The 144,179-nt window shown below is 39.6% G+C and overlaps 1 protein-coding gene across 1 annotated transcript; it reads left to right on the forward strand.

Annotated features, from left to right (window-relative positions):
* Positions 1-81,496: 81,496 nt before the first annotated feature.
* On the forward strand, positions 81,497-82,816 carry LOC128652481 (zinc finger BED domain-containing protein 5-like). Its single transcript, XM_053705418.1, has one exon. It carries the CDS (start codon positions 81,497-81,499, stop codon positions 82,814-82,816), a length of 1,320 nt encoding a protein of 439 aa, XP_053561393.1.
* The last annotated feature ends 61,363 nt before the right edge of the window (positions 82,817-144,179 follow it).

The following is a 144,179-nucleotide window of genomic DNA, read 5'->3' on the forward strand; positions in this document are numbered from 1 at the left end:
ATCCCTGCATTCAAATCCTGCCAATTTCCCTGGTTTTTGTTTTGTGTCATTTGTACTACAAGTCTATCATTAGTATGTGAATTGATCCCTGCATTCAAATCCTGCCAATTTGCCTGTTTTTTGTGTCATTTATACTACAAGTCTCTCTTTGGTATGTGAATTGATCCCTGCATTCAAATCCTCCCAATTTCCCTGTTTTTTGTGCCATTTATACTGCAAATCTTTCTTTGGTATGTGAATTGATCCCTGCATTCAAATCCTGCCAATTTCCCTGTTTTTGTGTGTCATTTGTACTACAAGTCTCTCTTTGGTATGTGAATTAATCCCTGCATTAAAATCCTGCCAATTTCCCTTTTCTGTGTCATTTGTACTACAAGTCTCTCTTTGGTATGTGAATTCATCACTGCATTCAAATGCTGCCAATTTCCCTGATTTTTGTGTCATTTGTACTACAAGTCTCTCTTTGGTATGTGAATTGATCCCTGCATGTAAATCTTGCCAATTTCCCTGTTTGTTGTGTCATTTGTACTACAAGTCTCTCTTTGGTATGTGAATTGATCCCTGCATTCAAATCCTACCAATTTCCCTGTTTTTTGTGCCATTTATACTGCAAATCTCTCTTTGGTATGTGAATAGATCCCTGCATTCAAATCCTGCCAATTTCCCTGTTTTTGTGTGTCATTTGTACTACAAGTCTCTCTTTGGTATGTGAATTAATCCCTGCATTAAAATCCTGCCAATTTCCCTTTTTGTGTCATTTGTACTACAAGTCTCTCTTTGTTATGTGAATTCATCACTGCATTCAAATACTGCCAATTTCCCTGGTTTTTGTGTCATTTGTACTACAAGTCTCTCTTTGGTATGTGAATTGATCCCTGCATGTAAATCTTGCCAATTTCCCTGTTTGTTGTGTCATTTGTACTACAAGTCTCTCTTTGGTATGTGAATTGATCCCTGCATTCAAATCCTGCCAATTTCCCTGGTTTTTGTTTTGTGTCAATTGTACTACAAGTCTATCTTTGGTATGTGAATTGATCCCTGCATTCAAATCCTGCCAATTTCCCTGGTTTTTGTTTTGTGTCAATTGTACTACAAGTCTATCTTTGGTATGTGAATTGATCCCTGCATTCAAATCCTGCCAATTTCCCCATTTTTGTGTCATTTGTACTACAAGTCTCTCTTTGGTATGTGAATTGATCCCTGCATTCAAATCCTGCCAATTTCCCTGTTTTTTGTGTCATTTTTACTACAAGTCTCTCTTTGGTATGTGAATTGATCCCTGCATTCAAATCCTCCCAATTTCCCTGTTGTTTGTGCCATTTGTACTACAAGTCTCTCTTTGTTATGTGAATTGATCACTGCATTCAAATCCTGCCAATTTCCCTTTTTTTGTGTCATTTACACTGCCAGTCTCTCTTTGGTATATGAATTGATCCCTGCATTCAAATCCTGCCAATTTGCCTGTTTTTTTGTGTGTCATTTGTACTACAAGTCTGGGAGTTTACTTTATATGTATGCAGGGATTTAATGCAACAGGAGATATTATTAATCATTGGCAATTCTAAATGAGTCACTACACATTCCACAATTCTAAATTAAACTATAATTTGGTAATAGGGTCAGGACTAATGGACTGGGATACCTTTCTTCACATAGTACTTATTATCACATTAATCTGGAACAAACGTTAATATTTAGGGTAATTTAATAAACAAACTATGGAACAGTTACTAGGGAATACAATATAGAAATATTTGACTTTCATATATATATAAGCAAAGGTGGATCTCATGAGGATATAAAGTGGTTAACATTTCCACACATTAGATTTGTGATATTATTGCTCTTTTTATTGTAGTCTAGCTGTATTACATTATAAAGTCTTTGTCTTTATAAACCCTAGTAGCATGACAAGGTTTAAATAAACCCAGACTTTTTCAGGTCAGAAATTAGTATTCTAGGTACTTTCTATTCTGAAGGAGAGGTAATTTTAGACAAAGTTACAAGCATATTCTTGTCTACCTATTACAGTAATGTTTGTACTTGTTCTTTACATGTATAGAGTCTGTTTTTTATCTGTGTCCATTTTTAGCTCACACACCCAGACACAGCTGTTATCGCTTGTAATAGTTTTTTTTTGTTATATAAGGGTTAACACCGGATGTAGCACTATGGTCTATGATTAAGGCGATTCTCAAGCCGAAACACGTAAGACCGGCTATGGCTTAATCTCGAGGCATGAGCTATCTTTTAACAGTTTTATGCTGAATGCTGAATTTTGTACCTCGAAATAAAGTGTTGAAGTTTTAAGACGGCTCGCTGGATTTGCATTTTCTATTTTATATATATATATATATATATATATATATATATATATATATATATATATATATATATATATATATAAGTGCATTGGAACCCTTTGCAGTCAAGTGGCTAAAAACATGTAGAATCATATATATATATATATACTCTGCAATAATGGTAGCACTCACTGGGTCTTAAATGCATAAATATTTATTCGCTTAAGCTGTCTGAGGATGGGGCAACTCCGAAACCTTACAGAGAATAAAGATTTATGCATTTAAGACCCAGTGAGTGCTACCATTATTGTGGAGTATATTGAATTTCATTGTATGCACCCTGGGCAAGATATTTCAATGGCTGCCTTGTTTGCAGCATGGAGGCTAGGGGTGCTTCAGCCATACTCCATTTGGATATATATATATATATATAAAAATGCATATGTACACATATATAGACATATATATATATATATATATATATATATAAGTGCATTGGAACCCTTTGCAGTCAAGTGGCTAAAAACATGTAGAATCATGTTATGCAATATTCATATTTAATAATGTGTTTAACTGCGTATGTAGTGTAAATATTTCACATTCTAATATTCTTCACATAGAATAGAACAGAATCATTTATTAATATTTAAGAGTAATTTATTGCATCAAAAGTAAAATAAGAATGTATTAGGCTAGCAATGTAGGTTAGCTAGCAATAGTGTAACATCATTTGTTCACATCTCTTAAGTGAACATTTATAAATGAGGCACAACTAATTATACAAGAATTATACTCAATACTCACCACACTGCTGTTTACTAACTAACAAACTGCCTATTGACATCTGCTAAGGACTGCTGAGTTAAGCGACTCTCTCTTCTGCTTTCAGGTATGTGAATTGATCCCTGCATTCAAATCCTGCCAATTTCCCTGTTTTTATGTTATTTGTACTACAAGTCTCTCTTTGGTAAGTTAATAGATCCCTGCATTCAAATCCTACCAATTTCCCTGTTTTTTGTGTCATTTGTACTACAAGTCTCTCTTTGATATTTGAATTGATCCCTGCATTCAATCCTGCCAATTTCCCTTTTTTGTGTCATTTGTTCTATAAGTCTCTCTTTGGTATGTGAATTGATCAATACATTCAAATCCTGCCAATTCCCATGTTTATTGTGCCATTTGTACTACAAGTCTCTCTTTGGTATGTGAATTGATCCCTGCATTCAAATCCTGCCAATGTCCCTGTTTTTTGTGTCATTTGTACTACAAGTCTCTCTTTGGTATGTGAATTGATCCCTGCATTCAAATCCTGCCAATTTCCCTGTTTTTGTGTCATCTGTATTGCAAGCCATTCTTTTTGCATTTGTCTGTATAATTAATTATGTATTTACCCTGCTGACATCTTGCCTTTATCTATGTGATGTTCAAACCTTGCAACTATTTGTTTTAATTCCTAAATTTATAATTTCACTAATGGTTTAACCACAGCCTCCCCCAAATTCTATTTTTTGTTATTTTTAACTTATTTCACCCTGAATCAAATATTCACAATTGGCCTTTTCACTCTCTTTGATCAGGTCATTACCTAATTTATTGCATTCAGCTGAATGATCTGGCCTATAAATTTAACACTGCTATGGGGAAAGCAATGCAGTGGCTAGCAATGTAGGTTAGATAGCAATAGTGTAACATCATCTGTTCACATCTCTTAAGTGAACATTTATAAATGAGGCACAACTAATTATACAAGAATTATACTCAATACTCACCACACTGCTGTTTACTAACTAACAAACTGCCTATTGACATCTGCTAAGGACTGCTGAGTTAACCGACTCTCTCTTCTGCTTTCAGGTATGTGAATTGATCCCTGCATTCAAATCCTGCCAATTTCCCTGTTTTTATGTTATTTGTACTACAAGTCTCTCTTTGGTAAGTTAATAGATCCCTGCATTCAAATCCTACCAATTTCCCTGTTTTTTTGTGTCATTTGTACTACAAGTCTCTCTTTGGTATGTGAATTGATCCCTGCATTCAAATCCTGCCAATTTCCCTGGTTTTTTTTTCCATTTGTACTACAAGTCTCTCTTTGATATTTGAATTGATCCCTGCATTCAATCCTGCCAATTTCCCTTTTTTTGTGTCATTTGTACTACAAGTCTCTCTTTGGTATGTGAATTGATCAATACATTCAAATCCTGCCAATTCCCATGTTTATTGTGCCATTTGTACTACAAGTCTCTCTTTGGTATATGAATTGATCCCTGCATTCAAATCCTGCCAATTTCCCTGTTTTTTTGTGTCATTTGTACTACAAGTCTCTCTTTGGTATGTGAATTGATCCCTGCATTAAAATCCTGCCAATTTCCCTGTTTTTGTGTCATCTGTATTGCAAGCCACTCTTTTTGCATTTGTCTGTATAATTAATTATGTATTTACCCTGCTTACATCTTGCCTTTATCTATGTGATGTTCAAACCTTGCAACTATTTGTTTTAATTCCTAAATTTATAATTTCACTAATGGTTTAACCACAGCCTCCCCCAAATTCTATTTTTTGTTATTTTTAACTTATTTCACCCTGAATCAAATATTCACAATTGGCCTTTTCACTCTCTTTGATCAGGTCATTACCTAATTTATTGCATTCAGCTGAATGATCTGGCCTATAAATTTAACACTGCTATGGGGAAAGCAATGCAGTGGCTAGCAATGTAGGTTAGATAGCAATAGTGTAATATCATCTGTTCACATCTCTTAAGTGAACATTTATAAATGAGGCACAACTAATTATACAAGAATTATACTCAATACTCACCACACTGCTGTTTACTAACTAACAAACTGCCTATTGACATCTGCTAAGGACTGCTGAGTTAACCAACTCTCTCTTCTGCTTTCAGGTATGTGAATTGATCCCTGCATTCAAATCCTGCCAATTTCCCTGTTTTTATGTTATTTGTACTACAAGTCTCTCTTTGGTAAGTTAATAGATCCCTGCATTCAAATACTACCAATTTCCCTGTTTTTTGTGTCATTTGTACTACAAGTCTCTCTTTGGTATGTGAATTGATTCCTGTATTAAAATCCCGCACATTTTCCTGTTTTTTGTGTCATTTGTACTACAAGTCTCTCTTTGGTATGTGAATTGATCCCTGCATTCAAATCCTGCCAATTTCCCTGGTTTTTTTTTTTTCATTTGTACTACAAGTCTCTCTTTGATATTTGAAATGATCCCTGCATTTAATCCTGCCAATTTCCCTTTTTTGTGTCATTTGTACTACAAGTCTCACAATTGGCCTTTTCACTCTCTTTGATCAGGTCATTACCTAATTTATTGCATTCAGCTGAATGATCTGGCCTATAAATTTAACACTGCTATGGGGAAAGCAATGCAGTGGCTAGCAATGTAGGTTAGATAGCAATAGTGTAACATCATCTGTTCACATCTCTTAAGTGAACATTTATAAATGAGGCACAACTAATTATACAAGAATTATACTCAATACTCACCACACTGCTGTTTACTAACTAACAAACTGCCTATTGACATCTGCTAAGGACTGCTGAGTTAACCGACTCTCTCTTCTGCTTTCAGGTATGTGAATTGATCCCTGCATTCAAATCCTGCCAATTTCCCTGTTTTTATGTTATTTGTACTACAAGTCTCTCTTTGGTAAGTTAATAGATCCCTGCATTCAAATCCTACCAATTTCCCTGTTTTTTTGTGTCATTTGTACTACAAGTCTCTCTTTGGTATGTGAATTGATCCCTGCATTCAAATCCTGCCAATTTCCCTGGTTTTTTTTCCATTTGTACTACAAGTCTCTCTTTGATATTTGAATTGATCCCTGCATTCAATCCTGCCAATTTCCCTTTTTTTGTGTCATTTGTACTACAAGTCTCTCTTTGGTATGTGAATTGATCAATACATTCAAATCCTGCCAATTCCCATGTTTATTGTGCCATTTGTACTACAAGTCTCTCTTTGGTATATGAATTGATATCTGCATTCAAATCCTGCCAATTTCCCTGTTTTTTTTGTGTCATTTGTACTACAAGTCTCTCTTTGGTATGTGAATTGATCCCTGCATTAAAATCCTGCCAATTTCCCTGTTTTTGTGTCATCTGTATTGCAAGCCACTCTTTTTGCATTTGTCTGTATAATTAATTATGTATTTACCCTGCTTACATCTTGCCTTTATCTATGTGATGTTCAAACCTTGCAACTATTTGTTTTAATTCCTAAATTTATAATTTCACTAATGGTTTAACCACAGCCTCCCCCAAATTCTATTTTTTGTTATTTTTAACTTATTTCACCCTGAATCAAATATTCACAATTGGCCTTTTCACTCTCTTTGATCAGGTCATTACCTAATTTATTGCATTCAGCTCAATGATCTGGCCTATAAATTTAACACTGCTATGGGGAAAGCAATGCAGTGGCTAGCAATGTAGGTTAGATAGCAATAGTGTAATATCATCTGTTCACATCTCTTAAGTGAACATTTATAAATGAGGCACAACTAATTATACAAGAATTATACTCAATACTCACCACACTGCTGTTTACTAACTAACAAACTGCCTATTGACATCTGCTAAGGACTGCTGAGTTAACCGACTCTCTCTTCTGCTTTCAGGTATGTGAATTGATCCCTGCATTCAAATCCTGCCAATTTCCCTGTTTTTATGTTATTTGTACTACAAGTCTCTCTTTGGTAAGTTAATAGATCCCTGCATTCAAATACTACCAATTTCCCTGTTTTTTGTGTCATTTGTACTACAAGTCTCTCTTTGGTATGTGAATTGATTCCTGTATTAAAATCCCGCACATTTTCCTGTTTTTTGTGTCATTTGTACTACAAGTCTCTCTTTGGTATGTGAATTGATCCCTGCATTCAAATCCTGCCAATTTCCCTGGTTTTTTTTTTTTCATTTGTACTACAAGTCTCTCTTTGATATTTGAAATGATCCCTGCATTTAATCCTGCCAATTTCCCTTTTTTGTGTCATTTGTACTACAAGTCTCACAATTGGCCTTTTCACTCTCTTTGATCAGGTCATTACCTAATTTATTGCATTCAGCTGAATGATCTGGCCTATAAATTTAACACTGCTATGGGGAAAGCAATGCAGTGGCTAGCAATGTAGGTTAGATAGCAATAGTGTAACATCATCTGTTCACATCTCTTAAGTGAACATTTATAAGTGAGGCACAACAAATTATACAAGAATTGAACAAGGATTGAACAAGGATTGGACAAGGGATAAGGCAAGTTCTGTTTTTATACTGAGTTGTATACACTGTCTATTTTGTAAAAAATGCACAATATCTTAATATCTCTTTTTGCCACCTTTTGTCTTTTCAACAAATTACTTTACTCAATTACTCCTTACCCCTAACCACCTGCATTGCTCATTAGCCCATCTCTCTTAACCTCATCTTACTTTTGTATTCATGAACTTCACACATTCCTATAGACTCTCTCCCCCCTTGCAACTCATCACAAAACAGTCTCACTACTGCAAATCCACATCTCATCTCATGTCACTCTCCCTCTTGCTCATACTAGCTGCTGGCAACATCTCACCTAATCCTGGTCCCCCCACAACTTCCCTGCCCTTCAATAGACTTCAAAAACTAAACTCTAGTAACCTTAATCTTATTCCTCTTGCATCTAAACCACCACCCTCTTCACTTGTGCACTATGGAACTCTCGCTCTGTTTGCAACAAACTCACTTCTATCCATGACCTCTTTATCTCCAACTCTCTCAATCTTCTGGCTATCACAGAAACATGGCTCTCTCCTTCAGACACTGCTTTTTTTGCTGCACTGTCACACCGGGGTCTCCGCTTCAGCCACACTACTAGGTTTGACAATAGACAAGGAGGTGGTGTTGGTATTTTACTTTCCTCTTGTTGCACCTTTAAACAAATACATCCTGCTCTTCCCTCACATTTTCTTCATTCGAAACACACATGATTCGCTTATACTCTCCCCTCTCTATATGCGTTGCAGTCAAATACAGCCCCCCTTACTCAGTAACTCTATTTCTAGATCACTTGGCTACCTTACTTTATTTCCTCAGATACCCCTGCCCTCATTCTCAGTTACTTCAACCTCCCTGTTGATAATCCCTCTGCCTCCTCTGCAAAACAACTTCTGCAACTCACTTCCTCTTTCAGCCTGTCACAATGGACTGACTCTCCCACTTACAAAGATGGTCGCTCCCTTGATCTGATTTTCAGCTATCGATGCACTTCTCAAACTTCACAAATTCACCTTTTGCTCTTTCTGACCATTACCTCCTCACTTGTACCATCACCTCCCTCCCTACAACTCTACCTCCTTCTATCTCTCACACTAAACTTCAAGAATCAAGTCTTTAGATCAGCAACAGCTCACTAGCTCTCTCAAACCGCTTCTCTCTTCCATCCCCTCCTTTTCCTGTCTTGATGAATCCATCTGCCACTATAACTCCACCTTTACATTGGTCCTTGATAACCTGGCCCCACCTAACATAGCTCGGAAAACATACATTCATCCTGAGCCCTGGCATATTCCTCTGACATGGTACCTATGCAGATTTTCCCATACTGCTGAGCGACACTGGAGGAAATCTCTGAATTCTGCTGACTTTCTTTACTATAAGTTCATCTTGAACTTTTACTATTTTGCCCTTAATCTATATAAGCAACATTACTTCTCTACTCTTTTCTCTACTCTTTCTTCAAACCCAAAATGTCTGTTCCCCACATTCAACACTCTTCTCCGCCCACCCCCGCCTCCGACCACAACTTTTCTCTCAGCCCAAGATTTTGCCAGCTACTTCAACAACAAAATAGACTCCATCAGAAATGAAATCAGCTCTCAACATACTACCGGTCTCCCACCCCCTCAAAAGCTCACAATCATCCAAAACCCACATTGCCATAAACTTAGCTCTTTTGCCCCTGTTACAGAGGATGAAGTACCTACACAGATGTTCCCGTACTGCTGAGCGACACTGGAGGAAATCTCTGAGTTCTGCTGACTTTCTTCACTAAAAGTTCATCTTGAACTCTTATTATTATGCGCTTAATCTATATAAACAACATTACTTCTCTACTCTTATCTCTACTCTTTCTTCAAACCTAAACTGTCTGTTCTCCACATTCAATACTCTTCTCCGCACACCCCCACCTCCCACCACAACTTTTCTCTCAGACCAAGATTTTGCCAGCTATTTCAACAACAAAATTGACTCCATCAAAAATGAAATCAGCTCTCAGCATACTACCAGTCTCCCACCCCCTCAAAAGCTCACAATCATCCAAAACCCACATAGTCATAAACTTGGCTCTTTTTCCCCTTTTACAGAGGATGAAGTTTCTGCCCTTATACTATCCTTTCACCTCACTACCTATCCCCTCAACCTCATCCCCTCACAACTACTCCCCTCCTTCTCTTTTACCCTTACCCATATACTCACACACATCTTCAACCTCTCCCTCAGCACTGGTATAGTTCCCACTTCTCTTAAATATGCATTAGTCACACCTATCGTCAAAAAACCTTCTATTGATCCAACCTACCCATCCAACTACTGCCCTATTTCCCTACTAAGTCTTGCCTCAAAGCTTCTTGAAAAGCTAGTATATGCACACCTATCCCATTTCCTTACATTAAGCTCCCTCCTTGACCCACTGCAATCTGGATTTCACCCCCTTCACTCAACAGAGACTGCAATTGTTAAGGTTACCAACCACCTACTTACAGCAAAATCAAAAGGCCACTCTCTCTACTTATCCTCCTTGATCTGTCTGCACCCTTTGATACTGCTAACTACAGTCTTTTGCTCCATACCCTACAATCCTTTGGCATCTGTGACACAGCTCTCTCTTGGTTTTCTTCCTATCTGTCTAACTGTACCTTTAGTGTAGCCTTCTCTGGGGTATCCTCTGCCCCGTTACCTCCTTCTGTTGGGGTACCACAAGGCTCTGCACTCGGTCCCCTTCTCTTCTCAATCTACATGTCCTCACTAGGTTCCTTAATAAAGTCACACGGGTTTCATTATCATTTGTATGCCTACGATAGCCAAATCTACCTCTCTGCACCAGAACTATCTCCTTACTTGCTAACCTGTGTCACTAACTGTCTCTCTCATATCTCATCTTGGATGTCCTCTCACTAGCTCAAGCTAAATCTCTCCAAAACTGAGCTCCTTATTTTCCCCCCTTCTTCCAAAATCTCCACCCCCATGTTTCTATACCTGTTGACAACTCCATCATTACCCCAACCTCACATGCCCAATGTCTTGGGGGTGACACTTGACACTTTCTTTCACTCCTCACATTCAGTCCTTGGCTAAAGCCTGCCGCTTCCCCCTTAAAAAACATCGCTAAAATTAGACATTTCCTTACACAAGACACAACAAAGATTTTAATTCACTCTCTCATCCTTTCCCACCTCGACTAATGCAATTCTGTCATCTCTGGTCTCCCTAGCTGCTTCCTAGCTCCTTTGCAATCCATAATGAATGTCTCTTCCAGGCTCATCTTCCTTGCACGTCGCTCTTCATCTGCCGCACCTCTCTGCCAATCCCTTCACTGGCTTCCTCTTGCCTCCAGGATTAAACACAAAATTCTCACTCTGACACACAAAACCCTCAATTGCTCCCCCGTACATCTCAGACCTTGTCTCCATATACTCTCCCTCCCATCCCCTTCGCTCCGCTCATGATCTCCTACTCTCATCTTCTCTTGTTACCTCCTCACATTCCCATCTACAAGATTTCTCAAGACTGGCTCCCATCTTATGGAACTCTCTGCCTCTCTCCACAAGAATCTCCCCTAGTTTTAAAAGCTTCAAGTGCTCCCTGAAGACTCTACTATTCAGGGACGCTTACAACCTACACTAACCTTCCTATCTTCACGGCTATCCCCTAAAAAGCCTATGAGCCCAGCTGTTTGTAGTTCACCTTCATAAGAGCCCAATACAACAGTGCTACTCTCGGCAGGACCCTCTCTCCCCATTTGATCCCTGAAATTGTTTTTTATATACCACCCATGTTTATAGCGCTGCGGAACCTGTTGGCGCTCTACAAATACCTAATAATAATAATAATAATAATATTACTGTTTGCTATTTTAATAGCCTGAGAAAAAAAGTATTCAGAAAACGGTTTGTCCGAGTTCTCAACCTTGGCCTACGATAGAAAAGATAGACAATTAAAAAAACAATGGACAGGGTGAGATGAATGAGATCAATTTTTTCTGACTATTTATCCCAGAAAAATAAATGTCCTTAGGAGAAATAAGTTGACACCCAATGATCGTAGCACTCACAATTCAGTGTAGTTTCTCCTTTAATGATAATGTAGCAAAGCTTGAACAGGTTAAACAGAGGATGATAAAGCTGGTTCGATGATTGCTGAATAAAAACAGTTAACAGTTTTTGAGACAGGCCAAAATTTCTAAGGTGCCTTAAGAAGTATAAATGCTATTGAGCCTTTTTAATTATAGTAAAAATATAAACATCCCATTTCAAATCATATTGAATTGTTGTGCCAGGGAATATGTACAATGTAACTCTATTATTATGCAATCTTTAATTTTCAGAGAAGAAGGTGTTGGAGACTTAGGGGAATATGTTCTTTGTATTTTACAGAAAAGAGAAGGCTTGCACTGGATGGATTTTGAAAAAAGTGCTTTATTCAGCACAAAAGCACTTTTTTTTCAATATCCAGTGAGTGCAAGCCTTCTCTTTTCTGTATTATTCTTTTGCCTGCACCCTGGTTGATGCTATCTAAGTGGGAGAGCGCTCTCTTTATCTTCTCTGTATTTTAAATAGATATTCCTACATATATCTCTATATATCTATACCTTTTTATAATCCTCTTTCTATCTAGGTATAGATCTATATTGTATCAAAATATTTTTTTGTACGTATTTAAGAATAAATAGAACATATTCTTCTATGTGAAGAACACTGGAATGTGAAATATTCATATTTTCATGGCAGGTTAGCGCACTTGAAAACAATGCGATCAGGTTTGCACGCGACTAAGAGTGTTTTTTTTTTTTTTTTCCCTTTATAACGTTCCATTGACTTCTGTGGGGGAATACATAAACACGGTTGCAATATTCTAACTTCTGCTTTTTGCAAGTGTCGTGTAAGCACGTGAGCGAAAACATTTTACTTTCAACTTGTAATACACATAGTACTCGACAGGCGTAAAAAGCTGTAGTCGAGCGCAGTTAACGCATGAGCGGGAACGATAAATAGCGCTTCACTCATAATCTAGACTTGGTAATAATGAGCTAAATAACCTTTATATTATGAGTCAAATATGAATTTTAATGTCAGCTCTCGCATAGTTTCTGCGATCTGTTCCCTTTTACTATACATGTATTTATTATTGGTTTTATGCATGCTGGTAAACACTGGATTGTCAACATGAGCAGCAGAGTTTGCTGTAAGTAAATAGCTGCTCAGTAGGAAAAGAAATAGTGATTAGTGGAGAGATCTTCAAAATGATACACTGCAGGGATGCCACTAATGGGTGAGTGCAGAGAATGAGCAAAGGCTGTTTAAAACATGACAGAAACCGTAAATCAAAGCCAGGAATAAAAAAAGGATACAACATTAAATCAGTTTAATCTTATACAGAACACTTGGATTAATTATGTATTGAACTTAAAGGGATTTGAGAAGCCTGTGTTTTTCGATTACGTATGTAAAAAGAGAGTCAGTTAAGTAAACTAAATAAATATGTTGCTTTACAGAATAATTTTGCAAACAAAATCCATGAATGACTTTTACAGCACTGCATGGTTACTAAGCACCACTCTCGGAATTATATCACAGCACATTTTAGTAAGGCTGAAGTCTTCCCAAGCCTAAAAATAAAATATATTTATGTAGCACTGTGATTTCAAATTATAAAATTGTAGGGGTTTAGTATTTGAAGCTATTACATTTCTTTAGAAGAATTTAAGAAAATTCCCTTGACATAAACTTTTCAAATGCAAGCATGGTACAGTAACACCCAATCCACTGTGCATGGGTACAATATGACAGCAGCATTCCTATCAGTCAGAACATATATTTGTCTAGCTGCTTTTAACAGGATTTTTAGACATTCTGGATTTTCCAATTATATATCTTTGATCTCTTAAAAATACATTTTAGAATATTTTTAACAGTGAGCAGATCACTATTTGTTCATATTTAGTTCACACTTCCATATCGGACATCATGTAATCAGATTAAATACTCATCAGAATGTTAATTTAAGTGTTTGATGGGCATTTATAAAATGTTAATCATAAAATGATTTAGAATTATAAGAAATTATTTATTACATACATATTCATTGATATTTGACTAGACTACAAGTGGGGCAGTTACACTTTATACAAACGTAAATAACTGATACAAAATCTATCCCTTACAGTAAAGGTGTTTATACCTTTGTACAGTGTGAAAAGGCAATATCAATTTGCATGTGTAAAATTAACTTTTTTTGCTTCCAAAAGAATAGCAAAACTTGTTAATGAATTATCCATCCATCTGAGATGGGGCATTGTGAATGTACAGTACATATGAGTAGAATGTTTCATTTATATGTATTATTACTGTAAAATGTATTATACTTTCTAGCTTATTAGAAAAAAGAAGTTTTGTTTTGTTTTTTAATTGGGCAAGGTTTTGGTCTAGAAATAATATTAACAGAATGGAATATTAATGGGCATTGCTTTCTCTGCTTACAGTAACAGGCTTTTAGACATTTCTCAAATGTGTTTTGTACAAAATGTGCCATTTATACTACTGAAACTAATGAGCCACTTCATTCTCACAAAAATAATCTATCACTGTATAGAATAGGATCCTGCAATTACCTGAACCCCTTTATGTAACCCCATCTAATTCTACATTTTATTCAAGCACCCCATTCTTCCCTTAACAGCCCAAGAACACTATACTCTCTTATTTTTTATTATAAGTTTTGTATGTTACATTTTTACTGTTTCCATAGTGTTTTTATACATTTTTTTACCCTTGTAAGATTGTGACTATTATATATCTTTTTAAACTGAAATCTTATTGTATTTGTAAGTTAATACATACACTATTTATTCACTATAAATAACTAATGTATTACAGTTTCAGGTTTGTGGTAATGATGTAAATAAATTAATTTATTTATGCATTGTATTAGCAATTTATTACTCTATCACTGTGCTTTAATTATGTTTCCACAGACTCATCTCCTGAACACAGGGTCAGTGAAAGTGAAAAGGAGGACAACTTAAATTTTTACAAATTAACGGATAGATTTAGAGTTCTGCGGCCAAAGGGGTGCGTTAGCTACGCGTGCTTTTTTTCCCCCGCACCTTTTAAATACCGCTGGTATTTAGAGTTCACAGAATGGCTGCGTTTTCAGTGCGTTAGGCTCCAAAAAGGGAGCGTAGAGCATAATTTAATGCCACTGCAACTCTAAATTCCAGCGGTGCTTACGGATGCGGCCAGCTTCAAAAACGTGCTTGTGCATGATTCCCCCATAGAAAACAATGGGGCCATTTGAGCTGAAAAAAAACCTAACACCTGCAAAAAAGCAGCGTTCAGCTCCTAACGCAGCCCCATTGTTTTCTATGGGGAAACACTTCCTAAGTCTGAACCTAACACCTTAACATGTACCCCGAGTCTAAACACCCCTAACCTTACACTTATTAACCCCTATTCTGCCACCCCCGCTATCGCTGACACCTGCATATTTTTTTAACCCCTAATCTGCCGCTCCGTAAACCGCCGCTACCAACATTATCCCTATGTACCCCTAATCTGCTGCACCTAACACCGCCGACCCCTATATTATATTTATTAACACCTAATCTGCCCCCCACAATGTCGCCTCCACCTGCCTACACTTATTAACCCCTAATCTGCTGAGCGGACCGCACCGCTACTATAATAAAGTTATTAACCCCTAATCCGCCTCACTCCTGCCTCAATAACCCTATAATAAATAGTATTAACCCCTAATCTGCCCTCCCTAACATCGCCAACACCTAACTTCAATTATTAACCCCTAATCTGCCGACCGAATCTCGCCACTACTGTAATAAATAGATTAAACCCTACAGCTAAGTCTAACCCTAACACTAACACCCCCCTAAGTGAAATATAATTTTTATCTAACTAAATAAATTAACTCTTATTAAATAAATTATTCCTATTTAAAGCTAAATACTTACCTGTAAAATAAACCCTAATATAGCTACAATATAAATTATAATTATATTATAGCTATTTTAGGATTAATATTTATTTTACAGGCAACTTTGTATTTATTTTAACCAGGTACAATAGCTATTAAATAGTATATAACTATTTAATAGCTAAAATAGTTAAAATAATTACAAAATTACCTGTAAAATAAATCCTAACCTAAGTTACAATTAAACCTAACACTACACTATGAATAAATTAATTAAATACAATACCTACAATTATCTACAAATAAACCTAACACTACACTATGAATAAATTAATTAAATAAAATACCTACAATTATCTACAATTAAACCTAACACTACACTATCAATAAATTATTTAAATAAAATACCTACAAATAAATACAATTAAATTAACTAACTAAAGTACAAAAAATAAAAAAGAACTAAGTTACAAAAAATAAAAAAATATTTACAAACATTAGAAAAATATTACAACAATTTTAAACTAATTACACCTACTCTAAGCCCCCTAATAAAATAACAAAGCCCCCCAAAATAAAAAAATGCCCTACCCTATTCTAAATTAAAAAAGTTCAAAGCTCTTTTACCTTACCAGCCCTGAAAAGGGCCCTTTGCGGGGCATGCCCCAAAGAATTCAGCTCTTTTGCCTGGAAAAAAACCACATACAATACCCCCTCCAACATTACAACCCACCACCCACATACCCCTAATCTAACCCAAACCCCCCTTAAATAAACCTAACACTAAGCCCCTGAAGATCTCCCTACCTTGTCTTCACCTCACCGGGTCCCGATCTGTCCAGAAGAGGGTCCGAAGTCTTGATCCAAGCCCAAGCGGGGGGTTGAAGAGTGAAGAGTTCTTCCAGAGCGGAGCCATCTTCTTCCCATCCGACGCGGATCCATCCTCTTCTAACGATGCGTACTCGCCGAATGACGGTTCCTTTAAATGACGTCATTCAAGATGGCGTCCCTTGAATTCCGATTGGCTGACAGGATTCTATCAGCCAATCGGAATTAAGGTAGGAATATTCTAATTGGCTGATGGAATCAGCCAATCAGATTCAAGTTCAATCCGATTGGCTGATCCAATCAGCCAATCAGATTGAGCTTGCATTCTATTGGCTTTTCCGATCAGCCAATAGAATGCGAGCTCAATCTGATTGGCTGATAGGATCAGCCAATCGGATTGAACTTGAATCTGATTGGCTGATTCTATCAGCCATTCAGAATATTCCTACCTTAATTCCGATTGGCTGATAGAATCCTATCAGCCAATCGGAATTCGAGGGACGCCATCTTGGATGACGTCATTTAAAGGAACCGTCATTCGGCGAGTAGGTGTCGTTAGAAGAGGATGGATCCGCGTCGGCTGGGAAGAAGATGGCTCCGCTCCGGAAGAAGAAGATTGAAGATGCTGCTTGATAGAAGACTTCATCCCGATGATGGACGGCTGACTTCAGGCGGATGATGGATTTCTTCAGCCGCCGCTTGGATCCAGACTTCAGCCCGAGGATGGACGTCACTCTTCAGCCCCCCGCTTGGGCTTGGATCAAGACATCGGAGGCTCTTCTGGACAGATCGGGACCCGGTGAGGTGAAGACAAGGTAGGGAGATCTTCAGGGGCTTAGTGTTAGGTTTATTTAAGGGGGGTTTGGGTTAGATTAGGGGTATGTGGGTGGTGGGTTGTAATGTGTTGTGTATGTGTTTTTTTTCCAGGCAAAAGAGCTGAATTCTTTGGGGCATGCCCCGCAAAGGGCCCTTTTCAGGGCTGGTAAGGTAAAAGAGCTTTGAACTTTTTTAATTTAGAATAGGGTAGGGCATTTTTTTATTTTGGGGGTGGGTTATTTTATTAGGGGGCTTAGAGTAGGTGTAATTAGTTTAAAATTGTTGTAATATTTTTCTAATGTTTGTAAATATTTTTTTATTTTTTGTAACTTAGTTCTTTTTTATTTTTTGTACTTTAGTTAGTTTATTTAATTGTATTTATTTGTAGGTATTTTATTTAATTAATTTATTGATAGTGTAGTGTTAGGTTTAATTGTAGATAACTGTAGGTATTTTATTTAATTAATTTATTGATAGTGTAGTGTTAGGTTTAATTGTAGATAATTGTAGGTATTTTATTTAATTAATTTATTGATAGTGTTGTGTTAGGTTTAATTGTAACTTAGGTTAGGATTTATTTTACAGGTAATTTTGTAATTATTTTAACTAGGTAACTATTAAATAGTTATTAACTATTTAATAGCTATTGTACCTGGTTAATATAATTACAAAGTTGCCTGTAAAATAAATATTAATCCTAAAATAGCTACAATATTACAATATAATTATAATTTATATTGTAGCTATATTAGGGTTTATTTTACAGGTAAGTATTTAGCTTTAAATAGGAATAAGTTATTTAATAATAGTTCATTTATTTAGTTAGATAAAAATTATATTTAACTTAGGGGGGTGTTAGGGTTAGAGTTAGAATTAGCTTTAGGGGTTAATACATTTATTAGAATAGCGGTGAGCTCCAGTCGGCAGATTAGGGGTTAATGTTTGAAGTTAGGTGTCGGCGATGTTAGGGAGGGCAGATTAGGGGTTAATACTATTTATTATAGGGTTATTGAGGCGGGAGTGAGGCGGATTAGGGGTTAATAACTTTATTATAATAGCGGCGCGGTCCGGTCGGCAGATTAGGGTTAATAAGTGTAGGCAGGTGGAGGCGACATTGAGGGGGCAGATTAGGGGTTAATAAATATAATATAGGGGTCGGCGGTGTTAGGGGCAGCAGATTAGGGGTTCATAGGGATAACGTAGGTGGCAGTGGCGTGCGGTCGGCAGATTAGGGGTTAAAAAATGTTAATAGAGTGGCGGCGATGTGGGGGGACCTCGGTTTAGGGGTACATAGGTAGTTTATGGGTGTTAGTGTACTTTAGAGCACAGTAGTTAAGTGCTTTAAAAACCGGCATTAGCCCAGAAAGCTCTTAACTACTGAATTTTTTCTGCGGCTTGAGTTTTGTCGTTAGATTTCTAACGCTCACTTCAGCCACGACTCTAAATACCGGAGTTAGAAAGATCCCATTGAAAAGATAGGATACGCAAATGGCGTAGGGGGATCTGTGGTATGGAAAAGTTGCGGCTGCAAAGTGAGCGTTAGACCCTTTCCTGACTGACTCCAAATACCAGAGGGCGGTAAAAACCAGCGTTAGGAGCCTCTAACGCTGGTTTTCACGGCTACCGCCCAACTCTAAATCTAGCCGATACAGTGCTGTGTAGACTGTTATCCTTCCCATTTATTATCCACTCATTAAGGAGACATTAAACACACACATTACTAACTTTATGTCAGATTATATAGCAATATTCATTAGAATAACCAACAAATTAAAAAAATAGAAATTTAAAAGGACAGTAAAAACCAGAATGTGTGTTGTTTACAAAGGCCTAGATTTAGAGTTTGGCGGTAGCCGTGAAAACCAGCGTTAGAGGCTCCTAACGCTGGTTTTAGGCTACCTCCGGTATTTGGAGTCACTCAAAAAAGGGTCTAACGCTCACTTTTCAGCCGCGACTTTTCCATGCCGCAGATCCCCTTACGTCAATAGCGTATCCTATCTTTTCAATGGGATTTTTCGAACTCCGGTATTTAGAGTCGTGTCTGAAGTGAGCGTTAGAATTCTAATGACAAAACTCCAGCCGCAGAAAAAAGTCAGTAGTTAAGAGCTTTCTGGGCTAACGCCGGTTCATAAAGCTCTTAACTACTGTACTCTAAAGTACACTAACACCCATAAACTACCTATGTACCCCTAAACCGAGGCCCCCCCACATCGCTGCCACTCGATTAAAAATTTTTAACCCCTAATCTGCCAACCGCCACCTACGTTATCCTTATGTACCCCTAATCTGCTGCCCCTAACACCGCCGACCCCTATATTATATTTATTAACCCCTAATCTGCCCCCCACAACGTCGCCTCCACCTGCCTACACTTATTAACCCCTAATCTGCCGAGCGGACCGCACCGCTATCATAATAAAGTTATTAACCCCTAATCCGCATCGCTAACCCTATAATAAATAGTATTAACCCCTAATCTGCCCTCCCTAACATCACAGACACCTAACTTCACTTATTAACCCCTAATCTGACGACCGGAGCTCACCGCTATTCTAATAAATGTATTAACCCCTAAAGCTAAGTCTAACCCTAACACTAACACCCCCCTAACTTAAATATAATTTAAATCTAACAAAATTAATTAACTCTTATTAAATAAATTATTCCTATTTAAAGCTAAATACTTACCTGTAAAATAAATCCTAATATAGCTACAATATAAATTATAATTATATTATAGCTATTTTAGGATTAATATTTATTTTACAGGTAACTTTGTATTTATTTTAACCAGGCACAATAGCTATTAAATAGTTAAGAACTATTTAATAGCTAAAATAGTTAAAATAATTACAAAATTACCTGTAAAATAAATCCTAACCTAAGTTACAATTAAACCTAACACTATACTATCATTAAATTAATTAAATAAAATACCTACAATTACCTACAATTAAACCTAACACTACACTATCAATACATTAATTAAATACAATACCTACAAATAACTACAATGAAATAAACTAACTAAAGTACAAAAAATAAAAAAGAACTAAGTTACAAAAAATAAAAAAATAATTACAAACAAAAGAAAAATATTACAACAATTTTAATCTAATTACACCTACTCTAAGCCCCCTAATAAAATAACAATGACCCCCAAAATAAAAAATGCCCTACCCTATTCTAAATTACTAAAGTTCAAAGCTCTTTTACCTTACCAGCCCTGAACAGGGCCCTTTGCGGGGCATGCCCCAAGAAGTTCAGCTCTTTTGCCTGTAAAAAAAAACACATACAATACCCCCCCCAACATTACAACCCACCACCCACATACCCCTAATCTAACCCAAACCCCCCTTAAATAAACCTAGCACTAAGCCCCTGAAGATCATCCTACCTTGCCTTCACCTCACCGGGTATCACCGATCGGTCCTGGCTCCAAAATCTTCATTCAACCCAAGCGGGGGCTGGCGATCCATCATCCGGTGGCTGAAGAGGTCCAGAAGAGGCTCCAAAGTCTTCATCCTATCCGGGAAGAAGAGTAGATCTGGACCGGCAACCATCATCTTCCAAGCGGCATCTTCTATCTTCATCCGATGAGGACCGGCTCCATCCTGAAGACCTCCACCGCGGACCCATCTTCATCCGGCGACGTCCAACTGAAGAATGACGGTTCCTTTAAGGGACGTCATCCAAGATGGCGTCCCTCGAATTCCGATTGGCTGATAGGATTCTATCAGCCAATCGGAATTAAGGTAGGAATATTCTGATTGGCTGATGGAATCAGCCAATCAGAATCAAGTTCAATCCGATTGGCTGATCCAATCAGCCAATCAGATTGAGCTCGCATTCTATTGGCTGTTCCGATCAGCCAATAGAATGCAAGCTCAATCTGATTGGCTGATCCTGAAGACCTCCAACGCGGACCCATCTTCATCCGGCGACGTCCAACTGAAGAATGAAGGTTCCTTTAAGGGACGTCATCCAAGATGGCGTCCCTCGAATTCCGATTGGCTGATAGGATTCTATCAGCCAATCGGAATTAAGGTAGGAATATTCTGATTGGCTGATGGAATCAGCCAATCAGAATCAAGTTCAATCCAATTGGCTGATCCAATCAGCCAATCAGATTGAGCTCGTATTCTATTGGCTGTTCCGATCAGCCAATAGAATGCGAGCTCAATCTGATTGGCTGATTGGATCAGCCAATCGGATTGATCTTGATTCTGATTGGCTGATTCCATCAGCCAATCAGAATATTCCTACCTTAATTCCGATTGGCTGATAGAATCCTATCAGCCAATCGGAATTCGAGGGACGCCATCTTGGATGACGTCCCTTAAAGGAACCGTCATTCTTCAGTTGGACGTCGCCGGATGAAGATGGGTCCGCGGTGGAGGTCTTCAGGATGGAGCCGGTCCTCATCGGATGAAGATAGAAGATGCCGCTTGGAAGATTATGGTTGCCGGTCCGGATCTACTCTTCTTCCCGGATAGGATGAAGACTTTGGAGCCTCTTCTGGACCTCTCCAGCCACCGGATGATGGATCGCCAGCCCCCGCTTGGGTTGGATGAAGATTTTGGAGCCAGGACCGATCGGTGATACCCGGTGAGGTTATTTGTAGGTATTGTATTTAATTAATGTATTGATAGTGTAGTGTTAGGTTTAATTGTAGGTAATTGTAGGTATTTTATTTAATTAATTTAATGATAGTATAGTGTTAGGTTTAATTGTAACTTAGGTTAGGATTTATTTTACAGGTAATTTTGTAATTATTTTAACTATTTTAGCTATTAAATAGTTCTAGGGTTAGACTTAGCTTTAGGGGTTAATACATTTATTAGAATAGCGGTGAGCTCCGGTCGGCAGATTAGGGGTTAATAATTGAAGTTAGGTGTCGGCGATGTTAGGGAGGGCAGATTAGGGGTTAATACTATTTATTATAGGGTTAGTGAGGCGGATTAGGGGTTAATAACTTTATTATGATAGCGGTGCGGTCCGCTCGGCAGATTAGGGGTTAATAAGTGTAGGCAGGTGGAGGCGACGTTGTGGGGGCAGATTAGGGGTTAATAAATATAATATAGGAGTCGGCGGTGTTAGGGGCTGCAGATTAGGGGTACATAAGGATAATGTAAGTAGCGGCGGTTTACGGAGCGGCAGATTAGGGGTTAAAAATAAAATGCAGGGGTCAGCGATAGCGGTGGAGGCAGATTAGGGGTTAATAAGTGTAAGGCTAGGGGTGTTTAGACTCGGGGTACATGTTAGGGTGTTAGGTGCAGACGTAGGAAGTGTTTCTCCATAGCAAACAATGGGGCTGCGTTAGGAGCTGAACACGGCTTTTTTGCAGGTGTTAGGTTTTATTTCAGCTCAAACAGCCCCATTGTTTCCTATGGGGGAATCGTGCACGAGCACGTTTTTGAGGCTGGCCACGTCCGTAAGCAACTCTGGTATCGAGAGTTGAAGCTGCGTTAAATATGCTCTATGCTCCTTTTTTGGAGCCTAACGCAGCCTTTATGTGGACTCTCAATACCAGAGTTATTTTTATGGTGCGGCCAGAAAAAAGCCGGCGTTAGCTACGCAGGTCCTTACCGACAAAACTCTAAATCTAGCCGAAAGATAGCTAATCCCTTTATTACCCATTCCCCAGTTTTTCATAACCAACACAGTTATAATGATACACTTTTTACCTCCGTAATTACCTTGTCTCTGCAAATTGCCCCCTTGTTTCAGTTCTTTTAACAGACTTGCATTGTAGCCAATCAGTGCTGATTCCTAGGTAACTTCACATGTGTGAGCTCAATGTTATCTATATGACACACATGAACTAATGCCCTCTAGGAGTCAGTATGCATTCAGATTAGAGGCGGCCTTCAAGGTCTAAGAAATTAGCATATGAGCCTACCTAGGTTTATCTTTCAACTAAGAATACCAAGACAACAAAGCAAAATTGGTGATAAAAGTAAATTGGAAAGTTGCCTAAAATTACATGCCCTCTTTGAATCATGAAAGTTTATTTTGGACTTGACTGTCCCTTTAATACAAAATTATTAATGCTTTAATTAAAAATAATAGTTTAAGATAGACAACAAATATTTTTTTACAGACCATGAGCATTAAAAACACTTTTGTGAACACACTTAAACATAACTGTAACAAACATTGTGGTTGGGTAATGGATTCAGTTTAATCACTGGCACATTAAATAAGCCACTTAAGGGAAAGCACAATACCATAAATTTTATATTAATTTTTATATTAATCTTAAAAAATAATTAAATTACTTATATGTATTTTACAAAGTGTTGGCTAGATTATGAGTTTTGCGGTATGAGTGAAAAAGCAGCGTTAAGCCTCATAATGATGCTTTTTCCCTACTGTTGGTATTATGAGTCTTGCAAGTTTAGGGGCACCGCACACTTTTGTGGCCTTAACACAAATTAACTTATGCAATTTGCGTGAAGTCTTTTTTCAATGGGACTTCCATAGCACCGGTATTAAGAGTCTGCCTGGGAGGCCAAAAAGTGAGCGGTACACCCTATACCACCAAGATTTGTAACGCATTCTAAAGTCAGTAGTTATGAGTTTTATGCTAAAAAGTACACTAACACCCATAAACTACCTATTAACCCCTAAACCGAGGCCCTCCCTTATCACAAACACTAAAATAAAATTATTAACCCCTAGTCTGCCACTCCAGACATCACCGCCACTAGAATAAACATATTAACCCCTAAACCGCTGCACTCCCACCTCGTAAACACTAGTTAAATATCATTAACACCTAATCTGCCACCCCTAACATCGCCGCCACTTACTTACATTTATTAACCCCTAATCTGCCGCCCCCAACATCGCGGCCACTATACTAAATATATTAACCCCTAAACCTAAGTTTAACCCTAACACTCCCTAACTTAAATATAATTAAAATAAATCTAAAGAAAACCTACTATTAATAACTAAATAATTCCTATTTAAAACTAATATACTTAACTGTAAAATAAACCCTAAGCTAGCTACAATATAACTAATAGTTACATTGTATATATTGTAGGTTTTATTTTTAATTTACAGGCAAGTTTGTATTTATTTTAACTTGGTAGAATAGTTACTAAATAGTTATTAACTATTTAATAACTACATAGCTAAAATAAATACAAATTTACCTGTAAAATAAAACCTAACCTGTCTTACACTAACACCTAACCCTATACTACAATTAAATAAATTACCTAAATTAAATACAATTAACTAAATTAAATACAATTACCTAAATTACAAAAAAAACTAAATTACACAAAATAAAAAACAAATTACAAGATATTTAAACTAATTACACCTAATCTAATAGCCCAATAAAAATAATTAAAAAAAAAGCAAAATAAAAAAAACCCTAGCCTAAACTACCAATAGCCCTTAAAAGGGCCTTTTGCGGGTCATTGCCCCAAAGAAATCAGCTCTTTTACCTGTAAAATAAATACCAAACATCCCCCCAACAGTAAAACCCACCACCCACACAACCAACCCCCCAAATAAAATCCTAACTAAAAAAAAACCTAAGCTCCCCATTGCCCTGAAAAGGGCATTTAGATGGGCATCGCCCTTAAAAGGGCATTTAGCTCTTTTGCAGCCCAAAGCCCTAACCTAAAAATAAAACCAACCCAATAAACACTTAAAAAATCCTAACACTAACCCCCGAAGATCCACTTACAGTTTTGAAGACTGGATATCCATCGTCAGTGAAGCCAGGAGATTTCCTCAACGAAGCGGCAAGAAGTCCTCAACGAAGCCGGGAGAAGTCTTCATCCAAGCCGGCAGAAGTGGTCCTCCAGATGGGCAGAAGTCTACATCCAGACAGCATCTTCTGTCTTCATCCATCTTCAAGACATCCGGCGTGGAGCATCCTCTTCTTACGATGACTCCCGACGAATGAAGGTTCCTTTAAGTGACGTCATCCAAGATGGTGTCCCTTAGATTCCGATTGGCTGATAGAATTCTATCAGCCAATTGTAATTAAGGTTGAAAAAATCCTATTGGCTGATGCAATCAGCCAATAGAATTGAACTTCAATCCTATTGGCTGATCCAATAAGCCAATAGGATTGAGCTCGCATGCTATTGGATGATTGGAACAGCCAATAGAATGTGAGCTCAATCCTATTGGCTTATTGGATCAGCCAATAGGATTGAAGTTCAATCCTATTGGCTGATTGCATCAGCCAATAGGATTTTTTCAACCTTAATTCCAATTGGCTGATAGAAATCTAAGGGATGCCATCTTGGATGACGTCACATAAAGGAACCTTCATTTGTTGGGAGTCATCATAAGAAGAGGATGCTCCATGCTGGATGTCTTGAAGATGGACCCGCTCCGCGCCGTATGGATAAAGATAGAAGATGCCATCTGGATGAAGACTTCTGCCCATCTGGAGGACCACTTCTCCCAGCTTGGATGAAGACTTCTCCCGGCTAAGTTGAGGACTTCTTGCCGCTATGTTGAGTACTACTCCCGGCTTCATTGACGATGGATGTCTGGTCTTCAAAACTGTAAGTGGATCTTCGGGAGTTAGTTTTAGGGTTTTTTAAGGGTTTATTGGGTGGGTTTTATTTTTAGGTTAGGGCTTTGTACTGCAAAAGTGCTAAATGCCCTTTTAAGGGCAATGCCCATCCAAATGCCCTTTTCAGGGCAATGGGGAGCTTAGGTTTTTTTAGTTAGGGGGGTTGGTTGTTTGGGTGGTGGGTTTTAATGTTGGGGGTTGTTTGTATTTCTTTTTACAGGTAAAAGAGTTGATTTATTTGGGGCAATGCCCCGCAAAAGGCCCTTTTTAAGGGCTATTGGTAGTTTAGTTTAGGCTATTTTTTTTATTTTGATAGGGCTATTAGATTAGGTGTAATTAGTTTAAATATCTTGTAATTTGTTTTTTATTTTGTGTAATTTAGTGGGGGTTTTTTGTAATTTAGGTAATTGTATTTAGTTAATTGTATTTAATTTAGGTAATTTATTTAATTGTAGTGTAAGGTTAGGTGTTAATGTAAGACAGGTTAGGTTTTATTTTACAGGTACATTTGTATTTATTTTAGCTAAGTAGTTATTAAATAGTTAATAACTATTTAGTAATTATTCTACCTAGTTAAAATAAATACAAATTACCTGTGAAATAAAAATAAAACCTAAGCTAGATACAATGCAACTATTTTTTAGGTTTAATTTACAGGTAAGTATTTAGTTTTAAATAAGAATTATTTAGTTATTAATAGTAGGTTTTCTTTAGATTTATTTGAATTATATTTAAGTTAGTGGGGGTTAGGGTTAGACTTAGGTTTAGGGGTTATTAACTTTAGTATAGTGGCGGCGACGTTGGGGGCTGCAGATTAGGGGTTAATAAATGTAAATAGGTGGTGGCGATGTTAGGGGCAGCAGATTGGGGTTAATAATGTTTAACTAATGTTTGTGATGCGGGAGTGCAGCGGTTTAGGGGTTAATATCTTTATTATAGTGGTGGCGATGTCTGGAGCGGCAGATTAGGGGTTAAAAGTATAATGTAGGTGTCAGCAATGTCGGGGCGGCAGATTAGGGGTTAATAAGTATAAGATTAGGGGTGTTTAGACTCAGGGTTCATGTTAGGGTGTTAGGTGTAAACATAAATGTTGTTTCCCCATAGGAATCAATTGGACTGCGTTACTGAGCTTTACGCTGCTTTATTGCAGGTGTTAGACTTTTTTTCAGCCGGCTCTTCCCATTGATGTCTATGGGGAAATCGTTCACGAGCAAGTACAACCAGCTCACCGCTGACTTAAGCAGCGCTGGTATTGGAGTGCGGTATGGAGCACAAGTTTGCTTTACACTCACTTCTTGTCTTTTAACTCCGGGTTTATAAAAACCTGTAATACCAGCGCTGTAGGTAAGTTAGCGGTGACAATAACTTGCAAGTTAGCCCCATTCCCCTCATAACGTAAAACTCGTAATCTAGCCATGTGTTTGTTAAAGGAACTTGTTACCCAAATATTGAAGCACTTGAAAGTGATGCAGCATAGCTGTAAAAAGCTGACAAGAAAATATCAACTGAACATCTCTATGTAAAAAAGAAAGATATTTTATCTCCAAATTTCCTAAGTGTCCACACCCCACTGTAAAGAGACTTTAAGCATCCAATCAGGATGCTTGTCCCAGAACTTGCAAGGGAGTGGGCATTTGGGATGTGCAGGCACAGTCTTGTTATGTTTACTATGAAATCTCACAAGATTTCTGTAAAATCTCATGAGATCACAGAAAAGCAGTGTATGACCTCAGAATTGCTGATGCTGATTGGATATTGTTTTTTTTGTTTTTTTCTTTCAACTGGCAGCTGAACAGCAGTTAATGTATATTATTGAATATAGATAGGGGGCGCCATGTAGAAGATTTCTTAAAAGAAAGGATGCGTTGCTGAGTACTGGGAAGATTTTTTGAAAAAAGTGTGTATCTATATGACGAAATGTTTGTTATGAATCAACAAAAATGTTTCGATGCTAAAGTGATATTTGTGCTATATCTGGAACTAGTAAGTGATTCCCAGATAGAATCTGGTGGGATTAATAATGATAATGGTAGTGCTTGTATAACCTAGTGATGTGATACAATTTAGAACATGAAAGTAAATAATCAAGTGAAAAAACAGTGATTAATAGTTAAAAACTAATGCAAACCCAAAAGTGTCCATCAGTGATACCAAAAATAAAAGTCTTGTAAAAGTTCAATCAACAAGCGAAATCCGTGCGGCGAGGCTGCTTCTCTTGGTGCTGTCGGTGAGTCAGAAATCTAAATGGTGAAGAGAAAAAGAGAGCGCCTCATAGTGCAGATATCTCTAAACAAGTAGAAAATTTAGTATTAACCAAAAGGCAGGTACTCACAAGTGGAGTGGCACTTTTCGTTAAAAAAGTGCATACGAGCAGGCTGACATTCTCAGCAGTCAGCACGCTGACCAAAGCAATAAGATGCCGGTCTCTCGGTGTCTTGCAATCCAAGGACAAACTTCCAAAATCTCCTCTGTTGGATGCCGTACTTAGCAAGGTGTTTGTTTATTCCAGTTGGGATCGGAACCTCTTAAACAGCAAACAGTGTAAACTGTTATAGGGCTGTAATTTACGTCTCTTTGCACAAGGAAACAAAACTCAGTCCAGGCTGAGTAACTTATATGCTCAGCTAGCTCCCAGTAGTGCACTGCTTCAATAAAGGATATCCAGCAGCAGCTGCTCCCATTTACTTACTGTGCAGCTGCTGCTGGATATCCTTTATTGAAGCAGTGCACTACTGGGAGCTAGCTGAGCATATAAGTTACCCAGCCTGGACTGAGTTTTGTTTCCTTGTGCAAAGAGACGTAAATTACAGCCCTATAACAGTTTACACTGTTTGCTGTTTAAGAGGTTCCGATCCCAACTGGAATAAACAAACACCTTGCTAAGTACGGCATCCAACAGAGGAGATTTTGGAAGTTTGTCCTTGGATTGCAAGACACAGAGAGACCGGCATCTTATTGCTTTGGTCAGCGTGCTGACTGCTGAGAATGTCAGCCTGCTCGTATGCACTTTTTTAACGAAAAGTGCCACTCCACTTGTGAGTACCTGCCTTTTGGTTAATACTAAATTTTCTACTTGTTTAGAGATATCTGAACTATGAGGCGCTCTCTTTTTCTCTTCACCATTCAGCAGTTAATGCATCACTGTTCGCTGAGCACTTACTTTTGTAAGCTGAAGAAATTTTAGGGTAAAATATGTTCAGGTGATATTTTCATGTAAGCTTTTTACAGTTATGCTGTATCACTTTCAAGTGATTTAGCATATGATTATTATATCCTTTTAATGATTTCTTTATTAAAAGTAACTCGCTAATGTGGCCACAATGTTTGATAAAGTTATCTTAAAGCTCTTTAGCACAAAAGTGGGGGTTCTGATATTTCAAGTATCTATGCAGTGTGGTTGCCATGTTTGTTAGTTATCTATTAGCACAATCACAAAAGTGGGAGATTTTGGATTTCAATGTTAAAGGGACATAAAACTCAAACTGATTCAGCAGGGACGGATTTATCATGTTCGGGCGGACATGATCCGCTGTAGCGGGTCATGTCAGCCCCACATCAATAAATGCCGACAGCATACGCTGTTGGCATTTATCATTGCACAATCATTCCTTGTGTAATGCTTGTGCAATACCGTAACCTGCACATTCGTGGCCAATTGGCCGCTAGCAGGGGGTGTCAATCAACCGGATCATATCTGATCAGGCTGATTGCGATCCGTCGCTTCAGAGGTGGCGGAAGAGTTAAGGAGCAGCGGTTTTAAGACCTTGCGCGAAAATAGCTGCATCCGCAGCTTAGTAATTCGGGCCCAGAGAATTTAATTTTAAAAAACTTTCCATTTTACTTCTGCTGTGTAATAAAGTTTGTTCTCTAGGTATCCTTTCTTGAAATTATGATGTGGCCACAATCTTTTTTTTTTTAGTACTTTATGCAAGCATTCAAGATTAAATAATATTAAAAACTCTTTTATTGCATTTTTAATTTATATTTCTTAAAAAATCTAATTTTTTTAAATGCACCCAGTGTTTTTTTTTAACATGTCATTAATAAAAACAATTCAATACAAATTAAATTTAAAAAAAGCATTATGAGGTGGTACATGGCCGCTATTAACTGTGCTCTATCTCATCCACTTTTCATGTATTTCTTCTTTTTACTGAGCTTCCAAACTCAGACCATCTCTGAATGGACAGCCCATACAACCTATTCAGAAGGAGTCCAAGCCACATGTTACAACCTAGCATGGTTTCTTCTGTTCTACTTAGAGTTTATTGAATAAATGTGATATAATTGCAAAGGATATCGTATCTCAGTGATGTAGTGAAATCCCAAACCACAGTATCTCAAAACAAAAAGAGAAACAAATAATGGTGCAGTATTGTGACAAAAATATAATTAAGTATAGTGAATGTAGTCCAGCGCTAAATTAGCACGGGTAGAGCATTTAGTTAAATTATATGATTTGAATATTTTTATTTTTTAAATAAAATGAATATTTTATATATATGTTGCAATCTTGTATTTATATATTTAATGCAGATTATCCTAAGTTATTTATCAACATTCAGTTTAGAAGAGTTAATGAAAATAATATATAATGTAAATAAACTTTTATGTATGAACTGATATATATATAAGCTTCTCTATATATGGGCTTCTTATCTATATGTAAAAGCTAATAAAACATTTGTATAGTTAAACAGAAATTTAATAACTTGCTAAAAACAACACAAGATAAAAAGGGACGTCTCCCTTTTAACATAGATTGCATCAGAAAAGACAATTGGATAACTTTAGTTAATGTTTCCGCTATTAATAATCAGGTACCTGTTATATGATGTAACAAATAATAGTGTCCAAAATATTGAATTAAAAAAACTTAAAGTTCCAAATGAGATAACCTACCCACTGTTATGGCGGGTGTTTGTTACCGGTCCGTTAGTGAGAGACTGGTATTTTAAAATATGTCATGTGACTTTTCCTACGTCACACTTGTGATCGTAGCTGTTTAAATTTAGTTGCAATATAACCAGTGATCCTTGATATTCTGTCAATCGCTTATTATGTTGCAATTTTTGTTTTTAACTTTAATCTGTATGTGTATCAGAAGGTGTATTCCCCTATTCCATGTATAATTAGGGAGTCTTGGAAAAAAGCCTTTTATTTTATTTCCTTCTAAATTTACATCTTGATTTTTTGTTTTTAGTGGTTTCAGTTCGCTTGGCGCTAATTTTTTTTTAAAATTTAAAAAAATTTTTTTTTTTTTTTAGAAGAGCAAAAAATGTAAAAAATAAATTAGCGCCAAACGAACTGAAACCACTAAAAACAAAAAATCAAGATGTAAATTTAGAAGGAAATAAAATAAAAGGCTTTTTTCCATGCTTTGGATGCCGATCCTGTAAATACAGTAGCAAACTAAAAGAAATAGAAGTGAATAACTTTAAATATAGAATTGAGGAAACAATCAGATGTCAAGACAAAGGAATTATATACATAATTGAATGTTCGTGTAAAAAGTACTATATAGGTGAAACAACTAGAACCCTCCGTGATAGAATTAGGGAACATCTATCATGCATTGATAGAGGTACTCTTGACACACACCTCTATTCTCATTTCAGGGACATTCACAATAACAACCTCAAACATTTTAAATTTTGGGGTCTAGCCAAGATAAAATTAAATTGGAGAGGGGGAAATTTAGAAAATCAACTATTGAAGTTAGAAGCAAAAATGATCTACAATATGGACACATTATTTCCAACTGGCTTAAATTCAGAGCTAGATATCTCCCCTTTCTTATAACAATTTTACATTATACTAATATAAATAAATACCACCACTCTATGCTAACACAGAAAGTGAGATACACATAGCCCAATGATAAGATCTCCCTCTCTAATCCTAAGGGCAATGAGTTTGATTCCTATAACACTCCATCGTTGGTTCAGGTAAATATTACTAAACACCCCTCATTACCACCAAACACAATTTATATAGATTTTAGTCTCTTATGAATATCATTACTTCTTTCCCATTGGTCTAAAATTACAATTTCACTTATCCAGACAAAATCATATCATAAATAAAAATGTATATATATATATATATATATATATATATACTTTCACTAATACAAATATTCTACTATATGCAAAGTTGAGGTAGATGTGGTTTAGTGGATAATACCCTCTGTTCATTTACCAAAAGGTTGTGGGTTCAATCACAAAAGTAAACACTGAAAGCACGCCAAAATATTACTCATTAAGTTATAAATTTTTCATTTAAAATTTTTTATTTATATTTTTTCATTTATAATTTTTATGTGTTTTATATATTTTAAAAATGGACATATGCTCAAAATCCATGTAACTATAAGCATATCGAAATCAATACAAATACATACATTATATATTATATATATATATATATATATATATATATATATATATATATATATATATAAATCCTATCATTTTAAATAATGTTTGTTTATTGCATTTTTATAAGAACCTTTATAGGATCTATTAATCCCCTTCATTTATAACAACACAAAGAACAAAAATAAATGAAGGTTAATATGCTTCTTGTGGACACACACAACTATAAAATTCCACCTTTATATTGAATTTATACCTTCCACCTTTAATTAAAATACATAGAACAGCCAAACCAAAACATTCAAGCCCTATATATGTCCTCAGGTGACACAGACAAACATGTCTTGATAAAGCCTAAGGGCGAAACGTGTTGACCTTGACACTGTTGTCACTCTGCACTTTATATTTTTATTTGTCTAAGCTATTGATTGCTATTATAATTGCCAAGAAAGGAAAGACAACTACCACAGGATCTCCTTTGCTGATTACTTTCTGCAACATTGCAGCTGGACGTTGCTACAACCTGCATTTGTTTCTAATCAGCTCTATCAAGTTGCACAGAACAACTGCCAAGTTTTACTTTTGATCTCCTACTATACAGATCATACTGTTAGTCACTACTAGTGACCGCAAAGATTTCCTTTAAGTCACCACTGTTCGTGACCGCAAAGACCACTCTAAAGTCACAATCTGTGACCGCAAAGATATAACCGCAAGTTAATATATGTAAGTCACAATTTGTGACCGCAAAGACCCTGCTGTATAACATCACTGATGTCCGGTAAAGATTCTACTCCTAGTCACCTCTTGTGACCGCAAAGACCCCACTGTTAGTCACCTCCGTGACTGCAAAGATCTTATCACAGTCACTATAAATGACCGCCAAGTCCACACTGCGAGGATTGCATTATACTCACTAAACGTGACCGCACAGTCTAACATCCAAGTCACTGAACGTGACCGCACAGTCTAACATCCAAGTCACTGAACGTGACCGCAAAGACCACACCAATAGAGACATCAGGTGTGCCAAAAGACCAGCGTTAGTTGCAATCTCCCCCAAGACTCCCTAATTATACATGGAATAGGGGAATACACCTTCTGATACACATACAGATTTAAGTTAAAAAAAATTGCAACATAATAAGCGCTTGACAGAATATCAAGGATCACTGGTTATATTGCAACTAAATTGAAACAGCTACGATCACAAGTGTGACGTAGGAAAAGTCACATGACATATTTTAAAATACCAGTCTCTCACTAACGGACCGGTAACAAACACCCGCCATAACAGCGGGTAGGTTATCTCATTTGGAACTTTAAGTTTTTTGAATTAATGTTTCCGCTATTAATAATCAGGTACCTGATTATTAATAGCGGAAACATTAACTAAAGTTATCCAATTGTCTTTTCTGATGCAATCTATGTTATAAGGGAGACGTCCCTTTTTATCTTGTGTTGTTTTTAGCAAGTTATTAAATTTCTGTTTAACTATACAAATGTTTTATTAGTTTTTACATATAGATAAGAAGCCCATATATAGAGAAGAAGCTTATATATATCAGTTCATACATAAAAGTTTATTTACATTATATATTTTTTTCATTAACTCTTCTAAACTGAATGTTGATAAATAACTTAGGATAATCTGCATTAAATATATAAATACAAGATTGCAACATATATATAAAATATTCATTTAATTTCAAAAATAAAAATATTCAAATCATATAATTTAACTAAATGCTCTACCCATGCTAATTTAGCGCTGGACTACATTCACTGCATTTCTACCACTGTTTTCTTAGAGGGGAATACACTAGTCTAGCAGGGTCAATTCTCTAGCGCCTCACTACCAGTTTAAAAAATATAATTAAAACAATGTGTCAAATTTCTACTCACATAGACTTGAGCTGTCTTAAGTTCAAGTATTGCGCAATCCTGATTCACAAGCTGTCAGGCTCACCTCACTCACTGTAGATACATTCAAAATCTGTTATTGTGTATCCACCAAATAGAAAGACAAATATATAGTGTGATACCATTTATAATAAATGTGACTTTGATTCCTTAGTTATATACACACACTTTTCAGGAGTTAAACATCAGTTCCTGATATATACGCAGTCCTGATACTGGGAGGCCACAAAATAAGCAAAAGATACGGAACCACTGTATAAACAATTGTTTTATTTTAAAATTATAAAAACATACGGCGAGATTACGAGTCTTGCGTTAGCCTTAAAAAGCAGCGTTGAGGGGTCCCAACGCTGCTTTTTAACGCCCGCTGGTATTATGAGTCTTTTTTTCCCGCGATTTTAGCTTACCGCAAATCCCCTTACGTCAATTACGTATCCTATTTTTTTAATGGGATTTGCCTAATGCCGGTATTACGATCGCCTGAAAAAGTGAGCGGTATAGACCCTCTCCTGTCCAGACTCCTACCGCATTTAAAAGTCAGTAGTTAAGAGTTTTATGGGCTAACGCCATAACATAAAACTCTTAACTAAAGTGTTAAAAGTACACTAACACCCATAAACTATCTAATAACCCCTAAACCGAGGCCCCCCCCCCCACATCGGAAACACTTAACTAAAATGTTTAACCCCTAATCTGCCGACTGGACATCGCCGCCACTTTAATAAATATATTAACCCCTAAACCGACGCATTCCAGCCTTGCAAACACTAGTTAAATTTTATTAACCTCTAATCTGCCGTCCCTAACATTGCCGACACCTACCTACATTTATTAACCCCTAATCTTCCGACACCGTCGCCACTACTATATTAAATTTATTATCCCCTAAACCTAAGTCTAACCCTAAGTCTACCCCCCCCTAACTTAAATATAATTTAAATTAAACAAAATAAATTTAACATAATTAAATAAATTAATCCTATTTAAAACTAAATACTTACCGATAAAATAAACTCTAAGCTAGCTACAATATAACTAATAGTTACATTGTAGCTAGCTTAGGATTTATATTTTTTTCAGGCAACTTTGTATTTATTTTAACTAGGTACAATATTTATTAAATAGTTATTAACTATTTAATAACTACCTAGCTAAAATAAGTACAAAATTACCTGTAAAATAAACCCTAACCTAAGTTACAATTACAGCTAACACTACACTATAATTAAACTAATTACCTAAACTACCTACAATTAATTACAAATAAATTAAATAAACTAAATTACGAAAAAAAAACACACTAAATTACAGAAAAAGAAAGAATTACAAGAATTTTAAACTAATTACTCATAATCTAATCCCCCTAATAAAATAAAAAAGCCCCCCAAAATAATAAAATTCCCTACCCTATACTAAATTAGAATATAGCCCTTAAAAGGGCCTTTTGCGGGGCATTGACCCAAAGTAATCAGCTCTTTCACCTGTAAAAAAACATACAATACCCCCCAACATTAAAACCCACCACCCACACACCCAACCCTACTCTAAAACTTACCCAATCCCCCCTTAAAAAAACATAACACTACCCCCTTGAAGATCACCCTACCTTGACCTCCAGAGGGTCCGAAGTCTTCATCCTATCCGGCCAGAAGAGGACATCCAGACCGGCAGAAGGCTTCATCCAGGCAGCATCTTCTAACTTCATCCTTCCGGAGTGAAGCGGGTCCATCTTCAAGACATCCGACATGGAGCATCCTCTTCATCCGATGGCTGATGACTGAATGACTGGTCCTTTAAATGACGTCATCCAAGATGGCGTCCCTTAAATTCCGATTGGCTGATAGAATCCTATCAGCCAATCGGAATTAAGGTAGGAAAATCCTATTGGCTGATGCAATCAGCCAATAGGATTGAAGTTCAATCCGATTGGCTGATCCAATCAGCCAATAGGATTGAGCTTGCATTCTATTGGCTGTTCCAATCAGCCAATAGAATGCGAGGCCAATCCTATTGGCTGATTGCATCAGCCATTAGGATTTTTCCTACATTAATTCTGATTGGCTGATAGGATTCTATCAGCCAAACAGAATTCAAGGGACGCCATCTTAGATGACGTCATTTAAAGGACCAGTCATTCAGTCGTCGGCCGTCGGATGAAGAGGATGCTCCGCATCGGATGTCTTGAAGATGGACCCGCTTTGCTCCGGAAGGATGAAGATAGAAGATGCTGCTTGGATGAAGCCTTCTGCCGGTCTGGATGTCCTCTTTTGGCTTTATAGGATGAAGACTTTGGACCCTCTGGAGGACCACTTGTGCCTAGCTGGGTGAAGACGGCTCAAGGTAGGGTGATGTTCAAGGGGGTAGTGTTAGGTTTTTTAAAGGGGGGATTGGGTGGGTTTTAGAGTAGGGTTGGGTGTGTGGGTGGTGGGTTTTAATGTTGGGGGGGTATTGTATTTTTTTTTACAGGTGAAAGAGCTGATTACTTTGGGGCAATGCCCCGCAAAAGGCCCTATTTGTAATTTAGTATAGGGTAGGGAATTTTATTATTTTGGGGGGCATTTTTATTTTACTAGGGGGATTAGATTAGGTGTAATTAGTTTAAAATTCTTGAAATTCTTTTTTTTTCTGTAATTTAGTGGGTTTTTTTTTCTTAATTTAGTTTTTTTAATTTAATTGTAATTAATTGTAGGTAGTTTAGGTAATTAGTTTAATTATAGTGTAGTGTTAGGTGTAATTGTAACTTAGGTTAGGGTTAATTTTACAGGTAATTGTGTACTTATTTTAGCTAGGTAGTTATTAAATAGTTAATAACTATTTAATAACTATTGTACCTAGTTCAATAAATACAAAGTTGCCTGTAAAATAAAAATAAATCCTAAAATAGCTACAATGTAACTATTAGTTATATTGTAGCTATCTTAGGGTTTATTTTATCGGTAAGTATTTAGTTTTAAATATGATTAATTTATTTAATTATGTTAAATTAATTTCATTTAATTTAAATTATATTTAAGTTAGGGGGGTTAGACTTAGGGTTAGACTTAGGTTTAGGGGTTAATAAATTTATTTTAGTGGCAGCGACATTGGTGGCTGCAGATTAGGGGTTAATAAATTTAATATAGTTGCGGCGACATTGGGGGGGCAGATTAGGGGTTAATAAATATAATGTAGGTGTCAGCAATGTTGGGGGCAGTAGATTAGGGGTTCATAAGTATAATGTAGGTGGTGGCGGTGTCTGGAGCGGCAGATTAGGGGTTAATAATATAATGTAGGTGGCGATGATGTTGGGGGCGTCAGATTAGGGGTTAATAAGTTTAAGATTAGGGGTGTTTAGACTCGGGGTTCATGTTAGGGTGTTAGGTGCAGACATAACTTTTATTTCTCCATAGGAAACAATGGGGCTGCGTTAGGAGCTGAACACTGCTTTTTTGCAGGTGTTAGGTTTTTTTCAGCCAGCTCAGCCCCATTGTTTCCTATGGGGAAATCGTGCATGAGCACGTTTTGCCAGCTTTCCGCTACCTTAAGCAACGCTGGTATTGAGGTGAGATGTGGAGCTAAATTTTGCTCAACGCTTACTTTTCTGAGGTTAACGTCGGCTTGTAGAAAACTTGTAATACCAATGTTGGCTTAAGTGAGCGGTCAGAAAAAAAGGCTTGTTAGCCCCGCACAGCCTTACTGACAAAAACTCATAATCTAGGCGATATTAAACATAAAAATGAATGACAGGACTTCAAGTCACAAAGGACTGATCGGGCACCGCAAACAATATACCGGCTGAAGGGACAGACCCACCAGACATCCCTCAGGCAAACAGCACAACAAGGGGGTAAAATGAGCACCGGGCCGCACCACGGCTAGACAAATTAAGAATCCCCGATCACCATTCACACTGGGCAATATAGTAAAACAACAATAGCCCATACCGCACACAACCTTGGAGCAGCCTGCTCACGGCAGCGACCCCCCACAAAGCAACTCATTAGGGCATGCAATATTAATTATTAGCTGAGCCATACAATAGGAAAAGCCCTGAGTGAAAAGGAGCAGCCATCACTATATCCCTAATGCAGACCACGTGGAGGCATAATCCAATTTCCAGAAGCCTCCTGTTAGCACACAGCATGCCACCAGATTGCAGTGTTTGAAAGGGCAGAGGCTACTTCTTACTAGGTAACAGGGGACTATTCTGACCTAATATCTGTCCATAAAATGGCCCCAGGCAAACATTAATAGACAGCACCTGACCTTAAAACACAGCACAGGGCTCTGAGACACGTGCCTTGGACATAAGGAGCCAACCACAGTATAGGCTATACCCGAGCAATTTCACAGTATATGTAGTAGAACCTCTACACTAATGTTGCCACTGGATAGAATACACCTGTTATTCATAGCTATGTATAAGTTATCACTGTTTAATATGACTAGGTTGTTGTAAGTTAAATACTTAGAAAATGTTTGGTTTAGACGAAAAGTCTTATGGTCTGTGGCTGTATGCTGTTAAATGTTTGCCGACCACCCCTGCCCTAGCACAAGCTTAATCCCCTACTGAACCTCACATTGGACTGTTTATACCACCCCCCCCTCCCACCAAAACCTCATTTAACTACACAAAATGCATAACTCTCTATCAATGCACACTTTTGCTGCCACTAGGGAAAGGGGACCCTTCCCCCTACTTAGTACATTTGAACTGTAGACGACTTGACCTACTGACTAAACCAGTGCAAAGTAGCTTATCCTATCCCGGAATACCCAACCTGACACAAATCATAATTTTCCCTCTCCCTCAGTCTCTTCCCTCTTACCCCCTTAGATCCAGAGACCAATCATGCAGACACGCCTGACCGATAGCTACTGGTAGAAACTCAAATGGTTGGTGGCAGAAGGGAAACACCGAAGGAAAAACCCCAGACCCCAACACACCTGCTGCAAAGCCTAACACCCAAAGATGACTTTGCCACATAAAGCAAACACAGCACACAGGGTGAACATCATATCAGTTAATGTCAAGGGATTCAATGTCCCACAAAAGAGATCTATCATAACTCATGACCTAAACAGACTAAAGGGGGACATTGTACTAATACAGGAGACACATTTTAAAAGAGGGTTTGAGCCAAAATGGTTCAACCGCTCATACCCCACCGCATACTTCTCATCAGGGCCAACAAAGAAGTGCGGAGTGGGAATACTCATCAGACAAAATACCCCATTAAAAATCACAAATGTGGAAAAAGATACAGATGGCAGGATGCTGATTTTGTTTGGCCTGCTATACGGCAGACCAATCACCATCATAAACGTATATTTCCCCAACAAAGCTCAAGCAACCTTCATGCGCGCACTCTCGGGGAAAGTTTTGGACAACATGAAAGGGGTGACATTCATGGGTGGGGACTTAAACGTCCCACTTCATCCTATGGTTGACACATCGGGAGGCAAGTCAAACGTACCCAAAAGAGACATTAATCACATAAATAATCAGATAAACACCCTGGCCTTATATGACGTATGGCGCACATTTCATCCCTCTGTCAAAGACTATACTTTTTACTCTAACCCACACGGAGTTTACTCACGGCTAGACTATATCCTCACTGACTCTCTAGGCCTCACACTTGTCAGACACACCTCTATACAGCCCACCACATGGTCAGATCACGCACCCGTGACATGCCAAATAGAATGGCCGGACTCCCCAATCACCCCATACATATGGAGATTAGATGACAGTATGCTGGACCTCCCACTGATACAATCAGATGTAGAGAAAAAGATGGTGGAATACTTTCAGATAAACGACACACCAGATGTGACTTGGATCAATATTTGGGAGGCACACAAATGTGTAATAAGAGGAGTACTAATGAAACATAAGGCCACATCACTCAAACAGCATAGAGATAGACACGACACTCTCTTACGAAACCTCAGACACCTAGAACAAGAACATAAAAAGAATCGCCAAAATATAGACCTCAGAGCCCGCTTGAATCAGACCAGAACTGAGTTTAACACATTCCTTCAACACTAACAGCAAAAGAGGGCACTGAGGCTACGGCAAAAATATTACAAGCAACGAGATAAGGCAGGGAAAATGTTAGCCAGAGCACTTAAACGTAGACAATTAAAAACACACGTACATCACATTAGAAATAAAGCTAACCAGATCAAACATGATAGCACTTCAATAGCAGAAGTATTTCGCTCCTACTTTGCGACTTTATATAATCTGGACGCTGCCAACACAGGCAGCAACTCACATACCTCAAAGGTACACGCAATAACCAAATACCTAGAGGGAATAGACTTACCTAAACTAGACGATAGCCAGGCAGAAAAACTAGACTCCCCAATTAGCGTCAAAGAAATTCTAAAGGCCATCAAATCCATCCCATCTGGGAAAAGCCTAGGTCCAGATGGCTTTGAGGCGAAGTACTACAAAAAATTTGCTTGTGTACTCGCCCCGAAGCTATCGCTCCTTTTCAACTCAATTAACCACATGGGCGGCTTTCCAGCATCAATGCTGGAAGCCCACATAGTCATGATTCCAAAGCCAGGTAAATCCCCCGACGCCCCAGAGAACTTCCGGCCCATATCCCTCCTGAACACAGACATTAAGATATTCGCTAAGGTGTTAGCGAACAGACTAAACCCCCTTCTTGGGCATTTAATTTCATCAGACCAAGTAGGCTTTATACCTTAACGGGAAGCGAGGGACAACACTATTAAAGTGTTGCAGCTGGCGGACCTAGCACGTAATACTGGCCAAGACCTAGTCCTCATATCTACAGATGCCGAGAAGGCCTTCGACAGGGTGGACTGGGATTTCCTCAGGGCCACCCTGCGAAGTATGAATTTCAGCAACGGCTTTATTGAAAGTGTGTTCTCCCTATACGCCGGACCAACTGCAAGGATTAGAACTAACTCAGTTCTATCAGAACCCTTTAACATTCAAAACGGGACTAGACAGGGGTGTCCCCTGTCACCACTACTGTTCGCTGTATCCATCGAGGTACTAGCATGCAGGATTAGATCACATACGGAAATAAAGGGCATCCTCTCTAAAGAAAAAGAATACAAATTAGCAATGTACGCGGACGATATCTTACTCACCCTAACTGAAATAGACAAATCCCTCCCACCTCTCCTACAAACATTCGAAGACTATGGATGGGGTCTCCAACTTTCATTTAAATTTAAATAAATCTGAATTACTCAATATAAATACCCCTACCCTAAATATAGCAAACCTTAAACTCACCAGCCCAATAAAGGTTCAAAACACCCAGATAAAATACCTTGGCATACAAATCACACAGCACTTTAATGATCTATTTAAAAGCAACTACATCCCCTTATTAAAAGAAGTCACAAATTACCTCTCTAGATGGAATGGCAAAACGCTGTCCTGGATAGGTAGGATACACACAGTAAAGATGAATATTCTTCCATGCATTCTCTATATACTACAAGCGTTACCCATCCCTTTACCAAAAGACTACTTAAGCCAACTGCAGGGTAATATCGAAAAATTAATTTGGGGGGGAATTAGACCTAGAGTCCCTAGGAGAACCCTATACTTAGCCAGGGAGAAAAGTGGTCTGGGCCTACCAAATTTAGACCGGTACAGACTAGCAATCCGATTGCAGAGGGTGGTGGAGTGGAGCCACAATTCCAGTACTAAACAGTGGATTGAGTTGGATAGAGACATATTACATACAGGAAATGTGGGAGGACTGGCTTGGTTACAGACAAAACACAGACCTGAGACCATCGGCAAATACCCTCTATTAGAAGAAGTGTTTCAAAGGTGGGACACATTGTTACACACTAGCAAATCTATAACAACCAGACCAGCACCACTGACCCCACTCATTGGAAACCCTGACTTGCCTTTTATGAAAAAGCCTGGAGACATCACTGTGACCCCGACCCATCTAAAAGACCGATCTGTCAGTACAATTGTGAAAGAGGGACGGATGCTACCCTTGACGGAACTGGGAGGGATAATAGGTGACACTCCACAGGGGTGGTACACACACACGCACAACTTTCACACTATGTCAACTCCCATAACTCACAAAAAACCTTAAAAGACAGTATACCCGATTCGAAAAACTATGCGCCTCTGTGCTACCCCCCCGCCACCTCATATCAACGCTATATGGGATACTGATGGACACTGAGGGCGAGCAATTGCCCACATATTGTCACAAATGGGCCAGAGATTTAAACCTAGTTATCACACACACAGACTGGATGCAAATTTTTCGCAATCATAAAAAAGCCTCTGTATCAGTCAAAATCCAAGAGACTAATTATAAATACATGTCTAGGTGGTATCTCACCCCTGGGAGACTGCAAAAGATATACCGTCTGACCAGCAACAGGTGCTGGAGGGGCTGTGGCGTGCTTGCAGATATGCACCATGTGTGGTGGGGCTGTGAGAAACTGGAAGCATTCTGGGAGAGTGTGGTGGGTCACATCAACAAAACGTTAGACACAAATATCAACAAAGAACCTAGCCTGTTGTGGTTCCATGGCCTACCAAACCTTAAAGATGACGCTAAGCAGAACCTATTATACATAATGCTTAACAGCGCCAAATCACTGATACCACAAAGATGGAAATCCACAGAAATCCCAGATCTTACATCATGGAAACAGCAAGTGGACAACTTTCTCCTCATGGAGCGATACCACTTTCTCGGATTAGGCAAACTAGAGATGCACAAATACATGCTAATGCGTTGGAACGCACACAGAGACACCTGAAGGGTTTGCTGACTAAACCAGACAAGGGAATACTGGCAAGGTAACCCACTGATTACGGAGAGACATAAGACAGTCCAATTACTTGACTAATTACCTCAGCCCCCCAGACATACCCTCATAACACCACCCCGCACAGACGACCCCTTCCCTCCCTCACCCCCTCTCACCACCCCTAATGCTCACACCACAACATACCTTACCGCAAGTGTTTAAAGTATTTGATCTGCAGCATTTGACCAGAAATATTATTGTTTGTTAGAATAACTTAGGATTTGTCGGACATTTCATGCAAATGAAGATCTTGGACTCTGCCTCACTAACATCTCGCTAAACAATACAGATATGAACTTTCTAATAGCCCAAGAGCGGCTTGCGATCTCCCAAACAATGTTAGCAGAGATCACCCCTTGAAACCATCTCAGAGCCACTATAAGCCTTAACTTGTTAGATTTAAGCTTCACAGGAGCCTTAAAGAATTTTTGTTCAATCTCTAAAAACTATCTGTATTAAGAATCTATTAGGCTCATATTGTAACCAGAGCCAAGTTTGTACTATGATTTTTATGACAATAAAGCTCTTTTGAAAAAAAAAAAAAAAACACACGCAGACCGTAACATCTCTTCTCTCTCTAATGCATTCCGTAAACTTATGTTCCAGTATGACCTGTACGACGCGTGGAGATGCCTAACACCCACTGAAAGAGATTATACACATTTCTCTAAGGCCCACACATCCTACTCGAGAATAGACTACATACTTTGTGACCCCTGGACTCTGGACCAATTCACCAACCCCTCTATCAAACCATGTACATGGTCAGACCATGACATGGTCTGATTAGACCTTACTGCCATACAACCACCAACGAGTAGACCTTTGTGGAGACTCCCTGAACAATGGCTTTCAGACAAAGAACTTCCCTCACTTACTGCGACAATCACAGACTACCTGACTCATAATGGCATACCTACCACAGATATAGACATGATATGGGCAGCCCTCAAAGCCTATCTTCGTGGATACTTCATCAAAAAGACAGCCCAATGCCGTAAATCTGTATCTCACTCCCTAGCTACATTGTACGGAGACCACTAATAAAGAGAACCCTAGGCCACAGATAGGCTTTATCAGGGAAGAGATATCCAGATGTGAAACATTACGAGTGCAGGACAATCTACACAGACTCAAACAGTTGTACTACTACAAAGGGAATAGAGCAGATAGATTGCTAGCCACCAAACTCTGCAAAAGAACACAACAGAGTAGGATCGCTAAAATTAAAACTCATAATGGAATAGCACACTCACCTAAAGATATAGGAGCAGCTTTTGCCCACTACTATTCGTCCTTATACAATATAGCCACCTCGGAGCCAGCAGAAAGGGCAAATTCTGATGATATTGATAAATTCCTGAGGGGGCTAGATCTGCCTACACTGTCAGAAGACGCTAGGGATGCATTAGATACCCGTTTCACGTTAGCAGAAGTTAAGGTGGCTATAGCCAGTCTCACCCCCCATAAGGCCCCGGGCCCAGATGGATTTTCAGTTACGTTCTACCAGACTCTTAGCCCCATATTGGCCCCCATCCTACTTCGATTATTCACACGAGTTGCAGAGAGGGGCAGTTTTGTCCCTGAGTACTTAGAGGCTAACATTATCACTATACATAAGGAAGGAAAGGTTCCTGCCCAGTGCTCGGGTTACAGGCCAATCTCACTTATTAATGTAGATGCAAAAATCTACGCTAAGATGCTAGCCAATAGATTAACAGGCCATCTCGAGACTATTGTGCATCTAGATCAATTGGGATTCGTGCTGAATAGGCAGGGTTCAGATAACACCCGACGTCTGTTAAATATATATGCTGAGGCCGCAGACCTGGGCCTTCCCATGCTCACCGTGTCATTGGACGCCGAGAAGGCATTTGACAGGGTGAGATGGGAATATCTATTTCGAACCCTGGCAGCATTCGGTATTCCAGAAAGTTATGTGAAAGCAGTTAAGGCACTATACTCATCCCCCACAGCGGTTGTGAGAGGCCTAGTGTTCTGTTCCCCCAAGATCCAAATATGCAATGGCACAAGACAGGGTTGTCCCCTATCTCCGCTGCTATTCGTCCTAGCAATAGAGCCCCTAGGGGCAGCTATCAGAAAATGTCCGGATATACAAGGACTACAACTACATGACACTGTACAGAAACTAGCCTTGTTCGCGGACGGCCTGATTTGCCCCTAGTGTGCACTCCAACAACTCAAGTCTGCATCTGAGACTACCCAGGATTGAACACGAAAAAATCCGTTACCGGTGATTGCTATACACCGAGCACCACAAGACTTGGAGTGGACACTCACCAGACCTGAAGCTCCAGCAAACCTTGAAAAAGGTATACAGCTCCAGCAACTCTTAAGAAAAGATTTTTATAACCAACAGGGGGTCTCAAACTCCTGCAAACCTTTCCTAGGTAAACAGTTTCACTACAGATCAACCATCAATCACTGAAACTCCAGCAAACCCTGGGAGGGTATATAGTTTCAGCTACAAACAGACACCTACAAAGAGAAGCGTTCAAACACCTCACGCAACCAGAAAAATAAAAACTCTATTTCGAACCCTGGCAGCATTCGGTATTCCAGAAAGTTACGTGAAAGCAGTTAAGGCACTATACTCATCCCCCACAGCGGTTGTGAGAGGCCTAGGGTTCTGTTCCCCCAAGATCCAAATATGCAATTGCACCAGACAGGGTTGTCCCCTATCTCCGCTGCTATTCGTCCTAGCAATAGAGCCCCTAGGGGCAGCTATCAGAAAATGTCCGGATATACAAGGACTACAACTACATGACACTGTACAGAAACTAGCCTTGTTCGCGGACGACATCACGGTCTTCCTCATGGAACCATTGGATTCCCTTCCCTGCCTATTGCAGCTATTGAGGAGGTTTGGGGAGCTTTCCTACTATAAGGTCAATGTTGACAAAACCGAAGCATATTTCCTCAACATCCCTTCGCATGAGAGAAGTAAGATTCAGTCTCGCTACTCTTTCCGGTGCTCTACGAGGGGCATACGACACTTAGGAGTATTCCTCTCACACACAAAATCAATTATACAGGGTGTGCAGAATTATTAGGTAAATTAGTATTTTGACCACATCATCCTCTTTATGCATGTTGTCTTACTCCAAGCTGTATAGGCTCGAAAGCCTACTACCAATTAAGCATATTAGGTGATGTGCATCTCTGTAATGAGAAGGGGTGTGGTTTAATGACATCAACACCCTATATCAGGTGTGCATAACAACTTCCTTTCCTTTGGCAAAATGGGTCAAAAGAAGGACTTGACAGGCTCAGAAAAGTCAAAAATAGTGAGATATCTTGCAGAGGGATGCAGCACTCTTAAAATTGCAAAGCTTCTGAAGCGTGATCATCGAACAATCAAGCGTTTCATTCAAAATAGTCAACAGGGTCGCAATAAGCGTGTGGAAAAACCAAGGCGCAAAATAACTGCCCATGAACTGAGAAAAGTCAAGCATGCAGCTGCCAAGATGCCACTTGCCACCAGTTTGGCCATATTTCAGAGCTGCAACATCACTGGAGTGCCCAAAAGCACAAGGTGTGCAATACTCAGAGACATGGCCAAGGTAAGAAAGGCTGAAAGACGACCACCACTGAACAAGACACACAAGCTGAAACGTCAAGACTGGGCCAAGAAATATCTCAAGACTGATTTTTCTAAGGTTTTATGGACTGATGAAATGAGAGTGAGTCTTGATGGGCCAGATGGATGGGCCCGTGGCTGGATTTGTAAAGTGCAGAGAGCTCCAGTCCGACTCAGACGCCAGCAAGGTGGAGGTGGAGTACTGGTTTGGGCTGGTATCATCAAAGATGAGCTTGTGGGGCCTTTTTGGGTTGAGGATGGAGTCAAGCTCAACTCCCAGTCCTACTGCCAGTTTCTGGAAGACACCTTCTTCAAGCAGTGGTACAGGAAGAAGTCTGCATCCTTCAAGAAAAACATGATTTTCATGCAGGACAATGCTCCATCACACGCATCCAAGTACTCCACAGCGTGGCTGGCAAGAAAGGGTATAAAAGAAGAAAATCTAATGACATGGCCTCCTTGTTCACCTGATCTGAACCCCATTGAGAACCTGTGGTCCATCATCAAATGTGAGATTTACAAGGAGGGAAATCAGTACACCTCTCTGAACAGTGTCTGGGAGGCTGTGGTTGCTGCTGCACGCAATGTTGATGGTGAACAGATCAAAACACTGACAGAATCCATGGATGGCAGGCTTTTGAGTGTCCTTGCAAAGAAAGGTGGCTATATTGGTCACTGATTTGTTTTTGTTTTGTTTTTGAATGTCAGAAATGTATATTTGTGAATGTTGAGATGTTATATTGGTTTCACTGGTAAAAATAAATAATTGAAATTGGTATATATTTGTTTTTTGTTAAGTTGCCTAATAATTATGCACAGTAATAGTCACCTGCACACACAGATATCCCCCTAAAATAGCTAAAACTAAAAACAAACTAAAAACTACTTCCAAAAATATTCAGCTTTGATATTAATGAGTTTTTTGGGTTCATTGAGAACATGGTTGTTGTTCAATAATAAAATTAATCCTCAAAAATACAACTTGCCTAATAATTCTGCACTCCCTGTACTCAAAGAGAATTACGACACCCTGTTAAAAAAGATCACCTCAGAGCTTGCCTCTCAGAGATATGGAGAGATATCGTGGATGGGCAGAGTAGCAGCCCTCAAGATGATGATGCTTCCCAAGCTCACATATCTATTCCGGTGCATCCCCATCTCGCTCCCCATGTCACTGTTACGGAAATTCCAGACACTGTTCAACTCCTATATCTGGCATGATAAAAGACCCCGTGTAGCGGCCCATATTCTCAAGGCTCCTATTGAAAAAGGAGGTCTAGGCTTACCAAACATACGTAAATACCATGAGGCAGCAATGATCACTCACATCTCAGCGTGGGGAGGGAAACTCCCTATGACTAGGTGGAGAGAGTTAGAACAGACTTCACTACCAGCTTATGTCAACCTTGAGGACCTCCTGTGGTTCCCTCTGCATTGGCAATCGAAAATTCATATAGCCAACAATATCATTAAAGATTGCCAACAGTGCTGGATGAAACTACGACATAGCAAATATATAGCTCCCCACCCCTCACCCATACACCCCGTGCGAGGCCTGCTCCCCGGACTACCAGATACCAATCTTAACTCTTGGTCTGACACAGGTATAGTCTCCTTGAAAGACTTTTATGACAATAAAAAGCTAAAAACACACACATCCATGTCCGCACTCCCCGCCTTGACCCCTAAATTTCAGTTTGACCTCCTGAGATTGCGGACCCTAATGAGATCCTGAGGATTTCTAGACAGTGATTTAAGAGATCCCACCGCTTGGGAACAAAGATGGGAAACTAATATCCAGCTGTATAAGCCCCTATCAGCGCACTATAAGTGCCTACTGGAAGAATCTCTTTTACCTAAAACGGTACATATGGAGACCTGGGAGAGGGACCTGCAATCCACTTACCCACCAGAGGAATGGCACAGAGGGATAGCCCTAACTAAGCAAGCTACCCACTGTGTCACCATATATGAGCTGTTCTTCAAGCTGCTCACAAGATGGCACTTAGTTCCCACAAAATTGTAGAAACTATCCAGACCACTCCCCCAAGTGCTGGAGAGACTGTGGGGAGATCAGCACCCCACTCCATGTTTGGTGGACCTGCCCAAGGTTAGACAATCTGTGGAGTGCAGTGGAAAAAACCTGTAAAGACCTGGAATTAATAGATAAACTAACCCCGGCCCTTGCAGTCCTACACCTTGAGATGGGGGAAATCCCCGGACCAAAAAAAAAATCTACTCTTGTGCATTCTCACTTCCACTAAATTGCTTATCGCACGAAACTGGAAGAAAAGCCAACCCCCAAAATGGCAAGGTGTCGTAGATAATGTAAACTACATAAAGAACATGGAAAATTATGTCTATAGAGAGCGCAGACAACTGACAGACTACTGTTTAATTTGGGAACCATGGGAGACCCTTTGGACACGCAGGCTTCCCCCTCCAGGCTAGTCACATGCCATTCACAACAATATGGAAATAATCATGGCAGCGACCCTCCATAACCATAGCCATACCCTTTCACTCCTATACTACCCATCCTTTAATGATCAGAGAATACCTCCTGCACCCCCCACTAACCTACACAGGGCTACCCACCCGCTACAGACATAGACAGACAATAGTGGCCACCCACCGGTCTGGAGTAACCGGTGGGATGTTGATACAAACCCATCACCCCCCCACCAGGAACTATTATGACAGGAAGGTCGGGGACCCTGGCCGATAATTTAGTTACTACGAAAGTGACTTTACACTTGATTTTTCTTTTCCTTATGTGAAATGAAAGGGGCTAAGATAGCCCACACATATCTATAATGGTGACCTCTGTAAAAACGAGGTGTTAGAAACTGTTGCACAGAACGAAATTAATGCAGATGTGCTTTACCTCAAGTTCTGTTTTGTTACTATTACATAATGATACGTACATGGTTGTTGAAGTATACATTGTAATTTATATCCAATACCTCAATAAAAAACTATATATGCCTTTGGTGTCGTTAACCATCTGTGTTAGTTTGAAGGGTAGGGTTTTCCTAATGAGGATACTGACACCACATTGTTTTAGTGGTTGCTGAGCTGTGGTAGTGCTAAGTGAATTTTTTGACAAAGTACTTAGGTTTTTTAGGCATTAAAAATTTGTCTCCTGAAGGAGAAGGATTTCAGCCCTTGTTTTAGTTAGATCAGATAACGCTTTAGATTTTTTACAAGGGGAGTTTAATCCCTTAACATTTTTGGTAAGGATATTAAGAGTATGATTGCTGAGTCCCATAAACTGTGACATTAACAAACAGAGAGGTGGCATTTGCTAATGTGGAGCTGTATACATAACCATTAGTACAAAATAAACAAGTGCATCTGAACAAAACATAACTGTGTAAATTCAAAATCAATTTAACAACTAAAGGGCTGATTTAACAAAGTGTGAGCGGACATGGTCCTCAGTAACGGATCATGTCCGTCACACATCGATCAATGCAGACTGCATACGCTGTCGGCATTTATCATTGCACAAGCAGTGCTGGTGAACTGCTTGTGCAATGCTGCCCCCTGCAGATTCATGAACAATTGGCCACTAGCAGGGGGTGCCAATCAACCCAAATGTATGCAATCGGGCAGATTGATGTCCACCGCCTCAGAGGAGGCATATGAGTTAAGGAGCAGTGGTCTTAAGATTGTTGCTTCTTAACTCCTGTTTCCGGCAAGCCTTAAGGCTTGCATGAAAACAGTTACATTTAGGACCATTCAGCTCTTGTTAAATCAGCCCCTAAGTCAGAACCTGGCTTAATTTGCCAGAAGAGATGTGACAGGTAAGTATCTACAGAAATCATTCCCTGCCACACAAAGTGCGTTTTTAAAATTGTACATTTCTCTTGTTAAGTGTGTTCAGTCCACGGGTCATCCATTACTTATGGGATATATTCTCCTTCCCAACAGGAAGTTGCAAGAGGATCACCCAAGCAGAGCTGCTATATAGCTCCTCCCCTCACATGTCATACCCAGTCATTCTCTTGCAACCCTCAACAAAGAAGGAGGTCGCGAGAGGAGCTGGTGTTTTTACTTAACTATTCTTCAATCAAAAGTTTGTTATTTTAAATGGCACCGGAGTGTGCTGTTTTTCTATCTCAGGCAGTATTTGGAAGAAGAAACTGCCTGCGTTTTCTATGATCTTAGCAGGCGTAACTAAGATCCACTGGCTGTTCTCGACATTCTGAGGAGTGGGGTAACTTCAGAAAATGGGAATAGCATGCGGGGTCTCCCGCAAATGAGGTATGTGCAGTACAATATTTTCTGGGAATGGAATTGACTAAGAAAACACTGCTGTTACCCGTATGATGTAAGTACAGCCTTAAATGCAGTAGTAGTGACTGGTATCAGGCTGATAAATGTATGCACAGTAGAGTTATTTTCTAGGGACTAGAATTTGACTGAAAAAATACTGTTAATACTGATATAATGTGTGAGCCTTAACTGCAGTAGAAGCGACTGGTAGCAGGCTTAGTAATAACTTTACACAGCATCTGAAATGTTGTTTTTTTAAAAAAACGTTTACTGGCATGTTAATCATTTTGTGAGGTACTTTGGTGATAAATCTTTTTGGGCATGATTTTTTTCCACACGGCTAAAGTATATTTCTGCATAGAAACCGTTATATCAGGTCTCCCACTGTTGTAATAGGAGTGGGAGGGACCTTTTTTAGCGCCTTGTTGTGCAGTTAAAATTCTAGCACAGTCTTCCTGCTTCTTCCTCCTTGATCCAGGACGTCTCTAGAGAGCTCAGGGGTCTTCAAAATTCGTTTTTGAGGGAGGTAATCAGTCACAGCAGACCTGTGACAGTGTGTTTGACTGTGATAAAAGCGTTAAATCTTAATTTGATATCCGTTTTGGGTACTGAAGGGTTAATCATCCTTTTGCTAATGGGTGCAATCCTCTGCTAATTAATACATTTAAAGAATTGTTGACTATAACTGAACTAGTTCTTTGTTATTCAATTGTGTTTTGTTAAAAAAGCGCTGCAGCGTTTTTTATATTGCTTGTAAACTTATTGAAGTAATTTCCAAGCTTGCTAGCTTCATTGCTAGTCTGTTTAAGCATGTCTGATACAGAGGAATTTGCTTGTTCATTATGTTTAAAAGCCGATGTGGAGCCCAATAGAAATATGTGTACCAATTGTATTGATATTACTTTGAATAAAAGTCAATCTGTACCGATAAAGAAATTATCACCAGACAACGAGGGGGAAGTTATGCTGTCTAACTCTCCTCACGTGTCAGTACCTTCGTCTCCCGCTCGGGAGGTGCGTAAGATTGAGGCGCCAAGTACATCAAGGCCCTTACAAATCACTTTACATGATATGGCTAATGTTATGAAAGAAGTATTATACAATATGCCCGAGTTAAGAGGCAAGCGCGACAGCTCTGGGTTAAGGACAGAGCGCGCCGATGACACGAGAGCCATGTCTGATACTGCGTCACAATTTGCAGAACATGAGGACGGAGAGCTTCATTCTGTGGGTGACGGTTCTGATTCGGGGAGACCGGATTCAGAAATTTCAAATTTTAAATTTAAGCTTGAGAACCTCCGCGTGTTGCTAGGGGAGGTGTTAGAGGCTCTGAATGATTGTGACATGGTAGCAATCCCAGAGAAAGTATGTAGGCTGGATAAATACTATGCGGTACCGGTGTGTACTGACGTTTTTCCTATACCAAAGAGGCTTACAGAGATTATTAGCAAGGAGTGGGATAGACCCGGTGTGCCTTTTTCCCCTCCTCCTATATTTAGAAAAATGTTCCCTATAGACGCCACCACACGAGACTTATGGCAGACGGTCCCTAAGGTGGAGGGAGCAGATTCTACTTTAGCCAAGCGTACCACTATCCCGGTGGAGGATAGCTGTGCTTTCTCAGATCCAATGGATAAAAAATTAGAAGGTTACCTTAAGAAAATGTTTGTTCAACAAGGTTTTATATTACAGCCTCTTGCATGCATTGCGCCTGTCACTGCTGCAGCGGCATTCTGGTTTGAGTCTCTGGAAGAGGCGATTCGCGCAGCACCATTGGATGAATCTTTGAGCAAGATTAGAACCCTTAAGCTGGCTAATGCGTTTGTTTCGGATGCCGTAGTGCATTTAACCAAACTTACGGCTAAGAATTCCGGATTCGCCATACAGGCGCGCAGAGCGCTATGGCTTAAATCCTGGTCAGCAGATGTAACTTCTAAGTCTAAACTACTAAACATTCCTTTCAAAGGGCAGACCTTATTCGGGCCCAGCTTGAAGGAAATTATTGCTGACATTACTGGAGGTAAGGGCCACACCCTTCCTCAGGACAGGGCCAAATCAAAGGCCAAACAGTCTAATTTTCGTGCCTTTCGTAATTTCAAGGCAGGAGCAGCATCAACTTCCTCTGCTCCAAAACAGGAAGGAACTACTGCTCGTTACAGACAGGGTTGGAAAGGCAACCAGTCATGGAACAAGGGCAAGCAGGCCAGAAAGCCTACTTCCGCCCCTAAGACAGCATGAAGACAGGGCCCCCTTTCCGGAGACAGATCTAGTGGGGGGCAGACTTTCTCTCTTCGCCCAGGCTTGGGCAAGAGATGTACAGGATCCCTGGATGTTGGAGATTATATCTCAGGGATACCTTCTGGATTTCAAAACTTCTCCTCCACATGGGAGGTTTCATCTGTCAAGGTTATCAACAAACCTAGTAAAGAAAGAGGCATTTATACAATGTGTACAAGACCTCATAGTGATGGGAGTGATCCACCCAGTTCCGCGAACGGAACAGCGGCAAGGGTTTTATTCAAATCTGTTTGTGGTTCCCAAGAAAGAGGGAACTTTCAGACCAATCTTAGACTTAAAGATCTTAAACAAATTCCTAAGGGTTCCGTCGTTCAAGATGGAAACCATTCGGACCATCCTACCCATGATCCAAGAGGGTCAATATATGACCACAGTGGACTTAAAGGATGCCTACCTTCACATACCGATTCACAAAGATCATTATCGGTACCTAAGGTTTGCCTTTCTAGACAGGCATTACCAGTTTGTAGCTCTTCCCTTCGGGTTAGCTACGGCCCCGAGAATTTTTACAAAGGTTCTGGGCTCACTTCTGGCGGTACTAAGACCACGAGGCATAGCGGTGGCTCCGTACCTAGACGACATTCTGATACAAGCGTCAAGTTTTCAAAATGCAAAGTCTTATACAGAGATAGTTCTAGCATTTCTGAGGTCGCATGGGTGGAAAGTGAACGTGGAGAAGAGTTCTCTGTTACCACTCACAAGGGTCCCTTTTCTAGGGACTCTTATAGATTCTGTAGAGATAAAGATTTACCTGACGGAGTCCAGGTTATCAAAGATTCTCAATGCTTGCCGTGTCCTTCACTCCATTCCCAGCCCATCAGTAGCTCAGTGCATGGAAGTAATCGGCTTAATGGTCGCGGCAATGGACATAGTGCCATTTGCGCGCCTACATCTCAGACCGCTGCAACTATGCATGCTAAGTCAATGGAACGGGGATTACTCAGATCTGTCCCCTTTGCTAAATCTGGACCAGGAGACCAGAGATTCTTTTCTCTGGTGGTTGTCACGGGTTCATCAATCCAAAGGAATGACTTTTCGCAGACCAGATTGGACGATTGTAACAACAGATGCCAGCCTACTAGGCTGGGGAGCAGTATGGAACTCCCTGAAGGCTCAGGGATCGTGGACTCAGGAGGAGAGACTCCTCCCGATAAACATTCTAGAATTATGAGCAATATTCAATGCTCTTCTAACTTGGCCTCAGTTAGCAACATTGAGGTTCATCAGATTTCAGTCGGACAACATCACGACTGTGGCTTACATCAATCATCAAGGGGGAACCAGGAGTTCCCTAGCGATGTTGGAAGTCTCGAAAATAATTCGCTGGGCAGAGTCTCACTCTTGCCACCTGTCAGCGATCTACATCCCAGGCGTGGAGAACTGGGAGGCAGATTTTCTAAGTCGACAGACCTTTCATCCGGGGGAGTGGGAACTTCACCCGGAGGTGTTTGCTCAACTGATTCGTCGTTGGGGCAAACCGGATCTGGATCTCATGGCATCTCGCCAGAATGACAAGCTTCCTTGTTACGGATCCAGGTCCAGGGACCCGGGTGCGGTGCTGGTAGATGCACTAGCAGCCCCTTGGGTTTTCAACATAGCTTATACCTTTTCCGTTGCTACCTCGACTGATTGCCAGGATCAAACAGGAGAGAGCATCGGTGATTCTGATAGCGCCTGCGTGGCCACGCAGGACCTGGTATGCAGACCTAGTGGACATGTCGTCCTGTCCACCATGGTCTCTACCCCTGAGGCAGGACCTTCTAATCCAGGGTCCTTTCAACCATCCAAACCTAATTTCTCTGAGGCTGACTGCTTGGAAATTGAACGCTTGATTCTATCAAAGCGTGGGTTTTCGGATTCGGTTATTGATACATTAATACAGGCTCAGAAACCTGTTACCAGAAAAATTTACCACAAGATATGGCGTAAATATTTATATTGGTGTGAATCCAAGAGTTACTCATGGAGTAAGGTTAGGATTCCTAGGATATTGTCTTTTCTACAAGAGGGTTTAGAAAAGGGCTTATCCGCTAGTTCGCTAAAGGGACAGATTTCTGCTCTGTCTATTCTTTTACACAAGCGTCTGGCAGAGAATCCAGACGTCCAGGCTTTTTGTCAGGCTTTGGCTAGGATTAAGCCTGTGTTTAAAACTGTTGCTCCTCCGTGGAGCTTAAACTTGGTTCTTAAAGTTCTTCAGGGTGTTCCGTTTGAACCCCTTCATTCCATTGATATTAAGCTTTTATCTTGGAAAGTTCTGTTTTTGATGGCTATTTCCTCGGCTCGAAGAGTCTCTGAGTTATCTGCCTTACATTGTGATTCTCCTTATCTGATCTTTCATTCAGACAAGGTAGTCCTGCGTAATAAACCTGGGTTTTTACCTAAGGTTGTTTCTAACAGGAATATCAATCAAGAGATTGTTGTTCCATCGTTATTTCCTAATCCTTCTTCAAAGAAGGAACGTCTTTTGCATAATCTAGACGTGGTCCGTGCCCTGAAGTTCTACTTACAGGCAACTAAAGATTTTCGACAAACTTCTTCTCTGTTTGTCGTTTACTCTGGACAGAGGAGAGGTCAAAAGGCTTCGGCTACCTCTCTCTCTTTTTGGCTTCGTAGCATAATACGCTTAGCCTATGAGACTGCTGGACAGCAGCCTCCTGACAGAATTACAGCTCATTCCACTAGAGCTGTGGCTTCCACCTGGGCCTTTAAGAATGAGGCCTCTGTTGAACAGATTTGCAAGGCTGCAACTTGGTCTTCACTTCATACTTTTTCCAAATTTTACAAATTTGACACTTTTGCTTCTTCGGAGGCTGTTTTTGGGAGAAAGGTTCTACAGGCAGTGGTTCCTTCTGTTTAATGTTCCTGCCTTGTCCCTCCCATCATCCGTGTACTTTAGCTTTGGTATTGGTATCCCATAAGTAATGGATGACCCGTGGACTGAACACACTTAACAAGAGAAAACATAATTTATGCTTACCTGATAAATGTATTTCTCTTGTAGTGTGTTCAGTCCACGGCCCGCCCTGTCTTTTTGAGGCAGGTTCTAAATTTTAAATTATAACTCCAGTCACCACTGCACCCTATAGTTTCTCCTTTCTCGTCTTGTTTCGGTCGAATGACTGGATATGACATGTGAGGGGAGGAGCTATATAGCAGCTCTGCTTGGGTGATCCTCTTGCAACTTCCTGTTGGGAAGGAGAATATATCCCATAAGTAATGGATGACCCGTGGACTGAACACACTACAAGAGAAATAAATGTATCAGGTAAGCATAAATTATGTTTTTATATAATATAGAATGCCTTAATATACATAGCAATAGTAATACTCCCTGAATCTCTCCCCTCCTGCCCTCTCCCTAAGTTTTGGTGATGTGGCAGGGGGGAGCTGCAGAGAGGTAGACAAAAGAGGTAGGTGTAAGGTGGAAAGCAGAAAGTAAAAGTATTTCCCTAAGAGGAGCCCAGTAGATTGCTAATTTATTACACATTATTAAAAATATTTTTCTGATGTTAATTATGTTATTGCACGAATATGACTCAGAAATTCATAAATTAAGGTACTTGATTTTCTTCATAGACTACATTAAATAAAGTGCTTATTTTTAATCACAAACTTAATGGAAATTAAATTATTATTATTATGTTCAAAACAATATGTGGGGAGAACAAAAAGATCCCTAAAAGATCGGGTATTACAGCATCTTAGATACATTGAAGATAAGTAATAAACCACACCTATAGCTAAACACTTTAGGGAATTCCACAACTCTAATCTCAATCTTTTGAATGTACAGAGGATTGATCATGTCCCTAGTTGGAGTAGGGGTGGTAATAGGGAGAACAAATTAAATCTTAGAGAGGTCTTTTGGATATTTACTCTTAATACCTCCATTCCAGTTGGTCTAAACTTTAGGAGAGATATAGATCTATATGTATAGGTGACACTATACGAGTGTAGACATCAGACTGGTTAGCGTAGAGATACTATATATCTTAAGGAACTACTAATGAGTTAAGGATAAAAGGTAGAATTAATTTTTACATGAATAATCATTAACCTCAAATCATTAACAAGTGCATTGAGCACAAAACATGTCTGATGAGGAGCACGGCTTCACTCTAAATACCTTGCATCTATGCGATGTGTAAGGTTCAACTCACTCTATGCTTTTAATCAATTTCGGAATAAAGTTTTTCTATTTTATTACGTCTTTGCCTGGACTAGTGTTTTGGACCTATTTGTGTATTTATATTACCTTCCTAAGCACTTGGGACAAAAGCACTTCAATCAAGCACAGCTGATTGGCAATTGGCATCTGATGTCACACCCATTCTCCAGTGTGCCGTGTGTATGTGGATCCGGGTAAGAGGGAGCGCACCGTTCACAACTCTGTTTGCAAGCCACTATCTTCGTCCCTTGAGCGGGTGCAGCAAATCATCTGATCCGGAGCATCAAAAGGAGTGAAGACTTACAAGTAAAGTCTTACACATCTAAAGATGAGATGGGTGAGTTCACAAGTGTGATACAGTTCAAATGAAAGATATCTATAGCTGGATGACTGAGACTGTATGAATATTGAACTACAGTGGGTGACATGCACACTATATAGACAGACAAAAATATTGTGGGTAAATGAGAAACCCCTTTTTTTGCAATATAGCTTAAATGATATATATCTATAGCTGGATGACCAAGTCTGTATAAACATTGAATTGCAATGGGTGACATGCGCACTATATGGACAGATGAAAATATTTCTTAATAATTTGCTTGCTCACCCTAGATTGAAATCTCTGCTTGTTTACTCCTAACCTCTAAAGCATTAACAGTATACTAAGAGCACCTACACTGTGAAGCTGTGCAATTTTCCTCTTTGTATCCTATCTCGGATGATTGATGGGTTTTGTATCACTTAAATGATAAAAATTGTCCTTTGACAGTTGGAACAAAGTTTAATCTTCCTATGTATTTACCAACTTTGAGGATGACATGCCAAGATATGAAACTGAGGAGAAAATTATATATACTATTGATAATTTATTCTATGAAATTGACACACTCAGTAAAACGGACTTGAAGCTAGAATTGGACATTAAATAATTTCTCATTTATAAACACAATAAACGTATCCCGAGGGGTTTGAGAATTCGGAAGTTCCCCTCATTTATGGTCACAGAGACAGACTTTATGAACAAATGGAATACCATCTTAGACAGCTGTTCATTTGTACTTATTGATTTATTAATAGAATTCAAACAAAAACATGATCTCTTACTAGAAATTAAGGAGATCCAAGAGAAATTAAGAACTGTACAGATGGATCCAGAATTTTAAAAATATGACCAGCAATTTGAACAAAACATGACTACCTTCAGACAAGAATTATGGTCACAAATTATGATCACAAATCCGTATATAGATGGGATAATCAAGAAAATCCAAACCGTGGAGGAAATAAAATTAAAAGATGGCAGAAGAACAAAGTGAAACAATCAAAGAATGTTACTTTTTCTGACACTGAGTATGAGATTGAATCCTCTGACTATGAAGGTGAAACAGAAGAACCAATATCAGCTGTGCTACAGATATCAGTGCAACCACCAACAAGCACACAGTGAAAAAACGGACAAGTAGAGACTTTACCAAGTGCAAGAAAAAAAACACACAGAGGCAACAGAGGGAGAGGATCACTAACATAATCAGAACAAAGGACGTGGGCCTCAGCAACAGAAGAAGAAGAAATCCATCCAGCAGAGAACCTATGTGACACGGTCACAGGGATATCAGACGAAATATGCATGAATAAAAATAAAAATGTTATGAATTTATCAAGTGTAGGATTAACGGATGTGTAAATATTTGTCCTCTCCAAGGGTCTCGGTTTTGTACCATCTCAGCACTTTAATTTATTTAACACTATATTAAATGTTAATAGATTTGTATGAAAATTGGTGCTGAAGAAACATTTTATTGATGCTGATAAGATACAGGACCAAGAAAAACTAGAGATGGATAAATTTGGCACAAAGGAACCATTGTCATTCTCAGATGTATGTTCCATTATTGATTTACAAGATCTGCAGATAGAGAGTAATGACATAAAAGGGAATCTAATAAATGAGTCACATATAGATTTAAGTGATTGCAGGAAGAAAAGTAATTTCTATCCTGTGCACTCCAGGTCAAACACAATCTAAATCTTTCATAAGGTGGTAGAAGAAAGATTAAGGAAACTCAACTCTGAAACTAATGGTATAATTAACAACAACAAAAACAATATGACAAGAAAAGAGAAAGAGGCACAAACAAGACTTACCCAAGATAGGAGAATAGTGACTAGACTATCTGTCAAGGGAGGTAATGTTGTAATATTAGAAAGAGCAGCAAACACCAATGAAGCACAAAGACATCTCAATGACAGGTAAGTATACTCTAAACTGAGAGAAAACCCAACAGATCAATATAAAAATATACTTAAAGGATTACTTTCTGTTATAATTTTTAAGCTAAACAACTAACATATTAAAGTTAATAAACATTAATTAAAACCTACTGACCTATATTTTCTCCAAAACGAAGTTTCATAACGTTCTAAAAGTTATATCTTTTATTCGCCGATGATGTCACGTTATCCTGCCCACTATTTTCAGCACTGCGTGTTCAAAATACTTAAACCAATAACTTTGTGTTTAAAGCGCCATTTTGAAACCTAGGTATTGTAAACAGATTGGTACAGAGCAAAGGATACCCACGGAGTGGGTTTGGAAAACAATTACATTTGCAGACAAGATTTCTGATATATACGGTAGAGATATGTTAATGAAATGCTATTGATAAAAAGCGTATTTGGGGTAGTTAGTTAGTAACAGGCATAGAAAATATTTACTTACAGTGACCCTTCAAGGATATAGTTAAAGCTGCAAGATACAATAACATTATCACACAGTCGGTAGAAGAGAATCTAATCCCTGAACATCCTGTTACACCTATATATCACTATTTCCCTAAAGTTCACAACGATTTAACGAACCCCCCAGGCCGCCCAATAATTGCGGGGGTTGATTCATTAAACGAACCATTATCAGAGCTAATGAATAATTTTCTCCAGCCCCTGGTAAAAACACTATCTAGCTATATTCAGGAAACTGCATTGCTTCTGTTAGAACTTAAACAAATTAATTGGAAAACAACATATAGGTTATTTGTAGCTGATGTCAAATCAATATATACATCTATTCAACATGTAAAGGGGCTTCAAGCCATAGAGTACTTTCTTGAAAGGTGCAGTAATTTTGAAGACACAACAAAACAATTCATATTAAGATCAACTGACTACTAACTAAAACAAAGAAAAGAGTGCCCCACACTAAAGATCAGTGTTATCTATATTTATAAAATAAACCAAAAAAGGATATGCTGCTTCCAAATGGTATGGCTGATACAGGGATTCAGGGTTGCTGCCTCATGTAATACACGGTACTGGAAACCGGGTTAAACTAAAGATACAAAAAAGAGAAAAATACAGGGTGCAACCCCTCTAAGTGCAGTATGTAAGATAAAATAATATATTTAGTTAATGTCACAATTTAAAACTCACAAGATGTGACCTCAAACAATATGAGGTATGTTAAAGGCACCAGGGAACCATATAGGTCTCTCAAAGATATTGCATCAGAGTTCCATATAGGCAAGGGCTCTCAGAAGTCAGGTGTAGGGTAGACATGTACACTCGTAGTTCCACAACACTACTCATTATTTGTAGCCTAATCCGGTCCTTTAAATGTCCCCAAATAGGAGAGTTCAGTATAACAAGTACAATTACTCTGTTTAAAATGTGCCACACAAAACTATCCAGTCAGCTGTTTAGCAAGCATTGAAAGCCGGCAACTTGTAAATACTGAGTGTAGTAACGTGATGACGTAGAGACGGTGGGCGTGGCCTTACGCATTTCGTAGGGATTCCCCCTACTTCGTCAGAGGCTGCCCACTTGAACCACCATCCGTCGTTATATACATGTATAGAGACCAACCCTTGAGAACATAATGCATTCCTATTTGTCAGGGGGGATTTCATTATACTTGATACTTATTTTAAAGAAATGTATTGGACATATAGTAATGGTTACAGTGACTTCAACAACCATTTATAATTTATATTAATATGGTAGTATATTGCATAAGTTAACCAATATAACAAACAAATCCATGCAACAAGCATAATGTCATTTAATAAAAATAATATCATTTGATAAAAACCTAACATTATATATATATATATATATATATATATATATATATATATTCAGCTTCAGATCTATATTTTAAATACAAATGTTCCTTGTAGTTGCAAAGCTGTATTAGGATACACAATAAAATAGATCAATAAATTTGTGATTTTAGTGAAACCGTTTTGGATAAAAAATAAAAATATATATATATATACACGCATAAAAACTGAATGCTGTAATGTGCCATTTAATAGGCACACTTGGACATCAGCTGAAACCCTATACATATCTAAAACCTATTTATTCCATTTATTAAATCTAATATGACAGGTCAAGCTAAAACATAATTTAATATCAACTATAAACCATTAGAAAAAAAATATATATAATATAAACTGTCAATGATATAGCTGATGAATTTTCATCACCTTACATTAATGTGCTTATACAACCCATATTGCATTAATGCTAATATATAGATTTTCAATAACTCTCTATGGGGCCTAGATTTAGAGTTCTGCGTTAGCCATCAAAAGCACGCTGCTTTTTACCGCCCGCTAGTATTTAGAGTCAGCCAGGAAAGAGTCTACCGCTCACTTACTTACCGCGACTCCAGGCTTCCGCAGATCCCCTTACGTCAATTGCGTATCCTATCTTTTCTATGGGATTTGCCTAACGCTGGTATTTGGAGTCTGGGTGAAGACGACTCAAGGTAGGATAATCTTCAGGGGGTTAGCGATAGGTTTTTTAAGTGGGGTTTGGGTGGTTTAGAGTAGGGGTATGTGGGTGGTGGGTTTTAATGTTGGGGGGTTGTATTTTTTTTTTTCAGGTAAAAGAGCTGATTACTTTGGGGCAATACCCCACAAAAAGCCCTTTTAAGGGCTGGTAAAAGAGCTGATTACTTTTGTAATTTAGAATATGGTAGGTTTGGTTTGTAATTTAGTGTTTTTTTTGTATTATAGAATAGTTTATTTAATTGTATTTTAGTTTAGCTAATTGTAGGTAATTTATTTAATTAATTTAATGATAGTGTAGTGTTAGGTGTATTTGTAACTTAGGTTAGGATTTATTTTACAGGTAATTTTGTCTTTATTTTAACTAGGTAGCTATTAAATAGTTATTAACTATTTAATAGCTATTGTACCTAGTTAAAAAAAAAATAGCGTTGCCTGTAAAATAAATATAAATCCTAAAATAGTTACAATGTAACTATTAGTTTTATTGTAGCTATATTAGGGTTTATTTTCTAGGTAAGTATTTAGTTTTAAATAGGAATAATTTATTTAATTATAGGAATATTATTTTGTTTAATTTAAATTATATTTATGTTAGGGGGGGTGTTAGGGTTAGGGTTAGACTTAGGTTTAGGGGTTAATAACTTTATTATAGTAGCGGCGACGTTGGGGTCGGGAGATTAGGGGTTAATAATTGAAGGTAGGTGGCAGCGATGTTAGGGAGGGCAGATTAGGGGTTAATACAATTTATTATAGTGTTTGCGAGACAGGAGTGCGGCGGTTTAGGGGTTAATACATTTATTATAGTGGCGGCGAGGTCCGGTCGGCAGATTAGTGGTTAATAAGTGTAGGTTAGGTAGCGGCGACGTTGAGGGGGCAGATTAGGGGTTAATAAATATAATATAGGTGTCGGCGATGTTAGGGGCAGTAGATTAGGGGTTCATAGCTATAATGTAGGTTGCGGCAGTGTCCGGAGCAGCAGATTAGGGGCTAATAGTATAATGCAGGTGTCAGCGATAGCAGGGGCAGCAGATTAGGGGTTAATAAGTGTAAGGTTAGGGGTGTTTAGACTCTGGGTTCATGTTAGGGTGTTAGGTGCAGACTTAGAGAGTGTTTCCCCATAGGAAACAATGGGGCTGCGTTAGGAGCTGAACACTGCTTTTTTGCAGGTGTTAGGTTTTTTTCAGCCAGCTCAGCCCCATTGTTTCCTATGGGGATATCGTGCACGAGCACGTTTTTCCAGCTTACCGCTACCGTAAGAAACACTGGTATTGAGGGTTGAAGTGGAGCTAAATTATGCTCAACGCTCCCTTTTCTGAGCCTAACGCAGCCACTCAGACAACTCTAAATACCAGCGTTGTCTTAAGGGTGCGCTGGAAAAAAAAACAGCTTTAGCTACGCGGGTCTTTACCGACAAAACTCTAAATCTAGGCGTATGTGTGTACCATAAATATAGGACAAAATGTAAAAAGTTAATTTAATAACAATTGAGATGGATGAACCTACATGAGTAATTACCGTTTAGTCAAACTAATGTGACCACATATGTAAGCTAAATGGTTAAATTAATACGTAAGGCTCTATCTTAACCAATATGGTATACTCCAGAGATGTATGAAACAGAGCTGTATAAAACTGTGAGACAGTTGACACCACCTTATCAGTCACCAGATGTATGTAAGATCCTATTCATCAACCAAAAATGCAGCCAAATCTATCTCTCTGTTCTCCCCATTTGGTTCAAGGGATCCAAGTGTTTAAAACCAATATGTTTCCTTTCTACGTAAGGCTAGGAGTCAATTGCCTCCTCTTATATCAAGCTTTACTCTTTCTAACGCTTTAACTTTCAGGCTACTAGGGTCTTTATTATGTACTTCTAAGAAATGCATTGATACTCCATGGGACAATACTCCTTTATCAATATTAACAAGATGTTTTCTAAAGAGGGTCTTTAGGCTCCTTTTTGTCCTACCAATATAAATTTTCCCGCAAGAACAAGAGAGGTGATAGACTACATGGGCACTTTTACAATTTATAGATTCCTTAATGAGATATTTTTTATTATATCTTAGGGATTTAAAATCTGAATTTTCCTTATCTATGTTTAAACAACGTAGACAGTTCTTCCTCCCACATTTGAAGAAACCAGTGGACTTGTTTTGTAACCAGTTTCTCTGTTTCACATTTCCTCTTAATTTTCTAGGGGCTAGGATATTTCTTAGATTTTGGTTTTTCTTAAAAACTATCTGAGGTCTCTCTGATAAAAAATTTTTAAAATTGGGTCCTGCAACAAAACTGGCCAATGTTTCTTAAAAGTTTTCTCTATCTGTCTGGAGGCTCTGTTGAATTTGGTAATAAATAACGGTTGATTCTCAGATTTATTCGTTCTCTCCAATTTTCTATAAATTTTTTGTTATTAATAGCGTATTTCTATCTACATTCTTTGCCCCAGTATATGCATTATGAACCAATGTTGGATCATAACCTTTACTAAGGAATCTTTTCTTTAGTACTTCTGATTCTTTATCAAATGTAGCTAAATCAGTACAATTCCTTCTAACCCTTTGAAATTGTTTTGGATCCATTTTTGATGGTGTCCACTAGTGGTATGTAGATATGCATTAGTATCAGTCGTCTTTCTAAAAAGACCAGTGGTTATTATTTGAGTCAGAGAGAGATCTAGAAAAGTAATATAATAAACATGATGTGACTCAGTGAACTTTAAATTAAGGAGGTTTTGATTCACATGTTTTACAAGATGTGCCACTTCATCAGATGCCCCTTTCCAAATTATGAGGAGATCATCAATAAAACATACCACCTCAAATCTTATCTATAAACGGATTATTTGTAAAAATATATAGATCCTCCCACCACCCCATGTATAAGTTTGCGAAATTGGGAGCAAATTTTGACACCATCACAGTACCGGAGGAAAAATTCACCTTCGAACAAAAAATAATTTTTCTTTAAAATAAAATCAATGCTTTTTAAGATAAAAGATCTTTGGGACAAATCTGTATAGCCTGTCTGTCTAAAATAATATTCAATTGCTGATTGGCCCAAATCATGGGGTATGCATCTATACAGAGAGGAGACATCTAAAGTGACCCACATATATTCATCACTCCATGTGCATTTGGAGAGTTGTGTAATAATGTCTGTTGAGTCTCTTATATATGACCGGAGACAAGGAACCATGGGTTTCAATATAGTGTCCACGTATTGTGATAGTTTTGACATGAGTGACCCAATCCCGGACACTATTGGGTCTCCTGGGGGATCCTCTAAATTCTTATGAATTTTAGGAATGTGGTAGAAAATAGCAATTTTTGGCTCCACCACCCTCAAAAATTCAAACTCTGATTTGTCAAGAACTCCCAGTTCTCTTGCTGTCACTATCAGACCATCATATTGTTCCTTAAAGACCTTGGTGGGATTATTTTTTAGTTTAACATATGTGTTACTGTCACTTAATATCCTATAGGCTTCTTTGAGGTAATCATCCCTATCTTGTAGGACTATTCCTCCTCCCTTATTGGCTCCACGAATGACCAGTGTATTGTCACTTTGTAAGTCAGTTAGTGCTCTTTTTTTCACTCAAACTAAGATTATATATTTCATTACTCTTTTTGTTTGTACAACAACAGATTAATTTTGTAAATATCTAAATAGAAACAATTGTGGCATCAGCTTTTTAGGAGAACAAGGTCTCAGTCAGATTAATTTTTTGGATATTGTCATTTCAGCCAATTTAGAGAAATAAGTTATAGAGACTGATCTCTTCAGGAAACCTACAGCAGGCAATACCATCTTAGAATTTAGCTCTAATCATCCTCAGCACACACTTCAGGGCATCCCTAAGGGACAATTTATATGTGTAAAATTTAATTGTTCCAACCAAATGAACTACACAGAACAGGTGAATATTATGACACAACGTTTAAAAGAAAGAGGATATAGTGATGAGATTCCCTGTAAAGCCAAAATGGAAGTCGATCAAATTATTAGAGAACAGCTCCTTAGTTATAAACCAAAGACAAACAGGAGAGGTAATCAAAAACCAAAATGTATTACAACTTACAGTACACAATATGGGGATGTATGTAAGATAGTCAGAAAAAGTATCCCCATTCTCTGTGCAGATCCAATTATGAAGAGAATAGTACAGGATGGATGTGAGTTCATTTCAAGAAAAGGTAAAACAATAGGCAATCTTGTCTCCCCATCAGATCTCCCAAGAGAGACCAAGACATGTTGGCTTAAGCAACAAAAAGGTTTTTCTCTTGTAAGGTGTATCCAGTCCATGGATCATCCATTACTTGTGGGATATTCTCCTTCCCAACAGGAAGTTGCAAGAGGATCACCCACAGCAGAGATGCTATATAGCTCCTCCCCTAACTGCCATACCCAGTCATTCTCTTGCAACTCTCAACAAGCATGGAGGTAGTAAGAGGAAAGTGGTGAAATGTAGCTGTTATCTTGCTTCAATCAAAAGTTTGTTATTTTTAAATGGTACCGGAGTTGTACTATTTTGTCCCAGGCAGAAAAATAGAAGAATCTGCCTGTGATTTCTATGATCTTAGCAGGTTGTAACTAAGATCCATTGCTGTTCTCACACATGACTGAAGAGAGAGGTAACTTCAGCGGGGGAATGGCGTGCAGGTTATCCTGCTATGAGGTATGTGCAGTTAAGATTTTTTCTAGAAGATGTGAATGCTAGAAAATGCTGCTGATACCAAAATTATGTAAGGTAAGCCTGAATACAGTGATTTAATAGCGACTGGTATCATGCTTACTTTCTGAGGTAATACGCTTTTATATTTACAATATAAAACGTTTGCTGGCATGTTTAAACATTTTTATATATACTTTGGTGATAAAACTTTATTGGGGCCTAGTTTTTTCCACATGGCTGGCTTAAATTTGCCTGGAAACAGTTTCCTGAGGCTTTCCACTGTGTTACTATGAGTGGGAGGGGCCTAATTTAGCGCTTTTTTGCGCAGTAACTTTTACAGACTGAGACATCCAGCTTCCTCCAGGAGTCCCCTGAATGCTATAGGACATCTCTAAAGGGCTCTTAGGCTTTCCAAAATCGTTTGTTGGGGAAGGTAGGCTCACAGCAAGGCTGTGGCAGTTTGGTGTGACTGTTAAAAAACGTCTATATGGTTTTTTTTATCCGTTTTTTTAACTAAGGGGTTAATCATCCATTTGCAAGTGGGTGCAATGCTCTGTTAGCTTATTATACACACTGTAAAAATTTTGTTTGATTTACTGCCTTTTTTCACTGTTTTTCAAATTCTGACAAAATTTGTTTCTCTTAAAGGCACAGTACCGTTTCTTATATTTGCTTGTGAACTTGATTTAAAGTGTTTTCCAAGCTTGCTAGTCTCATTGCTAGTCTGTACAAACATGTCTGACATAGAGGAAACTCCTTGTTCATTATGTTTAAAAGCCATGGTGGAACCCCCTCTTAGAATGTGTACCAAATGTACTGATTTCACTTTAAGCAATAAAGATCATATTCTGTCTTTAAAAAATTTATCACCAGAGGAATCTGACGAGGGGGAAGTTATGCCGACTAACTCTCCCCACGTGTCAGATCCTTTGACTCCCGCTCAAGGGACTCACGCTCAAATGGCGCCAAGTACATCTAGGGCGCCCATAGCGTTTACTTTACAAGACATGGCGGCAGTCATGGATAATACACTGTCAACGGTATTAGCCAGACTACCTGAATTTAGAGTAAAGCGAGATAGCTCTGGAGTTAGACGAAATACAGAGCATACTGACGCTTTAAGAGCTATGTCTGATACTGCCTCACAATATGCAGAAGCTAAAGAAGGAGAGCTTCTTTCTGTGGGTGATGTTTCTGACTCAGGGAAGATGATGCAACCTGATACTGATATCTCTACATTTAAATTTAAGCTTGAACACCTCTGCGTGTTACTCAGGGAGGTTTTAGCTGCTCTGAATGACTGTGATACAATTGCAGTGCCAGAGAAATTGTGTAGACTGGATAAATACTATGCAGTGCCGGTGTGCACTGATGATTTTCCAATACCTAAAAGGTTTACAGAAATTATTACTAAGGAATGGGATAGACCAGGTGTGCCGTTCTCTCCCCCTCCTATTTTTAGAAAAATGTTTCCCATAGACGCCACCACACGGGACTTATGGCAGACAGTTCCTAAGTTGGAGGGAGCAGTTTCTACTCTAGCAAAGCATACTACTATCCCTGTCGAGGACAGTTGTGCTTTCTTAGATCCAATGGATAAAATGTTAGAGGGTTACCTTAAGAAAATGTTTATTCAACAAGGTTTTATCCTACAGCCCCTTGCATGCATTGCTCCTGTCACTGCTGCTGTGGCGTTCTGGTTTGAGTCTCTGGAAGAGGCTTTACAGGTAGCGACTCCATTGGATGACATACTTGACAAGCTTAGAGCACTTAAGCTAGCCAATTCTTTTGTTTCTGATGCCATTGTTCATTTGACTAAACTAACGGCTAAGAATTCTGATTTTGCTATCCAGGCGCACAGAGCGCTATGGCTTAAATCATGGTCAGCTGACGTTACTTCAAAGTCTAAGCTGCTTAACATTCCCTTCAAGGGGCAAACCCTATTCGGGCCTGGTTTGAAGGAGATTATTGCTGATATCACTGGAGGAAAAGGTCATGCCCTTCCTCAGGATAGGTCCAAATCAAGGACCAAACAGTCTAATTTTCATGCCTTTCGAAACTTCAAGGCAAGTGCGGCATCAACTTCCTCTAATGCAAAACAAGAGGGAACTTTTGCTCAGTCCAAGATGGTCTGGAGACCTAACCAGACCTGGAACAAAGGTAAGCAGGCCAAAAAGCCTGCTGCTGCCTCTAAGACAGCATGAAGGAACGGCCCCCTATCCGGTAACAGATCTAGTAGGGGGCAGACTTTCACTCTTTGCCCAGGCGTGGGCAAGAGATGTCCAGGATCCCTGGGCGTTGGAAATTATATCCCAGGGATATCTTCTAGACTTCAAGGCTTCCCCCCCAAAAGGGAGATTTCACCTTTCACAATTATCTGCAAACCAGATAAAGAGAGAGGCATTCTTACACTGTGTACAAGACCTCCTAGTTATGGGAGTGATCCATCCAGTTCCAAAGGAGGAACAGGGACAGGGATTTTACTCAAATCTGTGGTTCCCAAAAAAGAGGGAACCTTCAGACCAATTTTGGATCTAAAGATCTTAAACAAATTCCTCAGAGTTCCATCATTCAAGATGGAGAATATTCGTACCATCCTACCTATGATCCAGGAGGGTCAATACATGACTACAGTGGATTTAAAGGATGCTTATCTTCACATTCCGATACACAAAGATCATCATCGGTTTCTCAGGTTTGCCTTCCTAGACAAGCATTACCAGTTTGTAGCTCTTCCCTTTGGGTTAGCTACAGCCCCAAGAATTTTTACGAAGGTTCTGGGGTTGCTTCTGGCAGTCCTAAGGCAGCGGGCATAGCAGTGGCCCCTTATTTAGATCACATCCTGATTCAGGCGTCAAACTTCCAAATTGCCAAGTCTCATACGGACATAGTGTTGGCATTTCTGAGGTCACATGGATGGAAGGTGAACGAGGAAAAGAGTTCTCTATCCCCCCTCACAAGAGTTTCCTTCCTAGGGACTCTGATAGATTCTGTAGAAATGAAAATTTACCTTCTAAATTCCTGCCGTGTTCTTTATTCCATTCCTCGCCCTTCGGTGGCTCAGTGCATGGAAGTAATCGGCTTAATGGTAGCGGCAATGGACATAGTGCCATTTGCACGCCTACATCTCAGACCGCTGCAACTAGGCATGCTCAGTCAGTGGAATGGGGATTACACAGCTTTGTCCCCTCTACTAAATCTGGATCAAGAGACAAGGGATTCTCTTCTCTGGTGGCTATCTCGGGTCCATCTGTCCAAGGGAATGACCTTTTACAGGCCAGATTGGACAATTGTAATGACAGATGCCAGCCTTCTAGGCTGGGGGGCAGTCTGGAACTCCCTGAAGGCTCAGGGATCGTGGACTCAGGAGGAGACACTCCTTCCAATAAACATTCTGGAACTAAGAGCGATATTCAATGCTCTTCCGGCTTGGCCTCAGCTAGCGACAATGAGGTTCATCAGATTTCAGTAGGACAACATCACGACTGTGACTTACATCAACCATCAAGGGGGAACAAGGAGTTCCCTAGCGATGTTAGAAGTCTCAAAGATAAATCGCTGGGCAGAGATTCACTCTTGCCAACTATCAGCTATCCATATCCCAGGTGTAGAGATCTGGGAGGCGGATTTTCTAAGTCGACAGACGTTTCATCCTGGGGAGTGGGAGCTCCATCCGGAGGTGTTTGCACAATTGATTCGTCGTTGGGGCAAACCAGAACTGGATCTCATGGCGTCTCGCCAGAACGCCAAGCTTCCTTGTTACGGATCCTGATAGATGCTCTAGCAGCGCCTTGGTCCTTCAACCTGGCTTATGTGTTTCCACCGTTTCCTCTGCTCCCTCGTCTGATTGCCAAAATCAAGCAGGAGAGAGCATCAGTGATCTTGATAGTGCCTGCGTGGCTACGCAGGACTTGGTATGCAGATCTGGTGGACATGTCATCCTTTCCACCATGGACTCTGCCGCTGAGACAGGACCTTCTACTTCAAGGTCCTTTCAACCATCCAAATCTAATTTCTCTGAGGCTGACTGCCTGTAGATTGAACGCTTGATTTTATCAAAGCGTGGTTTCTCCGAGTCAGTCATTGATACCTTAATTCAGGCACGAAAGCCTGTCACCAGGAAAATCTATCATGAGATATGGCGTAAATATTTTTATTCGTGTGAATCCAAGGGCTACTCATGGAGTAAGGTCAGGATTCCCAGGATATTATCTTTTCTCCAAGAAGGATTGGAAAAAGGATTGTCAGTTAGTTCCTTAAAGGGACAGATTTCTGAGCTGTCTATTCTTTTGCACAAGCGTCTGGTGGATGTTCCAGACGTTCAGGCATTTTTTTCAGGCTTTAGTTAGAATCAAGCCTGTGTTTAAACCTGTTGCTCCACCTTGGAGCTTAAATTTGGTTCTTAAAGTTCTTCAGGGGGTTCCGTTTGAACCTCTTCATTCCATAGATATCAAACTTTTATCTTGGGAAGTTCTTTTTTTGGTAGCTATTTCCTCAGCTCGTAGAGTTTCCGAGTTATCTGCCTTACAATGTGATTTTCTTTATCTGTTCTTCCATGCAGATAAGGTAGTTCTGCGTACCAAACCTGGGTTTTTACCTAAGGTGGTATCTAATAAGAATATCAATCAAGAGATTGTTGTTCCGTCTTTGTGTCCTAATCCTTCTTCAAAGAAGGAACGTCTATTACACAATCTGGACGTGGTTCATGCTTTAAAGTTTTACTTACAAGCTACTAAAGATTTTCATCAAACATCTGCTTTGTTTGTTGTCTACTCTGGACAGAGGAGAGATCAAAAGGCTTCAGCAACCTCTCCTTCTTTTTGACTAAGAAGCATAATCCGCTTAGCCTATGAGACTTCTGGCCAGCAGCCTCCTGAAAGGATTACAGCTCATTCTACTAGAGCTGTGGCTTCCACATGGGCCTTTAAAAATGAGGCTTCTGTTGAACAGATTTGCAAGGCGGCGACTTGGTCTTCACTTGATACTTTTTCAAAATTCTACAAATTTGATACTTTTGCTTCTTCTGAGGCTATTTTTGGGAGAAAGGTTTTACAGGCAGTGGTACCTTTCGTTTAAGTACCTGCCTTGTCCCTCCCTTCATCCGTGTACTTTAGCTTTGGTATTGGTATCCCACAAGTAATGGATGATCCGTGGACTGGATACACCTTACAAGAGAAAACATAATTTATGCTTACCTGATAAATTTATTTCTCTTGTGGTGTATCCAGTCCACGGCCCAGTCATTTTAAGGCAGGTATTTTTTAATTTTAAACTACAGTCACCACTGCATCCTATGGTTTCTCCTTTCTCTGCTTGTTTTCGGTCGAATGACTGGATATGGCCGTTAGGGGAGGAGCTATATAGACAGCTCTGCTTTGGGTGATCCTCTTGCAACTTCCTGTTGGGAAGGAGAATATCCCACAAGTAATGGATGATTCATGGACTGGATACACCACAAGAGAAATAAATTTATCAGGTAAGCATAAATTATGTTTTTTCAAATGTAGAAAAAATTTTGACAGAAGGAAAGAGTTTTAGTTCTACAAGCACAAAACGTAGACACATGAGATAAAATTCTATATCAACTGCAGTACAACAAGATCTGCAGATAGAGAGTAATGACATAAGGGGGGTCTAATAAATGAGTCACATATAGATTTTAGTGATTGCAGGAAGAAAAGTAATTTCTATCCTGTGCACTCCAGGTCAAACACAATCTAAATCTTTCAGAAGGTGGTAGAAGAAAGATTAAGGAAACTCAACTCTGAAACTATTAGCAACAAAAAAAAAACAATATGACAAGAAAAGAGAAAGAAGCACTAACAAGACTTACCCAAGATAGGAGAATAGTGACTAGACCATCTGACAAGGGAGGTAATGTCATAATATTGGATAGAGCAGCATACACCAATGAAGCACAAAGACAGCTCAATGACAGGGAAGTATACTCTAAACTGAGAGAAAACCCAACAGATCAATATAAAAATATACTCAAGGATATAGTTAAAGCTGCAAGGTACAATAACATTATCACACAGTCGGTAGAAGAGAATCTAATCCCTGAACATCCTGTAACACCTATATACCACTATTTCCCAAGTTCACAAAGATTTAACAAACCCCCCAGGCTGCCCAATAATTGTGGGGGTTGATTCATTAATGTCAGGGTAAAGGTCAATGACACATACATATATATATATATATATATATATATATATATATATATATATATATATACATAAATGAAAATAATATGAAAAGGATGTGTGTATATATGAAGCCATCTATTTTATCAGATGTGCTGTAGAATAGAAATTCTGATGTCAGGATTTAACTCAAAACCCCCTACAAATTGATTTTGGCTAGGTGGATGTACGTTTATCAGGATTGAAAATCAGCATAGCTTTGAAGCACAACCTCCTGCTGTGTAAAGCACACAAACATTTTCCTAAAGGAACTAACTCAGTGACCATGCTCATTTGACTATATGCAGAGTTTTATGACTCTAAGACATTCCTAGCTAAAGTGTGAACATGAAGCCATACCAAATTGTAATTAAAACTTCCCCCTGACAATGGAACATTTGGTCTACCCAATTTAAAACAATCACTTAAAAGGATAAAATCTGAAATATCTGGATAAGCATAGTACTTACAGGAAATCCCTTTGATTATTTAGAATAAATGATCTGTGTTTTAGGTGGAGAATGTGCTTGGGAGCCCTCTGGAATTTGTCACCTAAATTTTTGTGGATTCAAAGTAAGACATGTGCTGCAGACACACAGCTGGGGGGGAAGATGACTCAAATAGAATTAAATACATTCTGCAAAGGGAACAATACCAGTTTTCCATGTATGTTTAAAATAATTCAAATAACCCATATATGTATATATTACATGCTTTACTGTTTTCCAGGTGGAACTAAGAGATGACACACACAGGACGATACATGGGATGAAATAAGTCATATCATATGAATGTGAAATAAATGTTTATAAAGTTTTAAATACATCTCTTGAAATATAGTGAGATAGATATATGGCAGTTACTTTGATATGATATGACTATGACATATTGACATCTGATATTGAAATAAAAATTTTCTGATAGGCTAAATGAAATATAAATGCTAAGAGAAATTTCTAAATTCAATAAATTATAATATGTTTTATAGGAAAAATTGAATAGTTAGCAATATAAATTATTCAATATAAATAATGTTAGACACATGTTACATATCAAAATGACCAGAGAGGTAATGTGATCCTACCTATATGGGATTGATATTGCGAAATTATTAATATGAAGGAATTATGGCAGTTATTACACATTTTAAAGAAAGATTTTAAATGTTCAGAGATGTGTTTAAATGTATTGCTATGTTGTATATCTGCTGCCACCTAAGGGCCGATACCGGTATAGCAGATATGTTTCCATGGTGACCGAGGGCCAATCCAAATAGACATCCCACCTAACCAATGGGATGGTCAGATCTTGTAGGGCCACTCCCATGGTTTCATAAATGAGTGAAAAACTTATTTAAGTGAATGCAGGAAAGAAAAAAAAGACACAGATTTTGCAAACTTGAATGATCTACTGCTGGGCGTCCAAAATACATTCATTCTAAGCAAGCTGTTCTACCTTTTTCTCAGTGATTGCAAAAATGTACTTATATATTTTCTGAGATGAAACCAGGAATCCTTGGTAACTGAATTATCAATTTCGGTCATTGCGGTAACGTATATATATATATATAAAAAGAAAGAGGGTTGCAATTAATATTTTAACACAGATATATACATAATAGCTGTAGTTTAAAATAAAGTGGAAAAACTTAAAGGGAGCAGTTTCATATTGTAGTTTATATACATTTATATAGTTTATATGTATATTGTTAAATACATATCCTTGATGCTAAATTGTTTTATCTATACAACTATTGAGTGATAACTCAGAATTGGGTTTTTACATATATAATATATACAATTTCTGATGTTTTAATAGAAGTATAGATTGTCCTATTGTTTGAATTAGCACTGTTAGAATTGTGTTGCTGGGGTATTGAGCTGTTAAAGATTTTGGAACCTCATTGTATTAACAGGGTAAAAATAAACTGTAAATCATATTGCTGAATATTTGTAGCTGCTATTTTAGGTCTCATTGTAATATTTTAAATGCAGCTCTGAATGAAAGGCTGGTTTTTAAAGTAAATTTGCATGAGCTTTGCATAGCATATTTTAAATAGTTTTTGTTTTAACGAATATAATATTGACTCATATTCGAATTATTACAAATATTTATGTATCAACATGTTCATAGTTATTTACTAATAATAAAGAATTCAGATATTTATATTCATTTTGTTGTCTTAGTAGAAGTATATTGATTGTGGGTTAAGTCTAAAGAAAGATTGTTAAATATATTCCCTGCCATATACTCACACATTGTTTGGAGAATACTGCTAAGATTTTTTATAAATATACTGACATTAAACAAACCATTATCAGAGCTAATGGATAATTTTCTCCAGCCCCTGGTAAAAACACTCTCTAGCTATATTCAGGACACTACATCACTTCTGTTAGAACTTAAACAAATTAATTGGAAACCAACATATAGGTTATTTGTAGCTGAGGTCACATCATTATATACATCTATTCAACATGTAAAGTGGCTTCAAGCCATAGAGTAGTTTCTTGAAAGGTGCAGTAATTTTGAAGACACAACAAAACAATTCATATTAAAATCAATTGACTACTAACTAACACATAATTTATTTATATTTGATGGGGGCTTCTATCTCCAGAGGCATGGGACTGCTATGGGGGAAAAGTTTGCCCCCTGTTATGCCAACCTTTTTATGGGTTGGTAGGAGCAGCCTCACGTCTATGGAGATGGAAACATCTTTATTGAAAACATTATTCTTAATGCACAGTATATTGATGATCTGCTTTTCATCTTGGATTATAGTGAAACAACAACATATTAATTTTGTAAATATCTAAATAGAAAGAATTGTGGCATCAGCTTTTTAGGAGAACAAGGTCTGAGTCAGATAATTGTTTTGGATATTGTCATTTCAGCCATTTTAGAGAAAGAAGTTATAGAGAGTGATCTCTTCAGGAAACCTACAGCAGGCAATAACATCTTAGAATTTAGCTCTAATCATCCTCGGCACACACTTCAGGGCATCCCCAAGGGACAATTTATACGTGCACAACCTAATTGTTCCAACCAAATGAACTACACAGAACAGGTGAATATTATGACACAACGTTTAAAAGAAAGAGGATATAGTGATGAGATTCCCTGTAAAGCCAAAATGGAAGTCGATCAAATTCCTAGAGAACAGCTCCTTAGTTATAAACCAAAGACCAACAGGAGAGGTAATCAAAAAACAAAATTTATTACAACTTACAGTACACAATATAGGGATGTATGTAAGATAGTCAGAGAAAGTATCCCCATTCTCTGTGCTGATCCAATTATGAAGAGAATAGTAAAGGATGGATGTGAGTTCATTTCAAGAAAAGGTAAAACAATAGGCAATCTTGTCTCCCCATCAGATCTCCCAAGAGAGACCAAGACATGTTGGCTTAAGCAACAAAAGGGTTTTTTGAAATGTAGAAAAAACATTTGCAAAACATGTGACCATGTAGTTTTAGTTCTACAAGCACAAAACTTACACATGGGATAAAATTCTATATCAACTGCAGTACAACACACGTGATATGCCTCTTAACATGTAGGGGGTATTCAAAACAATATGTGGGGAGAACAAAAAGATCCCTAAAAGATCGGGTTTTACAGCATCTCAGATCCATTGAAGATAAGGAATCAACTACACCTATAGCTAAACACTTTAGGAAATTCCACAACTCTAATCCCAATCTTTTGAGTTTACAGGGGATTGATCATGTCCCTAGTTGGAGAAGGGGTGGTAATAGGGAGAACAAATTAAATCTTAGAGAGGTCTTTAGGATATTTTCTTTCAATACCTCCATTCCGGATGGTCAAAATTTTAGGAAAGATATAGATCTATATGTATAAGTGACACTATACAAGTGTATACAACAGACTGGTTAGCGTAGAGAAACTATATATCCTAAGGAACTCTTAATAAATTAGAGATGAAAGGTAGAATTAATTTTTACATGCATAATCATTAACCTTAAAGTAAGAGGAAATAAATGTTACAATTTATAAACTTTTAATTGAATTTGATAATATTTTGTGTAATATGTATTTTATCTTAGCATTCAGTTTCAAATATTGTAGTCTAGACTTTTTGGTATAATACATAGAGTGTATATTAATTATTTGTACTATTTCTTTAAGTCTTGAAGTGAATAAAAGGCCGTGAAGAGCCGTTGCTCCTCTATGCAGTGAACAAATGCATTGAGCATGAAACATGTCTGCTGAAGAGCACGGCTTCACTCTGTATACCTTGCATCTATGCAATGTGTAAGGTCCAACTCTCTCTATGCTATTAATCAATTTTGGAATAAAGTTTTTCTATTTTTTACTTCTTTGCCTGGACTAGTGCTTTGGACCTATTTGTGTATTTTTATATATATATATATATATATATATATATATATATATATATATTTTATTTATTTTTTTATCAAAATCACATTTTAAAATATGACATAATTCAAAAAAAGAAGATGGGGATCCAAGTTGCTGGATAAAAGGGTACACTTTATTTTAACTTATAAAATATAATTGTGATGGAGACAGTGCGGTCTTACACATTTCGGCTGACCAATGCGTTGTAGTCATAAACCTTGCTTGACTAACACCTGGGGTTTTTAAACCACTGGTAAGCTAAAACATCACTCCCACTTAAATCTTTCCACACCAAACCACATTTAGCTATTAAATACCTCATTAGTGTAAACGTCTCTGGTACTCATCGCAATGTATTTTTTTTTTGTGTTCAGAGCATTCTATAAAGTATACCACATATTCAGTGGCACAGTTGATACAACCTTTAACATCAAACTCTTCACCAGTAGCATGTGATTTAAATTTCTTGGTCACTTTGATAAAACTACACACACGGCACCTTTTATTGTCGCACCTGAAAGTTTCATTTGTCACTAGCCATGCACTTCCTTGACTTGTGTACTTTTTTCTTAATAAACTGGGTGACAGTATGTTCCCCAGCATTTTTTCCTCTTGTATACACAAACCTACACCCTCTTTCAATTGTCTCTTTAAGAGCCTTATCGCCATACATCATAGGTAGATATTTTCTGATGATATTACATACATTAGAGCCTTGTTTTTCAACCGGTGTGCCGCGGCACACTAGTGTGCCGTGACACATCTTCAGGTGTGCCGTGGCATACCCGGCTGCTCTGCAATTTTTTTTTTTTTTAAATAAATAAATAATTTTTTATGCAATATTATTGGTCACATATGTCACATGACCACATACAGACCCAGTGCACCAGTCAGTCACAGCTTTTTTGCGCACGTGACTACACATGCCGTGTCCCTGCTCTAGAGTCTAGACGTGTCCCAGACGGAGTCTTGTTTTCTGGAAGTTAAGAACTGTGTGCCGCTCTGACAAGTACCGGTAAGTCATATGTACTAACTACTGGACTCTATATAATTAGACTAGACTTAGAGGATATATTTTATAGTTACAGGAGTAGACTCTATATTTTATAGTTTGTTTCACCCTTGTATTTACTTACCGCTTTCAGAAGCTAAAATGTATTTTTGCCACCATTTTTTACAAGTCTTAGATAAATGAGTAGTAATAAATAATAGACTATTATTTATTCACTCATTTATCTAAGACTTGTAAAAAATGGTGGCAAAAATACATTTTAGCTTCTGAAAGCGATAAGTAAATACAAGGGTGAAACAAACTAAAAAAAGGCACCAAGATTTAGCAAAGTGTGAGTCGCAATGTTTAAAAACTGACAGTGTGTGCCATGCGCATACATTTTTCACACTTGACTAATATGACTATTTTCCAGGCAGATCCGGCGCCACATGCTGGGGGCGCCCTAAGCCTGGAAAATAGTCATATTAGTGTGAAAAATGTAAGCGCACGACACACACTGTCAGTTTTTAAACATTGCGACTCACACTTTGCGGGGGCCCTGGGCATGTCATTTGTGTGGGCACAGGCACTACTGGGCACTGGGCTGGGGCCGCATTCACGACTCACGTGACGTCATTAAGTTTCTCAGAGTTGCGCTGCTGCGCGCTGAGCCGGTTCCAGTGAGACTGAGCTTAGTGACGTCACATGATGAGAGGCTGGGTGGTGGAGGCAGACTGGTGGAGCACTGGAGCTGGAGCTGCTGCTGTGAGAGGGAAACACACATGAGGTGATGCTGGCGCCTAGTAACTGACTCCCTGTTACCGGAGACAGAGCAGAGGACGGTTAGTAGGGGAGATGCAGAGGGAGGGCTCTCAACGCCAGGCAGTAGCTGCATGCATGTTGAGATGTGTGTGTGCTGGGGCTTGTTGGCTATTTTTTTGTTTCTAATTAACAGTAACTTTCTAGTAAGGTGCTTCCTCCTGCCCCAACAGTACCTCACAAACAAGACAGAATATTGAGACTTCTCCATCAGTCTAACAAAGGTAAGACTGCAATGAGGAGGAAGACACAGGATATAAATATATAAAATATACATATAAAAATACTGCAGCTTTATTTTTAAAATCCATCAGAAGGATTTTAAAAATAAAGCTGCAGTATTTTTATATGTATATTTTATATATTTATATCCTGTGTCTCCCTCCTCATTGCAGTCTTACCTTTGTTAGACTGATGGAGAAGTCTCAATATTCTGTCTAAATTAGGTCAGTAAAAATGTAATTGCAGATTTCATACCAAATGGCCTGTTTTCACTCACTCCTCCCTACTCTTGCCTTTCTTGTAGTGTCAGATTTAAAAGAAATTGGTAATGTCAAAATACCATGTGAGGTATAAAAGCAAATTTGGGGCTGCAATAATTAGTGTGGGCTCAATAGCAAAAGTTATTTTTTTGTTTTTGTCCTCTTTCTGGCATAAATGGGACACATTTGTCATAACTGAATAATATTTGCTAATTTACTGTAGTGATCCTCCTGCAAACTGTGTTTTGTTAAAGGGACAGTCTAGTCCAAAATAAACTTTTATGATTCTGATAGGGAATGTCATTTTAAACAATTTTCCAATTTACTGTTATCACCAATTTTGCTTTGTTCTTTTGGTATTCTTAGTTGAAAGCTAAACCTTGGAGGTTCATATGCTAATTTCTATGCCTTAAGACCTCTTCTCTTAGGGCATTTATACAGTTTTTCACCACTGGAGGGTGTTAGTTCATGTGTGTCATATTATAGAAAGCACTCTTCTCACACAGTTGGGAGGTTTTATGGTGTCGTTGTGGGGGTATTGGGACTGGGGGGGTGCATCAAAATGCACCTTTACCTGTGTAGACAAAAATCCTTGCACCGGCCCTGACCAGAGCCCTCACCCGCTCTCAGCACATGACAACCTGCTGTCTGCAAATGGTGAGGTACCTGCTGGGGCCTGGCACAGGTGCATGGGGTCGACTGAGTAAATGCTTTGACAATGGAGTGGGTGGGGTAATGGTGTACCTGTTTGGGACACAGAATATGGATAGCAAGTCAGTGAATGCAGAATGTTTCTTGCATAACACCAGGTCTGTCTCACTTTTTCACAGCTCCTGAAGTAGAATTATATAGTGAGGGCATGATTGCATGCATGTATTTAGTGTGCATGATTATGTGTCCACACGCAGACAAGCCTAAAGTGGATAGTTTTCTGTAGAAAGAATGTCCTACCTAGAGAGGAGACGGTGCTTTGTGTTTTTTTTTGTTTTTGTTTTTTTTTATACAGACATTGACCAGATGGCTTACCTGTGTTTATTTTGTTCACATATACTGAGGTATCTGTTTGTGGTTTCCTGTTAGTATAAATGCAGAGCATGGTGGCTGGCCTCTATGTGTATATAGATATTGACCAAGTGTGTCTGCCCTGTGATCTCTGTATACAGCGCCCTGTGATCTCGCCACTGACCAGATGTGCCTGCCCATCAGGCTTATACGGCCACTGACCAGGTGTACCTGACACACATAATATATATATATCTTGATAAAATATAGGGCTCGTCTTTTATTTTTTCCAGGGCTGCTTTTTATTCCCAGTACGGCCCTGCCTTCTTGCTTAAGTGCACTCCTGAAGAGGAACAGAAGTCGGTAGTTGCTGCTAACCTCCTACGTACTCATCCCAGACAGTTCTCCTACAGCGATGGATAAGTTCTTGAAAAGGAAAAATGCCAACTCTGAGCTAGGCCCTGCAAATAATTCAAACAAAGAGCCTGGTGTGAGTGGTGAACAAAAAAAAAAAAAAAATGGTGAGCTCAAGGCAATACAACGAAAGTTATCTTTCATTTGGATTTACTTTCACCGGGGATCCAACTGCACCTACACCGTTATGTTTGGTGTGTGGGGAAAAGCTATCCAACCATTCCATGGTCCCAAGCAAGCTTAAACGCCATCTCCAAACAAAACACCCGTCACTTCAAAACAAGAAAACAGAATATTTTGTTCGCCTGCGTAAACACAATGAGAAGCAGGGAATTTTAATGAAAAAAAATGCAAAGGTGTCTGAGAGAGCTCTCAAAGCTAGCTACTTAGTAGCTGAACTCGTAGCCAAATCAAAAAAGCCACACACTATAGCAGAGACATTAATACTACCTGCCTGCAAAGCCATTGTGGCTGAGATGCTTAGCCCTGACGCGATTAAAGAAGTAGCCAAAGTCCCTCTCTCAGATAACACAATTGCTTGACGTATTGATGACATGTCTGCTGACATTGAAAGTGTTGTTTTGGAAAAGATACACATCAGTGGGAAATTTGCACTGCAACTTGATGAGTCTACGGACATTAGTGGACATGCTCAACTCTTGGCCAATGTGCGCTTTTTGGATGGAGACGCCATCAGAGAAAACTTCCTATTTTGCAAGGCATTACCAGAAAAAACAACAGGAGAGGAAATTTTTCGGGTCCCATCAGATTATCTTGAACAAGGTGGACTTAAGTGGGAAAACTGCACGAGTGTCTGCACTGATGGGGCTGCAGCTATGGTCGGGCGCACAAAAGGCTTTGTTAGCAGAGTGAAAGAGAAACAACCAGATGTTATTGTTATACACTGTTTTTTGCACTGCAAGGCGCTTGTTGCCAAGACTTTACCAGCAGAAATAGCTTCTGTGTTGGATGATGTTGTGCGCATGGTAAACTATGTAAAGTCAAGGCCTCTGAAAAGCCGCATATTTGCATCATTGTGTGAAGAAATGGGTGCAGAGCATAAAGCCTTATTGTTCCATACTGAGGTCCAATGGTTGTCGCGCGGCATAGTGCTGGCCAGTGTTTATGAGCTACGGGAGGAACTAAAAGTGTTTTTGACTAATGAGAGATGCGATGACGCAAAGCAGCTTGCAAGTGATGAGTGGTGTGCAAGGCTGGCATACTTGGCAGATATGTTTCAGCATCTGAATGAACTGAACACACGAATGCAAGGCCGAAATGAAAACCTGCTCACAAGCACAGATAAAATTAACGGATTCCGTTCAAAGCTGAACCTCTGGCGACAACATCTGGAAAGTGACAACATTGACATGTTCCCACTCACCCAGAAATGTCAAGGAGATGTCAACACTTCTGTGCTGTTTGAGATAATTGGTAAACATTTGAAAACCCTTGAGGAGAAGTTGTCATTTTATTTCTTCTCAACCTCCACTGAATGCCTTGACTGGGTTAGAGACCCATATAGCTCAGGAGCAGTTTTTGGAAAGGACATGACTTTGCAGGAACAAGAGGAACTAACTGTACTGAGACAAGACCGTGGTTTAAAGCTAAGCTTTGCTGATCTACCTTTGGACAGTTTTTGGTTGACTGCTGCCAAGGAGTTCCCCATTCTGGCAAACAAAGCTTTTTCAACATTGCTATCATTTTCCACAACATATCTCTGTGAACTGAGCTTTTCAAGCATGACTGCTATAAAAACTAAAAACAGAGAGAGACTGAGGGCTGTTGAGGAAGAGCTTCGTGTGTGCCTTTCTTCAGTTCCTGACAGGATATCGGCTTTGTGTTTATCTAAACAAGCCCAGGTTTCACACTGAGTTAGTAAGTATACAAATTGAGAGACTAAACTGTTACTTTTTGTTTATTGTTCGTGTTTCCTCACTACTGTTGTTCACTTTGGTGTACCACTGTACTCAGTACTGTATTTTTGTAATAAATAATTTTTTCTTCATTGTTCATTTTTGTTTTTTTCACTTGTTGCTGTTTTGTTGTTGATGCATGTTGTTGTTCTTAGTGAGATTTTTATGGTTATTATTGTGCCTCTAGCTTTGGCAATACAGTTATAGTGACTGTCATGCATGCTAATAAAGCTTAATTTAATTGAATCGCTACAATGTGTGATTTATTACAATTTTGGGATGGTGGTGTGCCACAGGATTTTTTAATGTAAAAAAGTGTGCCATGGCAAAAAAAGGTTGAAAATCACTGCATTAGAGTATTGGTTTGAGACCTGTGTAACAAATATCGGTCCCTTGTCTTCTGACACATTCATTTTAGTAGCTAGGAGCTGATCTCTATCCATAATATCCACATTTTGACTGATGACCTTAATCTGTCTTTTGGGATATCCCCTGTCTACCATTCTATCCCAGGTATGAGCCGGGTGGCTATGGGATTGAGCGTTGGAGGCTACCATCTGTATGGAAAGTAAGTGCTGTGGCTGATACTCGAGTACCTAGCTGTTTGCTGATAGTTCCATAATGTCATTGGCCCTGTATATTGCATTTGTGTTGATCGGTTGAAAGTCCTCGGTGTTACACTATTTTATGCTGAAATAGAGCTAACTCATGCTGGATTGCTGTGCTTAGTGATTATAATTCAAACTTAGTCTAAAAAACACGCACCTTCAGCCCCAATTTTAAGAATGGCTACATTTTTACACTTTGACAGATTTGTTTTTTTGTTCTTGATATATTTGGCTATTACTGGAACACATCCTTTCATGCAACAGCCATTTTAGGTTAAGTAATGAGGTATGAAAATCCAATCTGTAACTGAAAAGAAAAATAAATGAGTGAATCAATATTAACACATTACAAGAGTAAGTAATTAAAATTAAAAAAAATATTTTACAAAATGCATGAGATATAACGTATGTTTATATAAAAAACACTACAGAAAAGCATAACATAAAGATATAAATAACACTTTTTACAAAGAAAATCAAACCACACACAATTAATAATAAATGTGCTAAAATGTTAGGTTGCATTTGATCAGAATGATGATCTCCCCAGTAGAGTATGGTCAACGCAATGTTTATATTAAAACACAATGACCAGCGCACACAAATGTGCCCTGGTATTACAAGTGTTGTGGTCACAAGAGCGAGTTTTTATATGCTCCAATGGGGACCTTGTTCTCATGCTGTGAGACACGGCAAAGCACCTAGCGAAGCACAGCAGGTAAGTCCTGCAGTGTTGGGCAGCAAATTAAAAATATATATGTATATAAATATATACATATATATTTATGTGTTTATATATGTATATACACATATTAACACATAAATATATATATATATATATATATTTTTTTATTTATATATATATATATATATATATATATATATATAAGCGTATACATATATATTTACAGACCGCAATGTAATCTAACGCTCCACATCCCCTCACTTTAAACCGTTATAACTGCTTTGTGCAGTTTAAAAAACAAAAACAAAATTATCATGTTTTTATTTTATTACAAGGAACTGTACACTTTATTTGATGGGCATTTGAGGCAAATTTTTATCATTAGCCAGAGGTCTGACATCTGGTTAATTGTGCTTAGCGCAAAGTGAAACCACAAGCTTACGGGAGCATTAACCAGCCACTTGTAATGGGCACGTTTGCCTCTTTACTGGCGCACCTTAAAATAGCGATCCACATGTAATTTACCCCAATGGGTGTTATTTGAAAGTTATGCTCTTTAACACAAATATTAGTAAATAAGATTAAGGATCAAATGACATAAAAGTAGTGAACATAAAAATATATATAAATTGTCATTTACTTTAAATAAATGTAATTATTTACTGACATTTGATTATTTGATTATCAATAAAAATTAAGATGTTTGAAAATAAAGCATTTAAAAATCAAAAGTCTCTGTCAGTTGTGGCCCAATTTCATACCCAGGCAAAGCAATGGCTTCATGCCTGGAGCATGAGTGTGTCTTTTTAACAACTAGAATTTGTTGTACAAATTGGGCCAAGAGATTCTTTAGAGTCTTCAGGGATGTGTAATTATTGTAATTTTCTTGATTGCTTACACCTCTAGGGCTACTAACGGGATACAATGATATTTGTATAGTGCTACATGCCAACAGCCATTACACTGCACTGTGAAAACATTTCCCCCCCCGAGAAATGATGACTATATGCGTGTGTGTGTGTGTGTATATATATATATATATATATATATATATATATATACAGTATATATATATATATATATATATATATATATATATATATATATATATAAAACCCAGAGATGAACCACACTCTCAGACTGGACAGGGTATGCATCCCAAGTCAATGTGAACCCCACAGTCCTGAATACTTACAGACAGCTGCACAGTTCTCAGCAACACAGGCAGTTAACCCCTGAGCAGTCTGGGTGACAGGCCCAAAGTGAAAATTTCAAACAAATTATTTGGCTTATACCGTTTGGTGCCAAATGCATCTAGCTCTCTCATTTTTGCTTTTAAATATTACTGTGTGCTTGTTAGTGAATGCTAGGCTTTCTGTGTGTTTACTTCAAACTCCTAATACGAGCGTTAAGCCCGGTAAGTGCAAACCCTTGCAATATGACTCTTATTGCTCCACTTGCAATCTGGCGCTAAGACTTTTAAAAGTTTAAAAAGGAGACCACCCGGGGCGGAGCCTGGCCATGCAGGGAGATGGCCGCACATTAGAAGGGCTCTTAATACCCAAATAGAAAATTTTTTATATAACCCAGCATTGTTCCCTCTCCCACAACCCAAAACTTCACAGATCGCCTGATGCAGTGGAGGAGAACTTTAAGACATGGAAAGAAGGGAGTAAGAATAACGGAGGAGCAACGATCAGACATATATACGTTTTGGGCCTGTTATAAACGATACACCTGAACCAGGCAGCGGTATAATCCCCATAGAACCACTCCATGTGAGGGAACACTGCGCCTCGGGGACATTTATACCAGCCTGCTATGACCATTTAAAAATGGAGCAAACCGACACCGTAGGAGGAATTGTCCCCAACACCGGAACACAGCTTGCTGGGTGGAGAGATAGGGCTTGGCGGAGCTGCGTCATAGGTGGAGATTGACACACTGCAACGGATCACTTAAGGACAGCGGTAAGCCGGGTTTGATCCTCTTCTCCCTCAGCTAACACCGAGCCTCAGACAAGTGGGGTTATATCCCCTCCCTCCTCTGGTTAACCAGGTGGATATACCGCTTACAGGGACAGTGACTCACCGGGTCTGTAAGGCCTGGATTTCAAATACTGAACGAGAGGCTAATCAAGGGAGCATAGCAACAGACATAACACTACAAAGAACTCTCTAAAACAGAGGTCCGTGCCGGTATTAAAACAATAAATTTAGGGGCAGCTTTTTGCAATTTCACCCTGCTCTATAAAAGTTTAAAAGTTTCATAAATTAGATCAAGGAAATATATTGCAAAATGTTGGAGGGGTGCCTAAGCATTGTGCATAGATAGATTTGCCTTTTCTGCTTATCGACCCCACATGAGCCCCCCTGTGGTTTAAATAAAAAATACTAAAATACACGCAACAATAAAAAATATATAAATATATGCAGGGCTTAAACTTCATGAGAGCAAGACTTCAGTCTTATTCTTAAACTCTCACCCACCATTGTAATGCCCTGCAAGAGGCAAAATAAGTCTGGTAAACCTAACAACTCTAACTCCATGAGCCATTATCTTAAACCAATGGATCCCAAATTTGACAACCCTAGAGACACAATGGCTCCCAGTCAGGAATCTTCAATGGACCAAGATATCTAAGCTGACACCATGCAATTCCCATTCGTCACCAAGGAAGATATAGAGCACTTGTCTTCAAAAGAAGATATCAAAGGAGTGCTCCAGGAGATGAGGAATCTATTTGGAGACTTAAGAAAATACCTGAGTGCACTCGATCACAGGGTTATAACGATAGAAGAACAACTCAAAACTAATCTCCAGGCCAATTCAACAGAAATACAGAACCATACGGAACATCTGAACTTTTTATCCGAGAAAATGGAAGATTTGGACAACCGCTGCAGGCGAAATAACCTCAGATATAGAGGTATTTCAGAAACAGTACACCCTCCGGCCATTGAGGGATACCTGCATGCTTTGTTTAGGGTCGTGAAGGATGCCCCCTCCGCTAAGGAAATCCCTATTGAAAGGGCCCACAGGGCACTCAGGCCCAAGCCCCCCCGTAAGGCACCCCCAAGAGACATAATTGTTAATTCCTTAGCTTCAGGGATAAGGAAGAAATCCTAAAATGCGCTAGAATGAAGCAACCAGTTCTCCACGCGGGTGAAGAGATTCAAATATTCTCGGATCTGTCCCCTGCCACGCTCCAGAAGCACAGAGAACTTCCAATATAACCACCCACCTTCGATCCAATAAAATCCAATATCAATGGGGATTTCCTGTCTCAATAATTGTTAACCACAACAACAGGGTCACCATATACAGACCAGGCATGGATCCTCAACTTTTCTACAAGGAACTTAACCTGCGGGGAAACGTAGACAAGATCCCAGAATCTACTACAGGAAGAGTGACAGGCAGATCCCCTGATGGCATTAGGGACTCTGAACCCGAAGCGTAGATAAGTACCATTTCTGTTTTTTGAGACTGTAAAATTCCTTGTTTTAGCACCTTTAATAGGACTCTTTACCCCTGCGTACACAGGGTGATACTCAAAGACAATAGACTTGATATGTTGAGAATCCGAGAGGACTTGACATACTGGAACTCTTCCTGGAATGTAAAGGAGCAACAGCAGCTTGTAAATATGTTATATGTTAACATACCTATTTCCAACACAGTGAGAGTTGATAGATAGATGTTATAGTGTATATATTTAAAATTAGCATAACAAGTTATTAATGGTGATAATTGGTTAGGGTTTTTTTTTTTTTATCAAAGACTTACTTGTCATAAATGTACCCCATGGCCCCCTATAAAGAAAAGGTCAAGCCTTGGTTGACAGAACATCTACACTTCCCCCCACTGACATATCAAACCTTTATCCCCCCTTGCTTTCCCCTCTGTCCCCCCAAGATATCAAACTGCGTCAATATGAAAAGATCTCCTTCCTTGTTTTAACTACTTGTACTATATGACCATTGCTACTCTCCACTTCCCAATCCACCCATACCCTCTCACCTCTTCCCCTTCTTTCTTCTCACCCCTCCCTTCCTTACCGGAATAGGTAAACTCCCCCCAAAAAATGCTGGGTATTTCTTAAATGTTTTATTATTGTTTGTTATTTGCCGAAATTGGGTATACTACCCCTATTAGTTTAGGTTCCTACTTAGAGACTTGATACAATATTGTATATTATATTGTTTGCTGATTTTTTTCTTTTTTTACCAGTTGCAACACTAAGACATTCTGAAATTCTCTCTTCTGCCTTCATAACTTCTCACTAACTATTCCTTTTTGTCTAACTAGCCTTTTTCTCTTTCTCCTTTTTTTTTTTTCCCTCAACCCTCCTCCCATATTGCCAAGATGCAACCCAAGGTTAGTAGATTCCAAGATCACCCGCTCCAAGTGACATCTATAAATGCTAAGGGTTTAAATAATCCCGGAAAGAGATCTATAGCTTTCCGGGACCTAAACAAATTAAATAGCCACATCCTAATGTTCCAGCAAACCCATTTCCAAAGGGGGAAGGAACCTAAATGGCATAATGCTCAATATCCAACAGCTTACTTTGCTTCGGGTCCAAATAAAAAAGCAGGAATAGGTATACTTATTCATAAAACATTACCATTACAAACACTCCATATCGAGAGAGATCACGGTGGAAGATATATTCTTCTGAAGGGTACATTATATGGCCATCACATTATGTTACTAAATATATACGCCCCCAATACTGCACAGTCAGGGTTTTTCAGAAAAATTGCCAACCTGCTCTTAGACCACTCTCAGGGTGTAATTTTCTTGGCAGGAGATTTTAATTTGTCCTTTGACCCTTCTCTTGACTCCTCCAGAGGAACTTCTAGCATTGCCAGTGCCACATTGAAATCCATTAAAAACACTCTCCAAAGTCTCACTCTTCATGACATATGGAGAACCCTTCACCCTCTGGATAGGGACTATACTTTTTATTCTAATCCTCACAATTGCTATACTAGGATAGATCACATTTTCACGGACTCTCATGGCCTTTCAATTACTGGTAAGTGCGAGATAGGCCCTATCACTTGATCGGACCATGCTCCAGTAACTTGCCAAGTGTTATGGCCAGACATCCCTATCTCGACTAGGATCTGGAGAATATATGACTTATTACTGAACGACCCAATACTGTTAGAAACAATACATAAAGAAATACAAGAATACTTTATACTCAATTCGCAATCATCCACATCCCATCAGGTGGAATGGGAAGCACACAAAACAGTGATCAGAAGGTTGCCAATAAAACAGAAATCTAAACTTTACAGACAAGCTAGGGAGAAACACTCTAAATTACTACAAAAAATCGGCTCCTTAGAGACTGAACACAAAAAAATCCCTCAGATATTAAAATTACCAAAGAACTCGCAGACACTAGACTTGAACTTAAGAAACACATGTCTGAATTACACCAACGAAAAGCGTTATTCTTCAAACAATACTATTATGAGGGAGGAAATAAACCAGGGAAGGTACTAGCCAGAAAACTGAAGAGGAAACAATTAAATACCTATATCCATTCTTTAACGACACCGGATGGACAAACAGTCAAAGATAGCACTAAAATAGCTGCAGCCTTTAGGAGTTATTACAAAACATTATATAATTTAGATGAGGCCCGAACACAGGAAACCCAAGCATTTAAAGACAAAATTAACCAATATTTCTCAAACTTAGGGCTCCCAACTATTGACAAAGAAACAGCAGATTCCCTAGACACTCCCATCACAAAAGACGAGCTACATCAAGCTATTAAAGATTCCCCCTCAAACAAAAGTCCTGGACCTGATGGGTTCTCCTCTAAATATTATAAAAAATGTGAGGAAGCCTTAGCTAAACATATGTTACAGTTATTTAACAATCTCAGAGAGGTTCCCTCTCTATCAAAAATGCTTTTAGAAGCACATATTACTGTACTAGCCAAACCAGGTAAATCAGCGACAAGTCCGGGAAATTTCAGGCCGATATCACTAATAAATTCGGACATGAAGATATTGGCTAAGATATTGGCAAACAGGTTAAATAAACTGTTACCTAGCCTGATTTCCAAAGACCAAGTTGGATTTATACCAGGGAGGGAAGCCAGGGATAATGTAACAAAGGTTATATAGCTAATTAACCATGCAAAGGTGACGGGAACACCATTGGTCTTGTTCTCAGCCGATGCGGAGAAGGCCTTCGATCGGTTGGGATGGCCTTTTCTGCAGAGGGCAATGAGCAAGATGGGTATACCAAGAGCTTTTCTAAACATGGCCATGGCCCTCTACTCTGCCCCAAACGCAAAAGTAAGAGTCAATGATACTCTTTCAGAAGCTTTTCTCATCAAGAATGGGATGAGGCAGGGGTGCTCACTTTCACCCCTGTTATTCGCCATATCTATTGAAGTACTAGCTCAGAAAATTAGGAAGAATACCAAAATTAAAGGACTTAAGGTAGGGGAATCAGAGTTTAAACAATCGTTGTATGCAGACGATATTTTATTTACTTTGACGGAGGCAGATTCTTCTGTACCTGAACTGCTCAAAGAGCTTAACCTGTACGGGGAAGTTTCTAACTTCCTCCTTAATTTAAATAAATCGGAATTATTGAATATTAACACTCAGACTCACCATATACAAAATCTGAAGGTAGAGCATAATATATCATTAGCCCAACATAAACTCAAGTACCTAGGAGTCTTCCTAACCCCTTTCACACAAGACCTCTTTAAACAAAACTATATCCCGCTAAAAAATGAAATATGTAGAGACTTATCAGTATGGAAGAACAAACCCCTATCATGGTTAGGGAGAATAGGGGTAATCAAAATGACTGTGATTCCGAGGATTTTATACATTCTTCAAGCACTGCCGATACCTCTGCAGGAAGGATTCAATAAACAACTGCAAATGTATATTGAACAATATATCTGGGCAAATATAAAACCTAGAGTCCCAAGGAAGACCTTGTATATGACAAGGGTAGGGGGAGGTATGGGGCTTCCACACCTGTTAGCATATAGAAAAGGGATTTTTCTTCAACACGTAATCGAATGGGCTCACAAGAACACGAATAAAGTGTGGATACAATTAGACAGGCAGATCTTTATGCATAACAATGTAGGAACTCTGGCTTGGACGCACCCAGCTCAGAGGCCGAGAATAGTGCACGATACATAATTACTGCAGAAACATTGGCTGAATGGGACAGAACAATAGCGACCAGCACGCATATATCATCTTATCACTCCCCCCTCTCACCTATCATAGAAAACGCGGCTCTCCCATACTGCAAGATGGGATACCGTGTCTCACCACCTTATAACCTTGAATCTGGCTCCATGCAATTTCTTAAGGAGAACAACTCAACCAAAACACAAACCCAACTAGCAGAAACTTATGGAGAAATGTTCTCCTCTTGGCTCAGATACAACCAATTATTACACTTTATCTCACACCACAAACATAGGAAGGACATGGGACGAGAGCCCACTACATTCGAAAAATTGTGCATCCAAACAACTACCCCTGGACACCTAATATCCCTCCTTATAAATTAATCTCTACGGCAGATCCCAAAACACTACCATCATATACCTTAGCTTGGAATAGGGAGCTAACTCAGGAAGTAGATTATGACTCTTGGGCACAAGCTTTCACGCTTACAAAACGATCCTCGGTATCGGCTACCATTCAAGAGATTCACTTAAAATTTTCATGCCGCTGGTATCTTACCCCCACTAGACTCCATAAAATATATTCCACACTAAGTAATAGTTGCTGGAGAGGGTGTGGGGAGGGCTCACTCCTTCACATATGGTGGTATTGCCCCAAACTGGGAACTTACTGGGAGGGAATTTTTTCTCACATTTCAGAAATACTGGGCGTAAACATACCAAACACACCTGAAAGTATATTGTTTATTCGACTTCCCAAAATAATAGACCCTGCCAAGTTGGCACTTCTACTGATCATGATAACTAGCGCGAATAAACTTATACCTAAAAGATGGAAGACACAACATGTACCTTCTATAGCAGAATGAAAACAACAAGTATCTGAACTTATTACCCTGGAGAGATATCATTATCTCAAAATTGAAAAATTAGACCCACAAAATGATCTTGGCAGTTTGGAAAGGAACTTTGTAAGGGAATTCTCTTTCTTCCCCCCCCCCTTTTTTTTTCTTCTTCTCTTCACTTTTGCGAATCACTTTTATACTCTTTTTCTTAGAGTGCAACCTTTTCAACAACTGAAATGTATCGATTATATGTGGGAACTTACATGTCTTTTGTTTTATGGATAAAACGACCTATGCGTCAAATAGGAAAGTTGGAAAATGTAGAAAAATCTCTTAATTGAATGTTAACTTTATTGTGAATACCATTGGAGCGATATCAATGTTAAATTTTACAAATATCAATAAAGATCTTTTGAAAACAAAACAAAAAAAAAAGTTAAAAAAGGAAAAATATATTCATTTTTGGTCTTAGCTGAATCAGAGGATGCCAATAAACAGATTTTTTCTGCAGTTACAAAGCTACAGGAGTTTGTGGAATGTAATAATTAATATTAGAGATGTACAGCCGTGAAAAATTTGGTTTGACTGAATTTTTCTAAATGAATATTCAGGGAAATTAGTTTTGTGGGCTGCACTACCCAGTAGTTTAAAACAAAAAAAACCCACTAAATATTCTTAGAAAATGTACATTCGTTTTCGTTAAACGAATGTAAGTGTTCCAAAGCTACAGGTGAAAAAGTTCACCTGTAGCTTTATAGTCACCTTCAGTGCCCTGGAGAATGGACCTAGCCAGGGCCACTTCTTCACAGAGCCCGGGCTGCACTAATCTGAGGTTTAGGCGCAGCTGTTCCCAGGGCCTGCATTAATGGATATTTTTCCTTTAGTCCAGGCCCTGGGAGCTGCCGCGCTAAGCCTAATATTATCATGAATTTGTATTTGTTATGAAACTGAATGCACATGTCTAATTAATATTTTTTTATACATTTTATTTTACGTTTTTTTTGGTAATGTTATAATTCTGTGAATAAAAGCTAGTTTAAATTGTCATCCACTGAAAGTTCTCTTTTATGCCAATATATATATATTTATTTTTTAGATTGACTCACCCGGCACTATGTCTCCCTGTGACTGTGGATAGTACCATGCGGACAACGGATTGTTCACCGCGATAGTATGCTGTGGTCCTCCACTGCAGTGCGGGTCCCCGTGCCGACAAATTCATCAGTGCCACACTGACAAGTGCTCTTGATCGGGTTGAGCATGCATCCTCTGATCGTATCAGCTCCGGCTACATGAGCGGTGGTCCTAAGCGTTTCAGCAGTATATCACCTTAGTCATTGTCAGGGTGCCAGAAATCAGGCTGAGACGAGAAGTGCAAAAATAATCACACCTTTATTAATAGCAAAAAATAATAAAAAGTCCACAAGTCAAATAACAAGCCAGGAGTCAAAACCAGAGCTGGTAGTCAGATGAGTCGGAATCAGGAACAAGGAAAACAGCAGAGTCAGGAACAAGCAAGGATCAGGAAACAGGAAGGATGTCAGGCAGCCAGGTAATACACAGGAACTCTCACAAACAGGTCTGAGACAATGCAAAGGCAAAGCATACTGAACAGAGGCTCTTTTAATAATAAGTGATGACATCACAATTCACATGGATGTCTCACATGGATGATGCACACCAGTCTGGCCATAAAAGGAAGTGCAGGAAATGAGCAGCATCCCCCACAATGCACAATAGTCAGGAAGAGAGGTGAGTAAAATGTCTGCCAGCAGCAAATGGCAAATACAACAGGGAAAAAACCCTGACAGTACCCTCCCCTCAACGACCCCTCCCCCGTGGGAGGAAAAAAGGCTTATTGGGGAAACGGGCATGGAAGGCACGGAGGAGGGTGGGAGCATGAACATCAGAGGAGGGAACCCAAGAACGCTCCTCCGGACCGTAGCCCCTCCAGTGAACCAAATACTGTACACAGCCCACGGGACATACGAGAGTCAATAATGCTGCTGACCTAATACTCCTCATAGTTGTCAACATAGATAGGACAGGGATGAGGCAACACAGTGGTAAACCAATTACAAAGCAATGGTTTCAAGAGCCATGAAAAACATTGGAGATGCGCATAGCAGGAGGAAAGTCAAGAGCGTAGGCCACAGGATTAACCCGTCAGAGTATTCAAAAAGGACTAACATAATGGGGAGCCAATTTATTGGAAGGCACACAAAGGTTCAAGTTGCGGGAGGACAGCCAAACTCTCTCACCAACCTGGTAGGAAGGTGCGGGCAGACGCCTACGAACAGCCTGGAATTTTTGGCGCTGCATAGAACGATGAAGGCAATCCTTAATCTGTACCCACGTGGAACGGAGTTGCCGGAGATGCTCCTCCAAAGTCAGAATATCCTGAGACATGAATGAATCGGGCAACAAGGATGGTTGAAACCCATAATTCGCCATGAACGGGGATAACTTGGAGGAAGCATTAATAGCACTATTACGAGCAAACTCTGCCCAAGGTAACAGTTCAGACCAATTATTGTGGTGATTTGAGATATACAACGAAAGAACTGTTCCAGAGATTGATTAGACCGTTCCGCAGCCCCATTGGATTGAGGGTGATATGCAGAGGAGAAGGAAAGCTGGATCCCCATTTGAGCACAAAAGGAACGCCAAAATCTGGAGACAAACTGGATACCCCAGTCTGACACTATCTCCTTGGGTAACCCATGTAAATGGAAGACTTCCCGGGCAAAAATTGAAGCAAGCTCTTGTGCGGTAGGCAGCTTCATCAAGGGAATACAATGTGACATTTTAGAAAAACGGTCAACCACCATAAGGATAACAGTATTGCCATTGGAAACAGGGAGCTCGACAATGAAGTCCATGGAAAGATGTGTCCAAGGACGCTCACCATTAGGAATAGGTTGAATAAGACCAACAGGAAGTCGTTGAGGAGTCTTATTGTGTGCAAAAACTGAGCAGGAGGCAACATATGCAGCAACATAAGAATGAAGACCTGGCCACCAGCATTGACGAGTGACAGACCAAATAATTTGGTTCTTGCCTGTGTGACCTGTGGATTTAGGATAGTGGTAAGTGTGCAAAAGTTTAGTTTGAAGATTCTCAGGAACAAAACACTTACCACTAGGTTTCTCAGGAGGTGCATTGGTTTGTGCAGCCCGGATCTCCTCCCCCAAGGGAGAAGTCAAATTAGTAGGTATGGTAGCCAAAATATGGTCAGAAGGTATAACAGGAGTAGTTACAGACTCCTCCTTGGACAGAGGCAAAAATTGTCGAGAGAGGGCATCAGCCCTAATATTCTTACTACCAGGCAGGTAGGAAACCACATAATTAAACTGAGACAAAAATATCGCCCATCTGGCCTGTCGGGACGACAAACGTTTTGCTTCAGATAGATAAGTTACATTTTTGTGGTCAGTAAGAATGAGCACTTGCACGCTAGTACCCTCGAGAAGATGCCTCCATTCCTTAAGTTCCAAAATTATGGCCAGTAATTCCCTGTCACCAATTTCATAATTGCACTCCGCTGGAGACAATTTCATAGAGAAGAAACCACACGGATGCAAGGAACCGTCAGGCATAGGACGTTGAGACAAGAGGGCACCTACTCCAGTCTCAGACGCATCAACCTCAAGAATGAAAGGCAGGACAGGGTTAGGATGAGCCAGAACTGGAGCGGCAGCAAAGGCAGTCTTAAGACTATCAAAGGCCTTAACGGCAGTAAGTGACCAATGGAGTGGATTATTCTCTTTACGGGTCATGTCTGTGATAGGTTTGACCAAGGAAGAAAAGTTTTTAATAAACTTTCTATAGTAATTGGTGAACCCCAAAAAACGTTGAATAGACCGAAGGCCAACTGGGCGAGGCCACTGCAGAACTGCAGATAACTTGTCAGGATCCATGGAGAACCCTGCAACTGAGATAAAATAGCCTAGGAAGGTTACTTGAGTCTGATGGAACTCACATTTCTCGAGTTTACAAAACAGGCCATTCTCACGTAGTCTCTAAAGAACCCGTGTAACATCAGAACAATGAGCCTCAAGGGTGGGTGAGTGTATGTGGGTGTCATCTAAGTACACCACAACACACTGTTCCAACATATCTCATAGGACATCATTAATAAATTCCTCAAACAACAGCAGGAGCATTACATAGGCCAAAGGACATTACAAGATACTCATAATGCCCGCTCCTGGTGTTAAATGCTGTTTTCCATTCATGGCCCTCCTTAATCCTAATGAGATTGTACGTTCCTCTCAAATCAAGTTTAGTAAAGACCGTAGCTCCCTTGAGGCGGTCAAAGAGTTTCATAATAAGCGGAATAGGGTAAGCATTCTTAATGATAAGACTATTAAGACCCCTATAATACATGGTCTTAACTCGCCACCCTTTTTCTTCACAAAGAAGAAGCCAGCCCTTGCAGGAGAGCAGGATTTGAGGATGATCCTCCGCGACAGAGAATCGGCAACAAACTCCTCCATAGCACAATTCTCTGCAACAGACAAAGGGTACACCCTGCCCCAAGGAGGAATGGCTCTGGGTTGCAGGTCTATGGCACAATCATAAGACCGGTGAGGAGGCAACATACCGGCACGCACCTTGTCAAACATGTCTAGGAACTCTCGGCACTCCTCTGGCAATTGAGATACTAAAGAAGTGCACAAGACTTTAACTGGTTTCCGAAGACAAGTGGAAATACATTGCGGGGACCAGGACAAAATGTCGGACCTGCACCAGTCGAGACTGGGATTGTGCTTTTGGAGCCAGGGATAAACCAGAACAACCGAAAAATGCGGAAAGTTTATCACCTGGAACTGGAGGGTTTAAAAATGGAGAGCCCCAACAGCCATGGACAACAGAGCAGTTTCGTGAGTAACGAGTGTGGGCAGAAGGGGCCTGCCATCAATGGCCTCAATAGCAAGCGGAACAGACCGAGGCAAAACAGGAATGGGGTGCTTTGATACAAAAGCACTGTCAATGAAATAGCCCGCAGCACCAGATTCAATAAGAGCCTGAGTGACTATGGAGGAGTCCACCCAGGAAAGGACAACCGTGACCAAAGGTTTCTCCTTAAGCGGTTCCGGGAACGAGGATAAACTACCCAAGGTCTGTCCCCGACAGGACCTTAGGTGTGAGCGTTTCCCGGCTGTGTAGGACAAAAGGTGACCCTGTAACCCACAATAGAGGCCGAGCCCCTCCCTCCTCCTAAAGGCCCTCTCCGCCATGGAGAGACACGTGAATCCCAGCTGCATTGGCTCAGCAGTACCTGGTGACTCAGGACCAGGAGGCATGGGAGGAGAGGAAGGCATGGGTGGGAACGAACACGTAGGAGACAAAGGAACAGGAGGCTTCTGCAAGCACTCCTTGAAAGTGGGCCTCTCTTTAAGTCTGATGTCAATTAGGATAAAAAAAGACACCAATGCCTCAAGATCCTCTGGTAAATCTCTGGCAGCAACTTCATCTTTAATCGCATCAGAGAGCCCATGAAAGAAGGCAGCAACAAGGGCTTCATTGTTCCAACCTACCTCTGCGGCAAGCGTACGAAACTCAATAGCATACTGAGCAACAGATCTTGTACCTCGCTGAATGGACATGAGTCGTTTAGCAGCAGAGGAGGAGAGAGCCAGAACATCAAATACCCTTCAAAAGAAGGCCACAAATTCAGGGTAATTTGAAATCACAGGTTTATTACTCTCCCACAAGGGATTAGCCCTGGCAAGAGCTGTGTCAGAGAGTAACAAGATGAGAAATCCCACCTTAGCTCTGTCAGAGGAAAACGCCTGAGGTAACATCTCAAAGTAAATGTCCACCTGGTTCAAAAACCCTCTGCACTGGATAGGATCGCCTCCATATCGCTGAGGTAGAGGAGCAGAATTGGACATGCTCCTGGTAGGCAAAGGTGCAGCAGCGGAAACAGAAGCATCCATTACTTGCGTGACATTTGGTCCAAATGTTCAGTGCGAGTCAGCAGAGTTTGCAGGGCTAGTGCAAATTGATCCAAGCGGTGATCCTGTTCATCCATCCTGGAAATGATAGCAGGTAAAGGTGGATAATTAGCACCATCAGAATTCATGGCCTTTGCGTAATGTCAGGATGCCAGGAATCAGACTGAGACGAGAAGTGCAAAAATAATCACACCTTTATTAATAGCAAAAAATAATAAAAAAGTCCACAAGTCAAATAACAAGCCAGGAGTCAAAACCAGAGCTGGTAGTCAGACGAGCCGAGTCAGGAGCCAAAGCAAATAGTCAGACAAGCCGGAATCAGGAACAAGGAAAACAGCAGAGTCAGCAACAAGCCAGGGATCAGGAACCAGGAAGGACATCAGGCAGCCAGGTAAGACACAGGAACTCTCACAAACAGGTCTGAGATAATGCAAAGGCAAAGCATACTGAACAGAGGCCCTTTAAATAATAAGTGATGACATCACAATTCTGAGACTGCATCCTGTCTCACATGGATGATGCACACCAGTCTGGCCATAAAAGGAAGTGCAGGAAATGAGCAGCATCCCCCACAATGCACCATAGTCAGGAAGAGAGGTGAGTAAAATGGCTGCCAGCAGCACATGGCAAATACAACAGGGAAAAAACCCTGACAGTCATGGACAATGACTTGTCCATGACTAAGGCGATATACTGCTGAAACACGTAGGACCGTTTTCTCTTTATCCTAGGTTGCTGGGACTATTGTTCTTTTTAATTTGTTATTTGGTTTCTCCTAATAAAACATTCACTTTGATGAATAAATGCCTGGAAGGTTTGCTGGCTTTTTTCGCTGTTTGCTCCATATATATAATTATACAGGGAGTGCAGAATTATTAGGCAAGTTGTATTTTTGAGGATTCATTTTATTATTGAACAACAACCATGTTCTCAATGAACCCAAAAAACTCATTAATATCAAAGCTGAATAGTTTTGGAAGTAGTTTTTAGTTTGTTTTTAGTTATAGCTATTTTAGGGGGATATCTGTGTGTGCAGGTGACTATTACTGTGCATAATTATTAGGCAACTTAACAAAAAACAAATATATACCCATTTCAATTATTTATTTTTACCAGTGAAACCAATATAACATCTCAACATTCACAAATATACATTTCTGACATTCAAAAACAAAACTAAAACAAATCAGTGACCAATATAGCCACCTTTCTTTGCAAGGACACTCAAAAGCCTGCCATCCATGGATTCTGTCAGTGTTTTGATCTGTTCACCATCAACATTGCATGCAGCAGCAACCACAGCCTCCCAGACACTGTTCAGAGAGGTGTACTGTTTTCCCTCCTTGTAAATCTCACATTTGATGATGGACCACAGGTTCTCAATGGGGTTCAGATCAGGTGAACAAGGAGGCCATGTCATTAGATTTTCTTCTTTTATACCCTTTCTTGCCAGCCACGCTGTGGAGTACTTGGACACGTGTGATGGAGCATTGTCCTGCATGAAAATCATGTTTTTCTTGAAGGATGCAGACTTCTTCCTCTACCACTGCTTGAAGAAGGTGTCTTCCAGAAACTGGCAGTAGGACTGGGAGTTGAGCTTGACTCCATCCTCAACCCGAAAAGGCCCCACAAGCTCATCTTTGATGATACCAGCCCAAACCAGTACTCCACCTCCACCTTGCTGGCGTCTGAGTCGGACTGGAGCTCTCTGCCCATTACCAATCCAGCCACGGGCCCATCCATCTGGCCCATCAAGACTCACTCTCATTTCATCAGTCCATAAAACCTTAGAAAAATCAGTCTTGAGATATTTCTTGGCCCAGTCTTGATGTTTCAGCTTGTGTGTCTTGTTCAGTGGTGGTCGTCTTTCAGCCTTTCTTACCTTGGCCATGTCTCTGAGTATTGCACACCTTGTGCTTTTAGGCACTCCAGTGATGTTGCAGCTCTGAAATATGGCCAAACTCGTGGCAAATGGCATCTTGGCAGCTGCACGCTTGACTTTTCTCAGTTCATGGGCAGTTATTTTGCGCCTTGGTTTTTCCACACGCTTCTTGTGACCCTGTTGACTATTTTGAATGAAACGCTTGATTGTTCGATGATCACGCTTCAGAAGCTTTGCAATTTTAAGAGTGCTGCATCCCTCTGCAAGATATCTCACTATTTTTTACTTTTCTGAGCCTGTCAAGTCCTTCTTTTGACCCATTTTGCCAAAGGAAAGGAAGTTGCCTAATAATTATGCACACCTGATATAGGGTGTTGATGTCATTAGACCACACCCCTTCTCATTACAGAGATGCACATCACCTAATATGCTTAATTGGTAGTAGGCTTTCGAGCCTTTACAGCTTGGAGTAAGACAACATGCATAAAGAGAATGATGTGGTCAAAATACTCATTTGCCTAATAATTCTGCACTCCCTGTATATATATATATATATATATATATATATATATATATATATATATATATATATATATATATATATATAGAGGGGCATAGGTCACACACAGGCAGATACAGGTGCAGAGGGCATAGGTCACACACAGGCAGATTCAGGTGCAGAGGGCATAGGTAACACACAGACACAGGTGCAGAGGGTATAGGTCACACACAGGTAGATACAGGTGCAGAGGGCATACGTCACAACCAGGCAGATACAGATGCAGAAGGCATAGGTCACACACACAGGCAGACGAAGATGCAGAGGGCATAGGTCACACAAAGGCAAATGCAGAGGGCATAGGTCACACACAGGCAGATACAGGTGTCGATGGCATAGGTCACACACAGGCAGACAAAGATGCAGAGGGCTTAGGTCACACACAGAGAGACACAGGTGCAGAGGGTATAGGTCACACACAGGCAGATATAGATGCAGAGGGCATAGGTCACACACAGGCAGACAAAGATGCAGAGGGCTTAGGCCACACACAGGCAGACACAGGTGCAGAGGGCATAGGTCACACACAGAGAGACACAGGTGCAGAGGGTATAGGTCACATACAGGCAGATACAGGTGCAGAGGGCATAGGTCACACACAGGCAGATATAGATGCAGAGGGCATAGGTCACACACAGGAAGACAAAGATGCAGAGGGCTTAGGCCACACACAGGCAGACACAGGTGCAGAGGGCATAGGTCACACACAGGCAGACACAGATGCAGAGGGCATAGGTCACACACAGGCAGACACAGATGCAGAGGGTATAGGTCAGACACAGACAGATACAGATGCAGAGGGCGTAGGGTATTCAGGCAGATACTGACACAGAAGGTGTGGGGTAGACAGAAAGCCTCTGATACAGAGGGCAATAGGACTCACATAAGAACACTCAGTGCTTAAGAGCTGCATGTCAGATATGGACTGGAATTGTATTCAATAAGATGGACACAGCAGTGGCACACTTACATAAAGGTGCAGGCATAGTAACTTGCACAGGACATGCAAAGCATTAAGTATATCAGACAGTATATGGGAACCATTTATTTAAGCATATGATATATCAAATCAGACACATTTACATGGTGCAATAACATGGCACAGGCGTATTTTACTTTCAGACAGTCTAAATCTGCAAAATAGCTGCTAGTATTTCCACAGCAAAGGAGCATCCGCAACAGGTCAGAAAGCTGAGAGGCAATGTGGCACAGTGGCAGGTAGCTGACAACACGATCATTGGTGCCAAGGTCCAACATTTCACAGCAGGCGCGGGAAGTGTTTGGTATAAGCATATGGTGGGGGGGGGGGGGCGCACTTGGAGAGCAGAGGAACAGCCGCCTTGTTATGTGAGCAGGCATATCCATCAAGGCTTTGGCTTGCTCCATCCCAGCTGCTCACATGAGCCTATCTTTGATGACTTGTTCACTTCAAGCTCCTATGCAGCTTCTCACTCATCGGCACCATAATGTCACTCCTCTAAAACTCACGCTCTGTACAGTGCTACAGCGCATGCGGGTAAAGCCAACTTTAAACAAAAAATAATAAAAGATTGTAATTAAACACTGGACCGGATGTCCATCTCCCTCTGGGTGCACAAAACCTCTGCACACGCCTTACTGCAGTCCTGTTCTTAAAGGGACAGTTTACTCAAAATTTTTCTCCCCTTTAATTTGTTCCCAATGATCCACTTTACCTGCTGGAGTGTATTACATTGTTTACAAGTAGCTCCTTTACCCTTATATTGGCATTTGAAATAGTTGATTTAGCATGTGGTATCCCCACCAATTCTGAAAGTTTGTGGCCGCAGGTCCCAGCTATAGATAAGCTTTGTAAACACAGCCAGCAGAAGAAATTATACTCCCAGTGGGATATAGCAGAGATAAGGTAATACAATTTTGATTTTCCATTGTTCTCTCCAAGTACTGGTGATTGTTTTATGGACAGATATAAGATAAAGAAGCAGGTATATGTATACAATGTGATACAGTAATGAGATCTGATTATACCTACAAGCTCAACCCATTTTATTAGGTTGTGGCTTCAAAACACAAAATCAGAGCTTTAATATACACAAAAAAACATAAAAAGCTATTTTCCATACATTTGTTCTCTTTTGGTTGGTAAAAAAAGCAATTGTAAACACATTAAGTGAAAAACTATTTTTCAGTATACTGTCCCTTTAACACCACTTTAAAAAAATAAATAAATAAAAATTACCACTGTGATGTGCTCCTACATTAATCCAGTCCTGTGAAGAGGTGCCGGTACGGCGTACAGTTGCGCACCGGCAGAAAAAAAGCCCTGTATATATATATATATATATATATATATATATATATATATATATATATATATATATACATATATATATATATATATATATATATATATATATTAAAAACAGAGGCTCTATTTCTGTTTAAATAGAGTAATAGCAAAAATGCTAAAAAAAAAATTGTGTTTCTTTGAAATTCCCAGTACAGAATGGGTTAATATCACTTTTAGCTGTAAAATATTAATATGGGTTTTATGTGGCCCTCTATGGAAGTGGAGGTTTTATTCTGATTTATTGTTAGTGCTGAGAAAGGATAAGCTATTACTATGCAACAGAAGTACATGCTCAGCTGCGATTACACATCTATATTAGGACAATATAAGGTAGGACTGATAAAACCAACCCAATTAAGATAAAATTCACCTATGACTTTTATTCAGTGTTTTCCATAAAAGGTTAATAGAATAAGACCCTTTCTCGCTCCCACACACTTCATGACCAAAGAGACTAGAAGACTGAAGGAAACAACATTTTGAAATTGACATTTGGATTGGGTAGATTAGCTCTTCTTTTATTGTACTGTCTGTAGTATTTTAGGTTGCTGCTCAGATAAGCTCGGTGCCAATTAATTACAGCCCTATGATGAGAAGACTAATGTCGGCTGCAGTGTTTGTACTATTCTGTTTCCTCACTTTGAACTGTCTGAAAGCTTGCTCTCTCGTTGGTGATAGCTCTGTAAAACAGTTCTTTTTCAATGATTTGATTCATTTATTCAAAATATAATATATGACATTATTTAAAATCAGAAATTTTATGGTCTCTATTTTAGAATAAAATATTGTAGAGATGTCCACAGGTAAAAAAAAGTTTGTTTCGTTTGAAAGATTCATTTTAAAAAACATGTTGAAACTCATTTTAACTGACTATGGTCATTTGTTTTGTCAAAATATTCCAAAAAATGTATCAATTAAAGGACCACTAAATGCTGTAGAATTTAATAATTAACAAGTGCATACTGAAAAGACAATGCAATAACATCTACACTGAACTTCAAACAAGCAGTAGATTTTTTTTTTTGGCAAATGTATTTTTTCTACCATTTTCCTTCCCCTGTATCATGTGACAGACATTAGGCAATCACAGACTAGATATACATACACTGTGAGCTTGTGCACATGCTCAATAGGAGCTTGTTCCCCAGGAAGTGTGCATACAAAAAGAATGTGCAAAACTTGATAATGGAAGCAATTTGGAAAGTGTCTTAAAACTGCATGCTCTTTCTAAATAATAAAAATGTATTTTTACTTGAGCTCCCTTTTTACAAAATTTGCTCACATTATTTTCAATTGGAAGCAAATATACAACTAATTTTAAAGGGACAGTCAACACCTAGGAAAACGTTATCCCATACCTTAGATCCACAAAAAAAAAATGCGCCTGCCCCGCATCCCATATTCAATACCACTAACGTTATGTGTCTAATCTTCGAAAGAACATACAGTTTTCAGCTGTAAATATGGCCGCCAAACTCCCCCCCACCATTACGTAGGAGGCTTCTTCTTAAAGTCATCCACCAATCATAATCAAATCCTTGACTAGATTATTTACACGCGTTCACGGAGACACTTTCTATTTCTAATAGTGAGCGGACTAAAATTATAATGCGCTTGCGCTTTAGCAATAAAACAGGGTCCCTGTGAACCGGGATTGAATTAAAAAAAGAAGGGGACGGAGGAGGAGGGGGAGGAGTTTGGCAGCCATATCTACCACTGAAAACTGTATGGGCTTTCGAAGATTAGACAAATAACGTTAGTGGTATTTTGTGGATCTAAGGTATGGGATAAAGTTTTTCTGGGTGTTGACTGTACCTTTAACAAAATTCTTACATTAAAAAATGCAAACAATTTAATGCTAGCAGAAAATGAAATTTTTTTATTTTACAGAATTTAAAGAATATAATTAAATTAACAGCTCAACTCCCTTCCCCTGCACCACACAGCAGCTTTTTGTATAGCATAGTTGACAGAGCAGTTGATTTGCACTCTAGCCTTCCAGTTGAGCTACCAGGGTATCAGGATATAATTTTAATTAAAATAGCCACAGAATCTGCACTCACTGGATATAATTAAATCCCATGTTTTATTTGGTTAAGTTTCTAGGAAAAATAGTCCCCTTAGTCAGACCAAATAGAAATAAGTGTACAGACAGTTTAAAAACCCCAAGATCTTCTGAAGTAGCACAAAGAGACAAGTAACTTTGAGAACTGTAGGTGTAATGGTTGGCCATGGAAACAGTGCAGCAGATAATAGACACCTCATGCTTCTTTTCATAATTGTAAGATATGCAGCAATGCCATTAGGTCAGAATTGGCAGAAACCAATGGGACCCTATTAACCCATCTACTGTCTTGAGAAGTCTTGTTAGAATTAATCTTCATGAAAGACTTGCAGCAAAAATGCCACACCTCCAACAAAACAAGGCCAAGCGGCTGAACTATACACGGAAACACAGGAACTGAGGTGCATAAAATGGCAGCAGGTGCTCTGGACTGATGAGTTAAAATTTGAAAAATGTGGTTGCAGCAGCAGATGGTTTGGGTGACTGCTATATCTCTCCTTAACTATCTTACATTTCTGTGCCAGGTGTAGCTGTTAAGGGGGAGATCTAGGGCACACAAATAGTGTATGCAAGCTAACATAATATATTGCTGGCCATTTTACCACAGCATTTAACAAAATAAACACTAAAAAAATAATTCCATTAATTTCAAAGGGACACTTCTTAATTAAACTTTCATTATTCAGACAGAGCATGCAATTTAAAAAAGCTTTCCAATTTACTTTCATTATCAAAATGTGCACAAATATAATAGCATGCAGACCTTCTAAAGTTCCAGCTCCGACTGAGTTTACAGTATATACATAAAGACAGTATATACATAAAGAGTTTACAGTATATACATAATCAGATTGGCTGATTTTTCTCTTATTGACAATGGAAAAATCTATGAAATTTGCCAAAAGAAATTTACTATTCATTTCAAAATTAGAGATTGATTGCATTGTCTTGTTATTATATATTTGTTGATGATACCATTTTATTGGTCCTGTAAATGAATATTGTAACCTCCATTATCTTCTCTTTCCGCAGCTAAAAACAAGTAAAACATACAGAGGTTACATGTGTGTCAAAATAAATAAAAAAGTTAAAACAACACAATTTTATAAAACTGAAAGTTATTTTTCACACTCTTCATCATTTCATTTTACTTGATTTTATTAATAACACAAGTCCCCTTAGTATGGAAGAAAAGTATATAGTTATTTTGTATTATTTGAAATTATTTTAGCAAAGGAAGTAGGTTTCCCTGTGAGTTAGTCAGAGCTAATTTATTGTCATTTACCAACTCTCCTAATACGATCAACTCATAAAAGGCACTGTCTATAATAAATTCAGTTTCCAGGTAGGCACTATTTATTATAAAATCAATTTTCAGCTATAAATAACAGTCTGCTATATCAGTGAGTAATAGACCTGATACTATCAAGGATGTTGTGATATTACTGGGATAGAAAGGTAAACACCGAAATGTGCATGTGTGGATTTAAATTTTAAATAGAAGCATGTTTGCAAAATACTTAATCTAGCAAAAATGTTTCTAGCAAAAGTTTTAGTTGTTTCTCAAAGGCATACACATATATGCTGAGGCATAATTTGTATCATACAAGACACTGCGGACTCTCTGAGAAGGTGTGAAGGTGTAGTGTTTGTATACTAGAGCACAGCCTCACAGTATGTATGATACATTTTACTAGAATCATTTTTGCTACTTGAAGTATATTGCAAAAATTCTTCTATTTAAAATTGAAATGCACCCATGGACATTTGAACTTTGACCTTTCTATCCCTTTAACCTTAAAGACTAAGCCCCCACTTTGACACTACAACCAGAAAAGCAAACAGCACACTAACCCACCCTAATAAAAACAAAGGACAGAGAGCTAGATATAAGATCATGCCACGGTCCCATTTATTTAAATAATTTACAAAAATATAACAGCTAGATTTAGAGTTTTGCGGCCAAAGGGGTGCGTTAGCTACGCATGTTTTTTTTCCCCCGCACCTTTTAAATAACGCTGGTATTGAGAGTTCTCTGAAGGGCTGCGTTAGGCTTCAAAAAGGGAGCGTACAGGCATATTTACCGCCACTTCAACTCTCAATACCAGCGCTGCTTACGCTAGCGGCTAGCTGGAAAAACGTGCTTGTGCACGATATCCCCATAGGAAACAATGGGGCAGTTTGGGCTGAAAAACACCTGCAAAAAAGCATCGTTCAGCTCCTAACGCAGCCCCATTGTTTCCTATGGGGAAACACTTTCTAAGTCTGCACCTAACACTCTAACATGTACCACGAGTCTAAACACCCCTAACCTTACGCTTATTAACCCCTAATCTGCCGACCCCGCTATTGCTGACCCCTGCATATTATTATTAACCCCTAATCTGCCGCTCCGGACACCGCCGCAACCTACATTATCCCTATGTATCCCTAATCTGGTGCCCACAACATCGCAGACACCGACATAATATTTATTAACCCTTAATCTGCCCCCCCCAATGTCGCCGCTACCTTACCTACACTTATTAACCCTTAATCTGCCGACCGGACCTCGCCGCCACTATAATAAATGTATTAACCCCAAAACCGCCTCACCTTCGCCTCGCAAACCCTATAAAAAATTGTATTAACCCCTAATCTGCCCTCTCTAACATCTGCGATACCTAACTTCAAGTATTAACCCCTAATCTGCCGACCGGACCTCACCGCTACTCTAATAAATGTATTAACCCCTAAAGTCTAACCCTAACCCCCCCTAAGTTAAATATAATTTTTTTCTAACAAAATAAATTATTTCTTATTAAAAATATTAATCCTATTTAAAGCTAAATACTTACCTGTAAAATAAACATAAACATAATTACATTGTAGCTATTTTAGGATTTCTATTTATTTTACAGGCAACTTTGTATTTATTTTAACCAGGTACAATAGCTATTAAATAGTTATTTACTATTTAATAGCTACCTAGTTAAAATAATTACAAAATTACCTGTAAAATAAATCCTAACCTAAGTTACAATTAAACCTAACACTACACTATCAATAAATAAATTAACTAAACTACCTACAATTACCTACAATTAAATCAACTAAACTAAATTACAAAAAAAACCAAACACTAAATTACAAAAAATAAAAAAAGATTACAAGAATTTTAAACTAATTACACCTACTCTAAGCCCCCTAAAAAAATAACAAAGCCCCCCAAAATAAAAAAATGCCCTACCCTATTCTAAAATAAAAAGTGAACAGCTCTATTACCTTACCTGCCCTTAAAAGGACTTTTTGTGGGGCATGCCCCAAAGAAATCAGCTCTTTTGCCTGTAAAAAAACATACAATACCCCCCAACATTACAACCCACCACCCACATACCCCTAATCTAACCCACCCAAACCCCCCTTAAAAAACCTAACACTAAGCCCCTGAAGATATTCCTACCTTGTCTTCATCCAGCCTGGTACTATCCGATCCGTCCAGAAGACGGTCTGAAGTCTTCATCCTATCCAGCCAGAAGAGGTTCTCCAGAGGGTCCGAAGTCTTCATCCTATCTGGCCGGAAGAGGTCCTCCAGAGGGTCGGAAGTCTTCATCCAATCAGATTCAAGTTTAATCCGATTTGCTGATCCAATCAGCCAATCAGATTGAGCTCGCATTCTATTGGCTGTTCCGATCAGCCAATAGAATGCAATCTCAATCTGATTGGCTGATTGGATCAGCCAATTGGATTGAACTTGAATCTGATTGGCTAATTCAATCAACAAATCATATTTTTCCTACCTTAATTCCGATTGGCTGATAGAATCCTATCAGCCAATCGGAATTCGAGGGATGCCATCTTGGATTCATTCGCTGTTAGGACGTCGTTAGAAGAGGATGGATCCACGCTGGCTGCTTCAAGATGGACCCGCTCCGCTCCAGATGGAAGAAGATAGAAGATGCCGTCTGGATGAAGACTTCCGACCCTCTGGAGGACCTCTTCAGGATGAAGACTTCTGACCCTCCTCTGGACGGATCAGATGGTACCCGGCTGGGAGAAGAAAAGGTAGGAAGATCTTCAGGGGCTTAATGTTAGGTTTTTTAAGGGGGGTTTGGGTGGGTTAGATTAGGGGTATGTGGGTGGTGGGTTGTAATGTTGGGGGGGTATTGTATGTTTTTTTTACAGGCAAAAGAGCTGATTTCTTTGGGGCATGCCCCAAAAAAAGCCCTTTTAAGGGCTGGTAAAGTAATAGAGCTGCAAACTTTTTATTTTAGAATAGGGTAGGGCATTTTTTTATTTTGGGAGGATTTGTTATTTTTTTAGGGGGCTTAGAGTAGGTGTAATTAGTTTAAAATTCTTGTAATCTTTTTTTATTTTTTGTAATTTAGTGGGTTTTTTTTGTAATTTAGTTTATTTGATTTAATTGTAGGTAATTGTAGGTAGTTTAGTTAATTTAATTATTGATAGTGTAGTGTTAGGTTTAATTGTAACTTAGGTTAGGATTTATTTTACAGGTAATTTTGTAATTATTTTAACTAGGTAGCTATTAAATAGTAAATAACTATTTAATAGCTATTGTACCTGGTTAAAATAAATACAAAGTTGCCTGTAAAATAAATATAAATCCTAAAATAGCTACAATGTAATTATTATTTATATTGTAGCTATATTAGGGTTTATTTTACAGGTAAGTATTTAGCTTTAAATAGGATTAATATTTTTAATAAGAAATAATTTATTTAGTTAGAATAAAATTATATTTAACTTAGGGGGGTGTTAGGGTTAGGGTTAGACTTAGCTTTAGGGGTTAATACATTTATTAGAGTAGCGGCGAAGTCCGGTTGGCAGATTAGGGGTTTATACTTGAAGTTAGGTGTCACAGATGTTAGGGAGGGCAGATTAGGGGTTAATAAAAATTATTATAGGGTATGCGAGGCGGGAGTGAGGCGGTTTAGGGGTTAATACATTTATTAGAGTAGCAGCGAGGTCTGGTCAGAAGAATAGGGGTTAATAAGTGTAGTAAGGTAGCGGCGACATTTGGGGGGCAGATTAGGGGTTAATAAATATTATGTAGGTGTCGGCGGTGTTAGGGGCAGCAAATTAGGGGTTTATAGGGATAATGTAGGTGGCGGCGGTGTCCGGTCAGCAGATTAGAGGTTAAAAAAATTTATTAGAGTGGCGGCGATGTGGGGGGACCTCGGTTTAGGGGTAAATATGTAGTTTATGGGTGTTAGTGTACTTTAGAGCATAGTAGTTAAGAGCTTTATAAACCGGCATTAGACCATAAAGCTCTTAACTCCTGATTTTTTCTGTGGCTGGAGTCTTGTCGGTAGAGGGTCTACCGCTCACTTCAGCCAAGACTCTAAATACCAGCGTTAGGAAGATCCCACTGAAAAGATAGGATACGCAATTGGCGTAAGGGGATCTGCGGTATGGAAAATTTGCGGCTGGAAAGTGAGCGTTAGACCCTTTCCTGACTGACTCTAAATACCAGCGGGTGGTAAAAAGCAGCGTTAGGACCCCTTAACGCTGGTTTTGACGGCTAACGCTGAACTCTAAATCTAGGCGAATGACTTTTCACTAAGTCATACAGTTGGTGGCGGCATCTAAAGCTCTTACAAAACTCCATACAGCTACCAACAAGAGACATCCTTACTTAAAGTAAGGGGGACTCTTGCCACCACCTAACTAAATCAGAGCTAACAAGGCCACTTTGATGTCTGCCAAAAAAATACCTAACCCTTGTTAGAGAGATGTATGTAATCTTGCCAATAAATATGTTTCTTACCAGCCTTCAGTCCATCGTGCCAAACCACAAATCTCCCTGAGTCCATGACTGCTCTCTCCAGCTCCTTGTTCAGTTTCTTACAAACACTATAGACAGCATTGGGCATAGGTAAATTCCTCCATTGAAGCCAAGTGTAGCAAACAGCAAACCGTTTCTTGTCCTAGCACACATCTTCTCAGTCTCGGGTAGAGTGCTGTTGATTTTTAATTGTAACAAACTGGAATCAATGGCAGAGAGACTCAGCTCACTAGAAGCCCTTACTGATGCACTGAACGTTAACAACACTGTTTTTCAACAGAGGCCATGGGTAAGAGAGCAATGAGACTAAACTTAGTAGCTGAACTCTCTCTAGTGCTATAATCAGCTCCTACAAAGCAAACAATAACTATAAGTTTATAAATTTGAAAATCAAAGAAAGACATATCTTTGTTTAAGTTAAGTTTCACTATCTAGACAAATGTAGCTTGCATAAAATACTTAGGGGTCGATGATAGAAAGCTCATTTTACAAATGATATGATGTAAAGATGCTTGCACTGGCGTGCGAATATAAAATCATAATGATTGAAGGTGTTCGAATTTTATCGCGTGTATGTATTCGAAATGGGCGTGTTTTCTTCAGTCACCATACGTTGCAAATGTTTTTTTTTGTTTGTGTAATGTTAAATACCCACTTCGTATGTGTAATTCTGTATTCGTAATTTCTTTCACAAGTGTTTATTGATCAATTTTATTATCAACCTTGAACTTAGAAATTACAATGTGTATATTATAAATAATACATGTCAAAACTAATGTATTATTTCTGACTTCAGTTTATTTTGAAATAAAAAAAAAATAATACAATTGTATTCATAAATAAAGCAATGCAATGTAATTATAAAATGTTAAATCAAAAATAATTATTAATCATGTGTTTGCAGCAGGGTCCTGTGAATAAAATTTGTTTTGAATTATTTCATGTTCATTATCATAATCTACAATGATATCTAGATTATTTTCAATTGCTAAATTATGAAGCATACAACACAAAGTCATTATGTCTTCAGCCTTTATTGGTTGATATTTCAATGCTCCTCCAGTTTTATCTATACAACGGAATCTACACTTAAGAAGTCCAAATGTGCGTTCAATAGCTGATCTTGCTTTTGAGTGTGCGTCATTAAACTACATTTCTTTTCTGTTTGCTGGTTTGGAGACAGGTGTGATTAACCATTTGTAACATGGGTATCCTGCATCTCCTGTTGGATGTATGATTTATGGTAAGCATTACAAATAATTTATGGTATGTATTAGACAATTAAACATCTTAGTACATAACTTACCAAGTATCAAACCATTTCCACAAATTCCTGCATTCATATCTTCATAAAGGAGTGATTGCTTCAGAATATAAGAATCATGTGCACTCCCTGGAAAAGCTGACAACAGAGAAATAATTTTGTATTTGTGGTCACATACTACTTGAGTGTTTAGAGAGTGCCACCCCTTTCTGTTAAAATATTTTTCTGGATGATTAATTGGTGCACACGTTTGTATGTGTGTGCAGTCAATAAATCCTAGAGTATTTGGTATTCCATAATGCTCATAGAAATATTCCTTAATTATATTTTTCTCATGTTCAGTAATTGGAAATTGTATAAATCTGTCGATATTCTCGTTGAAAACATTAATTACCTGATTAAGAAATCTTGAAAATGCACTTTGTGACATACCTGTAATTGAAGTGGTGTGAGGTTGAAAAGAACCTGTTCCCAAAAAATAAAGTGTGGTCAATAATTTAACAATTCCTTGTATTGCTCTATTTCCTCTTGTTCTAGGATCCAAATCATCTTTAAATAATTTGTAAAGGGTAATTATAACTGATTTGTTATTGTTAAATCTAAATCTTTGAAATACAATATCATCAGGTATGTCACTTAAAAACTGTCTTTGTCTATATGTTTTGGGCCTGTATACCCTGTGTGTCATTGTGGTTGTTGGTTCAGAAATTAACCCTTGAGATTGTTCATCATCATTTGCATTCAATATATCTATTATATTTGTATGATGTTTTATAAACCTCCTTCTTCTCCTTTGAATTCTTCTATGTTGATATAGTGCATAATATATATACTCTGCCATCTGGAAATATAAATTCAAAATCGAATTCTAAATAATATTTTTTTGAAAATTCCTAAATTTTATTTTTCGAAATTATTTTGTAAACTTACTTAGTAAATAAAATTTCCCGCACTTTTTTTAAAATTACGTCAAAATATTTATAGTTTAGCAATTGCTTATTCTGACGCTCTTTGATCACGTCATTTTTTATCATTGCGCAGCTTTTAATAAATTTTTAAGGAGAAAACATACGCAATCATCCTTCACTATTTCGATATAAACATTTTAAAGTTATTTGTGAATATTCGTAACTGCAATCGTTACGTAATTCGACATTATAAAAGTACCCTTTTTTTTTTTTATAATTTTTATTGAGGTTCTGGATAAGGCATACATAAAATATAATAAACAAAACGCAACAACAATATAATACAGGTAGATTGTAACACAGATCTGAATAGAAACATAGTGCATGTCTGAAAAGAAAATTCAAAGGAATGGCATGGAGGTATAATGCCTAATGTTCTGTATGCTCCCTAGATGATTAAAGAGGCCACTCTTGGACCTCAGCCAGAGATATATAACTATATATAGGGGGCTATTTCAAATATGAAAGACCGCTCTTGGGTCTTTAAATGAGAACCTCTTTTTTTAAATTTTTTTAGTAAAATCTCACATATGCTATAGTAAAGCCTTCTAACGAACATGGGGGGTCACTATTGGGCCCTATATAAGATTTAATACCTGCGAAGAAGGCACACGAGATAAAAAGGGAAAATGCACGTATACATTTGTATTTGTAGGAGAAAACTCTTGGAACTCCAAGACCAAAATGTGCTAGGAAGAAATAAGTGAACTGCACAACAGTAAAGCTAACATACTCACAAAGGCCCGACCCTAAGATCAGGATACTATTGGGGGCTTAAATACATTACAAAATAAAACAGGTTACCACTGCATTTCTCAAGCTTAATGCTATCATTCATAGAGGTAATCATAAAGACATAGTTTCTTGAATAGGCTATGTTGGGGAAAGATCCAGATACTTCTTATGCTAAACTGAGGGTGTGAAAGAATAACGTAATAATAACCAATTCCAGTGCGTACATCATTACAAGTACCTACTGCCAATAACTACAAGGTCTATACTGGATAGGAATATAGTGATAGGGGTTCATATGTAGTTTGCCCAATATTGCCAAGGAAGAGCTAATACACCAGTATCACATAATGTTAGTTACCTTTCAATGCTTGGGGCAAAGAAGGATGTATTAGAGCAGTCTGAAAATATTTCAGTCAAAAGTATGGTTTAGCCTCTCAGATAGGGGTGGGGGCTTGGATTTGAGAGGGGTCTAGGAAGTTCATGTGTCAAATAAATATCTCTCTCAATAACTAGGGCATGAGCCTAAAGCCATACAATAGGAGCACACAAAGCATACGGAGTCAACAGTAGACATTCAAAGGCAATAGTATATGTATATGTCATTCCTGCTATTGGAATACAACCTAGCTTAACAAATATGAGTAAAGATCTAAAGTACTGCAGGATCATGAGATCATGGGATTAACTAGTGAGGTGTTAACTAAAGTTTCCGCCTCGGCCGCTGGCAGAAATAAAGCAACAACTTTCATGTAATGTTAACATGATCTCAGATTAGCACGGGGTATGTGTAATTATCTATCCATAGTTGGACTTAGTGGTCATGACTCCTGAGGGCATTTCAACAGTCTGGGAATATGTACATTTAACTATGTTCACTCACTAACAATGGCAGCAAGTAAGGCATAACCTAGGTTGAGAGAGAATATCAATTAAACTAATCCTAGATACCAAGGAAGTTTCAATAAACAGTATATCAATGTCAAACGCATAAAAAAAAATAAAAAAATATTATAAACTGTCAATGGGGGTAACATAAATCAACAGAACTCAGGGTAACATCTGCTAAAATCAACATGTCCATAGCATTGGGGCAGACTGGGTGTTCAATATCAGTCCACAAATGAAGCAACGTTTACCCCACTCCAGACTTCACCCTTGCGATTCCCCGCTTAGTGAAATTGCAATAGGCCAGGGCCTTACAGGCTGTACTCACTGCTCACCTCCACATTATCACATCAATAGTCAATATCAGGATCGAAGATGCGGCCACCACAGAGTGACATCCAGGCTGTGGGGGGTTATAACTCAGTGAGGCTGTTAGTTGCGGTGAAGCGCCACTAAAGTTCTCAGAAAAGACTTCAGAGAAGGTGCCTGCAGCTCGAAGTGGCGTGAGGTCGTTAGACAGTGTGAGGAGAGAGTGATCCGCATCTGCAATATTTCTTGCGCCTGTTAAAGGTACACTAAGTCCCGAATCAGTTACCACACCCTCAGTCGCTGCACCGCTACACCCTATCTCCGAGTCCTCTGAGCCAACACCATAAGTTGTCAAGGGTCTGCAGTAGGCAAGTGATGGGCACACGGGCCTCAAAGCGCCCCCACTTTTCTCATGATATTTAAATAGCTTTGCTGTGGTAGGTTGTTCCGCAGCACGATCTCCGCTGCTATTAGATTCTCTATGCGGTGTTGTATCCAAAGTAATTAGGTATCCCTCTAGCAGGCTCTGTATGTCTTCAAGAATGACTTTAGCAGCCTCCATAGTGAGCATTTATAAATCACATTAAGCCCGCAGTGTTGTGCAGTCTGAGGTATAAAGAGGCCGTGGAGTGCATCAGATTTTAAATGGGTTATACTCACGGTGTCATTGCAGTGACTAGTGAGGTAGCACTGCTCCTTAACGACAGGTCTGCAAAGAGTACCCGCCGGGGGGTCTAAATAATGGTAAAAGTCCTCTATATGTCTTGGAAGTCCGGGTAGATTTGTGATAATCTGTAGCCACAAGGGTGGAAAGATGACCGCCGCTTGTGTAGATTCAGAACAACCCCCAGTCCTAGCTCAAAAGAGTAGCCCCTGAGATTAAATTTGGCTTTCACCAACTCTTAGATAAGGGTCCAAGGTGTGTTCAGAGGATTTCTCAGGATTCAACCTCAGGATTCAACTCTATTAGAAACGGTATAAAAAGGTATAAACTGTATAGCTAGGACCAGAGCAGCAAGATTATGCGACTGCTCTCATGGGCTCCGGACTCCACCCCCCAAGTACCCTTTTTTTTAACTTTTTATTTTTGTTGAGGAAAGAATAACACATACAAACAGTCAGTTCAGACAGGTTACTATTTTCCGATGTCATAAAAGAGAAATAACAGTGCAAAACATTCTATATCGACATCAACACATAAGTATCCAACCTGACATGCTAATCCAGGTACCTCATTTTTTAATAAGTTAATAGCGCCCTCCAAACATACAGGTCCACTCAAGGGACCAGACACAGTAGTGAACCAATGAGGGCTTGTGGGCGGAGCTGACGGTAAAAGACCAGTTTCAGTGTATTTGGGGTAGAGGCAAGCTTTAGATTCTGCATGTAATTTCAAAAAGTAGAGTACAGGGAAGGCACCGGAATTCATTTGTGTCAGTGACAGTCACCATCTGCCACGGTAGGCTGAGACATATGCTGTGCCATAAGAATCTCCCGCTGCCAGGGTAAATCTAGTTGGTATTACCTTACAACATTTGCAGTAGCATAGATATTAACAAAATTATCAGTTTAGATAGAATTAAGTAATGTGCCAACACAGGTTACCTGATCCACAGGTGGGTTCAATTACTCTGTTGATTAGGAGAGGGCATATGTAATAACAGTTTCAATTTAAGTCATATAGAGAAAACTAAAGAACAATCTCAACTTAGACAAACTTTAGATTAAGGTATAAGTAAGGGAGAAATACCACAACTGGTAAACTATATGTAGCAGACAGTGCATATGTAAACACAGTTAATTTATCCATGTTAGGGCCCAGAGAGCAACCAAGACTCTCTGGACAGGGCAGAGGCTGCTTAACTCTGCCAAAAGGGAGTATATGGGGAAAGATTTAAGGAGTATTGTATTTAATTGTTACCGCACTGGGACTATGAATGTCTGTATACTTAATCTTTAATAAAATTTGAGAGAGTGGGATAGGGCAATAATTGGAAGCTGCATTAGAAATGAGATACTAATGAGATGCGTAAGGGCTCAGTAAAAAATATAGAAGTGGGTGTTTTATTCCTGATAGGGGTAGGTGAGTACCTCAAGTATTCAGTGTATAATTCAAGAGAGGCAGCCCACAGACTGACATACATTCCTCTGTTAACACTTAATAGGAGAAAATTTAGGAGCCAACAGAGCTAATGGACAAGTAAAATGTGGGCCCCAATCCATGGAAGGAGCCACAGCTCTCACTAAATGGCTTAACAAAAGTATGATGAGATATATAGCAGACCTGAGCACCCCCAGAGCATATCAGACTCACCAACCCACTAAGTATATGCGCAGGTGTGAATGTACCCAACCAGTGTCACCCTTATCTGTCTCCCTTGCCTCTTCAATACCCAGCATACCTACAATCACTAAAACAATACATCCAACTATTTCTAGGATGCCACTTTTAAAAGAGAAGCAGGAAGGTTTCAGTACATGTCTGCATATAGGTAAGTCGGGCAGATTAGGGGTTAATAAGTGTAGTAAGGTAGCGGCGACATTTGGGGGGCAGATTAGGGGTTAATAAATATTATTTAGGTGTCAGCAGTGTTAGGGGCAGCAGATTAGGGGTTTATAGGGATAATGTAGGTGGCGGCGGTGTCCGGTCAGCAGATTAGAGGTTAAAAAAATTTATTAGAGTGGCGGCGATGTGGGGGGACCTCGGTTTAGGGGTACATATGTAGTTTATGGGTGTTAGTGTACTTTAGAGCACAGTAGTTAAGAGCTTTATAAACCGGCGTTAGCCCATAAAGCTCTAAACTCCTGACTTTTTTCTGCGGCTGGAGTCTTGTCGGTAGAGGGTCTACCGCTCACTTCAGCCAAGACTCTAAATACCAGCGTTAGGAAGATTCCACTGAAAAGATAGGATACGCAATTGGCGTAAGGGGATCTGTGGTATGGAAAATTTGCGGCTGGAAAGTGAGCGTTAGACCCTTTCCTGACTGACTCTAAATACCAGCGGGCGGTAAAAAGCAGCGTTAGGACCCCTTAACGCTGGTTTTGACGGCTAACGCTGAACTCTAAATCTAGGCGAATGACTTTTCACTAAGTCATACAGTTGGTGGCGGCATCTAAAGCTCTTACAAAACTCCATACAGCTACCAACAAGAGACATCCTTACTTAAAGTAAGGGGGACTCTTGCCACCTCCTAACTAAATCGGAGCTAACAAGGCCACCTTGATGTCTGCCAAAAAAATACCTAACCCTAGTTAGAGAGATGTATGTAATCTTGCCGATAAATATGTTTCTTACCAGCCTTCAGTCCATCGTGCCAAACCACAAATCTCCCTGAGTCCATGACTGCTCTCTCCAGCTCCTTGTTCAGTTTCTTACAAACACTATAGACAGCATTGGGCATAGGTAAATTCCTCCATTGAAGCCAAGTGTAGCAAACAGCAAACCGTTTCTTGTCCTAGCACACATCTTCTCAGTCTCGGGTAGAGTGCTGTTGATTTTTAATTGTAACAAACTGGAATCAATGGCAGAGAGACTCAGCTCACTAGAAGCCCTTACTGATGCACTGAACGTTAACAACACTGTGTTTCAACAGAGGCCATGGGTAAGAGAGCAATGAGACTAAACTTAGTAGCTGAACTCTCTCTAGTGCTATAATCAGCTCCTACAAAGCAAACAATAACTATAAGTTTATAAATTTGAAAATCAAAGAAAGACATATCTTTGTTTAAGTTAAGTTTCACTATCTAGACAAATGTAGCTTGCATAAAATACTTAGGGGTCGATGATAGAAAGCTCATTTTACAAATGATATGATGTAAAGATGCTTGCACTGGCGTGCGAATATAAAATCATAATGATTGAAGGTGTTCGAATTTTATTGCGTGTATTTATTCGAAATGGGCATGTTTTCTTCAGTCACCATACGTTGCAAATGTTTTTTTTGGTTTATGTAATGTTAAATACCCACTTCGTATGTGTAATTCTGTATTCGTAATTTCTTTCACAAGTGTTTATTGATCAATTTTATTATCAACCTTGAACTTAGAACTTACAATGTGTATATTATAAATAATACATGTCAAAACTAATGTATTATTTCTGACTTCAGTTTATTTTGAAATAAAAAAATAAATAATACAATTGTATTCATAAATAAAGCAATGCAATGTAATTATAAAATGTTAAATCAAAAATAATTATTAATCATGTGTTTACAGCAGGGTCCTGTGAAGAAAATTTGTTTTGAATTATTTCATGTTCATTATCATAATCTACAATGATATCTAGATTATTTTCAATTGCTAAATTATGAAGCATACAACACAAAGTCATTATGTCTTCAGCCTTTATTGGTTGATATTTCAATGCTCCTCCAGTTTTATCTATACAACGGAATCTACACTTAAGAAGTCCAAATGTGCGTTCAATAGCTGATCTTGCTTTTGAGTGTGCGTCATTAAACTACATTTCTTTTCTGTTTGCTGGTTTGCAGACAGGTGTGATTAACCATTTGTAACATGGGTATCCTGCATCTCCTGTTGGATGTATGATTTATGGTAAGTATTACAAATAATTTATGGTATGTATTAGACAATTAAACATCTTAGTACATAACTTACCAAGTATCAAACCATTTCCACAAATTCCTGCATTCATATCTTCATAAAGGAGTGATTGCTTCAGAATATAAAAATCATGTGCACTCCCTGGAAAAGCTGACAACAGAGAAATAATTTTGTATTTGTGGTCACATACTACTTGAGTGTTTAGAGAGTGCCACCCCTTTCTGTTAAAATATTTTTCTGGATGATTAATTGGTGCACACGTTTGTATGTGTGTGCAGTCAATAAATCCTAGAGTATTTGGTATTCCATAATGCTCATAGAAATATTCCTTAATTATATTTTTCTCATGTTCAGTAATTGGAAATTGTATAAATCTGTTGATATTCTCGTTGAAAACATTAATTACCTGATTAAGAAATCTTGAAAATGCACTTTGTGACATACCTGTAATTGAAGTGGTGTGAGGTTGAAAAGAACCTGTTCCCAAAAAATGAAGTGTGGTCAATAATTTAACAATTCCTGGTATTGCTCTATTTCCTCTTGTTCTAGGATCCAAATCATCTTTAAATAATTTGTAAAGGGTAATTATAACTGATTTGTTATTGTTAAATCTAAATCTTTGAAATACAATATCATCAGGTATGTCACTTAAAAACTGTCTTTGTCTATATGTTTTGGGCCTGTATACCCTGTGTGTCATTGTGGTTGTTGGTTCAGAAATTAACCCTTGAGATTGTTCATCATCATTTGCATTCAATATATCTATTATATTTGTATGATGTTTTATAAACCTCCTTCTTCTCCTTTGAATTCTTCTATGTTGATATAGTGCATAATATATATACTCTGCCATCTGGAAATATAAATTCAAAATCGAATTCTAAATAATATTTTTTTGAAAATTTCTAAATTTTATTTTTCGAAATTATTTTGTAAACTTACTTAGTAAATAAAATTTCCCGCACTTTTTTTAAAATTACATCAAAATATTTATAGTTTAGCAATTGCTTATTCTGACGCTCTTTGATCACGTCATTTTTTATCATTGCGCAGCTTTTAATAAATTTTTAAGGTGAAAACATACGCAATCATCCTTCACTATTTCGATATAAACATTGTAAAGTTATTTGTGAATATTCGTAACTGCAATCGTTACGTAATTCGACATTATAAAAGTCAGTTCAGACAGGTTACAATTTTCCGATGTCATAAAAGAGAAATAACAGTGCAAAACACGTAAGTATCCAACCTGACATGCTAATCCAGGTACCTCATTTTTTAATAAGTTAATAGCGCCCTCCAAACATACAGGTCCACTCGAGGGACCAGACACAGTAGTGAACCAATGAGGGCTTGTGGGCGGAGCTGACGGTAAAAGACCAGTTTCAGTGTGTTTGGAGTAGAGGCAAGCTTTAGATTCTGCATGTAATTTCAAAAAGTAGAGTACAGGGAAGGCACCGGAATTCATTTGTGTCAGTGACAGTCACCATCTGCCACGGTAGGCTGAGACATATGCTGTGCCATAAGAATCTCCCGCTGCCAGGGTAAATCTAGCTGGTATTACCTTACAACATTTGCAGTAGCATAGATATTAACAAAATTATCAGTTTAGATAGAATTAAGTAATGTGCCAACACAGGTTACCTGATCCACAAGTGGGTTCAATTACTCCGTTGATTAGGAGAGGGCATATGTAATAACAGTTTCAATTTAAGTCATATAGAGAAAACTAAAGAACAATCTCAACTTAGACAAACTTTAGATTAAGGTATAAGTAAGGGAGAAATACCACAACTGGTAAACTATATGTAGCAGACAGTGCATATGTAAACACAGTTAATTTATCCATGTTAGGGCCCAGAGAGCAACCAAGACTCTCTGGACAGGGCAGAGGCTGCTTAACTCTGCCAAAAGGGAGTATATGGGGGGAGATGTAAGGAGTATTGTATTTAATCGTTACCGCACTGGGACTATGAATGTCTGTATACTTAATCTTTAATAAAATTTGAGAGAGTGGGATAGGGCAATAATTGGAAGCTGCATTAGAAATGAGATACTAATGAAATGCGTAAGGGCTCAGTAAAAAATATAGAAGTGGGTGTTTTATTCCTGATAGGGGTAGATGAGTACCTCAAGTATTCAGTGTATACTTCAAGAGAGGCAGCCCACAGACTGACATACATTCCTCTGTTAACACTTAATAGGAGAAAATTTAGGAGCCAACAGAGCTAATGGACAAGTAAAATGTGGGCCCCAATCCATGGAAGGAGCCACAGCTCTCACTAAATGGCTTAACAAAAGTATGATGAGATATATAGCAGACCTGAGCACCCCCAGAGCATATCAGACTCACCAACCCACTAAGTATATGCGCAGGTGTGAGTGTACCCAACCAGTGTCACCCTTATCTGTCTCCCTTGCCTCTTCAATACCCAGCATACCTACAATCACTAAAACAATACATCCAACTATTTCTAGGATGCCACTTTTAAAAGAGAAGCAGGAAGGTTTCAGTACATGTCTGCATATAGGTAAGTCGGGCTTAGTTTGCGCAACAAGCATAATATAAAATGCCCCTTTCCCCACTACCATATAGTTTCAAAAGAACAGGACTTCCCAGCATCAAACAGTATAATACTCAAGATACAGACATTGTTAGATAAATAAACTTTTACAAGACATTTGCAAGTTATGTGTCCAGCTGCGTGCGTTTAAAGATAAAATAGATGGGCTATAGCATGTATTACCCACTTAAGAGGCATAGTGACAGTAAGTTTATGCATATATGGTCTCTTAGCATAAGATAGGTAGTGGAAAACGTATATAGTACTTAAAATAGGAGGTCTCTCTTATGCTGCTTCAGATTGCCAGGTAGAAAAGACAACCCTAAGAGTGAAAAACAATTCTTTTTCTTGAGTCAATTAATATTGTACATAGCGGTAGCCAAAATTGTAGCAAGGTATACATATCTGAAAGGACCGGGTAGATGGATGATCTGGGTCCCAGGGTAAATTGCTCAAACTAACCCACTCCTACTCGCCAGCTTTTGATTCCCGCCTGAACAGCTGGGAGGACGGGTACGTCCTGGGGAAGCTGGTTGGCATGTAATACAGATGGGTCGTGAAGGCAAGTCCCCGCATCCAGCCAGATGACCTCACCCCTGTATAGGGACCAGGCAGCGCTAGTATTAGGTGAGAAGCATTGCAGCGGCATCAGGCCAGGCTGAGCATGTATATTTTCCCCAGTTGCTATCTCCACTCTCGGGCTGCCTCCGACATCAAGAGCATCCGCAGTAGCTTCTCGGGAGAGGGCTAAGGGGAGCAGGGAAGGCTCACATGCATTCGGTCTCACACCAACCACTCTTTGGAGCCCGGGTAACTCCATCTCTACCGCATAGTGGCTGGGGGTATTCTCTTGGGTAGGGCCCTCACCGATATTGGGAATCACAGGAGGCCTATCTCCCTCCATGCCCAACCGTCTGCTAATCAATATTAGCCGGTCCAGTCTGCATAGTAGATTGCAGTGGTACTCCTCAAAAAGGGCCAATATAGCCATGCGAGAGACCTCCATATTACACCGCCTCATGGCTAGGCCACATCTTGTGGATCAGGTAGAAAACTGGGGAAGTGCTCCTAGATCCTCAATCTTGCTCCACCTCGTATAGCAGGGTCTCAGTTAGGGGTAAATCACATCCCCAGTATGTATGAGCTCCTAGGGTAAGATTAACCCCTAAAAAACAGAAGGCAAAGACAGGAGCTATTGTCATATGCGTCTTGTCTCCTTGGCGGTTAGCTCCACCCCCAAAAGTACCCTTTTTATGGTGCAAAATCTTCTCTGCTGCTTTCCTAAGGAAACTGAAAATACAATTTGCATTTTAGAAAGCAAAACAAGTGTATATAAATTCTGAAAATATTAACAATAATGGTAAGTAAATATAATCCACCATATTATATATTTATTGTACATGTTATTTTACATTTTTATTTTTTAAAGAAATATATGACACATTTAATGCATATAATATTTTAAAAAATATTGTTTAAATATTTTATTCATAGGTTCTACCAACTTAAGTATCATCCAAAAATAATAGTGAGTCTGGTAGAAACAGAAGAGGAAAATGTTGTATTAGCACAGCAAATGAAAATGTATTTTGATAAACTGTTTGGATCCATGTCTGCAAAAACTTCAAATTTTGAAAAAAATTTGATATGGGAAAAAATTGCAAAATCTGTATCAGCTGTAGGTGTTAGGTCCAGATCAGTGTCCAAATGCAAAAAAAGATACTCTGATTTAAAAATTAAAGTTAAAACAAAAATGGGAAAAGAAAAAACTAAAAGAAAAAACACAGGTGGTGGAACATATGTACCAATCACTTACTCTGATTCTGAAAAAAATAATTAGAGAATTAATCATAGCTTCAATGTTTTCTGGAGTTCCTGGACTTACTAATATTGGTGTAAGAACAGGCAATTTTGAATATATTTATGGATAATGTAATTCAAAATATGTATGTGAAATCAAAAAAATAATCAAAAATAAAAATCTTTTTTAGTGGCACAAAAACAAAATGTCAAAAAAAATGATTGTACTATACTCCTTTAACACCTTAATGACCGGACCATTTTTCAATTTTCTTACCCTTAATGACAATGGCTATTTTACATTTCTGCAGTGTTTGTGTTTAGCTGTAATTTTCCTCTTACTCATTTACTGTACCCACACATATTATATACCGTTTTTCTCGCCATTAAATGGACTTTCTAAAGATACCAATATTTTCATTATATCTTATAATTTACTATAAAAAAAATTATAAAATATGAAAAAAAAACACTTTTTTTAACTTTGACCCCAAAAATCTGTTACACATCTACGACCACCAAAAAACACCCATGCTAAATAGTTTCTAAATTTTGTCCTGAGTTTAGAAATACCCAATGTTAACATGATCTTTGCTTTTTTTGCAAGTTATAGGGCAATAAATACAAGTAGCACTTTGCTATTTCCAAACCACTTTTTTTCAAAATTAGCGCTAGTTACATTGGAACACTGATATCTGTCCGGAATCTCTGAATATCCCTTGACATGTATATATATTTTTTTAGAAGACAACCCAAAGTATTGATTTATGCCCATTTTGGTATATTTCATGCCACCATTTCACTGCCAAATGCGAGCAAATAAAAAAAAATCGTTCACTTTTTCACAAATTTTGTCACAAACTTTAGGTTTCTCACTGAAATTATTTACAAACAGTTTGTGCAATTATGGCACAAATGGTTTTAAATGCTTCTCTGGGATCCTCTTTGTTCAGAAATAGCAGACATATATGGCTTTGGCATTGCTTTTTGGTAATTAGAAGGCCACTAAATGCCGCTGTGCACCACACGTGTATTATGCCCAGCAGTGAAGGGGTTAATTAGATAGCTTGTAGAGACCTTGAAGGGTTAATTTTAGCTTTAGTGTAGTGTAGTAGACAACCCAAAGTATTGACCTAGGCCCATTTTGGTACATTTCATGCCACCATTTCACCGCCAAAGGCGAGCAAATAAAAAAAAAAAGTAAAATTTTTCACAATTTTAGGTTTCTCAATGAAATTATTTACAAACAGCTTGTGCAATTATGTCACAAATGGTTGTAAATGCTTCTCTGGGATCTCCTTTGTTCATAAATAGCAGACATATATTGCTTTGGCGTTGCTTTTTGGCAATTAGGAGGCCACTAAATGCTGCTGCGCACCACACTTGTATTATGCCCAGCAGTTAAGGGGTTAATTAGGTAGCTTGTAGAGAGCTTGCAGGGTTAATTTTAGCTTTAGTGTAGAGATCAGCCTCCCACCTGACACATCCCACCCCCTGATCCCTCCCAAACAGCTCTCTTCCCTCCCCCACCCCACAATTGTTCCCGCCATCTTAAGTACTGGCAGAAAGTCTGCCAGTACTAAAATAAAAGGTGTTTTTTATTTTTTTAATTTTTTTTTAATTATTCATCTGTGATGGACCCCTGCCTTAGCCCCCAACTTCCCTGATCCCCCCCAAACAGCTCTCTAACCCTCCCAACCTACCTATTTGCCACCATCTTGGGTACTGGCAGCTGTCTGCCAGTACCCAGTTTTCCCCAAAAAAGAAAGGTTGGGTTTTTTATTTTTTTTTTCCTTAAACAGCGGTTTTCTGTAGTGTAGCTTCCCCCCCCCCACCTAACCCCATCCCCCTACCCTAGCAGATCCTATTTTTTTTTTTAAAAGAAAAACGTTTTCTGCCCCCCTCTCTCTTTGATGATCATTGGTGGTAGTGGTTGCTGCGCGTGCGCGTGCGCACACACACATGCACGCGCGCGCGCCCGCAGGCCCCCCCTTTGCACGCTCCCAGCATCCGGCGTGCACAAAGCACTTGAAGGAACCGGATGCCGGGGAGCGATGGGCCGATCACCCGCCTCCCTTGTAAGCTCCCACCCACCAACGGCACCATCGCTACCGGTGCAGAGAGGGCCACAGAGTGGCTCTCTCTGCATCGGATGCTTTTTAAAAGGTATTGCAGGATGCCTCAATATCGAGGCATCACTGCAATACCCTGAGAGCTGCTGGAAGCGATTGCGATCGCTTCCAGCACTCTCTTAGACAACTGACGTACCAGGTACGTCCATTGTCACTAACTGAAAGTTTTTGCAGGACGTACCTGGTACGTCAATTGTCATTAAGGGGTTAAATTTAAATGTTAGTTCGTCAGAAAATGCAAAAAATTACAATTCATTTGTAACAGAACCAACAAATTTAGGTAATCCATATATTGATGGAATAAATTCCGATGTTATAATTTCTGATGGAAAAAGAAAAGCAAATCAGAATTATGATGCTAGTAAGAAACCAAAAAGAAAATATCGAAAAAAATAAAATAAATGTAATATGTGTATATTATTATTCTTTGAGTTAAACATTGTAATTTAAAAAAAAAATGAATAGACTCATTGTAAAATATTTGGAAGAATGTTTTGTTTAACAAATATTAAAGGGACAGTGCACACAAATATTCAGACAAATATGTGTATTATAAAATAATATAAGTAAGAATATGACTTTATAATGATATATACATACATGTTCATTAATTAAATAATCATACTTGTGAACATCCCCTACTGATAATCTATATGAATGGCTCAGATTATTAAAATATCTGAAATCATAAATCAAATGTACATGTCCCTTTAATACATGTGAGAAAAAATATGTAATATGTTGCATGGTGTATAACTCAAGAAAAAAAAGAGAACAATTGTAAACATTATTTTTATTAACTTTCAAACAATAAAGAAATAAAACAAACATAAGAAATTAATGTGGATGATAAAATGGTCCACCACATGTTTTAACACCAGAATAAAATGCCCTTCCCTCCCCCTTCTTTCTTTGAACATCATAGCACGTTGTTCTTTTTGGTTTTCGAGAATTCTTGTTAACAGTCTTGATTTTTTGATTATGTACTTTATTTTTTCTAAAATGGTGAAGCATTGAGTCTTTCAAAACTAACATTACTGTTTATATTTTCCAGCAAATAACACATTTTCTCAAATGTATTCTCTCCACGTTTTCCTGTTAGAAATTCAAAGAAGTATCATATTAAAATACCTTTCAAATTTAATTGCAATAAGCACAAAAATAAAAAAAATAAAAATAATGTTTGGATAAAAAAAAATAAAAAATGAATTGATAGTTTATGTGTTAAAAATAAAAAACTGTGTGACAACAAATATTTTTTAATTTTTTATTAAAAATAAATATAAATAGGCACACAGATAAGTGACATTCTTTATTAACAAGTAAATTTAATGTGTAAATGAATACGTACCTTGTTCATGTGGTTGAAGATCTTTTGCATTGTCAGCATCAACCACATTTCCAGTAATTGCATTGTCATTTTCAGCATCTTTAAAAATACAAAAACAATATTTTTTAGTAACAAAATTATATATTATTGGCTATATTACAAGTTGAGAAAATAAAATATTGTGCACCCATTTATGTAAAACAAATCCCTTTTATGGATGCATAATTAATAACCACCCATTACAAGTGATTTGAACATTAATCACAAATCAGAAGCAAGTTTTAGGGGTTAAACTTTGCGGATGTAAGGTGATATCCAAACATGTTAAAGATAAGGGGATTTACATTTTGGTCTATGGGGAACTGTGTGATCAAAGTAAAATAAATAATATCTATCTATCTATCTATCTATCTATCTATCTATCTATCTATATATATATATATATATATATATATACTGTATATATATACCAGCGTATCCAAACAGCAGGCACTCACTGGACTTTATAGTAAAACGTCCAGTGAGTGCCTGCTGTTTGGATACGCTGGGATGGATATTTGCAGTGCACCGTGGCAATGGTTGAAAGTTTGATTGTGCAATCCCTACATTGACTTTGTTTTATATATATATATATATATTTATATGTGTATCCCAAAAATACAATACTTAAAGGGACACTGAACCCACATTTTTTCTTTTTGATTCAGATAGAGCATACAATTTTAAGCAACTTTCTAATTTACTCCGATTATCATGTTTTCTTTGTTCTCTTGCTATCTTTATTTGAAAAAGAAGGCATCTAAGCTAAGGAGTAAATAGAAGGAGGGACGGATGCCCAAGTAAATAAATAAAATGTTCTTTATTAAACAAAAAGTTTAAAAGTTGCAGACTGGGGTAACAGTGAGAAAGCAGAAGTAAGACAGGCGAGACACCAATGGGCTTACATGTTTCAGCGCTTAGCCATAATCATAGCCTAAGGTGTCACAGTTAGCAGTGATTTAAAAACAGTACAGTGCATGCTGATTGGTTTAAAACATACAAACAAAAGCACGCCTATTTTACAAAACAGAAGATAACATTAGAAGTTAACCCTATATGCCAGATAGACATAACATTATAAGTATAGCTATTTTTCATTTTTTCATTTATTTCTGCTGAATATACTGTTATTGATAATCTTTTCTTTTCCACCTTTGCCTTGATGTATGTTTAACACATTACATTATATACATCCACTTACTTATTTATTTATTTTGCCCCCTTCTCTTTTTTGTATTTATCTTTATTGCATTTATCATTGCTATTAGAGCTCTATCTGGCATATAGGGTTAACTTCTAATGTTATCTTCTGTTTTGTAAAATAGGCGTGCTTTTGTTTGTATGTTTTAAACCAATCAGCATGCACTGTACAGTTTTTAAATCACTGCTAACTGTGACACCTTAGGCTATGATTACGGCTAAGCGCCGAAACATGTAAGCCCATTGGTGTCTCGCCTGTCTTACTTCTGCTTTCTCACTGTTGCCCCAGTCTGCAACTTTTAAACTTTTTGTTTAGTAAAGAACATTTTATTTATTTACTTGGGCATCCGTTCCTCCTTCTATTTACTGCTGTGGCTTATCACCAGACTACGGATCCCTGATTTCTACTATAGCCCTGCTACTTGTTGCAATCCCGGGTGAAGATGGTCACGCCCCCCGACACTCACGCACGCACAAGCTGAACGCCGAATGCTAGAGAGAGAAACTTGGACAACAGCCAGTTCTCACGGACCTTGCCGCCTGTCACTATATTCTACCTTACCACAGGGATACTAGCGTTGATTGTAGACGCACTTGCTTATGCCGAAGACAAGTACCGGCCAGCACGCTTTTGGAGTCTCCCAGGTGGTTGTATTGGCTTTCTACACAGACGGACGGCTCACCCCCGGGTGGGTGAAGGCAAAGTTTCCTAGCTGAGTGGTGAGTGGGGGTTACTTGGACGGAAGTCCCGGGACCAACATAACATATCTTATAATTTAATATATCTCCTAAAGAGTACAGATTTTCCGACATAGATACACATTGTGAGTGTACCATTCCTCTTTTTCCACTTGTTTATTACGGGTATTACTGGTGATACCCAGGTACACTCCTTTATGTTATCTACAGAGGGCTTTCTATCTATATAAGACTTTGTTCTGATATATGGACATTCATTTGTATTGGTATTTCTAACGTTCATAATCTGCTATGGAGGGCACAGTAGCAGCACAACAGTTCGCTTCCCTTATGCCTGCAACAGCTCGCACTAATCCTCTTTTGGACTGTGAAAAAATCTTTTCAGATGACAAAGCAAGCCTCTCACTGAGCACCCTTTTTGATACCATGGAGACTTTATTATTTAAGGAAACAAAAGCTCAGTGGGACATCTGGACTTTCCAGTCCTACATCAAGGCCAAGATGATTCCCACAGGCCTTAGATTGTATAAATTTCCCACTTTTGAGGTTGACATTTCTGACCAAGATTTTGTAAATGATTGGAATAATATACTTTCTGAATGTTCTTTACAATTAATGTCTTTGCTGATACGTTATAGAACATACCAACTTAATAATATAAAAGCTGAAATAGACAATTTACAAATTGAGCTTAATACACGTAGCATTGACCCAGATTTTCCAAAATTTGATAATATCTTGCAACAATCATTGGCACGTGGCAAACAAATTATTATGGAGAACAAACATATTAAATTCCTCAGAGACAAGACAGATTATCTTAAAAACTCTGTCTACATCTGGAATAGGAAGCAGTGGTCTGAGTACAGACGCGGTTTGCCATGGTCCAAAAATCACAGGGGACAACGTAGGAATAGAAATAGAAACAAACAATCAAAACAAGTAACTTTCTCTGACAGTGACACAGATAGGTCATCAGATGAATCCACGTCAGGTACAGAGGATATCACTGATACTAACACTCAGATGAATACTGCATCTAATTCACAATTGGGCATCCTGAAAAACACCTCTACCTCTAGTATGGGTAACCAAATACAATCAGGTACTAATCCCAAAGATAAAGATAAGCATAACTCTCAGTCTACAGTTTCTAAATATATACCCACTCAGGGTCCAATGATCACTACAGTACAACATAGTGGTAATCCGGCCACACAAGAACAGTCTATGCTTGATCAGGTTTTTCCCATGGGTCAGCCACCTCAGGGGGTGGGGGGTACACCTGCACTAGCCTCACTCAATCAGGAGAGATACCCATTGAGGACCAATCGCAATCAGACAAAATTCAAATGAATAATGTTATAAATCTATCATCAACTCAATTAACGAAGGACCAAATCGAGCTATTGAGCCTAGGTCTGGGATTTGCTCCCACCAACCAATTTGATATGTTTCAGACCATGATAGATTTTAACAAATTCATTCGGAACATTACCCTGAAAAAAACATTTCTGTGACACACCCTCTACTAAATCCGAACCTATCTCATCAGCTCATACTAACACTACTCATGCTTCGCATACTTTGACCTTCTCTGAAATGTGTGATATAGTCTCCCTCCAAAACTTAGCTTTGGAAACAGACAGTACCTTAGGAGCTGTCAATTGTGGCACCTCCTTTAAGGATAGATCTTCTTTTTACCCAATCCAAAGCAGGGGTACAGTTATCAAGACTTTTTACTCTTGTGTCGAGGCAGATTTACAGAGACTTAAGTCAGATTGTGATAGATTACCCTCCAATCTCCCCTATCGACTCAGACAAGCACTCAAAACAACAACAAAATGACCGACTGGTGATACGTCCCGCAGACAAAGGTGGCACTATAGTTGTAATGGACAAAACTGATTATCTAGCTGAGGACAACAGACAGCTGAGTAATTCTCAAGATTATGTCACTTTACTACGTAACCCTACCAATGAATACAAAAGTATTCTTACAGACATTTTGGATGATGGTGTGGAATATGGCTATTTAGATGCTAATACAGCTTCTTATCTTTTTGTATCTAATCCTAAAATGCCGTTATTCCACCTTTTTCCAAAAGTCAATAAATCTCTGGTAGAAGTCAAAGGATGTCCAATAGTGAGTGGAGTTGATTCACTTTTGGAGCGTCTGTCCCAATGGCTGGATGCTATTCTCCAGCCCTTGGTACTAGCATTGCCATCTTATACCCGCGATTCCAAGCACATACTCAACCTCCTCGCTGACCTCAAATGGCAACGTAATTATACATGGATTTCCATTGATGTGGTTTCCCTTTATTCTACCATTCCGCATAAAGAGGGCATTGAGGCGGTTGAGTATTTTCTCGGTACTGCTACTGACTTTACACAGGGTTTCCAGGCATATATTGTGCGTGTCCTAACTTTCCTTCTGACACATAACTTTTTTGCCTTTGAGGGGAGATACTTTCTCCAAAAGTGTGGTACGACGATGGGGGCCAAATATGCCCCTTCGTATGCAAACCTATACCTTGGTAAATGGGAACAATACAACATTTTTGGAGATGGCAACCCTTTCAAATCGTCAATTTGCTTTTATCAGAGATATATAGACGACCTTTTATTGGTTTGGTCTGGTCCCCAAACACAAATTCCCCATTTTGTGGAGATTCTTAATGCTAATGATCTTAATCTCCGCTTTACTTTTGTCTCTGATTCCAGGTCCATTAACTACCTAGACTTATCTCTTATCGGAGATGCCAAGGGACCCATACACACCACAGTTTACCGCAAGCCAATTTCAGGCAATACCCTCCTGCATGTGTCTAGCTGTCATCCTAACAACACTGCTTCTGCGGTAGCCAAGGGACAATTTGTCAGTTTAAAAAGGAATTGTAGCAAGACATCTGACTACATTCAGGAGGCCAATAAGCTTGAACACAGACTCAAGGAGAGAAAGTATACTCGCACACACATAAAAACATCCAGAAATAAGGTAGACAAATTGGATAGAGCCACCCTACTATGTGACAAACCCAGCAAGACCACTGAGGCTCACAATAAGGTACACTTTGTGACTACTTTCAGTGCACAATATCCTCAGATCTGTACCATAATTAAGAAACATTTCCCCTTACTTGCTGCAGATGATAAACTTCAAGAAACAGTAAACAATGGGTTTAGATGTTCATACAAGAAATGTCCCACGCTTGCATCTATCCTGGCCCCCACACAACTCAAACAAACACAAAGCTCTACGAGCTCTTGGTTACAACATTTAGGAATGTACAAATGTGGCCATCGCAAGTGCAAGCCTTGTGACTATGCTCTTGTTACTTCTACATTCTCCTCTACTGTGACTGGTCAGACATATTCTATCAAGACATGTCTAAATTGCCAAAGTACCTATGTGGTGTACCTAATTCTCTGCACGGTTGCAAGGTGCAATACATAGGTTTTTTTTTTTTTTTTTTTTTTTAAATAATTTTTATTGTGGTTTAATTACGGCATACAAGCATAAGATGCTAACATAAATTTGGTTACAGAACATATGCATAAACAAGGAGTAGTCAAAGGTAACATCTTGCCTTAAGCTTTACCCTTTTAAAAAGAAAAAACAAACAAAACAAGACAATACATGAGAATAATACTTGTCAATCATTACAGAGTACATACATTACGGGCCCAGATGACCTCTCATGGCTTTATTATACTGTAGTCTCAAGGGTTCAAGTAGGTATGTCTACAATAGGATAGACCACTAAAGGGTCCATTTAGGAAACCACATTATTCATGTTATATACGATTTAAATCCTATGAGCAAAGTGACGCAATATATAAAATGTGTCAGCGTCAAGGTGTAGTATTATGACACATTTCATGTCATAAGTTAGTTACCAACAAGAGTAGCCGAAGGGGGGATGGAATGGGTTAGGGATATGGGTGCGGGTATAGGGGGGAGGGGGAGAGGGGGAGAGGAAGAGAAAAGAGAAAGAGAGAGAGAAGAAAAAAAAAAAGGAATTTGGGGGAAAGAGGAGGAAAGATAAGTGAAGAATAGGCAGTGAGGTGTAAGGACCTCTGTCTCCTGAACGGGCAAGTCATCCTGTCTGCCATACCATGAAGGGCCTGAAAAATTTTCACTGGTTTCCTGGCCTTCCTTTATGGTCTACTTGAGTGACTCCCACACCTGTGCATGTAAAAGTGATTTGTTTTGCTGATTGAAAATCGGACCTTCCATGAGTTCCAGGTAGGTCATTATTTTGACCACATCGTTCCAAGTTGGGAGTGTTTTCTGTTTCCATAGTCTAGCTATTGATAGCTTAGCTGCAGTGAGCAAATAGATGCTAAGAAGGTCTGTCGGGGCAGTCAATGTTTTAATGTCTAGATGGAAGAGCAGGGTTTGAGGGGCGGTTCCTAGAAGGGGGGAAAGTTGTGTACATCTATGCGAGATCTCCGCCCAAAAGGGCTGTAATGCTGGGCACTCCCACCAAATATGGGCTGGTGACCCCACCATTCCACAGTCCCTCCAACACAGCGGGGAGTTCAGGCTTGAGATCTTAAAAAGTCTCAACGGTGTGAGGTGCCATTGTGTGCAAATTTTAATGTATAATTCGAGTAGAGTGATGCAATGTAGAGCCCTCCTAGTGAGTGCGGCTGCTCTGGACCAATCGCCCTGATCAGCATGAAAGTGGAGATCTCTTTCCCAGGTCATGATATAAGCTGACTTGAAGAAAATGGGAGGGTTTATTAGATCTCTGTATGAAATTGATAGAGCCCGGGGAGTCTTAATGCCAGAGGCCCATCTCCTCTCCCAGTTAGTAGGTTCGCGAAGCGGCTTGTCAAGGAAGCCCCATGATTTCAGTAGGCTACGAAGCCTCCAAAACTCAAATCGTAAGATTTGCTGAGGATTATGTTTAGAGAGGAAATCTGATGTCTTGATAAAACGCCCGCTTGGGAATAAATCGGCTATACAATTTATACCTCGATCATGCCACAAGTGTGGATGTGAGTCCCTGAGAGCTGCTAGCAAGCCCGAGAGGGAGTGGGTAGGGGAAGGGTGGGGGGCAATTTGTGGCAATGAGCGGATTCTATCCCAAAAGCGTAATGCATGCAGAACAATGAAGTTCTGAATCTTGTAGAAGGATCTGACATGTCTGGGCAGCCATATGAGGTCTACTAATCTTAGCTGACCGGGGAGGGTGGCCTGTTCTAGTATCTGCCATTTACTTTGAACTGTGATCTCGCTCCATGGGAGGATGTGGGCTAGTCTGGAGGCTTCGTGGTAGTAGAATAAGTTGGGGGCAATACATAGGTTTAACCTCTAGGGATGTCAACTCTAGAATCAGGGAGCATTTTTCAACCATATCAAAAGGGAAATCCACCACCCCATTGGTCCAACACTTTGTCACTAAACACAACAGTAGTTTAGACTCCTTTAGATGGGCAGCAATAGAAAAAGCAAAAATTCCCAATAGAGGTGGCAATTTAGATGACATTTTGGCCAAAAGAGAGGTTTACAGGATCTTTACCTTAAAAACGAGACTCCCTCTGGGTCTAAATTCAAAATATGATCTAATAAACTTCTGGGAATAAAACTTTCTTTTCCTTTCTTTAGTCAGTTAGTCTTTTTTACTTATAAGGTAGCTACTTATTTTTGCATTTATTTTTGCATTTATTATTTCCTCTAATATCAAGTCATTCAACTTAACATTATAAGTATAGCTATTTTTCATTTTTTTATTTTTTCATTTATTTCTGCTGAATATACTGTTATTGATAATCTTTTCTTTTTCACCTTTGCCTTGATGTATGTTTAACACGTTACATTATATACATCCACTTACTTATTTATTTATTTTGCCCCCTTCTCTTTTTTGTATTTATCTTTTTTGCATTTATCATTGCTATTAGAGCTCTATCTGGCATATAGGGTTAACTTCTAATGTTATCTTCTGTTTTGTAAAATAGGCGTGCTTTTGTTTGTATGTTTTAAACCAATCAGCATGCACTGTACTGTTTTTAAATCACTGCTAACTGTGACACCTTAGGCTATGATTACGGCTAAACGTCGAAACATGTAAGCCCATTGGTGTCTTGGTGTCTTACTTCTGCTTTCTCACTGTTGCCCCAGTCTGCAACTTTTAAACTTTTTGTTTAATAAAGAACATTTTATTTATTTACTTGGGCATCCATTCTTCCTTCTATTTACTGCTGTGGCTTATCACCAGACTACGGATCCCTGATTTCTACTATAGCCCTTCTCACGGACCTTGCTGCCTGTCACTATATTCTACCTTACCACAGGGATACTAGCGTTGATTGTAGACGCACTTGTTTACGCCGAAGACAAGTACCGGCCAGCACGCTTTTGGAGTCTCCCAGGTGGTTGTATTGGCTTTCTACACAGACGGACGGCTCACCCCCGGGTGGGTGAAGGCAAAGTTTCCTAGCTGAGTGGTGAGTGGGGATTACTTGGACTTAAGTCCCGGGACCAACATAACATATCTTATAATTTAATATTATATCTCCTAAAGAGTACAGATTTTCCGGCATAGATACACATTGTGAGTGTACCATTCCTCTTTTTACACTTATCTAAGCTAAGGAGCCAGACAATTTTTGGTTCAGAGCCATGGACAGCACTTGTTTATTGGTGGGTGAAATTATCCACCAATCAGCAATAACAACCCAGGTTGTTCATCAAAAATGGGCCGGCATCTAAACTTACATTATTGCTTTTCAAATAAAGATAGCAAGAGAATGAAGAAAATTTGATAATAGGAGTAAACTAGAAAGTTGCTTAAAAATGCATGCTCTATCTGAATCAAGAAAAAAAAAATTATATATATATATATATATATATATATATATATATATATATACCGGTAATGATAATTTGCAATTCTTGAATGTCTTCCATTTCTAAATGGTCACTTTCAGGTGCTGCCTCAGTGTTTTCAGCAAGTAATTGTGGTGATGTGGTTATTTCTTGCACTAAATTAAAATAAACGTTATTTAATATTAGTTTAAGGAACATGATATGTTAACTAAATAAAATAAACAACTTCATCCACATCTTCATTATTATTTTGCTGTGCAACATAACTTTCTGGACCAACAGGGACATCTACAAGTTTTACACACAAGGGAGAAGTTTGGGAAGATGATGCTGAAGATGATTGTTGCTCAATGTCCACATTAGGGTTTACAGACATTAAAAGTTTAATGAATATTTTTTCAAATTTTAAAAATCGCCTCCTCCTTTTATTCTTTTTAAGAACCTTCCTTTTAATGTCTGCAACCCTTTTGCAACAATGAGCCACAGGGGCCTATCTATCAAGCTCCGAACGGAGCTTGAAGGCCCGTGTTTCTGGTGAGTCTTCAGACTCGCCAGAAACACAAGTAATGGAGCAGCGGTCTAAAGACCGCTGCTCCATAACCCTGTCTGCCTGCTCTGATGAGGCGGACAGGAATCACCACAATTCAACCCGATCGAGTACGATTGGGTTGATTGACACCCTCCTGCTGGCGGCTGTCTGCAGGGGGTGGCGTTACACCAGCAGCTCTTGTGAGCTGATGGTGCAATGCTGAATACGGAGAGCGTATTGCTCTCCGCATTCAGCGATGTCTGTCGGACCTGATCCACACTGTCGGATCAGGTCCGACAGACATTTGTTAAATAGGCCTCACAGTCTTTATTTGTGTAGCTTTTACATTTACTATTTCAGCAAAATCTTCCCAGATTGCATCCCCTGTCTTTAGTTTCACGCCAATGTGGTCCAAAAAGCATGTCAAAGTGTGGCTCCAAAGCAGATACTAGGATTACGTTCTCTTCAACTGAAAACTTGTCAGCAACTATATTTTCAAATCTCCTCAACTGCCTCACAGAATAAAAAAATGCTATACATTAAAGAAATATACATGTAAGCAGCGTAAAATGAAAAATACTCTGTGATTGGAGAATATTAAGGAGGCAATCATAAACACGTGTACATAAATGTATTGCAAGGTATTATGGTAACAGAAATAATATAACAGCAAATAAACAAATATCGCACATTGACCATTTTTTTATAACATATACGCTATTTCGTAATAATTGAACTACAAATGAGTGAAAATATTACAAAAATAAAGAGCGTAAAAACGTTTATTGTACAATTTCACTACAAAGAATAACAAAATATAACCAGAACAGTGAAATCAAAATTCATTGTGAAGGAGAGGGCATAAGATGGGCGTAAGATAGGCGTTCCATGGGCGTAAATCTAGAAAGTTTTGCAGATATGTTACGATGATATAAAAACATATGCCATATGATACGCACATTTAACACACATACAGAAAGTGCAGGGCAAATAGCCCGGAGCGTAGCTAAGGGTTAAGGCCTGGAGGAGTGAGTGCTGCTGTGTGTGTGTATTAGTTACAATGTTGCATTGTGTTGGGAGGGGTTTACTAACCTTATAAGAAGGATGTACAGGGATTCTACTTCCTCTTTGTTCCTGTGGACTCCCAGAAGATCTTTCAGCTTAGCAGTCTGCAGCATCTTTCAATGGAAGGCGAAGCTGGAGAATGGGAAGAAATGGAGTTAGAGGACGTGGAGTGGGTCGCACCATCCCCATCTGGAACTGTCACGGTGGGTCTGGGCCATGGGTCTGGGCTGTGTCTGCCCGTTTCTCCCTGGGGGGGGGTAGCCCAGTGTTGTTCCCTTCTCCTGCACGGGAGAATTTAGAGGGGGATGGTGGCCCCGGTCCGGCTTATCAGCTGGTCGGGTCAGAGTGTAGGCCCCCAGGGGAGGTAGGTCCCGACGGGCGAGTAGGAGCGCTAGGCGGCTCAGTGTTAGGGCCTAGGGGGTCCCAGGGGAGCTCCGGTTTCGGCTCCGGGGGTCCCAGTAATACACCCGGGGGTTCCGGTGTCGGCCTTAGGCAGGGGCCTGTAGTGGCAGAGCCCAGAGAGGCTTTAGGGGGTGCGTGCACCTCTGGGGAGAGTGTCGTTGGCGCGGGTAGTGGGAGCAGTGCGGCCTTACCTGTGGCGGTGGTCCTCTCCGGGGAATCGGTGGCGGCGGCGGTGGCCCTCCTCCAGTCCTTGGCGTCGGTCCTCGCGGGTGCGTCGTCGGGTCCTGGCGGTACTTCAGGCCCAGGCTTCGGCCTACAGTGCTGTACAGGCCTCCGGTTCATCCCTCGTGGCATCTAAAATGGCCGCCGCATCGACTTCCGGCGGCGTCGCGCGTCCTTACGTCACTTCCGGGGACGTCATTTCCGCTCGCGGCAGTCGCAATCAGGACAGCGAGCAGAACGGATCGTTCCCCCCAGGCTCCGAAGGTAAGAAGGGAGCACCTCGGGGGGGGGACACCCGCTCTTGGGGGCAAGCCGGATGGGGCCCAGGAGGCTGGGGGGGCGCATGGTGGGCCAGAAAGAGGGGCAGAAATGAGGAGTCATGGGGCAACTGTGAATGTGGCAGCGGGGCGGCAGGGCCCCCCGGAGGGCACTCCGGGGGTGTCGCAGCAGGGTGTGCGCACAAGAGCCGCAGCTGGTCCCAGTAAAAAGGGGGGGGATGCCGACAGGGCACCCTCCTCGCGCTCGTGGCCTACGTTAGGAGGGGGCAAAGCTAAGGCGGCCCCCCCACGCGCCGTGGCCCAAAGTGAAGGAAAGGCCCCCGCGGCCAAGACTGCAAATAAGGGGGCCATCCTGGCACACAACTCAAGGGGCGATGCTGCAGTAGCGGAGCCCCAGGCACAAGGCCTGCAGGGTATAATTACGCCCAGCAGGACCTCACCAGCACGTTCAGAGCAAATAGCCACAAGGGGGGCTGTCAAGAGGGGGCATGCTAGTATTAGAGTAGGCCCTGGGGAAGGTTTAGAGAGCCCCGGGAGGGGGCAGGTGAGACAGGCTAGGGGATCAAAGTCTCAGGGTCGGAGTAGGACCGTGAGATTTCAAGAGGATTCAACTAGCGGGTTGGCCACCAGTACAGATGAGGATGTGAGTGCGGCATGTGGTGTGAGTGATAGTAACCGGGAAGGTTATCTAGAATTTGAGGAAATGGGGGATAGGGAAGAGATGGCTGGCCCTTCCCGAGGTACTCCCCTCTTGGCTTCTATTTTGCAGGTACCCAGGACATCCTCATCCAGCAGGGACATGGCGACTCAGAGTTCAGGACCTCTCGTGCCTAGAGGAGTCAGCAGTGCTTCTGGACAAGGCCAAGCCACATCGGGCGCTTCCTCTGGTGAGATGCAACTTGGTTTACCTAGGGGGCGGTGTAATTCTTCCAGCTCTAGTGGGTCAGGTTCAGGATCTGAGATAGATGGGTCCCTGGGTTTGCACACGAAAGGGCATAGGAGGATGTATAGAATGTTGAGAAAGATGAGTAAGGGCAATCACGGGGATGGCGATGCCAGTAGTGGGGCGCAGTCATCTCAACTCTTAGGGGTTGCTGGGGGGTCACCACAGGCAGTGAACAGAAAGGTAGCAGTACACGGGGATACTTATTCGTGCCAGGTACACAGTTTGCATGCACACCTTAAATCTAAGACTGTGAAACGTATCCAGGACGGTAAGTATGTAAATATGTTTGAGCTGTCTGCAGAGGCTTTTAAGTTTAAGGAGATGGCAGAGGATGGTACGGGCCCTAAAAAATTTTGGCAGCCTGATACCCTTGAGGAGTGGCATCAGTGTTTCCGGGTCTACGCCACTTGCTACTTGGAGAGGTTTCCCGATCAGGGGACTGCCCTCTTTAAGTACATTGACACCATCGACGCAATACACAGAAAGTTTGCCGATGGTGCTTGGAGAGAGTATGATATGTTGTATCGGAAAAAGAAAGTGGGCAACCCACTGCTTGATTTTGGTACGATGGATTTGCACCTCTGGGCGCATCTTGATGCGGAGAGGAGGGCGCAAGGGGGCGCCACTGCGTCATCACCCGGGGGTAGGCAGGCTTTGCGCTTTCGACGGCGACAAGGGGGTGTATGCTGGCGGTATCAGGACAAAGCGTGCGAGCGGGGCACTTTGTGCACGTTCAAGCACGTCTGCAAGTTCTGCAGCGGGCAACACCCCGGAGCTGATTGCTCCAAAAAGCGAGATACCCAAACTGATCGGTTTGGGGGCAAAGGAGGTGCTGGGACTAAGGGCGGATTCACCACTTAGGGTCCAGGTCATTTGTAAGTGGCTGCGTAGGTACCCAGATAAGGCGGCTGCTCAGCTTTTGGATAGCGGGTTGCGTGAGGGCTTTGTGATCCCGGTAGTTGGCCGGGTGTGGGGAGCCTGTGACAGGAAAAACCTGAAATCGGCTTCCCAATACCCTGAGGCAGTCAGGGAGAAGCTGGGCAAAGAAGTGGCCTTGGGTAGGGTTGCAGGCCCTTTTAGGGAATTGCCATTACCGGATTTAGTTGTCTCCCCGCTAGGGGTGTTCCCCAAGAAGGAGACAGGTAAGTTCAGGCTCATACAGCACCTCTCTTATCCGAAAGGGCGGTCGGTGAACGACGCTATTCCGGAGGAATTGAGCTCGGTCTGTTACCAGTCGTTTGACGACGCGCTGGCTCTGGTTAGAGAACGGGGTCCGGGAGCATTAATGGCGAAATTAGACATAGAATCCGCGTTTAGGCTTCTCCCAATTCACCCATCATCCTTTGGGCTGATGGGGTGTTGGTTTGAAGGGGGTTATTATGTCGACCGTTGCCTGCCCATGGGCTGTTCGATATCCTGCGCGTACTTTGAAGCATTCAGTACTTTCCTGCACTGGGCGGTGGTCTCGGTGGCTGGTAGTGATAGAGTTGCGCACTACTTGGATGACTTTCTCCTGGTAGGGGCGGCCAACTCGCAAGAATGTGCTTCGTTAATGAAAGTCATGAGGTTTATGATGGCCAGGTTAGGGGTTCCTCTGGCAGAGGACAAGACGGAGGGGCCGTGCACGTGTTTGACGTTCCTAGGCATCGAGATTGATTCGGTGGCAGGTGAATGTAGGTTGCCTAAAGAGAAGGTTGCCAAGATGTTGGCGGCTGTACGGGCCATGGTTGCAACACAGACATGTTCGCTGCGGGAGCTGCAATCGCTCCTCGGCCTCCTTAACTTTGCGGGGAGAGATATCCCGTGGGGTAGGGTGTTCAGCAAGCGGCTTGAGCAGTGTCTGGGCGGAGGTAGGGCTCCGGCATCGCGCATTCGCATCATGAGGGACCTCGTGGCGGATTTGCAGGTCTGGGAGGCTTTCTGCTTCATCGCCTGTGGTCGTGCATTACTTGCGACACCTGGTGTTGAGATGTTTGCAACTGAACATTGATTTCAGGGCCCGGCATGTGCCAGGGGTGCAGAATATAGTGGCAGATGCACTGTCTCGCTTCCAGTGGGGGGCATTTAGGGCTGCGGCGCCTGCCACGGCTCCTAACGGTCTTTCTTGCCCTCTCTTTTTGTGGCAGATGGCGAGGGACTACAGCAACTGATCCCGTTGTTGCGGGCTTCGTTGGCACCCAGCACATGGTCGGCATATGTAAGGTACTGGAGTGAATGGATAGGTTTTTGCGACCTCCGTGAGTTCCCCTCCTGCGAGGGTGAACAGGGGTTTCTGTTGTGCTGGCTGGCAGAGCTGAGAGGTAAGCGGGCAAAAAAGGGGGCAGTGGTCGCGAGGCTATCGGCTGTGGCATTTTTCTGCAGGCTATACACCTTTAAAGACGAGTCGCGCTCCTTTCTTGTTAATCAGCTGTTGAGGGGGTGGGGCCGTCTGGAAGTTCCACAAAGGGACACAAGGGAGCCCATTACGGCAGAACGGCTGGTAAAGATACTGGACGTACTGCCAGATGTATGTTCCTCACCTTTCGAGGCTCGCCACTTCGGGCGGCCTTTGGCTTGGCGTTTCATGGCGCATTAAGGGTGGGTGAGTTGGTACCGCGGGCCAGAAGGGTGGCCACAGGGGGGGTCATGAACAGCCATGTTAGGTTGGTGGATGACTCCGTGCTATTGTTCATTCCCAGGTCCAAAACGGACCAGGAGGGCCGGGGAGCTTGGCTTTCCCTGCCAGGGCAGCAGGGGGTTGCCTGTTGCCCCGTGAGGCTAGTGTCATCCTACCTGGAGGTACGGCCAGGAGGCTCCTCCAGGCTTTTGATACATGCTAATGGAGACCCACTGACCAGATACCAGTTTGGGAAGGTCTTGGATAGGGCAGCGCAAAAGGCTGGTCTAGACGGGTCTCGGATTGCTCCACACTCCTTTCGGGTGGGGGCAGCGACGACAGCAGCAGAGCTGGGTTCGTCCTCGGATCGGATCCGCTCATTGGGGCGGTGGAGGTCGCAGCGGTATAAGTCTTACGTTAGGCCGCTGTATGTTTGAGACCGGGGATCAAAGGTCATGTATGCAAGAGTTGGGGGGCTTGCCGGGTTGATACCAAATGGTTATGGGCCAAGGTTGCGTGGATCTGGTCTACTGCAAGCGGGCTAACTCTTGTTTTTCTTTGTTTTCAGAAATAGGTCCAGGTCCTGTATGGGTGTGGATCGTCGGCCATTCATATGTGCATTGGGCCGCAATTAGAGCTGCAGCCATGCCAGGAGGACAGCAGCTAGGATTTCAATCGTCCAGGGCTGTGTTACGGTGGCTAGGGCGCAGAGGCTTGGCTTGGTCAGATCTGCCTGCATTGCTCCAGACCGCAGCGAAAAGGTGGGAGAAACCCCACATTCTGATAATTCATGCTGGCGGCAATGATGTGGGGGCCATTTCCACATTGGATCTAATCCGGGCAATGCAGTAAGACCTGAGGCAGTTCAAACTCTGGTTTCTAGGTGTGAGAATCGGGTGGTCGAATGTGATCCCTAGATTAAGATGGAGGCACATGGTGTGTCATAAGGCAACTTTCCAGGTCAGGAAAAAGATCAATAGGGACCTGAGGAAGCAGGTAGTTGAACTCGAGGGTTTTGTGGTAGAGCACGGGAACATCTCGGCAGCCCATAAGGGTTTGTATAGGCAGGATGGGGTTCATTTAGAACCGGCAGGAGTAGATTTGTTCTTGCAGAACATCAGGCAGGAGTTGCTCCTAAGAGTGTAGGGTGGCGGCAAGAGTCAGGACCATTGTATATGCAGGTCAGTCTCTTGTGGCGGGTGGTCAGGATCACGGCTGCAGACTGGAAGGAGGTTTGAGTAATGGCCATTGCGGTCAGGGTGACGTCACAGGCTCGGTATGCTTGGGCGTGCTCGGGCTGATTATTGTTGGGCCGAAAAAACCCTGAATTATGAAAGCTGCATGAGTATCTCCGCCTTGTGGTCTGCAGCGGTGTCCCTTGGCCATTTTCTAGAAGGGGTTATTCATAGTTAGATGTAGGCCCCGATTGCCGCCACCCGTGGATAAGTTACCTGCCAGTTCCACGGCTGGTACCAATAAATGCGACCCACGGGTCTTTCACCCACAGAACTGTGTTGTGTTGTTATTTATTAGTTATTAAGTTATTTTAAGTGTTAAGTTAAGTTAAGTTAAGTTAAGTTACAAGCAGACACTCAGGAGATGTAGGGCATTTAATCCCTTAAGAAAGTGCAGGGCAAATAGCCCGGAGCGTAGCTAAGGGTTAAGGCCTAGATGAGTGAGTGCTGCTGTGTGTGTGTATTAGTTACAATGTTGCATTGTGTTGGGAGGGGTTTACTAACCTTATAAGAAGGATGTACAGGGATTCTACTTCCTCTTTGTTCCTGTGGACTCCCAGAAGATCTTTCCCCACCCTCCCAGCCCTGTTATGCACTGTTATTGAATTTGTTATGCACTGTTGTTTTGTTTTGTCATCCACCTGGATGGATTCGTTATGCATTACGGATTGGCACTTGTAATGCATTATTGATTCGATGATAGGCATTACTGATTGGCACTGGTAATGCTCTATTGATTCAGTTAAAGATATAACAGGCGGCAATCGGTTTGTCATTAGGTCTCTATTCGAGAC

The sequence above is a fragment of the Bombina bombina genome, chromosome 3 (assembly GCF_027579735.1).
Source record: "Bombina bombina isolate aBomBom1 chromosome 3, aBomBom1.pri, whole genome shotgun sequence".
Taxonomy (NCBI): domain Eukaryota; kingdom Metazoa; phylum Chordata; class Amphibia; order Anura; family Bombinatoridae; genus Bombina; species Bombina bombina.

What these genes read in the sequence shown, in the direction of transcription:
- LOC128652481 (XM_053705418.1), top strand. Translation starts at nt 81,497, where the DNA reads ATGTCTGCTGACATTGAAAGTGTTGTTTTGGAAAAGATACACATCAGT.